Source organism: Loxodonta africana, chromosome 6 (assembly GCF_030014295.1).
Source record: "Loxodonta africana isolate mLoxAfr1 chromosome 6, mLoxAfr1.hap2, whole genome shotgun sequence".
In the NCBI taxonomy this organism is placed as follows: Eukaryota; Metazoa; Chordata; class Mammalia; order Proboscidea; family Elephantidae; genus Loxodonta; species Loxodonta africana.
This window is the reverse complement of record NC_087347.1, coordinates 45,380,048-45,501,943: the sequence shown is the minus strand read 5'-3', so window position 1 is coordinate 45,501,943 and position 121,896 is coordinate 45,380,048. Positions and strand designations below refer to the sequence as shown.

General features: G+C 41.0%; 1 protein-coding gene across 2 annotated transcripts; it reads left to right on the top strand.

Annotated features, from left to right (window-relative positions):
• The first annotated feature begins 1,460 nt into the window (after window positions 1-1,460).
• LOC100665288 (aldehyde oxidase 4-like) lies at window positions 1,461-67,757 on the top strand. 2 transcript variants are annotated; one of them, XM_003405941.3, is made up of 35 exons: window positions 1,461-1,573; window positions 4,687-4,744; window positions 10,223-10,319; window positions 13,735-13,843; window positions 15,927-16,053; window positions 18,548-18,609; window positions 20,393-20,476; window positions 22,390-22,470; window positions 23,565-23,709; window positions 24,123-24,215; window positions 26,529-26,680; window positions 28,075-28,168; window positions 30,558-30,667; window positions 33,593-33,777; window positions 34,744-34,906; window positions 37,716-37,808; window positions 39,140-39,309; window positions 39,651-39,765; window positions 40,664-40,786; window positions 42,770-42,866; window positions 46,011-46,135; window positions 46,972-47,105; window positions 48,525-48,612; window positions 48,912-48,998; window positions 49,177-49,368; window positions 50,994-51,221; window positions 53,664-53,759; window positions 55,995-56,123; window positions 58,341-58,415; window positions 59,457-59,509; window positions 60,057-60,171; window positions 60,365-60,430; window positions 63,111-63,296; window positions 64,103-64,270; window positions 67,704-67,757. In XM_003405941.3, exons 1-35 carry the CDS (start codon window positions 1,517-1,519, stop codon window positions 67,755-67,757), a joined length of 4,011 nt encoding a protein of 1,336 aa, XP_003405989.3. In that variant the 5' UTR covers window positions 1,461-1,516.
• The last annotated feature ends 54,139 nt before the right edge of the window (window positions 67,758-121,896 follow it).

Here is a 121,896-nt window from a genome sequence, read left to right as displayed (position 1 = left end):
TTCCTGCACTATTTTCCTTTGCATTAAAAAATGTAAGCCTCCTGGACTTTCTTCCCAGCTTTGCTGAGTTGGATTATCTATTTACCAGTTTCAACTTTTAAGTGAAAAAAAATTAGAAAGAGCTTTTGTTCCTCATTTTTAATTTTAACATTTGACAGTAGCTTGGCCCATGTCATATAAATAGTTCAATTATAACTTTTGATGGAAGTGGTTTAAAGCAGCTTGATCTTTGAACCCTTAAATTTGAAGAAACAAGTGAGGACTACAAAAGATTGAGGGATGACAGGGAACACAACAGAGAACCCCTGAGGGAGCAGGAGAGCAGTGGGATGCAGACCCCAAATCCTCATAAGACCAGACTTAATGGTCTGACTGAGACTAGAAGGACCCTGATGGTCATGGCCCCCAGACCTTCTGTTGGCCCAGGACAGGAACCATTCCCGAAGCCAACCCTTCAGACATGGATTGGACTGGACAATGGGTTGGAGAGGGATGCTGGTGAGGAGTGAGCTTCTTGGATCAGGTGGACACTTGAGACTATGTTGGCATCTCCTGCCTGGAGGGGAGATGAGAGGGTGGAGGGGGTTAGAAGCTGGCGAAATGGACACAAAAAGAGAGAGTGGAGGGAGAGAGCGGGCTGTCTCAACAGGGGGAGAATAATTGGGAGTGTGTAGCAAGGTGTATATGGGTTTTTGTGTGAGAGACTGACTTGATTTGTAAACTCTCACTTAAAGCACAATAAAAATTATCTAAAAAAAAAAAGATTGAGGGAAGAGGATATACTTATAGGATGTTGTGAGTTTTAAAGGCACATATTTATGAAGTCTTTAGTTGTGTGCATGGTAGAATCTCTCTTTGCCCCTTAACACAGGAAAAACCTGAGAAAGAATTAAAGTCTTAGAAGTTCTAATAGCATGTGAATAGCACTGTACTGACTTAAAAAGCCCTGGTGGCACAGTGGTTAAGAGGTTGGTTGCTGACCAAAAGTTTGACAGTTCAAATCCACCAGCTGCTCCTTGGAAATCCTATGGAGCAGTTCTACTCTGTCCTATAGGATTGCTCTGAGTTGGAATCAACTCAAGAGCATCAGGTTTCCTTTTGTTTTGGGTATTGATTTATAGCTTGGTTAGTCACAAAATAACTGCCTATTTAACGCTCACTTTTTATTAACCCCTGGCTTGAAGCACATTCCCCTTGGGAAACCAGTCTTCTTGTACTCTACAAGGAACAAAACAAGTCACTGGACTTGGCTCACACGTTGGGAAGAGAGAGGCTGGGTGCTGCCAAGGGCTTTCTGTTTGAAGCCCTGGTGGGTCAGCGGGTGGGCAGGCTCCGGCTGGTGCTGCGTCTGGGCGGGTCCTGGCTGGTGCGCCGCGTCTTGTTATGAGTATAAATAACCCGTGTCAGTTGGCTGCTGCAGCTTGGGGTTACCCGGGGACAATAGGCATCTAAGTGATTGCTCTATCTGCTCTTTTTAAAAAATTATTCTACCTTTGTGGAGGCACTTTTTCCTGGAATGATGCCTTCCCTTTCCAATCCTGATGAACTGATTTTTTTTGTGAACGGAAGAAAGGTAAGTTTATGATATGATTAATGTGTATTTTCCAATACCAGGGAGAAAAGCCAAGCTATTTTTTTTTTTTTACTATGATATTTTTTCTTATTTCTTTAACCTCTCTCTACTGTCTTTTTCAAGTGCTATATAGTGGTATGACTTGAACATGGGTGGTTCATTCAAGGTTTGGTGCAAAACGATTAAATTGCGGAGACCTTTACTTACTATTTATTTTTCTTTTGGAATCAGTAATATATTTTTATTTTTATTTGTTGTATTATAATGAGCGTGAATTCAGGACACAGACGTAAAAAACTGAGTAGCTTTAGTTGAGTTCATCAATGCTGTTTTAACAGAAGACATATACGACATTGAGGATGATAATAGCAAAGTCCTCTTAAATGATTAGTTTTGCCTCGATAAATTCTCTCAGGCTGATCAATTAACCTAGAGACTGAAGCATCTCTGGCTTGAGCAATGCAGTAAGTAAGCCATTTTCTTCATTGCAGATGTGGTTGTTGTTAGGTGCCCTTGAGTCAGTTGTGACTCATAGCGACTCTATGTACAACAGAACGAAACACTGCCCAGTCCTGGGCCATCCTCACAATCGCTACTATGTTTGAGCCCATTGTTGCAGCCACTGTGTCAGTTCATCTCAATGAGGGCCTCCCTCTTTTTCCCTGACCCTCTACCAAGCATGATATCCTTTTCCAGGGACTGGTCCCTCTTGATAACATGTCCAAATTGCAGATAACATGTGGCAATTCTTAATGCCTAGCCTGCCCCAGGAAACCCTGGTGGTGTAGTGGTTAAGTGCTACAGCTGCTACCCAAAATGTTGGCAGTTCCCATCCACTAGGCCCTCCTTGGAAACTCTATGGGGCAGTTCTACTCTGTCCTATAGGGTCACTATGAGTCAGAATTGTCTCAATGGCAAGGGGTTTGGTTTGGTTATTTTTTTTTTTTAGCCTATCCCAGTTGGAGCCCTGGTGGCACAGTGGTTTAAGCACTTCGCTGCGAACCAAAAGGTCAGTGGTTCGAATACACCAGACGCTCCATGAGAGAAAGATCTGGCAGTCTGCTTCCGTAAAATTACCGTCTTGGAAATCCTGTAAGGCAGTTCTAGTCTGTCCTACAGGGTCGCTATGAGTCAGAATCGACTCAATAGCAATGGGATTGAGGTTTTTTTTTTTTGTTTTAGATATACAGATGTATACCTAAAATATATACAGTGTGTGTGTATGTTTGCATGTGTTACGTGTGTGTTCATTTTTTACTTACACAAGTGGTATTATAGTATAAATCTCCTCTTATGTCTTTCTTTTTTGACTCAGCACTGTTTTTGAGATCTAGCCATGTAGCTTTTTGAGAACCTGGTTCATTACTGCTGAATAGATACTCTCCAGGGTGTGCACATTCCTCGTTGTACTTATCCAGTACCCTAGTGATGCACACATAAGATGCTTCCAGTTCCACCCTAGCCCAAGAAGTTCTCCAGTGAATATCCTACAATGTATCTTCTCACTGACACTGACAAGAGAACCTCTCAGGGAAATTGCCCCATACTTGATTTCATAGGTCCTGCCAGGTCGCTTTCCAGAATGATTGCACAAATTACACTTCTCACAACTCATTGCATGACGGGTTCCGTTTTCCTGCCAAAATATGATTTGCCAATACATGATACAATCAGACTTTCTAATTCTCATTAATCTAATGGGTGTGAAGTGGCATCTCATTGTTCCATTTGAGTCTCTCTGGTTACTACTATGGTTCCTTATGTTTCATATACTTACGAAAAGGGGGTTTATTTCCTCAGTGTATAAATTACAGGAAGAACCAGGGATATACCAATACAATTTTGTGCATACAGCTAATGGTATGACCAGTATTTTTTTTAGTCATGCTTTAAATGAAAGTTTACAATTCAAGTCAGTGTCTCATACAAAAACTTATACATATATTGTTATGTGACCCTAGTTGCTCTCCCTACAATGCGACAGCACACTCCCTCTCTCCACCCTGTATTTCTTGTGTGCATTCAACCAGTTCCTGTTCCCCTCTCCCTTCTCATCTCGCCTCCAGACAGGAGCTGCCCACATAGTCTCATGTGTCTACTTGAGCCAAGAAGCTCACTCCTCACCAGTATCATTTTATGTCTTATAGTCCAATATAATCTTTGTCTGAAGAGTTGGCTTCAAGAATATGACCAGTATTTCTTATATGATTACTGAAATATTTATTTTAAATTTCTTGGAAAATATCAAATACTATATATTCGACATACCAGAATTGCATTTGGCAGCCTTTAATTAATTTCCCAAAGTCTAATTTTGCCTTTCTCCTTCTTCACTTGGAACCTTGATTCTCTAACGCCATACTTATGTTCTTTGGGCATGAGGTAATGTCATGATTGAAGGGGAAATTAAATCAAATATTTCACTGGTGGGCTTGCTAAAATAGAGAATGTTTACTATTTACTTAAATGCCATATCAGACATATTGATGTCTTTAGCACAGAATAGTGTCATCAAGTCATGTCCTCCCAATATGGGGTAGACAGCAGGAAGATCTAGTTGTCCTGCCTTGTCCACCAACATCCCCTAGCCCCCATCTCTTTCGCACCTTTGGAAATAATTGGCTTGAATCTGGCAGAGCTGAGATTCAAGCCCCTTCTGCTTTGCCTTCACATGTTGGCACCTCCATGGGAAGAAAACAGGAGTGACTCCCTTATGGCATACTGAATTAGTGGCAAAGGTAGAGAAGCAAAACCCTTATTTTAAGAAATCTCTGGCTAATCTTTTTCTTATGACTTTCCATGGTCATGAGTTTATCTGAATTAGTTTTGGAATCTATGTATCTGTTTTGCCATATGAGTCCTTTCCTGGTAAGTCTGGGGAAGAACAATCCAGAATTTACAATTATCACGTGTATTGAAAAATTCAGACACTGAAACAATGCTCCATAATTCCTTCAGAATTCTGATTCCAAGTGTTGGAAAGGTTTTCTGTGTTATTTTTCCCCCTGTGAAGCTACCACCAATCAAAAACATATTCCCAAAACAATGGATAGAATTGCCACACCGTGTTGCTATAATCCTCCTAAAATCTCTTCTCTCATTTTGCATTGTAGGTAATAGAGCTGAACGCTGACCCTGAAGTAAATCTACTGTTCTACCTGAGGAAAGTCCGTATCCTTATCTTTTCTTGCGATTGGTCCAGATTGGGTGGTAAAGAGTAAACATGCTGAAGACTTCCCAAGGAAGTCACTCTGTGTTTGCTTTAAGTAAATGGTCTTCTGTTAGATTTGTACAGTCTAACTGGATTTCAGAGAATGCTTCTAAAAGTGATAGCTTTTTTCCTTTATTATTATTTTTTTTTCCTGAGCAAAATCAAAAGAATCATCCAGCGAACCAGAAGTGTGTTAATTTTGGAAATAACTTTGTGACTTTTAGTCACCCTGATGACGATATCAAGAGTGTTAATGTAAAAACGTCTTGCCAACTTTTGTCCAGCAAAAGTTCAGGAATGCCCGTCACTGACACTAGTTTTCCACAATAGCATCCTTATGAGAGAAAACAAAGTTTTATAAATATATTTCAACATTCCAGAGTATAGCTAATGTGTTCGCAACTCTCCACCTCTGATCTTGGCCTTTGTTCTCTCCCTAGTCCTCCAAGACTTTCAACGGTCTTCAATAAATATTTATTCAAAAAGAATTTATTGAGGGTAGGTGTGACTATAAAGGGGTAAAGACTATAACGAGGGAGTGGTTGCGGTGATGTTTACATGAATATACGTGGGATAAAATTGTATGGAACGATACACAAACGCAAATGAAGGCATGTGAAAATGGTGAAATCTGAGTAAGGTCTATAGTCTAAGCCAGTAGCCATGGAGCCTATTACAATTAATGGCAACCCCATGTGTGTCAGAGTAGAACTGTGCTCCATAGGGTTTTTGATGGGTGATTTTTCTAAAGTAGATCAGCAGGGCTTTCTTCCCGGGTGTCTCTGGATAGACTTAAACCTCCAATCTTTGGTTTAGCAGCCGTGGTAGTTAACTGTTTTTACCATGCAGTAACAGTATTGTACCAATGTCAATTTTTTTGTTTTGAGTGGGATGTCACCATTGGAGAAAGCTGAGCCAAGCAGGGTAAAAGGTACGTGATAGTCTTTATACTATTTTTGCAACTCCCTATGAGTCTGTAATTATTATTATAATCTGTAAAAGGATCATTTAAAATATGTACTTATTGAACACCTACCTGTCAGGCACTGTGCTGGGTTCTAGAGATCCAGTGGTGAACAAGACAATCCTATCCCCTCTCTCTCCTCACTTCTTTTTTTTTTTTACCTCCCAACAGAAATACCTAAAAAGACTGCTGCATTTCTCCCTGCTCTTTCCTTGCCAAATGTATTTAATAGCCTGTATCTGATGCTTCATTTTCTCTCCAGATTCTACCTCTCACTATTTTACCCCTCGCCATCTAGTTTTCTACCCCATTATTTGACTCTGTTTATCAATTTTGCCTCCTAAAGTCTCTATTCTATGCACTGGGATTATAGCTGTAAAACAGATCAGCCAAATCCCCCTCATTGATACTACCGTATCCCCCATTCATCCAGCTTCAAATTCTCACTATTAGTCAGCTAATCCTGTCACTTCCCTTTTCTAAACCCACAAGACACTTTACCATGTTTTCTCTAGGTAGGATATTGATCTATATTAAGTTCTAGGGAAAAATCCACTGACTCCCAAATAAGCATGTCTGAAACCAGCCTATGCAAAACCACCCCGGCTTCCCATTTTCCTCAGATGCCCCCTGTGTATATGAGCCCTGGTGGTGCAGGGGTTAAGAGCTCAGCTGCTAACCAAAAGTTCAGCAGTTCAAATCCACTAGCTGCTCCTTGGAAACCCTATGGGCCAGTTCTGCCCTATAGGGTCACTATGAGTTGAAATCAATAACAAGGTTTTTTTTTTTTTTTTTTAAATATCATAAATAAGGAGCCCTGGTGACATAACACTTAAGCGCTTGGCTGCTAACCAAAAGGTTGGTGGTTCGAACCCACCCTGTGGCACTGCAGGAAAAAGATCTGGTGATCTTCCCTTTTAAATATTACACAGTAGAGAACCCTATGGGGCAGTTCTACTCTGTCACATGGGTTCCTATGAGTTGAAATCAGCTTGATTTTACGGTACCTAACAACAACAACAACAATGTCATAAATAAGTAGTTCTGGGTACATCAGACTTGCCTGAGACTTCCAGACCCCAACCTTTGGTTACAGTGTCAAAAGTCTGGGGTGGGCCCACCTGTTCCTCAAGTGGATGATTCTGATGAATAGCCAACCAAGAAGTGAATATTTGTGGAGAACCACAGATTTTCTGCCAAAGTTGTCACCCCAAACGACCACAGCAGCACTGACCTACTTCACTTTCACAGATTCCCATGGCCCCTTCAAAAGCCCTGTACCTAAATTTATATTCATAGTTTTATATTTTTTTCCTTAAAGTGGGTCTCCAATATTATAAAAAACTTCAGACTGTCACAAAACCCCAATTTGCTGCTGACTTGGGGCCTGACTTATATGTCATCCCCAGAGTAGGACATAGTCACACAAAGAGCAAAGTTTGTTTTAGAGGCACTCTCACCTGCCTTCCTCCATTCCACTCTTTCCCTTCCCTAGGTCATGGGACCCTTCAGAAGCCCACAGCCTTCCACTGAGTCACCCAACTCATCCCGATGGCCCTGCCTAGGCCTGCCAGGGCATGATCACGTATCACTTCTCCCTCACCACCTCTAAGCCTGGTTTTAAGCAATCTGGTCTGCAGAACCAGATAATGCACAACAAACAACAAATGGGTGTCCGCCACTTGAGGCAAGGAGGGTGCAGCATTTTAGAGTGGCTTAAATTAATCCCCATGAGATCCTGGTTCAAGTACAAAACTGGTGAAATAGGATGTCTCAGAAGCAACACTAAATGCTTGCCCTTGCTTTCCTGCGCCCTTCACATGCCCTTTGCTGCAGCCCTGAACCCTTCTTGAAGTTCTCAAAACAATGCATACTTCATTCCGTCAACAAAATTATATCAAGCACCCAGGACTTGAGAAGTAAGCTACACAGACATAGCCTCTACCCTCAGTCTAGTTAGGGAGACAGCCAGTGAACGGGGACATACAGCTAGTGTGATGAGTGCCATGTTGTTGGGACCCAAGGGAAGGGCATTCAAAAGACTAGGGTTGAGTAGGAGCTTGCCTGGCAAATGGAGGCCTTTCGGGCAAGGGTGTTCCAATCTGCAGTACAGGAGGCCAGCAGCAAATAGTTCGGAGGAACTGAAGGAAATTTCATCTGATGGAGGTAAAAGGTTGGGGGCGGGAATGGGAGGATGAGGCAAGAGATGAAGGAGGAGAAAAGATCCTTGAGGCAAAGGAGCAGGTCTAACCCCAACATCATATCCCCAAGACTTTGTATCCTGCCTGGCACAGAGGGGACAGAATAACTCACTCATTGGGGAATGACCAGATTCCCATGTAAATTCTGGGTTCAACTGCACACATTGGCTGTCCCATTTAGTCTCAGAATAACTTCTTCTGACTATACTGTAGGGCTGTGTATCTTGGAGTCACTGAGAAATGTCATGAACCAAAAATGTCAATGTCATGAACCAAAAAAAACCGAACAAATTTCTGATGTACTGTTCGTATTTGACCCAAGTAGGGTTGCCAAATTTAGCAAATAAAAGTACAGTACACCCAGTTAGATCTGAATTTGAATGCATAGGACTTATTATACTAAAAAATTATTCATTTTTTATCTGAAATCCAAATTTAACTGGGCATACTATATTTTGTTTGGCAACGCTACCTAATGGTGAGCTTTTGCATGTGTCTACAGATAATGGAAATAACTGTTTTAGTAGGGCGCTTCCGGTAGGGGGCGAGGGGATCAAACTAGTTGTTCAGTGTCCAGACAAAACAGCTGGTCAAATTAATTTTTCACTTTTCATTCAGGGACAATGCTAAAACATGTATCACAGAGCTGTTTTAAAGTCTGACTAAGTGAAAAATGGCCTTCATTTTTGAGTCAGACAGCACCCAGATTCCTTCACTTGGAAATTTTAGGACACCAAAGGCCTTTTATGTCCTATCAAATGGAGCACTTTAACTAAGGGAATATTGCTGATTCAGTGGTAGAATTTCGCCTTCCATTCGGGAGACCCATTTTGGTTCCCAGCCAATGCACCTGATGGGAAGCCACCATCCGTCTGTCAGTAGTGGTTTGTGTGTTGCTATGATGCTGTACAGGTTTCAGCAGAGCTAGGGTAGGCCCACCTGTTCCTCAATTGAGTGATGCTGATGAATAGTTAACCAAAGAATGAATATTTATGGAGAGCCACAGACTTTCTGCCAAAGTTGCCACCCTGCACAACCATAGCAGTGCTAACGTACTTCAACTTTACTGATTCCCATGGCCCCTTCCAGACTAAGACAGACTAGGAAGAAAGGCCTGGTGATCAGCTACTGAAAATCAGCCATTGAAAACCTTATGGGTAACAGTAGTCCAATCTTCAACCAATCATGAGGATAGCACAGGACTGGGCAGTGTTCCATTCTGTTGTGCACAGGCTTGTCATCAGTCTGAGGCCAACTCAACGGCAGCTAACAACAACTAAGGCATTACCCACATGTCTTTCAGCCCTCTGACTGAAGGTGGAGAACTTGACTTGCCAGAGCAGTCTTGAGCCCTAGGATGGCATAGCTGTGTACAGCCCCCCGGGCCTCTGCAGAGAATTTCCCAGCTCTTTACTGGGAACCAGGAGTGTCCCGCCCTTATATTGCTTCTCCATGCCTGCGATTTTCAGGATGAAAATTTGTTTTAACCTCCACCCAAGCCAGTTCTGACCCAAGCCATGAAATCTCTTCTGAATGTCACCGAGGTAAGGTCCCAAGCAAATTCCAGTAGGTTCTTACAGAACCTCAGACAGGGCGGTTACGTATATTGTTTATTCTCTGTTTGTGAAAATACACAAACTTCGTACAGGGAAAGGGTGGTGTGCAGTGACTGCTGACATTCTTGGTTCAGGAATCAAGGTTATTAAATTAATATTCTCTAATCCCATAAAATGATAAAACCATTGCATTGATAAGCCTCATAGGGGAATTTTTGCTAAGTTGTACGCATTCACCATCTCTACAGCAATCACATTACGTAGCTCCAGAATCTATTATCCACAGCTCTGAAATTCAACAGGCCTTTTCTTAACTCATTTGGATACAATAGTTGACCTAGCTGTTGTGAGATTCTTTGTAGTCTTCAAGTATCCCACTTTGTATGACTATTCATATGGCTCACTGGAGAAATACTAGTGTTTGATCACAAGCTGCTACCCTACCCGAGACCCCATTGCGAGTCTTACATAAAATCTGAAAATTTTTGAATTTGGAACTGCATCTAGCCCTCAGGGTTTCAGATAAGGGAATGTGGGCTATAGGGATTTCTTCTTACATTATGCTTATTTTTAAGCAAAAAACTGAAGAATCAAGAAATCTTGGCAGGCTTGGTATAAATCACATAAATTCGTTACTGGTTATTAGTATCAAAGAGAGAAAAATACAAAAGTAAAAGCAGCCTGGGCCTCTCTTTTCCTTGACTCCCTCCCTTCAAGTCCATCTCTCAGGCACTAAATATGCTTGTGGAGGGGGAGGCTGCGGCGCCTGCACAGTGATGGTGTCAAGATACAACCCCAAGACCAAGAAGATCCAGTATCCTTTGTGTTGGCGTGTGCCCCTGCCCTGGGCACATCTGAGGAGGGTGTGGCCTCTAGCAATTTTCTTACCAATATGTGCTCCTTCCCTCCTCTCTCCAGGTATCTGTCACTGACACTGCCTCCTGGCCTGCTCTCCCTGCAGCTTCCCAAACTCCAGATCTTTCCCACAGACTTTCTTCCCATCTGAATAGATCTGTCCTATGTGTCAGTCTCTCAGGGCTCTGCTCTCTATTTCTGCATGTTTTCTTTGCTTTTGAGTAGGAGAGTTCAGGACGTGAATGTCTTTAAAGTAAAGAAGTGAAGATAGTCCTGGGAGAATATTTAGGTCTTCCATAGACCCTAAGATGAATTATTTGCTTGGCAGGGCTAAATGAGACCTCAAATCATAGTATATGTTTTGTTTACCTATGGGATGAGCCAGCATCAACTTCACCTAAAAATGTGAATTTGCTCCCTGATTGAAGGTGTCAGTGAAGGAGGAGGAGTCTGGGATGACTCCCAAGTTTTTGTCTTGGGTGCTTGGATGAATGGTGGTACAGTTCACAAATTAGGGAACTTGGATGAGGATCAGAGAAGGGGAAAGTAATAAGTTTAGCCTTGGGCACACTGCATTAGGGGCAACTGTGAGACATCTAAGAGTAATTGTCCAACAGGCATTTTGATCCATAGGTCTGTCACTTAGAGGAGCGGTCTCATCTGGAGTTAAAATTTATTGAAAGTTATCAACATAGACATTAAAAACAATATCAATAAAAGTAACTAACATTTATTGAATGCTTATTGTGTGCCAGGCACTGTTCAAAAGAGCTTAGATATATTTTTTTTATTTAGTCTTCAAAACAAATTTGAGATAGGCATTACTATCACTCCCATTTAGAAGAAGAGGAACCTGAGGCAACCAGAGTTAAGTAACATGCTCAGGTCTTATGGGCCAGTCAATGGCAAAACAAGGATTTCAGCTCAGGTAGTCTGGAAGGTAGCAGGAACTATAGGAGAGCTGGTAAGTATAGGATGCTATAGAACAACAATAGAAAGGGAAATGGGCAAAGAAAGAAGCACCCATAAAACTGACCAACAGGGTGTAGCCAGAATAGAAGGAGGGACACCAGAGAGCAGAAATTCCAGGAAGGTAGAAGCGGTCAATAGTATGAAACACCAGGGAGTGACCCAGTGCCATTAGATTGCTCCCAGAGCAATGTCAGCAGAGTGATGGGCTGGAAGGGAAGATACAGCAGTATAAGAGTAGTGGGAAGGGGGGTAAGTGCAGGCAGCAAGTTGTGGCCAGCTCTTTGAAAAGACTTGACTCTTAAGGGAAAAAAAAGATGGGCCAGTATTAGTCATCTAGTGCTACCATAACAGAAATACCACAAGTGGATGGCTTTAACAAAGAGAAATTTATTTTATCACAGTCTAGTAGGTTACAAGTCCAAATTCAGGGCATCGGCTCCAGGGGGGAAGACTTTCTGTCTCTGTCGGCTCTGGAGGGAAGCCCTTGTCTTCAATCTTCCCTTGGTCCAGGAGCTTCTCAGGTGCAGGGACCCCGTGTCCAAAGGACGCGTTCTGCTCCTGGTGCCACTTTCTTGGTGCTGTGAGGTCCCCAACTCTCTGCTTGCTTCTCTTTCCTTTTATCTCTTGAGATAAAAGGTGGTGCAGGCCCCACCCCAAGGAAACTCCCTTTACATTGCATCAGGGAGGTGACCTGAGTAAGGGTGGCGTTACAATCCCACCCTTATCCTCTCAACATAAAATTACAATCACAAAATGGAAGACAATAGCACAATACTGGGAATCATGGCCTAACCAAGTTGATACACACATTTTTTGAGGGACATAATTCAATCCATGACAGCCAGTAACTGGAGAGAGACATGGATTTGAGGTTTTTGTTTTGTTTTGTTCTTTTTAGCACAGCAAACACTGAAACTTATTTCTTGGCTAAAAGAAATGAGGCCCTAGAGCGGAAAAGGTTAGGAGGACAACTGATGATGGGGCAAGCCTCTGGGGAGACAAGAGTAGATGAGACCCAAAGCGCAGGAGCGGAGGAGGAAAAATTCCTCATGGAATGGAGATGAGCTGATTGTAGCCGTAGATGAGTTATGGCAGACTGAGGAGCTGAGGGAGTCTGTGTCTCTATGTCCTGGATGAGGCACAAGGTTAAGACTGAGAAGAACCATGAGCACTACAAGAGTGATACATGAGACCAAACGAGCAGCTCCTGTCCAAAAGCAGGATGAGAAGGCAGGAAGGGAAGGGAATTGGTCAAAGGGACACAGGGAACCTGGGGAAGAAAGGGACAGTGTGCTGTCACATTGTAGGAATTGAAACTAATGTCACAAAACTATATGCTTATAAATTTTTGTATGAGAAATTAACTTGAGCTGTAAAGGTTCACCTAAAGCACAACTAAAAAAAAAAGAGGCACTGAGAGCAAAAGGAGAGGGAGATAAGATCAAGAGGAAGCAAACCTCAGTGGGGAGGGAATTGGAGGACACGAAAACCAAAAATTTATCAGTTGCGCAGTGACTTTGCTCTGTTCAGCGAGCACTCTCCCAGGTCCCCTAGATAGTCAGCTGGGTGGCTTCCAAACAGGTGATTCGAAGGGCTGGTGAAACCAAAAGCAGCACTCTATATCTTCTTCGGAAGGACAGCATTTATATTTTCAGCCTGGGTAGAAGAAAGGACACATTCCCTGTGAGTAGGACAAATTCCCATTCCCGAAAAGAGAATGGGACTCAGCCTGGAAGGGAATAAAGAGGCTAGATTTGACTAATGAGGTCTGGACCCCGTTCCCAAGCAGTGAGATGAGAATCTGGTGCTGACCACATCTGCTTTGTCACTAAGATTGACACTAGTATGGGAGAGATGGTCAGGACAACGGCTCAAACTTGGTTGTACATTGGAATCATCTGGGGACCTTTAAAAAAAAATAACTGATACCACCCCAAAGATTGATCCCATTCCAGAGATTGATCCCACCTCCAGAGGTTAGGAGGACAATTGATGATGGGACATCAATTTAAGTTTTAAGTGGGCTAGGGTACAACCAGAGTGTCTGTATTTTGAAAAGCTCCCCACAGGGCTAAAATATTCCATGGAGATTTCCTTAAGATGAGTAAAGGGCTTTCTTTCCTTTAAAATGGTGGGGAAAAAATGAGAATGATGGTCTCTTGGGGGTCCTATACAAATGGCTTCATTATTCTCTGTTGTCCATTTCTCTCTACTATTCTGTACCAGCCAAATGTAAGTCCTTTCTTGGATATATCCAGAAATGTACGGGTCTATATCTAATCTGTTCTGTATTCTCATGGAGATGCAGCCTTATGACTATCCTGGACTATAAATGACTCCCCAGATTATGTTACCCACTTCCCTCGATTCCAATGTGTTCTCTTTACATAACTGCATCACAGCCATTATCCAGCTACAGCTTGCCTGGTGCCCATCTGCTCTCTGCATGGGGCCGCTGTCACCACAGTAGAAGGTGTCGGAAGCATCAAAACCAGGATTCACCCTGTGCAAGTAAGGGCACAATATGATCGGGGACAGATGTTGGTTTGGGCATCCCATAGATTCTAATGTGCTCCAATTAGGTAACCAACTTTGAAATCCTTTGTGCTTTTCACTTCTCATTTTGTGAGATTTGGTGCTTCAGAGACTGGGATTTTTCAGAGATTGGTGCAAAGCCAAGATTTTAATACATCTTAAACCCAAGAAACCTTCTCAGTCCCATCCTTGCCCTAAACTAAACTAACAGGATAGTTCAGTCTGACAAGAGATAGGAAACCAGAATCTTAGAGAAGATACAAGTTGTCTAACACATTTCAAAACCATTAACTTTGATAGAGAGCTTAATTATGTGTATAAATACTCCCAAAATGTCTGACAAGGCTATACCAGGCTAAGATAAAGCACAATTAAAATGGTAAAGAGTTTACTAAAGTGTAGAGGACTCTTTTTTTTTTTAATGGCAATGTTATTTTTATAAGTAGAATGGGAACTTCTGCAAGGGTTAAATTTTAAAAGCAGTGTGTAAAGAGAAAATTTTAAATACCCTTATATTTTCCCTTGAAATTCCCTTTCTTGGAAGGCTGTGGTTTGAACATAGAAGTTAAGAGCCTCCTTTCATAATGTATTACCATTGATGGGCACTTGCTTATACAGCATGTCTTTCAGCCATAAATTTAATGACTTCAGTCTTAGTAAGACCTTAACCACACTTGGCTCATTACCTTAACAGTATGGAAGCACCTGAAGCCCTAGCTTATCAGATTTCCCTCTCTAAAATCTCATTGGTACAGATGCCAAATTCACTCAGTAATGCTGGCTTGAGAGACCTGATTGCTAAATTTTCAGGAATTTTGAAAGCCACTTTTTAAGCACAGCCATTTTTAAAAATTAAATGACATAAACTTACAATTAGGTAAGGTATATTAAGCATAAGGGTAATAAATATCCTCCCCAACTATTTTACTACTGTCTATGACTCGATGGCGCTGGGTTTCTGGGGTTTTATGCTCTTCAGGTTGTTTACATGGTGGAAATACCATATGTTATTTCCCAGCTCCACATTCAGGGACATCACATGGATAGCTTGGTATCCAATTAGCAGAAGCTACACATCAGGGCTCCCCAACCCCCCTGCCCCGAGAGCCAGTTGTTAAACATTTACCAGCACGTTTGCAGTCATTTTATGTGCCACATCCGAGACAACTTGCCATCTAGCAATAAACCCAACACAGCCATATTCTCCTCTAGCGTTAGAACAGATGTCTGCCCCTTCAGTTGAGTCACAGATGAAATATCTGGCTTTCGTTTTAGGTGCTATGTTATCTGAAAATTTTTATCTAAAAACTTTTGAATCACACTCAAGCCAGTCAGATGAGCACCCGCAGGGCTGATACACACAGAGGGACACAGAGACTCATGTCTCCCATCTGTATCTTCATGGCATGGGGTCTTCATATAGAGTAGACAGAGTAAGTTGTCATTTCTCACTCTCTTATTATTGTTGTTTGTTGTTGTATTTGAGCACATAAAGTTGAATATGCATAAAATAAATATGTAAATGCACACTATAAATATAGCACTTTACAATTTTCAAAGGTCTCACGTAGATTATGTGTCATTTAGTCCATCAAAAATCCCATAATGTAGATGGAGAAGAGGGTGAAAATGAACTGCATTGGAAGATTACTTACTCTGTGCCAGAGGCTATGCTAAATAATTTGCATACATCTGTTCACTTAATTGCAGCCATCCTGTAGATACCATGATTAGCCCAACTTTACAGATGAAGAGTCGAGAAAACTGTTCAAGGTCTCACAGTTAATGAGTTCCAAAGCCCTTTGGTTATTCTTCAAAACTATGCTTCCTGTTCAACAGATAGAGAGTAAAGTGGCTTAATTAAAACCTGGTACTATCTTTTTCTTGAGGGCACAAGAATATACATATAATTTCAAGAAATAAAAATATTTTTCTTCTAGGGTGACATTTATTACCCTGCAGATATTTCTGGCAAGCTAAATAAGCTTCCCTACTTGCTGGTGTCCAGTGTAGGGAAACAAGAGGTTAAGAGTATAATTCATGTACCATTTTCTGCCAGGAAAGACTTGCCAAATGTCATGGTACACAGTGCGGATTCTGCAGCCCGGGGATGGTGATGTCCATCTACACACTGCTAAGGAACCACCCAGAGCCAACCCCTGATCAAATAACTGAAGCTCTTGGAGGTGAGCCTTCTCAGCTGGGTACAGGGTGGAAAGAGCTCAGGAAACTAGGGGGAAGGTTCCAGCCCATGGAGAAAAGTTGTGGCACAGCTTTTGGGTTCAAGAAAACTGACCAATATGGAGGCCTCCTTGGTACCTATCTTGGTCCAAGTCCTTTTGATGAAAGGCCATCTTCATTTTGGCAGCAGTGATGCCAGGAATTGTAGCAATATTTGTCTCATTACAAACCTTTCTATCTTAATGGAGCCCTTTATAACACTGCAAAGATATTCAAATGGGCCATTCCTAACACTTTTAATAAAATCTTTTCCAAATGAGGAAATTTGGGCAACGTGGAAAAATGGGACTTCCCCCTTTTATTTTCTCTTAGAATCATCCATTAATTTTACATACCAAAATTAATTTTGAAAAGACAAAGACTTTAAGATACTTTTTTATAATTTGGTTGGTCATAGCAATTAATTATCACAAACTTAGGGAGCAATTTAACCTCCTCTGACAAAAGAGCTATCAAATTTAAGTGAACAAACACAATTTTCTACCAAAAGAAATGCCAATAAATGTAGTTTTATGTAATAAACATACCAAGTTTCAAGGTAACTGCTCACTAGCTCTTAGAAGAGATCTGTTAAAGTAAACCGCTGAATATTATAGGAAAGTTCATTGTCCCTTTCAATAAATAGACCTAGACAGAGGCTCAGCTTTATGATGGAATCACACAGAATAAATAAAAATTCACGTTAAATTTTATGGTAACTTTTCTAATATTTTCTCTTATTCCTCAACAACTTTATTCAATGTTTTTCAGTTTCTTATTAAGCACTGCTAAAACTTCTGCCTTATGGTTTCAGCTATACTTTTAAACTGAATCAAAATATTTTGGGCTTTTATTTTTTACACAGCAAATAAAGGTTATAAAATGAGCTTTTAATATCGCTTTAAGATATATATATTAAAAAAAATCTATCTATTCATCTCATGGGTTTGAACAACAGATAGTTCTTGTTCAATGTAATAATCCACACTAATGAGGTATTTAGAGCTTTGAAAAGTGGGGGTCTTATGATTTGCCTTTTTTTTTTTTTTTAGCTTGACTATGCACAGGTAATTTTATAGAAATGAATTATTTCCTTCCAGATTTTATGCCTGCAATTCACATAACAACCACCAGGGGGTGGGGTTGTCAGGTTTGGCTTAATGTATAAAGTAGCTAAACTTATTTCAGGTATGGATAACTTGGAGAGTATATTTTGGTTTATAATCCATTGACTTGTGTGCTTTCTAGCATTATAAATTTTAGGCACACTGACAACCTTTGTGTTCATATTTTAAGAAAAACAATAATATAAAATAAAGTTCAAAGAAATACAACTAGGTGTAGGTACACATCTTCTAAACAGTCAACTGATGTAAAAAAAAAAAATCACTGCTTAATTTAACCTTTTCTTCTCAAGGCCAAGGAAAAGAAATTTTTATTTTTAAATTTCCATCATATTTTTCTTAGAATCATGAGTTTCTGTGATAGCATTCCCTAGGTGGATCTTTAGTATCACTTCCAGACTTAGCACTGATTACATGGCCAAGAATAAAAACAAAACAAAACAAAACCTAGATACTGGCTCACTTAAGCCTTTAATGTTTGCTTATATTTTATCAGAGAGAAGGCATCCATTGCCTAAATACTTCTATTTCACTTTACATTTTAGCCCCTTTTCTCTACTCAAAGGAAAGGTTCTACATTCACACACTTCCAAGTTCTTTCTTCATTAGCCAAAAAAAGATAGATTATGGAGTCTCCAGCCATTTTTGTGCATGCAATTTCTCCCTGAAGCATTCTCACTCTAACAAAAAGAAAGGAGTTTCCCTGTTACCCAAGTTTTCACGTGACTCACTGACACAGCTTCCACACAACATTTTACTTCTAGGTGTTTAAACCTGCCCAATCCACATACATATATTCTCCTAAAATTCTTAAACTTATTTGAAGATAATAATTTTAAATTAACTTTTTGGTTTAAAAATAATACATTCCCATTATGGAAAATGCCCAAATTAAAAGATGATGAGGGAAAAAACTCATTTATATTTCTGCTACCAAGAGACCACCGGTTGGGGTATTAGAGCAACCTAATGGAGAAGGGGAATTAGAGTCTTGAAGAAGGGCACACTTTCCCTCAGAGGGCATATGACAGAGAAGAGATGACATGAGAAAGGCTTGATGAAGGGCCACACATGAGACGTAATGGGGGATGTAAGATACACCAGTTACGGGAGGGGTGGGAAATAAATCAGGAAGAGTCGGTTAGGAAAAACTGTGGCGATCTTTGTGGTATTTCAGGAAGTAAATGTAACCATAACCTTATGTTTGAAGACCATCTCCTCAAGTGGAACAGTTACTCCAAAGAGCCATTCACTAACTAGTCCACTGAAAATATGAAGCACAGATATGTAATATATTTTTATACCGTTCCTTAAAAATTGATTCCTTCTTGATCAGGTAATTTGTGCCGCTGTACTGGATATCGACCAATTATAGAAAGTGGAAAAACCTTCTGTGTGGTAGGTAAAAAAAAAAATTCATTCTGTTGATTTAATATATTAATAAATCGTCCCATAAAACAATCTATTACATTCAATAATCTCTAAAATAACCCCATGTTGACCTTTCTAACCACTGAAAGTTGTCAAATGCCCACTGTTTTGTATTTATTCAACAAACTCTTAGCATCTATCTTGTTTATAGTCCTAAATTAGATACTGTTCTAAGAAACAAATTATATGGCCCATGACTTCAAGAAATGCACACTCTATGGAGGAAAATGAAACATAGACTAAGAAATAATAAAGGCATAATTGAAAAGCAAGATATTAGAAGCTGAAGATATCCTATAAACCCTGCATACAAGTTTTGAAGGACCATAGATTAAAGAGAATTAATGGGTGGGAAAGGAAGAAACAGACTTTTTGGAGAAGCTGAGTTTGAGCGGGATCTTAAAGTAATGGAGATGGATGAGTGAAGCCAGGCCAATACAAAATTCCAAGTAAGATGCATGAAATTAGAAAAAATAAAGGTGTCCAAGATTCAGAGAAGAAATTAATGTAGCTGGAGCATTAGGGAGTAAAAAGATATTGTTTCCAGCTAAGGAATTTAGACATAAAAATGATAGCCAACATGTAGTCATTGTCTGTTCTCAAGCTAGGAGTAACACAATGAGAACAGTATTTCAGAAGGAAAATTCTTGCTTATAGGGGAATGGTCTTGAGGAGAGACAGTGGAGACGGAGGGCATGGACTAGTGCAATATCCCATGCATGAGGGAATGAGAATCCAGACACTGTGGCAAATGTGGAGACAGGAAGATAACTCTCAGGAAAGGGATTGCCAGAATCATGACCACCAGGCAGTGAAGGGTGCAGTGAATAAGAAATCAAAGCCACCTTCAAAGTTGAGAAATAAAGGAACCAGATAAGGATGAAGTTTATTCATATTCGTGTATCGAAAGTTTTAAAGGCAGTTTGTCTTCCCAGGGCTTCGCTGAAGACACATACGTGTCATCCTTAAAAATAAAGAATACAATTGCATAATCTGTCTGGGTTTAGGTTTTTCAATTACCACATTATAACTATATTTACTTCACTTAGAGCCTGAAGGAGCTCTGGTGGCACAGTGTTTAAGTGCTCGGCTGCTAACCGAAAGATTGGTGGTTTGAACCCACCAGCCACTCCTCAGGAGAAAGATGTAGCAGTCCGCTTCCTTTAAGATTACATACAGCCTTGGAAACTGTATGGGGCAGTTCTACTCTGCCCTATAGGGTCGCTATGAATTGGAATCCACTCAAGAGCAAGGGTTTTGGTAGGAAGCCTGAGCTGACCGACCCCACCTTCCTCTAACCCCATTGTCTTCCCCTAGGACTTAAGTTGGAAACCCTGGTGGTGTAGTGGTTAATAGCTACGGCTGCTAACTGAAAGGTTTGCAGTTCGGATCCACCGGGCGCTCCTTGGAAACCATATGGGGCAGTTCTACCCTGTCCTGTAGGGTCTCTATGAGTCAGAATCAACTTGACGGCAATGGGTTTGGTTTTTGTTTTTTTTTTTTGTTTAAGGCTTGAGTGACACCTTTTCCAAGATGCTATCATGAGCACGGCTGCATACTCCCTGTAATCTTCTCTAGTTGTTCAGTGATAGAATAACTTGTTCCCCACCTGCCAGATTATGGAGTCCTTGAAGGCAAGCACCCTCTTTATATTCTTCCACAGCTTCTTTGGAGCCTGGGGCGCTGCTGGGTACCCAGGTGTTTAAAGAATCAATCAATTAATTTGTTTTAAACTGCATTTCTTCCTAAGGAATCAACTCTTTGTCAAAGGAAAGGATCAGGAAAATGCTGCATGGATCAAGACGAGAGATCTTTTGTGAATAAACCGGAAAAAGTGAGAATCTGGTTTCCCACTTCGGTTGGGATTGATTGAAAAATACCCACGTAAATCCAAATTTATTCAATTTTGTATTCTTTTTATGGGAGCCCTGGTGGCTTTTCTGGTGGCATAGTGGTTAAGTGCTATGGCTGCTAACCAAAAGGTCAGCAGTTAAAATCCACCAGGCATTCCCTGGAAACTCTATGGGGCAGTGGTTTTATTCTTTTCATGTGTAAAGTGCTAAAGAGCTGAATTCAGGCCATAAACAGCCTTAAAGAGCTCCAAAAGTTGGTGAGCCCCTAACTTTCACGAGACCTGTCAACACAGAAATATTACAGCTTTCCATGCCTAACCTGGACCTATCTACCACCACCACCCCTCCAACAAGCAGGAAGAGGGACATAAACAGTGGTGCACTTTCTTTTTTTATTGAACTTTAGATGAAGGTTTACAGAACAAACTAGTTTCTCATCAAACAGTCAGTACACACATTGTTGTATGACATTGGTTAACAACCTCAAAACACATCAACACTATCCCTTCTCAGCCCTGGGTTCCCTATTATCAGCTTTCCTGTTCCCTCCTACCTTCCACTCCCTGCCCCAGGGCCTGTTCAATCTTTAGCTGAAGAGTGAACCTCAGGAGTGGCCTCATTACTGAGCTGAAAGATGTCCAGGGGCCATACTAATCTTTCCCTTATGTCTTTAGTTTTCTTCATTCTTCCTTGCTCCTGAAAGGGTGAGACCAGTGGCGTATCCTAGATGGCCCCTCACAGGCTTTTAAGACCCCAGACACTCTTCACTAAAGTAGAATGTAGAACATTTTCTTTATAAACTATGTTATGCCAATTGTGCTAGGTGTTAGCCCATGATCCCCACAGCCCTTAGCCCAGCAGTTCAGTCCTTCAGGGAGTTTGGATGTGTCTAGGAACCACCATGGTCTTGTCTCGTACAGGTTGTGTTGGCTTCCCCGGTATTGTGTACTGTCTTACCCTTTACCAACGTTTCCGCTTGTCTATTGTCTATTAAGTGTTTTTCCATCCCCCCCTCCCCCGCCATAAGCATCAAATATTGTTTCTTTTTGTATGTAAACTTTTTCATGAGTTTTTACAAGAGTGGTCTCGTACAATATTTGTCCTTTTGTGATTGCCTTATTTCACTCAACATAATGTCCTCCAGATGCATCCATGTTATGAGATGTTTCACAGATTCATTGTTGTTCTTTAGCGTTGAATGTAATTATTGATAGATGTGACTTTATTGCTGTCATTTGGTAATGCCTTTTTTTTGTGGTGCTAATGTTTTCTTTGTTCCTCTTACTCTCCTGTGCTGAGTTCCTTTCGTTTGTGGATTTCTTTTTCATTTGTTTTGTTTTTGTGGATTTTATTTTTATTGAGACTTTATGTTTTTCTTCTTTATTTTGATAAGTAGGTTTGTTAACTTTCTTTGTGGTTACCTTGAAATTTACCCTTATCTTCCTAGGTTTGAACCATTCTATTATTACTTGGTATCGCCTTGCCTTCCTCTCCTTTAGAGAGTTCTACACCTATGCTGTTTATTCCCTCTTTTATTGTTCTGACGTTGTTGTCATTTATAGGTTAACCTCTCTCGTTCCCTGTTGCAACTGTTTTGGTTACAGTGGTGCACTTCCATGCTCACAGTGAATAAATATCCACAAATGATACCTGAGTCCCAGCACAGGTTAAAACCCAGTCTCTGACACGAACAAAGGAAGCCCATAGTCCAGTAAATCTGCCAGGGGAACCGCCCTGTGGTCCTCTGAGGACGGAAAGCACTTCATTAGAAGCACCTGCATTTCGTTTCAGCCGTGTCAGAAGTGTAAGCCCTGACTCTGAAGTTTCTCACAGATTCCCGTCCAGCTCTCAGTAACTGTACAGGTCCATTTTTATCTTGTTTCATTTTGTTCAGATATGCACAAAACTGTATAATGAAGATGAATTCCGGCCCTTCGATCCATCCCAGGAGCCTATATTCCCTCCTGAACTGATAGTAAGATACTTTCGTTGTCTGCTCACCGTTTACACATAACATGATGTGATATTTTTGTATTATACTGTGTAATTTTACTTTGCAATTACTGAGTTCTTTACATTTTTTTTTTTTTTACATTATAAGTTGGAAGGGTGTCCTGCACAATAATGAGTCAACAGCCCACTTTCAGGAACTTGTTCAGCTTCACTATAAATAATTTAAAGCAGATAGCTTAGAAGAGTGGTGTTGCCAGAACCTCAGAGTTGCTTTGGTTCAACTCCCTCAAATAACCTGAGGATCAGAGTATAGGTGGCTTGTCCAAGGTCACACAGCTACACTGTGAGATAGGTATTTTGTAAGACTAGTACAGCAAAAACAAAATTATCATAATAGAATTACGTTATTCTTCCAGTCAACCTCTGTGATTTCAACTCAGGGAAGAGGGGAAAGGGAAGAGAATAATTTAGTGTTGAACACCCGCCATATTGTTCCATGACCACATACACTAGAGAGCATGAGATGAGAGACATGATTCTACTGGCTCCTCAGAAGGTATCAGTTTTTATTTACGTAAAGATATAAATATAATATATATATGTGTGTATACATATATATAACAGAGTTGTTTTTAAAAAATCCATTTACACTGTACCTAGTGAATGACTTAAGAGAGTTTTCTAAAGGATAATTTTGCCTAAAAGAAATTTTTATCCTATAAAAAAATCTAATCCCCAGAGATGAGGCTTCTCTGAGTTATTGTTAGGGCAGAGCTAAAACAAGAAGCTGGACACTTTAATTTCCAGGCTAAGACACTTTCACTATACCGTGCTGCCACCTCTTCACATACTCACTTTCTGAATACAGATAGCATTTTCTCTACTCTATTTCCCATTGTTAATGGGCAGACACCTATTACGATGTTTATTCAGTGGTGCCCACATGAGTCATAACAATCTGGATGATTGCAAACAGGCAACTCTTTCTGACCCTTAGAAGTTCGCTAACCTTGCAAAGTTCAATGAAATATTTGACCAGTAGGACTCCTGGAGGCCCAGAGCTTGCTCAAAACTGTTCAAAAGGCTTGAAAGTCCTTTGGCTTTGTTTCTCTGCAGAGAATGGCAGAAGATCCAAACAAGAGAAGGCTGACATTCCAAGAGGAGAGGACCTCCTGGATCATGCCTGTGACCCTAGAAGATGTTCTGGAGCTGAAAGCCAGTTTCCCCAAAGCCCCCCTAATCATGGGGAACACTGCAGTGGGTGGGTGATTTCTACTCATGTCCTTTAGTCAAGATTATATAACCCAAACATCTGTGCCTTTCTTTAACACTTCATAAATGCAATTCATCTTTATTAATGAATATCTATGGTCCTTTGGAGCCCTGGTGGCCAGTGGTTAAGAGCTTGGCTGCTAACCGAAACGTTAGCAGTTCAAATTCACCAGCTGATCCTTGGTAACCTTATGGGGCAGTTCTACTCTGTCCTATAGGATTGCTATGAGTACATTTGACTCAATGGCAACAAATTTGGTTTTTGGTTATGGTCCTTTAGAATGCTTTGTTGTTTTCTTTTGCTAATAAGCCACAATTTTTACTCTGAATCATCAGTAAGCAACATCTACCAGCACCCATTGTCTTTCTTTTCTAACTGCCTTAAATCCTTTTCCCCTTAAGGACCCAGCATAAAATTCAAAGATGTATTCTATCCAGTTTTCATATCTCCACTTGGACTTCCAGAACTATATTTTGTGGACACCATAGATGATGGTAAGCACCTTACTTTTCAAATAAGAAGTTACCATTGGCTGGTGGTAGAATGCTGGTAACCAAATAATGCACTAGGCTAATTTGAGCACTAAATATCTGATTTTGTTTATTAATTTATTTATTCAACAAATATTTATTAAGCACCTACTTTGTGTCCTCTATGAGTTTTTTTCAAACTGACTCACAATTCATATCACTGAGTACTACACTGTCATAGGTGTCACAATGTCAGGTAGCTCTGCCAGTGTAGAGTGATTGGTTGAATAAGAAAACTGGACAGATTTGCTGGACGGTAGAAAAGATTCTTGCCAGATGTTACTCTATGATTCACAAATTTTCTCTAGGACCATTGCACACACACACATACATTCACACACACAGACACACACACAAAAACCTGGACCCCAGATTTGAAAATTTAATTATAAATAATCTTATTCATTTTTACACACTTTTCACAATTTACCAAGTTCTTTCACATCTCTTGTGTCATGATCCTATGACAACTTTGGAAAATAGACATGGCAAATAGCCTTGATATCTCCATTATACTGAAGAAGATACAGAATCAAAGAGCTTAATTAATTTCTTTATCACACTAATGTATTGCCAAATCAGGACTAGATCCTAGATCTTCTCACTCCAAGTCAAGTGCTCCTTCCACATAATGCAGTGAATAGGGCTACCTGAAAAACATTTCTACCTTCCACCATCCAAACTAGACACTTGAATGGCTAAGGGTCTATAAAAATGGCTAAAAAAAAAAAAAGGGTCTATAGGAACTGAAAATGCTACATAAAATAGGGTTCTTCCCAATGAGTAAACAGAACTCACATGGAAAATTGTCTGCTTTCCCCTCTGGTCTGCCATTCTTAAGTCAGTCAGCCCATTCATTTTTTTATCCGCTAGAAAGTCCATATCAATGGGTACTCAGGAAGAGATGAAGCAAGAGGAGGCCAACCAGGTACAGGAGAGGGCTGGAAGTAAGGTTGGGAAGTACCCAGTTGGGGTGGAATGAGGACTACTATACTACAACTGAGACAAGGAACAACTATATCTCCCTTGTTGTGGAGTGCCATCAAGTCAGTTCTGACTCATGATGACCCTATATGACAGAGTACAACTGCCTCATACAATTTGCTAAGCTGTAATCTTTATGACAGGAGATCACCAGGACTTTTCTCCCACAGAGAGGCACTGGTGCATTCAAACCACTGACCTTTTGGTTGGTAGAACAGCACTTAACCACCATGCCACCAGGGCTCTTTATCTACATCTACAGCTATAGCTACAGTTACAATTACAACTGTAGCTACAGCTACAGCTTCATGTACATCTATATCCTTCTACCTACTTACCATCTAAATATCTATCTCTCCATTCTAATTATGGTGATGAGGACTGGGGAGATGGAGACTGTAGAACTAGCCCAGTGTTTCCCAGCCTCTTCTTTATTATTGTCCCTCTAAGGAGTCTTTTTGGAGCCCTGGTGGTGCAGTGGTTTAGAGCTGAGCTGCTAATCAGAAGGTCGGCAGTTCGAATCCACCAGCTGCTCCTTGGAAACCCTATGGGGCAGTTCTACTCTGTCCTGTAGGGTCACTATGAGTCAGAATCAACTCAATGGCAACAGATTTTGTGTGTGTGTGGTTTTTTTTTAGGCGCCTTTTTAGACATATTTTTCTGAACTGCCCCCATAAAATTTAAATGCCACAGATATGCTGTATATTTGTTTATGCATAGCTGTGCTTTATCCACAAAAATAGTAAGACTTTTTTCATCCCCTTGGGGGTAGTATTGCCCCCCATTGAGAACACATGACTAGATGACATCACTATTCATATCATACTCAGTAAGCACGCCTGCGAATAAAATTGATCCAAGTTACAGGCAGGTGTCTGTTCTCGTCTTTTTTATAAAGGAGCAATAGGAAGAGATGGCTGGGGAAGAAGGGGCAATTGGGCAATGCAAATGTCACAGGTCAAATCCCGTTTAAGCTTAATAATCTTTAAAAACTCTCACAGGACCTTGGCTGGAATTTTATATTTGATCACTTTATTCAGGAAAACACTAAGTTGGGAATAAAGTAACTAATGAATTTCAAATATCTAGACAGTCACATATGCTATGTGACTGTATATGTGACTGAGAATAAGAATTTGGTACTTAATATTTGAGAATAAAGCAAATTACCAGAATTATCTATTTTTTGTCATTCTAAGTCAATTTGAAAAAGGAAAATATATTTAAAAGAGTATTTCCATGCAATCTTGTTACAGTTCACATTAAGCTTATGTTCTAATTTCTTATTTTCAGGGGTGACAATTGGTGCGGGATACAGCCTGGCCCAGTTGAATGATGCCTTACTCTTTACTGTTTTGGAACAACCAAAGGAGAAGACTAAGACCTATCATGCTCTCCTGAAGCATCTGAGGACGCTTGCAGGGGCCCAGATTAGGAATATGTCGGTATGTTCCCTATGGTTATGTAAGTCACAGTTATCGACAGTCATGCAGTTCTGTTCAGCTTTATCAAGAGTTACTCTAAAGAGGAATTCCAAGCCAATGTTGAACAGGTCCCTACAATATGAGTGTGTGTGCATATGTGTCCACAGTGAGAGGTATCGCATTGTGTGTATGTGTGTCCCCAAAACGAGGGGCATATCATGTACACGACACAGTAGCTACGACAATGGGCTCAAACATAGCAACAATGGTGAGGATGATGGAGGACCGGGAAGTGTTTGGTTCCATTATACATAGGGTCAGTATGAGTGGGAACCTACTTGAGGGCACCTAACAACAACATGCATACATATATACATATACATACACATATACATATAGTACTGGAGTCTGAAGATTCTCAGATTCTAATCCCAGCCTGTCACCAATGAGTGGTATGACCCTGAAGAAGCCATTTGACATCCTCATTTTAAAAATGAAGGTTGAACCAAATGAACCTCCTCTAAGGTACTGTCTAGCTCTATGAAATATGTCTTATCTAAGGTATAGCAAACAGCTTACAATTCTTTTTATGACTAGTTCCCCTGCTAGGCCTTTGCACAGAGGTCAGTTTCTAAACATTGGTATCCCACATGTCCATTCTTAGATGTCCCTCAGTTGTCTAGCTTATTAGAGTTTCTTTATTATTTAAGATTTAAGAATAATTGATTCAAACCACTCCCTCTTCCACACATGAAGGGTCATTCAGTCAGATTTGATGGGGGCTCGGGGTGTAAGATATACATCTCTTCTGATCATCTCTGGCCCTGTTTTTTACTGATTCTTGAAATCCACCATGTGTTCTCACCCTCTGCATCTTCTTCTGTTTCTTTAATGAGAGGATTCTACTGCACGGGAGCACAGCTGACAACTTAAATGTAAATACCATATATTCCTGTTCTTTATAGTTTACTCAGACTCCAGCCTCCCCACCTCACTCCCATATTATGGGACCCTCTTTTGCCCTTTATCCATCCCTCCTCTTCTCCCTAACCTGCTGGCCCCAGCCCCAAACTCCTATTCATTTCCCTTTTTGTTTATCTTCACAAGTAAACGTGCATACCAAGGAACACTTCTAAATGAGGACAAACACATGCCATGTCAGTTGTCAAAGAGATTTTCCTCCTTGTTGCACATGGAAAATGAATATTTTCTCAGGCTTTAAGTTGGGACTGGGAGTAGGGGTGGGAATCTTGGACAGTATGTTGTCTGGATCTATTTTAATTCCCCAAAACTCTGCCAAATCTTTCTGTGAAGCAAAGAAGAGAATTAAAAACTTACACAAGCTCCCTGTGTAATTCATTATTTGTCAAATAACTAAGTGTGGCTAAAAAAAAAGTCATCTTTTTTTTATTTAGACTGTAGGAGGACATGTGGTGAGCAGGCCTAGTTTTTCTGACCTAAATCCCATTTTGGCAGCAGGAAATGCTACCATCAATCTGAGGTCCAAAGGTAAGAGACCATGTTTTAGGCATTCTATTTTATAATTCATAGCCACAACAGTGGACTCAAACATGCTAGCAATCATGACTATGGTGTAGAACTGGGCAACGTTGCATTCTGTTATCCATAAGATCACCATGACTCAGAGCTGACTAAACAGCAACTAACAACAACCAGGGCCAGATTACCCAAAAAGCAAGGTACACACAGGCCCAATGGTCCCTTCCCATCAATCTACAGTGCACAATTTCAGCTGTCCCCAACCATGTCAAAGATGTGGTGAAACCCATGTGAAATTGCTCACCACAGATTAGCAAGTAAATACAATTAAACCTGTTGTGCACCCTTGCTCAATGCAAGCCCGTGCAAAGCACACTAACTGGTTAATCCACCCCTGACAATAACAACATTTTATAACTATCTCTGTCAGTTATGTAGCTCCATCCATAAACCATGAACTAGGGACCCCGGTATACCTAATTTAAACTCAGCAAATAAATATAGACTATATTTATATTGGAGCCCTGGTGGTGCAGTGGTTAAGAGCTACTGTCAAGCTACAGCTATTAACCAAAAGGTCAGCAGTTTGAGTCCACCAGCTGCTCCTTGGAAACACTATGGGGCAGTTGTCTTATAGGGTCACTATGAGTCGGAATTGACTCCATGGCAATGGGTTTGGTCTTGGTTTATATTTATATTGCCTCAAACATAAGGATGAAACTGGGATCAATTATCCTGCTATCCAGATGCTCTATATCCTATAGACCAGGTAATCTACTGTACCTAACAATTTTTCTTAAATATTTGACCAATGATTTTTAAACATTTATGCACAACTCAAGTTGTGGTACCAAAGCAGTTAAAAAATTAATGACAGGTATCTCTGATTTTAAATTTCTGTGGCATATTTTTATTTTATTTATTTACTTATTTTTATATCTCTGATTTTACATTTCTGTGGCATGTTTCATAAAGGTAGCAATTTTTCTTTCTTTTTTTTGTTGCTGTTGTTGTTGACAGTTTGGTCTCATATAGTTGGTTGTTTAAGGGAGCACATTCCTCACCGGTGGTATTGTTTATTTTATAAGTCAATCTATTATCTGGCTGAAAGGTGACCTCCAGGAGTAGCTTCAGTTCCAAGTTAAAAGGGTATCTTAGGGCTGTAGTTTCGGGGGTTCCTCTAGTCTCTTAAAGTCCAGTAAATCTGGTCTTTTTTAGAAATTTGTTGTGTTCTACATTTTTCTCCCATTCTACCCAGGATCTTATATTGTGTTCCTCGTCAAAACAGTCTGTAGTGGTAGCTGGGGACCATCTAGATCTTTTGGTCTCATGTTAGAAGAAGCTATGGTTCATGTAGTTTCTTCCTTGAGTCTTTGGTTTCCTTCATTCTCTTTTGCTCCAGATGGGAAGAGACCAATATTTGTATCTTAGATGGCTACTTGCAAGCTCTTAAGACCCCAGACACTACTCACCAAACTAGGATGTAGACTAGGATGGCAATTTTTCTTATAATTCTTTTCATTTAAAACAAAATCAAGTTTGTGGGGCATATTACTCTTTATTTTTCTTTTTATTCAAAAGGACTTTGAGCATTTCAGAGAGAAAATGAGTTAAACTTAGGGAAGTAAAAACAAATGCATATTATTCATGGGGCTATTGATGTAGGATGCCTTTTCTTCAATTGAAATCACATTTTAAAAAAATGTTGTAGATGAAATAAGGGAGTATGGTAAACTGTTTAAGAAATAAAACTATATACCAGGAATCCCACCTCTGCCACTAGACCCACCTCTAACACTTTGAGCAAGTCCCTTAACCTCTCTGGCTCCCTGGACCTCCATTTTCCCATTTGTGAAATGCATACTTTGTGCTAGGTTGTTTCCAAACAGTTTTAAAAATCTTCAAGATTAATATTTGTGAGTGGCATATAATGGACTTATGAGACAGAAAAAGACACCCCAGATTATCTAGCCCAACCCTGTCATTTTGCAGATAAGTAACCAGAAGCCCAAAAGTTTCTGTGACTTGCCTAAGGTGACCCTACTTGAGAGCTGGAACTGGCACCCATGTCTTCCAGCTTAGCCTGCGCTCTATCAGATACATCACGTCCGTCACTTTCGGCACATTCTCTAATGTGATCCAAACCAAACCAGACGCTTTTGAGTTGGTTCCGACCCATGGCAACCCCATGTGTGTAAGAGTAGAACTGTACTCCATAGGGTTTTCAGTGGCTTTGATCCTTCAAAAGTAGATCACAAGGTCTTTCTTCCAAGGCACCTCTGGGTGGATTTAAACCACCAACCTTTCAGTTAGTAGTCAAGTTCCTAACCGTTTGTGCCACCCAGGGACTTCCCTAACGTGATAAGTTCTTCCTAACCAAGGTCATTTTCTCTAATAGAAGGAGAACGGCAGATTCCTTTAAACAGCCATTTCCTTGAGAGATCACCTGAAGCTGACCTCAAATCAGAAGAGATTGTGTTATCTGTTTATATTCCCTACTCTACTCAGGTAAGGACTTCCTAGCTTCCTGCCCACTAAATGAAGCCTAGCTCTGCAGTGAGACCACAGATGGGCTTCAGGAGGGATACATACTCTGTCCATTTGAACAAACTGCTTCAGGGAGAGCTTTCCAGGTGCCCACAGGGAGGAGCAAATTCCCAATGGTCATTTGATTTCATATCAGGGCCACATTATGGCTTTCATGGGCCCAAGGCACTTCTGCCTTCATAGGTCCCTTCCACCATTAAAAAAAAATAATATCCAAAATTATATTTCATGTCTGTGTCAGATTAAAGATGAATAAAATCCAGACAGGATTATGTATTATATGTTCATTAATATTCATTTTTCTTATGTTTTTAAAAGAAGTTAAAAATAAAACATTTTCATGAGTCCTTAAAAGTATCATGGGGCTCTATCTCTGTGGCTACTGTACCTAAAGGGTATGTGAGGAATTGAATTTTTGGCTTCAGATAAATGTGCATTTTAGTTAAGATTAAGTCTATCACCAACATCATCTACAACAAGTTTCTGATAAACTGAAAGTTCATTATCATAGAGATACTTCCAAGTCAACTGATATTTATTAACCAAACACTTTGAGTAAAATTCTATATATATTAACCACGTGCCACTCTGCTGGAACCCTGGTAGTGCAGTGGTTAAGACCTCAGGCTGCTTGAGACCAGAAGAACTAGATGGTGCCCGGCTACAACTAATGACTGCCCTGACAGGGGACACAACAGAGAACTACCGAGTGAGCAGGAGAGCTGTGGGATGCAGACCCCAAATTCTCATAAGACCAGACTTAATGGTCTGACCGAGACTAGAAGGACCCTGATGGTCATGGCTCCCAGACCTTCTGTTGGCCCAGGACAGGAACCATTCCCAAAGCCAACTCTTCAGACATGGATTGGACTGGACAATGGGTTGGAGAGGGATGCTGGTGAGGAGTGAGCTTCTTGGATCAGGTGGACACTTGAGACTATGTTGGCATCTCCTGCCTGGAGGAGAGATGAGAGGGTGGAAGGGGTTAGAAGCTGGCGAAATGGACACAAAAAGAGAGAGTGAAGGGAGACAGCAGGCTGTCTCATTAAGGAGAGAGTAATTGGGAGTGTGTAGCAAGGTGTGTATGGGCTTTTGTGTGAGAGACTGACTTGATTTGTAAATGTTCACTTAAAGCACAATAAAAATTATTAAAAAAAAAAAAGAGCTCAGGCTGCTAATCAAAAGACTGGCAATTCTAATTCACCAACCGCTCCCTGGAAACGTTATGGGGCAGCTCTACCCTGTCCTATAGGATCTCTATGAGTTGGAATCAACTTGATGGCAATGGATTTTTGGGTACCACTCTATGTGCCAGGCACAATGCTAAACCAGGAAGACTATAAGATTTAACCAGGAAGAGACTATAAGAGTTTATAAATCAGAGAGTCCTGTCCTTGAAGGTCTTTAAATATGCAAGGAAAGGTTTGAAAAAGAAGATCACTAATAATCTCAGGAAATCCCTGGGTGATGCAAATGGTGGATCAGAGTTGACTCCATAGCAACTGGTGTTTTAATCATCTCAGACAGCAAATTAGTAGAACCAAGAGTGAGGAGTTCTGGTGATGGAGATAGCCCTTCTACTGGAGTAGCTCAAAGAGGAGGGAGGACTTTAGGGTTGAGCCTAGAAGATGGTAGCCCTTGAATCAGTGAAGAGAAGGAACTGATCATTCCAGGCAGGAGAACAGCATGGTGGGGGCATGGCAAGTTGGGAGGCAGGGGGCAGGGCAGGGTAGCTGGTGTAGCCATGTGAAATGAGGCTAGGAGGAAGGCTGGGGCTCCATCACTGAGCAGATTGATTGGTCCACCAGGGAGTTTGTAGGTTTTCTACCAGACAACCCCCTTTAAAGGCTTTAAAGTAAGGTAAAAATGTAATGGAAATGGTATTTTTGGAATATAAATCCAATAGAATGATAGAGAATAAATTAATTGATTGGGGAATAGTGAAGTTGAATGACCATTTATGAAGCTATTGCAATAGCAGTAGGTGGTAACGAGGGTGGTGGCAACAAGAATGGAGAAGGCCCCTCCAGTCATCCAAGTTAGCACTTACTTACTGATGGAGTAAATACGATCAGTGTGTCTCAAACACTTCCTTATAACCCCTGTTTTCTGTATCAAAATTGTTGTGATCCTTGCCAGGGTGGTGGGATTTAATCGTCTTTCCTCTCTCCTTCTCCCCTAAGATGCTGGCCACACTAATCAGCTTTCCCACTTCCTGTCTGTAATGTTCCACACCTTCAAGAATCCATCCACCCAGGAAAGTTCATTGTAATGACACTTTAGACTGACAGATTAAGTCCTGGAAAGGAACTGGGGGACTATTTGGTCCAGTGGTTTTCAAACTTAGTTTTTTAAACACTAGAACTCTTTATCAAAATGGAATTTACATAGAACACCAAACTAGGAAACAGATAAAAGTGGCACTGTGATTGTTCAATCTGAAAGATGCCCCACTCCGCAGCCCCTGATCAAGCCCACCCTTCTTATTTTATAGAAAAAGAAAATTAAGACCCAAAGACATACGTGTTGATTCGGAGTTGAGAGGCAGTTAGTGCTTAGCTGATAAGCATTGACTCTGGAGTCACATTGCTTGGGTTTGAACCCCAGTCCTGCCACTTAACTGTGTTACCTTGTGCAAGTTACTTAACCTATTGGTTTCCTTATCAGTAAATTGGGAGTGAGTAGAATTGACGTGAGGAGCAAATATTAATACATCTAAAGCACATGGGACAGTACCCTGTACTCTATAGTGAATAACAGTACCTATCTGATAACTCATATTATTCACCTGATTTTTTTCTCACTATGAATAGTCATCAAAGTTGTTGCTGTACATTGAATGGTGGAGATAAGCACTAACTATTCTGAGTGTTTTTCTATCTCCAGTGGGATTTTGTGTCAGGACTCCGGCTAGCCCAACGTCAGGAGAATGCCTCTGCGATTGTTAATGCTGGGATGAGTGTGAAGTTCGAAGATGGCACAAACACTATCAAGGACCTTAAGATGTTCTACGGAGGCGTGGGCCCCACCGTTGTCTCTGCAAGCCAAACCTGTAAGCAGCTCATTGGGAGGTAAATCAGAGCACATCTGTCACAGGGATCTCAGGTCTTTCTATTTTTATTTCTTTAATAAAAATAGCACTTGAGGAATTTTTTCTGCTTATAAAAAATGTATATACGCACAGAAAATTTAAGCACTGCAGAAAAGTATAAAGTAAAAGTCCCCCAAAAGCCAACCACCGTCAAGATATAATGATTCTTTTCTTGCAAGTTTGTGTAATAAGATTAATGCACAAATTACGTGGCTTGAGTGGATATTGTCTTTAATTTTTCACTTTTAATTAACCTGCAAAATAAGTAAATGTTTCAAAGACTGTGTGCTAAGATATTTGAAAATGTCCTTAAAGAACATGAAGATGAAATATTCAAAAAGGCTAAATGGGCTTCTTCCTGTGACTTTCATTATTTCTAGCATTTGGAAAGTAAGTTATTTTTAATTCTTCCAACTAGTACTTTTACAATAATTTTTATTCACCCATTATATTCATTGTCAACAAAGAGAACTTAATACAAGTTTTTTCTTAGATACTAAAATAACCTGATACTTCCAAATCATTTACATAGAGACTTTAATTTGTAAAATATTTTACCACTATCTTCAACGATTCAATTATTGCTGTATACTTATTCAGCGTATTATGTGTGTCAGCACTGTTCTGGTTGCTGGAGATACAGCAATGAACAAGACATAGTTCCAGATCTCAGGAAGCTTTGATTTTAGTACTTTTTTTACCTAAGCTATTTGAGGTAAATCAACATTTTCAGGCCATAAAGTTAAAAATAATATTAAAGGAGGACTTCGTGCGGAAAATGTGGGAACCACTGCAACAGATATTAAAGAAAGCCATTGAAATATTTTGAAGATATTTTGTTTAGATTTCAAAGATGGAAACGGGCTGCTTTCCTTCTTTTCTTGACCTGTCAGTTTAGGGTACGTCTTTGCCTCTTCTGTGAAATGTTTGCATCCTTTCCTTCCAGACACTGGGATGACCAAATGCTGAGCGATGCCTGCCGATTGGTCCTGGATGAGATTTACATTCCCCCAGAAGCCAAGGGTGGTATGGTGGAATATAGGCGAACCCTCATCATCAGCTTACTCTTCAAATTCTACCTCAAAGTGAGGCAAGAACTGAACAAAATAGTGAGTGATTTCCCTGGGTCTCTGAGTGCCTTGACATTCTGAACATGAGTCTGCACATGAATGACACCCCCTGCCTGGTTTTGATGATACATCAAAGGTGTCTTGTGTTGCAAAGGGTTAAGCACTCAATTCCTACCCAAAAGTCTGGTAATTGGAGCCTACCCAGCAGCTCCAGTGGAAAAAGACACAGCAATCTGCTCTCGTGAAGATTGCACCTAGAAATCCTTGTGGGGCAGCTCTGCATGGGGTTGCTATGAGCCAGAATCTATAGCACCTAACAACAACAATGACAGGCTATCTGGGATGGAGTCCTCACTGTGGTGCTTCACAACCTCCAACAGCTTCCTCCTGGTCCTTCTTTGTTCCTCTCCTTCTCTCTCTCTCTCTCTCTTCTTTTTCACTCTGGGCTAAGAAGTGAACGTTCTTGTTATTCCATTTGCCTGTAATCTTTCTGTTAATCCTGGATGGCGCAAAAGGTTAAGCACTCCACTACTAGCCAAAAGGTTGGGGTTCAAATTTGCCCAGAGGTGCCTTGAAAGATAGGCCTGGCAATCTGCTTCTGAAAGGTCACAGCCTTGAAAACCCTATGGAGCAGTTCTACTCTGCACACATGGGGTCGCCATGAGTCGGAATCAACTGGACGGCAACTAACAACAGCATAACCTGTCTGACAAATGCAATATCAGGTTGACCTACAGTAGTTAAAAGCCTTCAGTAAGTAAAGTATAACTTTTTTTTAAAGAATTTTTTCTTAGTAAAATAATACTTGAATATTTAAAAAAAAAAAAAAAAATGAACCAAAAAAGGAGAAAATAATTTGTAATCCTTCACCCATAGATAAACAAAAAAACCAAACCCGTTGCCATCGAGTGGATTCCTACTCATAGTGACCCTATTGGACAGAGTAGAACTGCCCCACAGGGTTTCCAAGGCTATAAAATCTTTAAGGAAGCAGACTGCCACATCTTTCTCCCATGGAGCAGTTGATGGGTTTGAACTGCTGACCCTTCAGTTAGCAGCTGAGTACTTTAACTACTGCACCATCAGGGCTCCTACCCATAGATAACCACTATTAATATTTTGGTGTGTATCCTTCTGAACCCTTCTCTATAAATGTGAATGCATAGATGTCACACACTTGTATATCTATATAACTGTTTAGTATAGCTTGCCTACTTCACTTATATCACATCATAAGCGTATTTTAATGTCATTAAGTATTTCTCAGTGACATCATGCTTAATGGTCGCACAGCATGTTTATGTATAAGTGTACCATTATTTGACCCATTTCTTATTCTTGGATATTTAGATTGTTTCTAGTTTTTCATTAACTTTTTTTTTTTTGTCTAGCCTAATTAAAAATCACCTCCACAGTAGTGTTTCCCGGAATATGATCCATACTATGAGTGTTCCTTTGATGAGCCATGAACTGACTCAAAAATGTCAGACAAGTGACTATACCCACATATAGTTTTATCTTTTATGGGTGATAGCTTTGTTTTTTTAGTTCGGCCAGTCATTTTATTATTATTATATATATTCTATTATATATTATTATATACTCTTATGTATAACATATTACTCAGTATATACATATATATTCAATATGTCTACTAATATGAAAATATATAATAGATATAAAATAGTATATAGTATATATACTCTATTAAATACTATATACTATTTTATATCTATTATTTTCATATTCTTTTATGTTTTACATATTATATATTATACATTCTATTACTATAGAAAAATAATAATAGTAGAAAAATATTAAAAATTAACTGCAATCCAATAATTCTACCATAAACACTATTAGCATTTTAGAATACATACTTTCATATCTTTATTTTATTTAAAAAATGGGGTCATGCTGTATATAAAATATTTAACCCACTTTTTTCACTTAACTACATTTCATAAACATATTCCAATGTCAATAAATCCACTTCTACAAAATTATTTTTAATGACTGCAGAGTATTATACATTGTGGACGTACCATATTTGTTTAGCCATTTCCCTGTTGTTGGATATTTAGGTAAATTTTAGTTTTTTCACTATGAAAAATAATCTGCAACTGAACATCCTTGTAGCTCAGTCTTTGCCTACTCCCTCAATTGCTTCTTTGAGCTATGGATCAAGAAGTTTGGCCCAATTCAAAAGCACATCCCCAATTTACAAGTGTATGTATTTCCACTCAAGGTCCCTGGGTGGCACAAATGGTTTGCAGTGCCATGGAAGAAAGGCCTGGAGATCTGCTTCCATAAAAATCCTATGGAGCAGTTGTACACTGTAACACATGGGGTTGCCATGAGTCTGACTCAATGGCAACAAGTTTGGTGCATATATATATATATACACATATACATACATATATATATAGTCCTGGTGGTGCAGTGGTTAAGAGCTACAGCTGCTAACCCAAAAGTTTGGCAGTTCAAACCCACCACCTGCTCACTGGAAACCCTATGAGGCAGTTCTACTCTGCTCTACGCTGTGAGTTGGAATTGACTTGACAGCAATGTGTTTAATATATACTTCTACCCATTCAAAGGGAGACCTTGTTGTGAAGGGAAGTTTTAACTTCTTAACTTCCTGGACACGACATTCATTTTTCTGTGTGCATATATAGACAGAGTTACTCTTCAAACAATTCCTGCTAGACTAGGGGCTTTCTCCCAGCAGAATTAGCATCTGAGATCTGGAAGAATAAATTGGATGACCTCACTCCTACATGTGTTTTTCCAACCTAGTCATTCAGGCTGTAAAATTAAGTGTGAAATAATCTTTTTTTTTTTTCAGGATCCACAGAAATTTCCTGATATCCCAGAAAAGTTCATGAGTGCTCTAGAAGATTTTCCCATAGAGACACCCCAAGGACTTCAGATGTTCGAGGTTGGTGGATAGGGTTTTTGGGGTTTTAATCTGTTCATGCATTCAAAATATACTCTCAACAACAACAAAATAAATTAATAAAAAAAGATTTCAGCATTTTAAAAAAGTGATTGCTTCTGGGAGAGATGGAGGGGAACTGTTAAGAAGGGGTGGTTGGGTATTTTTTTAATAAATCTTTTAAAACTACTTGACTTTTTAAATTATGTGCATGTACTCTTTGACCAAAATTAAAATACTCTTTTAAAAGATATACCTCCTTCTTCTCAATAACTTTATTTTTTTTTACTCCAAAGATAAAGCCTACTACAGTCAGCTAATGTTACCTTTTTGTCACCCCCACACACCTTTCTTAGTTTACCGTCTATATTTTTACTCAAAGATGCACACGGAATTGAATTCTGAATCTTCCTTCTCCACTAGTCTCAGTTTTGTTGCCTGAAATTTTTTCCTCTTCTTGGCCAATGTCTGTCCTTCCTTTAATACCTGTCTCAAGTATGTGTCTTAACTTGATATAATAGTAATAATTGAGGTATGGTGAAGTTGAATTTGAATCAAGAGAGGGAGACCAGAACATTTAAGGATTCACTATGTTCACAGTCCCTAGTATTCACAGGCAAGGCCACGCAGGAAAAACACATGGGGTGGTCACAAGGCAGAAAGATGGAGCTGGACTGTGGGCAATTTTATTGTGGTTTTTGCAGGACACATGACAGGGAGGGGTCACAGCACAAGGGAATATTATTGGTCAGCTGTGTTTGAAACTTATGCCTTGTAGCTTGAGATGTTTACCAAAGGGGAAACTGAGGGAGCTTCTTATTGAGGTATAGCAGACATGGGCAGAGAAGGGATACTTGGTGTGGATGTTAAAACATCGTATTACGGTAGCTAGAAAATATGGTTATTTCAATGTACCATCTCCACAAAGTTTTTTCTGGTTTATTATAGCCACCCCAAATCTCCCAAGTACTTGTATGTTTTCCTTGTACATATTAGTTGTGTAAATTTTGTTATTGTTGTATGAATTTGACCACATTCTTTCAACATGTGTTTGGGCATGTTCTGATTCCTCAACAAAGCTGTAGAATCCTTGAGGGCAGGAACAGAGTCTTCTGTTTTTGTTTTGTTTTGCTTTGTTTTTTGAGAGGGGAGGATAAACAGAATATATCCCATACCACAGTACTCGGTGGATATTTATTAACTTTGACTCACTGATATGGATACCCAGTTGGCGATAGTTTTTCTTTACTTGTAAGTAAGCCAGAAGTATCAGATCCAGTTTTCAGTGCATCAGAATTTCTAGTGGTGGGATAACTTGCTTTGTTCATTAACAGTGTGTGGATCCCCGCCAACCCCCACAAGATCCAGTTGGCCACCCAATCATGCACCAGTCAGCCATTAAACACGCCACAGGAGAAGCTGTGTTTTGTGATGACATGCCCCCCATTGCCAACGAACTCTTCCTGGCTGTAGTCACCAGCACCAGAGCGCATGCAAAAATCATGTAAGGGAAATAGATTTCCTTTTATTCCTGGGTATTCCTATGTGTTACTGAAATGCATTCACAATTTCGTATCCAAATTGAGATTTTCTTACATCTTTCAGCCAATTAAGAATATTCACTTCCTCTTCTGGATGGGAATTAGTCTTTTTTAAGCATAGTTGTGAAAGAATCTGTAACCAAGAGTTAGAACACCTGCTAAGTACTGATATTTTCAACATGGACTATTGCTCCATGATTTACTTATGAGGTACATTGTAGCTTTTTCCTTTGAGGAATCATTTCCACTGCACTGTAAACTTGCCCCTGCGACTTTAATATCTATCTTCAAATTGCCCTTCTAGGTCAATTGAAACTTCAGAAGCCCTGGCACTTCCAGGTGTTGTTGATATAATAACAGCAGATGATGTCCCAGGAGATAATAACTATCATGGAGAGGTTTTCTATGCACAGAATAAGGTATGTGATTTGTATGTGACTTATTATTCAAATACTTTCCTCAAAATGTCAAAATGACTCTTGCTTTTGGTCAGGACATCCATAGGCTCACATAGCAAAGACCGGCTAGGAACCAATAACTCTACCTCTCTCTTGAATTATGTACTTCATTGAGAGTCTGATAAAAGCTGTGAGCCCTCTCAAGGACAGCTTCTAAAATGTCATGAAAGTCATAGAAGCAATATATAGCATAAACCCGTTGCTATCTAGTCAATTTTGTCTCATAGCAACCCTACAAGACAGAGTAGAACTGCCTTGTAGGGTTTCCAAGGCTATAAATCTTTACAGAAGCAGACTGCCATATCTTTCTCCCACGGAGCAGCTGGTGGGTTCGAACCACCACCCTTTCAACCAGCAGCTGAGAGCTTAACCACTGCACCATCAGGGTTCCTTAGTACATAACATAAACCAAACCAAACCCATCGCTGTCGAGTCGATTTCAACTCATAGCGACCCTATAGACAGAGTAGAACTGCCCCAGATGGTTTCTAAGGAGTGGCTGGTGGATTTGAACTGCCAACCTTTCGGTTTGCAGCTGTAGCATTTAACCACTATGCCACCAGGACTCCAATATAGCATAGGATATTAAAAAAACCGACAGAATTTCAGGATGACTGGGGTCACGGTGTATGATATGGGAATGGTAAGCAACACAGCTGAAGATAATCAGAAGCCAGCTAACTAAATCCAGATAATTAAATTCTGCACCCAATTTGTGCCTCCCCATCCCACTCAAGCTACTGTTTTATATTTATTCTTATAAGTAGTAAAAGCGACCAAACTCACGAAAGTGGGTGAATGTAAGAATTCCTTTTTATCGATTCTTTGTTTTACCTAATTACATGTGGCTTTTCTGCAGGTTATTTGTGTGGGTCAGATAGTTTGCACCGTGGCTGCCGATACCTATGCTCATGCGAAAGCGGCAGCTAAAAAAGTGAAGATCACTTATGAGGACATAGAACCGAAGATTATAACGATAGAGGTAATCAGACACCTTTGTGTCTTCTGGAATGACCGGGAGGGGGAGAGGGTGCTTTTGGTAGAATTCAACCCATTGAGTCATAAAATACTATAATTTGGGCTCTATCTATACCTTGTTCAGTGTTATCCTTATAGTTTTAGAGTGAAGCCTGGAGCAATCTGATCCTCAAGACAGAACACTGAGGCCTTTCCTCCCTAGAGCTGTTTTTCTTCCCCTAGTGCTTCTGCAGGGACCCAAGAAATGAAGCATCCTGTGCCCACTTCTCTTCCCAGGGCCTCTAGCCAAGGCATGGCCTAAGAATACAGATAGCAACACCAGAGAATGGTCCTATGTCTCACATACAAACTTAGTCAATGGGAATATCCAGAGCACTATGGAACTCAGAAGAGCTAAAGCATTTACTACGTTAACAATGGGTGGGGGCATCCATCTCCCTACTTGCTTGCTGCTTAAGCACAAGCTCTGGAGCCAGAGCTTGGGTTCATATTCTAACCCCACCACTTAGCCTCTTGATAACTATAAAAGCTTTGACAAGTTGCTTAAACTCTCAGTTTCTTCATCTGTAAAATGGGAACCATAAAAGTACCTACATCAAGAGGTTGTCATGAGGTTTGAATGAGAGAATTGAAGTGCTTAGAATAGCATCTGGGGACATGGGATGTGTTCAATAAATGCTAGCTGTTATTTTTGCTTTAATTATTATTAATGCAGCCAAGGACATGTCTTATTGTCTTTATATTCCCAGTGCCTAGCAAAGCACTAATCCCCTAGTTGGTGTTCAATAAATGTGTGTTGCATGATGGAGAGATAAAGGGATAGATGGATAAATGGATACATAAGCAGTACAAAACCCACCAAGTAGGATGGAGTCTTCAGCATCCTCCTTGATTTTCCCCATCCTTCCCAACAATTGTCAAATTCAAGTCTTTCCCAGTTATCCTTTTAAATGCCACTTAGTCTGACTCTTTCTTTCCATTCTCACTTTCACCCCATCCCACCAGCCTTTACCATCTTATTGTCAGATTTACTCAATAACCTCTTAAAGAGGCTCTAGTCTTCCATTTCACCCTACCCACCCACCACAGCGCAACAGTTAAGCACTCAGCTGTTAACCAAAACTTTGGCAGTTTGAACCCAGCCAGCAGCTCCATGGGAGAAAGACCTGGCAAGCTGCTCACATGAAGACTATTACTGGATGACACCTAACCACAACCTACCACACTAACATTCCTAAACCACTAGGTTCATCAGACCACTTTTTTGAGTCAATAACGTCCCATTAGATAAGGCCCAAACTCCTTAGTATGGAATTGGAGGTCTTTCATAGTCCAGCCTCAACCCACCTTTCCAAGCTCACCTTCCACTACTACTTGAAGAAAACCTGCACCCCATCCAGCCTGGCCTTGTCCTTATTTTGGCCCCCAGCTTGGTTTCATTCTCAAACTTTTGCTTCCTGAAGTGCCCTTGACTTCAAATGACTTTCCCTCTCTTCTCTAACTGTCCCAGTCCTATCCAGTTCAGGACTCAGCTCTGGTCACCTCCATACAGCCATCACTGAGCCTCCCAAGCCCCGCTGGCCTCCTCCTTCTTGACCTCTCATTACTTGTATTGTGGAATTAACACCTTAATTGAAAACTGCCTCAGATCATCATCACTTAGCTCTCTAGAGAATGGGACCATGTTTTATATGTTCTTATATCCCCCTCAACTCCTCCCCAGAGACCTGAACAAAACTCTTGAGTCACCAATGCCTGTAATCCATTTTAATGGACTTCTCCTGACTCTTCATGCTGCCCTGATTGTGTAGGTGTGTGAAGATCTGATAGGGTAGGACCGTGCAATTGATGGGAGACCAGTGGCTTATTTGTTGTTGTCATTAGTTATTGTTAGTTGGTGTTGATTCTGATTCATGACTTATTAGAATGCAATAAAAATAATTGGTTCATCCTTTTTTGTTTTGTTTTGTTTGTTTTTCTAACACAGCAAGCCCTACAGCACAATTCATTTCTTTCTGTTGAGAGAAAAATCGAGCAAGGAAATGTAGAACAAGCCTTTAGACATGTTGATCAAATCATTGAAGGTAAGTGGACTTATGACAGAAAAGTTTCTAAAGCTAAAGATTCTAGTTTCAGTCATCTGGTTCTAGAAATACTGAAACTCTAGAGCAGTGCTTCTCAACCCTGGCTCAATTTTTTAATTGAAATATAGCATTTTTTGGGTGGTTTTATAGTAAAATATACAGTAAATGTACAAATCACAAGCATAGTTAATAAGCTTAATTTTTACATACATATACCCGTTGCTGTTGAGTCAGGGTGACCCCATGTGTTCCAGAGTAGAGTTGCTCCATAAGCCTACGGTAAGTATTAACCACCTCAAGACGTAGAACATTTCCAGCACCTCAGATAGCTTCTTTGCGTGCCTTCTAAGTCAGTAACCCTCCCAAAGTTATTGTCCTATTATCTATTATTCTAACTTTTATCATTGTATGTCAATTTTACCTGTTTTTGAAAGTCTTCTAAGTGGAATAATACAGTATTACATTACTTCTTTTGTGTCTACCTCTTATGTTCAGTGTTACGTCTGAAACATTCATTCATGTTGTTTCACAGATCAGTAGTAATTTTTCATTGTTCTGCAGTATTGCATGTATAAATATTCGATAATTTATTCATTCTACCACTGCTAGCACAGTGCTTAAGCATTAGGCTGCTGTAACAAAAAGGTTGGCAGTTCGAATCCGCCAGTCGCTCCTTGGAAACCCTATGGGGAAGTTCCACTCTGTCTTATAGCGTCACTACGAGTCAGAATCAACTCGATGGCAACGAGTTTGGGTTTGGTTTACCATGGCTGGACATTCGAGTTGTTTTCACTTTGAAGCTCTTTTGAGCAGTTTCTACATTCATTATTGTACAGTCTTTTGGCAAACATAAGTACTCATTTCTAACGGAATATACCCAGAAGCAGAATTGCCGGATAATAGCACATTCATGTGTTTAGCTTTAGTAGTTACTGCCGACCATTTTCCTGTTTTCCCGTCATACTTCTACTATCAGTTAAAAGAGTTACTAATTTTAATGGCCTATAGGTTCTCTTGAATTTTTTATATACACAATCATATCATCTGCAAATAATGACAGTTTTATTTATCCTTTTCCAATCTCGAAGGGACCCTGGTTGCACAGTGATTAAAGCGCTTACCTGCTAACTGAATGGATGGCGGTTCAAACATACCCGCTGCTCCGTGGGAGACAGATGTGGCAGTCTGCTTCTGTAATGATTTACAGCCTTGGCAACCCTGCAGGGCGGTTCTACTCTGTCCCACAGGATCGCCGTGAGTCAGAATCAACTTGACGGCAATGGGTTTTTCCAATCTTGTTGCTGTGTATTTATTTAGACTTGGTTTACTGGTTAAGACCTAAGTTAGCATGATTTTTTAAAATACCAGTACCCAAGCCCCACCCCAGACCAATGAAATCAGAACCTTGGGGCAATTTGCAACCAGATGCTAACCTAAAGTTTGGTGGTTTGGACACACCCAATGACACCTTGGAAGGAAGGCCTGGCAATCTACTTCCATAAAGATTACAGCCAAGAAAACCTATGGAACAGTTCTACTCTGTAACACATGGAGTTGCCATGAGCTGGAATTGACTTGGTAGCAAGAGGTTTGGATTTTGGTTTGATATTTAACAAGCAAGCAGAACAACTCTGAGAAAAAGCATATCAGTAGCTCAGTCTTACGGATGATGAAACTGAGGCTTAGAAAATTGGCTGAGGTCTGACAGCCAATTAGCAGTAGAACCAGGACTGAAGCTCAGGACTAGCTGACCCCAAAGCTCTTACTCTTAACCACCAATGATATGTTCTCTTTTAATTTTTGTTCTTTCCCTAATGGCAACAGGTTGGCAGGACACTAGCTCTTTACCATTTGGGATTTTGCAGTTGTGGGAGTTCAGAATGTTAACACAAGTGGGAAATTGGAAATGTGAAGGAAATTTGAAATTTGGGCAGGAATGACTAGTTACAGAGCATGCCAACAGAGAGGCTGTGTAGTGTCACCGTTAAAGAGTGTGGATCCGGGATCCTGGTTGCCAGGTTCAAACCCCAGCTCTGCTACTTTTAGTCCTGTGATCTTGAACAGCTTACTTAACCAATGAATGCCTCAATTTCCCATTTGGCAAGATTGAGATACCAATAATACCTGCAACATAGAATTGTGATGAAGATTAAATAAATTATCTACAACATGGTAGGCCTTGGGACAATGTCTAGAATATTGTAAATAAAACCAAACCCAAACCCAATGCCGTCGAGTCAATTCCGATTCATAGTGACCTTATAGGGCAGAGTAGAACCACACCATAGAGTTTCCAAGGAGCACCTGGTGGATTCGAACTGCCAACCTCTTGGTTAACAGCCGTAGCACTTAACCACTACGCCACCAGGGTTTCCATATTGTAAATATTATGTAATTATTAAATAAATTTGTGTTTAGATTAAATACAAGTAGATACACATGTAAGCAGATTTTTGTGTGACTCACATTCTGTTGCCCCAAGGAATAATTTCAAGAAATCCTTTGACTCTAGGCAAAACAATTTCCTTATTGTAACAGCAAAGCTATCTTTCTGCTGGTTTTAAAGTAAAAGCACTGCCTTCCAAAAAAGGGTCAAATTCCTTTCTTGGTATAGCCTACAAAATGATAAGGTTGTAATGAACAAGTCAAAAAACTCAGATAAACCAGTAAAAGCAGGGTTGTTTCAGGGTAGGGAATAACCTAGGCTCTGCCATTTTACAAGTTTCTTGTCCTTTCTGTGCCTCGTTAATCTGCAACATCACCTAGTTGAGGCACATAATACTATCATTCCCCATTTTACAGATGAGGAAACTGAGGTTTAATAACTTGGCCAAACACACTGTGTCAGGAGATGACAGAGCCTGCATGTATAGCCAGATAAGCCTGTGCTCTTGAGTTCAGCACCATCACCAAGTCTATCCACCTCATTAGACGAGAAAACCAAGGCCAACAGATATGAAGTGAATTACTTAGGATTACTCAGCTGGTTGGGTACAGCAAAGATTAGAAAAGATGGTTTAAGCAAATGATACAAAGTCCAGCTCTCCATAAGCTAAAGCAACTCACTCTTTATAAGCAAAACACCACCAAGAACCCCCAAGTAAGGACTTTCAATTAAACATTTTCCATATTTATGCTTTACAGGTGAGGTCCATGTTGAAGGACAAGAACATTTTTACATGGAAACACAAACCATCCTGGCTATCCCAAAACAAGAAGATAAAGAAATGGTGTTACACCTCGGAACACAGTTTCCGACCCATGTGCAGGTAATGGTATTTTTGGAAAACGAGACTCCAGTTGACCATGGGATATGAGGCCCTTACAATCAGCACTCCACTGGGAACCAGGCCTCGGACTTTATTTATTTACATCAGCTAGAGTTCAGAATGAAGAAAATGGGCAAGTATTTCCTTACAAGGTGCAGATCTTTCAAAGCAATCTGGAAATTTTGCTACCTTCCAAAACATACAGCAAAGTTCATCTTTCCCTTAAAACAATTGATAGTGTAAAACTTAATCTCAGGAGGTCAAAGCCTTAATATTGGAATTAATTTTCCCTCTGTGGTTCATTTTTATTCCTTATGAATGTAGCTAAGTAACTACATGAATGTTTTCATGTATTGGTGGTACACATGTGAAGAATTGTATTTCTAAGACATTTTCAGCTGAGTGCATTAACTGGATCCACCGCCCAGGGGCTCAATGCCCTTGACTGCTCACTGACAGGTTACAGGTTCGTGTCCACCCAGAGGTGACTCAGAAGAAAGGCCTGGCCATCTGCTTTAAAAAAAAATCAGCCATTGAAAACCCTATGGAACACGGTTCTACTCTGACACACATGGGGTTGCTCTGAGTCAGTTATTGGCTACTAATCTACCGACTAGTAGTGCTGGGAGGGTTGGGGGAAATCGGGAGTGATTGTTAATGAACATATGGTTTTGGGGGGGTTGATGAAAATGTTCTAAAATTAAGTTATGGTGATGATTGTACAACACTGTAAATGATGAAAGTATTGAATTAGTGAATTTCTTTTACTAGGCAGAGGGAAAGTACATGGGTGAAGAAATCATTAAATTGTGGCTTCAGGGATTTACCTTTTGCAGGAATTTGTGGCTGCAGCACTAAACATCCCAAGGAACAGAGTCACCTGCTGCATGAAACGAGCTGGCGGAGCATTTGGGGGTAAAGTGACCAAGCCCGGGCTGCTGGGAGCTATCAGTGCCGTGGCTGCCAACAAGTAAGAGTCACAGTCATAGCTGTTAAAGTCACTCATCCTAGCCATGCGGAGGCCACCCATGTCCTTCAAGTTCTGAACCCCATTCAGCTGGTCATAGCCTCTGTTGTTTCCCATTTCATTCCCAAAGGGTTGTAGGAGAAGGAACGCTGAACATAGGACCTGTGTTCAAGTCCTGGCTCTGCCCACTCACTTGCAATGTCATGTTGAGCAAGTCACCTCAGTTCCTCATTTATAAAGTGGGGGACATGATATCTACCTGTCTCACAGGGTTGTTGTACAAAATAAATGTAGTGACTTCGTAAATTTTAACTCACTGCACAGACATAAAAACATATTATTTTTCGTGAACTACATTGACTTTCACTTTTTTAATGGTTGTATTTTAAATCATTAAAATAAATCAAGCTGAAGTTGGATGAATGGGAGGAGGGTCAAAACCCCAACCGTGAAAAAGACATATTTTGTCCTGAAATAAGCCAGGGGGTCTGCTGCTGCCTGAGAACGTTCATTTGGGACCTGCATCATCTGGATGTACTAACCAGACACTGGAATACCCATGACTTTTGTGAACCTTATAGCTACCTAAGTTCACTAAAATATATCCAGCACAAACTTAACACAGCCCAGGCTACTGCTGCAAAAAGATAAAGTGTGATTGTCTTAGCTCATTAGTGCTTCCCAACAATAGAAAAGACTGTTTTGTATGTAGCAATTTTTCAGGCACTGGGAACATTCCATCAAAATCCAGAGGACTCCTTGATAGAAATTTTATGAAAGGGAAGACTGAATGCAAGGATTGAGCTACTAGACAGAGCATAAGTTCTCAAGCCTTTCAGCCTCAACACCCCTTTATGGAAAATATTTTAATGCCCTTTTTACTATCCCAAAGTGAAATTCATAGTAATATAACCTAAAACCCACTGTCATCGAGTCAATTCTGACTCACAGTGACCCTGTAGGACAGAAGAAAACTGCCCCATAGGGTGTCCAAGGCTGTAATCTTTATGGAAGCAAACTACCACATCTTTCTCCAGTGGAGTGGCTGGCGGCTTCGAACTGCCAACCTTTCAGTTTGCAGCCGAGTGCTTAACCTCTGCACCACCAAGACTCCTAATATATTTTACTGATTCATGTAATTGTAAAATAATCATACAATGTCTTAATGTAATGTAAAAAAGAAATAAAAGTAATTTATAACCAGATAATATGACTTCAATCTATAAAAGCTCAGGTATGACTAAACCAGAATAATAATAAAACAGGTTTAAAATGCCTCCACAAATTTCCAAAATGTCACTTATGGCATGTTACTACTCCCATTGAAAACCACTAAGCTAGATTATCTCAAGTCCCCTTCCCCACTTCTAAATCATCACAACTTTCCGAAGTACCCAGCATACTAACAGTCATTTCCTGTAGGACTGGCCGTCCAATCCGGTTTATTCTAGAGCGTGGTGATGACATGCTGATAACTGCTGGCCGCCATCCACTTCTCGGGAAATACAAAGTAAGTGAGAGCAAAAATTCTAGCAAACTGCCCAAAGTATTGTCCACTGTTAACCAACCAGTAATAAAAACAATTACTAAATTCCTTACCACCTGAAAGTCATGTTTGGACACTGCCTAAAACCTGCCAGAACCATCTAGTGGGACCATGTTCAGCTTGGCCATCATCCTTACTATCCTTCTGGCCATTGATGTCACATCAAATCATGTGCACTGGCTGGATAGATTGACAGCTGTGATCAGATGTGTTTGCAAAGAAGGACTATTGAGAAAATTGTCTTACCTGTTATCATTTTGCAGATTGGATTCATGAACAATGGTGTGATCAAAGCGGCTGATGTTGAATATTATGTCAATGGCGGATGCACTCCTGATGAGTCTGAGATGGTAATTGTGAAATATGCCTTTCCCAAAGGTTACCAGTAGAGCTGCATGTGGCACACTTTATTTGCTTGAATATTTGTCTTACAAATTAGATGAATTTTGTGAAGAATTCAAGTTAGAGATAAAATTCAGATAAGTGGTCTTGAATGTTTGACAAATATCTTGTTTTGTTTTCACTCAGGTAGTGGAGTTCATTGTGCTGAAATCTGAAAATGCATATTATATTCCTCATTTCCGGTGCCGGGGTAGAGCTTGCAAAACCAATTTGCCATCCAACACTGCCTTTCGAGGATTTGGCTTCCCCCAAGCTACAGTGGTAGTCGAAGCCTACGTAACAGCAGTGGCATCCCAATGTAACTTACTCCCGGAGGAGGTAATCAATCAGAACTCCCCAACAAAACTCTAACATCATTGGCATGCTGGCCTCTGACATTCAACTCTGACACCTGGTAACTCTGACACCTGGCCCCTCTGGCACCTGGCATTCAAATATATCTTGAGCACCAACCCAAAAAACCAAAAACCCATTGTTGTCAAGTTGATTCCGACTCAGAGTGACCCTATAGGACAGACTAGAACTGCCCCATAGGGTTTCCGAGGAGCACCTGGTGAATCCGAACTGCCATCCTTTTTGGTTTGCAGCCGTAGCTCTTAACCACTACACCACCAGGGTTTCCTGAGTATCTACATGTGGCATCATATCAGTGGATTCAAATAAAGAAAGTACATCATCCATGTATCAGTTAGCTTTTGCTGCATAACAAATCACCACAAAACTTAGTGGCTTAAAAACAGCATAGTATTTTTTATGACCCTGAGGGTCAGCTGGGTAGTTCTTCTGGTCTAGGGCAGCTCAACTGGAGCTTTATGGTCTGAAATGGCTTCCCTTATACGACTAGTGATTATCATCTGTTTAGTCTAGAAAGTACCTGAGCTAGGAAGGCTCATCTCTGCTGCTCTCATCCTTCAGTAGACTTGCCCAGACTTGTTCACATGGTGGTGGTGACAGAGTTCCCAAGAACAGCAAGAATATGGCAAACCCTAATGCACAAGCACTTTTCAAGTCTTTGCTTACATCACTTCACATACATATTGTGCTATTGGTCCAAGCTAGTCAGTGTGATACCACCCAAGAGTGTGAAAACAGGGAGCAGAATAATTGCGGACATTTGTGCCAACTTCCTACCACAGTTCAGGCCTTTGTGGAGCTCATTTTGAGAACAGTTAAGATTAAGGCACCACTGTGTAGCCCTGGTGGTGCAGTGGTTAAGAGCTTGGCTACTAACGAAAACGTCAGCAGTTCAAATTCACCAGCCACTCCTTGGAAACCCTATGGGACAGTTCTACTCTGTTCTACAGGGTTGCTATTCCAACTCAACTGTGAGTCGGAATCAACTCGATGGCAATGGGTTTGGTTTTTGGTTTTGGTGTAGGAGTAAAAGATTTGTATTTTGGATCAAGAGAATTCTGTCTCACCACCTACAAAACTTGTAACAGCACCAATAATTGTACTTTATATTCCTCAGAGTTATTATAAAGTTTAATTGTAATAACACACTTAGCCTAGAGCCTGGAGCATATGAAGTGTGCAATAATAGTTTCTATCATTATTATTGTTATCGTTGTGTTTATAGGGTGTATACTTGCACTTGCATATTTATGTTGTTGTTGGGTGCCATTGAGTTGAATCCAACTCAGAGACTCCATGAGACAGAGTAGAAGTGCCCATAAGGTTTTCTTAGCTATAATCCTTATGCGGGCGGATCTCTAGGTCTTCCTCCTGTGGAGCCACTGAGGGGGTTCAAACCACCAACCTTCTGTTAGCGGCCAAGCACTTGACCACTCGCACCACCACGGCTTCTTTGCATATTTATAGCCATTTGAATTGTTTCTGTTTTTAAAAAGGCTTCCTTCATATCAGGTATCTAACAAAACGTATGCTCCACATATAGAACAAGCATGTATCCTTAAAATACATTTTATCTTCTCCTCTTTCAGGTTAAAGAAATAAACATGTATAAAAGAACTACCAAAACAGCACATAAGCAGACATTTAATCCAGAGCCCTTGCGAAGATGCTGGAAAGAATGTCTGGAGAAATCTGCATTCTATGCTAGGAAACAGGCTGCAGAGGAATTTAACAAAGAGAATTACTGGAAGAAGAGAGGGCTTGCTGTAGTCCCCATGAAATTTACCATTGGCGTTCCCGTGACCTACTACAATCAGGTGAGGTTGAGAGAAATGTCTTCTCAACAAAAGCCCTTTCCAAATAACTGGCTGTCTGAAAGGACACTTGTGTACAGCTAGGGATAGTCCCCTCTGGGAAGAGAGAAGACACTGGGGCAGCTTCCTGCGACAGGAAACATAAATGGTTTAGGCAAGAACTGGGGACCACAGATATCAAGGGAGCTCTAGTATCGAGAACCTCAGAAAGGTTCAGCCCCAGGGAGTTTGGCCTTGAGTGGCAGGACCCCAAACATGAGCACTGGAGTTTGGGGTCAAATTTCAAATCTCTGAGAGAGCTGGGGGAAACAAGAGAACCTCCTCCTTCTCTCCTTCCTAAGTTTTTGGTGACATCAGTAGGATCATTTGAAGACAGAGCTTTCAAAAACACCTGAGGACAGATAAAGCTACCCCCTTCACACAGAAATTTAGCTACTATATTAGGCTTTTTTTTTATTAGGCTTTTTTTAAATTAGGCTAGGTGACTACTGTGCCTCCTTTTTAGTTTTACTATAAATGGTTTTCATGAAGTTCTGTTTCTAACTCTTATTTATTCCCTCATCAATCTCTGAAATGTCCCCATAGCCAACCGATGCAAAGAAAAGAAAACAGGCTTCCTGTATGGTATGAATGAGATACGCCCTAGCGATCTCTTACCAAAACTCTCTCTCCTAGGCACCCATCCTCAGAGTCTACTAACAAGGTGGGCAGCAAAATGAGAGGGAGAGATGGGGAAGCCAGGAGCACAGCACAACTTGGAGGAGATGCTTAGTGCTTCACCCTGGTGGTATTTCTCAATGTGGCTGCAATGTGGCTGCAACAATGGGCTCAAACACAGGAACAACTGCAGGACCGGGGGCAGTGTTTCCTTCTGATGTACATGGGGTCACTATGAGTTGGAACGAACTCAGCAGCACCTAACAACAACGTTTCTCAAGCCTGAATCACACACAGTTTAAACCAGCTGCCATCAAGTCAACTCTGACTCATGTGTCAGATTAGTAATGTGCTCCATGGGGTTTTCAGTGGCTGATTTTTCGGAAGCAAATTATCAAGCCTTTCTTCTGAGGTACCTCTGGGTGGATTTGAACTGCCAACCTTTCTGTCAGCAGTATAGCACATTAACCATTTGCACCACCTAGGAAATGCCAGATAACACACCCAAACCAAAAACCAAACCCATTGCCATTGAGTTGATTCTGACTCATACCGACACTATAGTACACAGTAGAACTGCCCCCATAGGGTTACAAGGAGCACCTGGTGGATTCGAACTGCTGACCTTTTGGTTAGCAACCATAGCTTTTAACCACTGTGCCACTAAAAAAAAAAAAGAAGAAAACTTTCTTGTGGACTCTCAATGGTTGCTTAAATTATTTATTTTACTATTATTTAACTTTGTATAACCTTAAAACAAAGAATAAACTTATAGCTTTTATGCCTTAGTTACACACAAATTGGTAAATGAAATAAAAAATAGTAGTATAGGTGCCAGTAATATTTAAAAGAGCGAGGTTCATGTAATATGATGGATGGTATTGCTTTTCTAAAACTAAATCCCCACTTACAGTGATGGAGGTCCTGACTCAAAGTCATTTTGAAGTCTTTCTCCTAAATGCCTGTGTATGGTGTGATGGTTCTCTGTCCCACCTCTTGTCTCTACTATGCTGCACCAATTGAAGTAGTCCTCCTGGGTACTACTTACACAATCATTAACATAAAACCTCACATGGGCTCTGAAAGCTTGTGGCAATGCTCCTTTGTACATGGTCATCCACCACTCTTGTTAGATTGCCACAGAGATGAAAATTTGGGGGACACAATTCAATCCATAACAAAACCAAACAAGCCAAACCCAGTGCCATCAAGTGGATTCCAGCTCCTACCGACCCTATAGGACAGAGTAGAACTGCCCCATAGAGTTTCCAAAGAGTGCCTGGTGGATTCGAACTGCCGACCCTTTGGTTAGCAGCCGTAGCACTTAACCACTACGCCTCCAGGGTTTCCCAATCCATAACAGAGACCATTAAAATATCTCAAGGTTCTTCCAGCTCCTCTAGTATCCCGGAGAGGTTATGCCTGGAAATTTACTGATGCAGGTTCCATTTCCTTTAACATGAATTTCCATGTCCAGAGAGGGCAGGATAATAAAATGTCATGCAGGTTGGGACTTTGGAGAGGTAGCCACATCAAGGCCTCCAGAAGGCAGACAACTCTGGTGGGGAGGGAGATGACACCCCATTCATAGATCTACATTGATTATTTTCAAGGCTTTATTGAAAGGAATTATCTGACATAGCCATAGATAATGTCTCTCTTCTGCAGTATAAAAAATAAGAGATTGGTTCAGTGAACAAAATCACTTGTCTGACAACCTCAGCTAAACTCACAGCAACATTTGGCTGTATTAGTTTCCAAACTGGCATTATAATTATTTCCCTCCAGGCGGCTGCTCTAGTCCACATCTATCTAGATGGCTCTGTCTTGGTGACTCATGGTGGCTGCGAACTGGGACAAGGCCTTTACACCAAAATGAGTCAGGTAAGTGTCCACCTTCTCCACTGTAGAAGAACATAGCCTCTTACAATCAAACAGCTTTTTTTCTTGCTGAGCAGGGGAAAGACCATCACAGTAAATGTATAGATCAATTGTAAGACTTATCTTCATTTCAGGAATGTAAAAATGGAGGGAAGTGTGGGAGGGAGGTGTTAAAATTGAGAAAATATATTATTCCTCCCATGTATAGTGTCCTTTTGTGGTAGGCATGGTTCTAAGCCCATCACAAAAGAACAAACACTGTATGATCCCACTTATATAAAATAGGCAAATGTACACAGTCCAAAGCTTATTAGTGGTCACCTGGGGTGGCAGGGAGGGGAAGAGGGGAAACCATTGCTCAGGGGCCCTGAGCTTCTATTAATGACAGAATAATTTGGAAAAGGATAGTGGTCATGGTAGCACAGCATGATGAATGTAATTAATGTCATTGAACTGTACACGTAAAAATGGTCGAATTTTCAAATGTTGTGTTATATTTTTAGCACAATTTAAAAAAAAGCCCATAAGTCTTCTGAAAAATATGATTCCAGCTTTAAAAGATACAATGCTCTCAAGCTTTATAGCAGCTGCTCGAAGTAATATGTGTTAATTCAAATACTCAATTAGAAGAAACAAATACATTTAATAGGATGAGAAATCGTGTTCTCAGAGTTCCTGATCTGTTTAGGAACTCCACGGGACCTGCCATTACACGTGCTAATTCAAAGGAGTGTTTTTAAACTGCTGGCAGAGCAAGAGATATTTGTGATAGAAAAGTTTCCCTTTTTTTTTTTTTAATGCGAAATAAAAATTTGTTGAATATGACATTTGAATGAAAAATATGTGGGAAATAAACCTACACTCCCAATGAGAGTTAGAAGATACTTTCATTAAGGAAAGAATATTATTTAATAGTGTACTTGGAAGTAGGAAATCACAAAAGTCCACAGGCCCTTCTTTGAAAATGTCTTGCTTACTTTCCAACAAAATCATTATGTCAGCAAAATGTCCCACAAAGGAAACTGCAGACAGACAGACAGGCATACATGTCATCTGCTGAGCTGTCTATCTACCATGAGAAGATGAAGGTGGAAGAGTAAGACCAAGGCCTTGAGCTTACCTCCAGGTATCACATGTCATACTGAACTAAATGTCCCAGAGTGACCATACTGTCACCTGGCTTCTATAAACTGCTATAAAAGAAAGCACAAAAGAGTTAGGCTGGCAACCTACAAAAAAGGAGTGCATCTTTTACAATGTGGTTTAAAATTTTCAAGCACATCAATCTACATACAAAACCCAAGGATGCTATCTTAAATGTTTGGCAGTTGCTAACTACAATCAAGTCAGCCCCAACTCATGGTGTTACCGGAGAATGGCCTCGGTTCTTGCCTTCAGCGTAGGAAAGAATTCAAACACTGAGACAAATAGTGCCAAGTGAGCAGAGGTTTATTAGCAAGCAGAGGGTTAGTAGTAAAAGTACAGTTGACTAGGAAGCGTCAAGTGGGCTACTCAGGTAGAGAAAGAATCTGAGTGCCCAGTAGTCGTTTTTTTTTTTTAGGGTATTATACCCTTTTTGTCTCTTTATCTGTCTCTGTTAACATTTAAAAGCCAGGACGAGACCCCCTATGAAGACTATTTCTTTGGCTTAAGGTTTAATTACCAAGTTAGGGATTTTATCAAGTTAAGTAAGGGCTTTATCAAATCAAAGACCCTGTAAAGATCATTTCCTTGGCTTAAAGTTTAACTATGTAGGGACCATCTTATTGAGGAATGTCACCACCCCCTCTCTCTTCCTTTGTAGGGATTGTCTTACTGAGGAATGTCACCACCCCCGCCTCTTCCTCTTCCTGAGTACAAGCTCTCCCCCTCCCCCTTACAATGGCAACTCCATATACAACTGGATTAGACTGTTGTGATCCATAGGGTTTTCACTGGCTGATTTTCAGAAGCAGATCACCAGGCCTTTCTTCCTAGTCTTAGTCTGGAAGCTCTGCTGAAACCTGTTCAGCATCATAGCAACACACAAGCCTCCACTGATGGATGGGTGGTAGCTGCACATGAGGTACATTGACTAGGAATCAAACCCAAGTCTCCCACATGGAAGGCAAGAATTCACCACTGCCCCCATTAGGAGGATAGCCAGGTTTTATAAGTTCTAAAAAAGAATTTAAAGGCATTCCATTTAGGGGCTTGAGATCAATGAAATAAATGTTACTTCTCTTCTACTTCTTGCAGGTGGCTAGTCGAGAACTGAACATCCCCCAGTCGTACATACACTTGTCTGAAACCAGCACAATCACCGTGCCCAATGCCTCCTTCACAGCAGGGTCCATGGCTACAGACATCAACGGGAAGGCCGTGCAGGTGACTTTTCTTTCCATTTCTCACAGTCACCCGATGTCAGTGCTGGAAGGAACCTTGTACCACCCCACCTAAGATCATCTATCTTGGGGAGATAGATGATAAATTGTTGAAGTTAGATAATGGGGAACGGGGGAAGGGGTTATACTATTCTCTCCAGTTTAGCTTGAAATTCTCTGTAAAGGAGGAGAAGCTAGAAAAACAAGTACCTGGCATTTGAATTTCCAATAGGAGGAGACAATCTGTCATGGATTGAATTATGTCCCCCACAAAAAAAACCAAGTGTATCAACTGGGCTGGGCCATGATTCCCGGTATTGTGTGATTTTCCTGTGTGTTGTAAATCCTGCCTCTATGATGTTAATGAGGGAGAATGGGTGGCAATTGTGTTAGTGAGGCAGAACTCAACCTACAAGATTGGATTGTGTCTTGAGGCAATCTCTTAAGACATAAAAGAAAGAAGGGAGCAGAGAGACAGGGTACCTCTTACCACCAAGAAAGCAGTGCCGGGAGCAGAGCGTGTCCTTTGGACCTAGGATTCCTGAGCAAAGAAGCTCCTAGTCTGGGGGAATATTGATGAGAAGGCCAACGAAGAGAGAAAGCCTTCTCCTGAAGCTGACACCCTGAATTTGGACTTCTAGCCCACTGGACTGTGAGAATATTTCTCTTTGTTAAAGCTATCTATTTGTGGTATTTCTATTATAGCAGCACTAGATGACTAACACACAGCCCTATCAAGAAATACAGGTGAGAGAAGTCTGCAAACAAAGGAAGAGGTTCAGAAGGTCCCAGGAGAATGACAAATGTTCACTGCAATGTCTTACTATCTTAAAAGGCAAACTTATCTCAGGAGGCCATTGAACTGTCAAGTCTAAAGTTATACACAATAGTGTAGTAGTCAAAGCGTGATGACAGGAAGAATATCTGGTATTTGGACAGGCGTGGGAGCTCTAGGATGTATGTTTGCCTTGTATGTGGCGCTCTTGTGGAAGGCATCCATTTGTAATGAGGTCAATGATAGAAAACTGAATGAACCAGCATAGACGGGTCTTATGCAGGGCTGGATTACCCAGTAAATTAGGTATGCACGTGCCCAACTCTCTTTCCCCCAATCTGCACCTGTATCAATGATGTGGTGAAACCCCTGTGAAATTGTTCATCACAGATTAGCAAGTAAATACAAACCCGTGCATACCTTGCTCAATGCAAGCCGGTGCTTACCGTGCTTACTGTTTAATCCATCCTTGGAATGAAAACAGGTATCTCCCTTACATATGGGAAGCCACAGACCGTTTCCCAAAAAGGAGATGACAGAAGAGACAGAGGCCAAGAGGCAGAATGTGGGGCATTCTGAGGCTGAGATGATACCAGCGAGAGCAGAGGTGTAAGTGGTTTTGTATTTAAATTAAGAGTGAAAGTCAAGCTGGGGCTCACTGACACCCAGGGATCAGCAGGCATATTCTCAGGGGTCCAAGAATTGACCACAGAAATTTTCAATGTTAGTTTCAGTGACAATTTTTAAAGAATTAAAATAAGCACATTTTATTGAGTGCTTATTACAAAGAATGATTACTTTATAAGTGGACTATTACCATAAGATCTCTCTGTCCACATTTGAGACCAAGAAGGGGGCTTTGTGGCAAGACAAGAAAAGAGCAGAGAGGGACTTAATACATAAATGATGTTTTCTTGCTCGGTGAGGAGCCGATGATGGCGAGGTATACAGTGCAACCAAAGATCTCGTGGCAATCCAAGTAAGAGTGACGAGAAGTTACCCGTCAACTGGCAAGCAACAGGCATGCTGAACTCTAAAGAGTCTGTCAATACTATTTCCACATTCCAAGCCATGGTTTAGCTTCAGAAAAACAACATCATCAATCAATTAAAGTCGTTTTGAGTTTTGTTGGTATACAGTCTGGTTTGCATGCTTTGTCGTTTTGTTTTATGGAACAGTTATAATCCTAAGGCAACTCTACCTAGCTTTATGTTAGCACATATTTAAATAACATCATAATAAAAATAATTTTAAGTCAACTCTGCAGGGTCCACAAGTATATTTTTTTTCCCTTCGGTGGGTTTCCAGACACTACTCAAGTTTAAGAAACCCTACCTAGAGAAGTAGGAAACAGATTCTTAAAATTAGCAGCGCGTATTTCAGTTGATATAAGTATTTAATGTTGTGCCATTTTTTCTGATGTGATTTGAAATATTTATTTTTTAGAATGCCTGCCAAATTCTTATGGCCCGCCTTCAGCCTGTCATCAGGAAAAACCCCAAGGGGAAATGGGAGGACTGGGTGAGTGTTCTCTTTATCATCCCTGCCAGAAAAGGGCATATATCCAGATGGGTGGGAGTCCTAAATGATGACTGCTTGGTGGTGTCTATTCAAGAAACAAACCATTTATTAACATTCACTTCTTCTGTTCCAGTAGGGTAAAAGAAATGTCTGTGCTCATGGAAACTTGACTTTTAGAGCCTAATTTCTCACAGAATATGATAATAGCGGGGGCTCTTGACTAAAGTGCCCCTGGGGTTGCTGCTCCATCTCTGTCACTACTGACTCTGAGAGGCAAGTTATTACCCCCTCGGTGCCTCAGGATTTGGTTTTCTCATCTGTACAATGGAAATAATAGCAGTTCTAATATCAAAGGAGTACTCTATGACTGGAGTCTCTGGGTGGGGCAAATGATTAACAAGCTGGACTACTAACCAAAAGGTTGGGGGTTCAAGTCCACCCAGAGGTACCTTGGAAGAAAGGCCTGGTAATCTACTTCCAAAAAATCAACCACTGAAAAACCCTATATAATGCAGTTCTATTCTGACACACATAGGGTTGCCATGGGTCACAGTCCACTCAACGGCAACTGAGTTTTCTACTCTATGATTAATAAGTATTATTATAATTGCCATCATTATTATTATTATTCCCTATCCCTGTATACTTTGCTCCAGCAGGGAAGCCGATATAGTCATATAGTGAGATAGCTAATCAGAATCGTTGGGAACAAAGCAGGGTACAAATACACACACGCCCATGCACCTGTGTACTTAAGTGCATACATATGTCACAGCCCTCTCCCCAACTTAAAAGGGTAGAAAGTGACGAACTTCACGGAGTGCAACCCCCCCCAAAAAACAACAGGGTCCCAGAGCACAGCTAGCAGCTGCCTTTAAGCCCCTCCTTTTGAAAAGCATGACCTATAACTTCTACATAGTCTCCCTTGAAGTGAATGTGCGTGCAGAGCTTGGTGCAAAGGAGAAGAGGCAAGTCGAGCAGGGAAAGCATCTTTCATCACTTTCCCCAAACTTATATTTCTTTGTAACTAATATTTTCCAGATTGCAAAAGCCTTTGAAGAATCCATCAGTCTCTCCGCTACTGGATATTTCAAGTAAAGGATGTTTTTACTGTGGCTTAAATCACACATAGGCAGAGTGACATTTAAAATTGTCAGCACCCAGTACAGGAAGAGCACTGATCAGTTTAAGCAGAGCTCATTTGTACCGAACCCTTGGGTCACTGTATCATGGGCGTGGGGAAGGGGTTCTGCGGGAGGGCCAGGGGACTGAGGGACGGCCAGAGACTCCTTGGGACGGCAGCTATTGACCAGCCAGGAGAGACACTATGGTTATCTACACACACTCTGACCTGTCCCAGGAGCTGAGCACTGAAGGTTAGCAGGGGTCAGACACCAATGGATCTTATTCTGTGTCTGCAGTGGTTCTCTCAGAATCGTGATCCCAGCCCCCCAAGCAGAAGAGGGAGGGAAGAACTGCCACAAGGTGGAGGTCTTCAGCCATGGGGTGTGGACGCTGCCAGCAGCCACAGCGTGGTGGCCCTTCTACTGTGTCCATCTCTGGGACCCAGTGCATAGAGGGGTAATCAGGTCCATAGTGGGGAAAGCACTTTGTCTCCTCACTCCTAATTTCTCCTCTCAGAGGCTACAAGACAAATATGGACTGGGAGAAGAAGGAAGGCGAGGCATTTCCATATTTTGTTTATGGAGCAGTCTGCTCTGAGGTTGAAGTTGACTGTCTGACTGGAGCTCATAAGGTAAAGGGCGGCCTTTGTACTCCCCATCTTCATGCTGTAAACACAAGCTCCAAACCCCACGATGTGTTTTCTATGCTGTAAATGATTATCAACTCAATCTTCCCAGTGGAAGAAACAGGGAAGAACTATAATTCTAGTAAAGAGCTATTTAAAATAAATACTATTTTTCATCATATATTTTCTCCTGGCACAGCTTCGGAGGACTGACATATTCATGGACGCTGCTTTCAGCATAAACCCAGCCCTCGACATTGGACAGGTGCGTGATGCCCAAACCAGCCCACAGGGGCTTTTGCTCAATTCCACTTAGCAGCTATTCTTTCAGGATATTATTTTCCAAAGTCCTTCAAACCTTGCTTATATTTAGTGCAAGGGTCCTTCAGTAAATATTCTATATTACACACACACATACGGATAAAATACCGGAAGAAAACCCCCCCAAAATTAACAATGGCTGTCTTTGTATGGCAGGAATATGTGTGATTTGTTCTGCTTTATAATTCTCTGTACTTTCTAGTTTTTCTTCAGTGAACATTAATATGTTCCGATTTAGGGAACATTATAAAGATACATGATAAGGTTTCATTTAAAAAACAGTTGCTGTGGGGTCGACTTCGACTCGTGGTGACCCCATGTGTGTCAGGGTAGAACTGTGCTCCACAGGGTTTTCATCGACCGATTCCTCAAAAGCAGAAATCAGGCCTGTCTTCCAAGGCACATTTCAGTTAGCCACCAAGCATGTTAACAGTTTGCATTGGCCAGGGACTCCAAAGTTGCTTTAGTATTCGCATAAATATTGAATTTAAACCGGCTGCACACTTTAGAGACATGTAAGGGGAACACAAATGCTTAAACACAATTTTTGCCCTCTTGCTGAATTTAATTATAATTTTTATCTCACAAATAAATAAAACTAACTCATCCAAAATCAGCTGTGTGGGTGTAGTTTTGGGTTTTTGTTTTTTTTTTTACTTTTGTTACTCAAAGTTTGGCCGACAGACCAGCCACGTCAGCACAGCACAGCCCAAGCGAGGCCAAGGCAGCCGGCCCACCGTTTGCCCTTCGGTGGCGAGGGTCTGGTGAGACGGAGTAACTTGGCACCAAAATCTGGACAGACGTGTGGTGCTTTCACCTGCTCACACCCTCCACCATCCTAAGCCCTACCAGGGCCGGCTTCCGTTCAGTCAGCTTTGACTCACGGCACCCATGTGTGTCGGAACAGCGCTGTGCTCCACAGGGTTTTCAGTGGCTGATTTGGGGGAATAGATCACCTCGCCTTTCTTTGGAGGCACCTCTGGATTGGATTCAAACCTCCAGTCCTTTTACTTGGCTGATAGACGTTATAAAGGAACCATTTCATTGGTCCCTCAGTGTATCTCAAAATGGGGACCTCAAATTCCCTGCAACAGAAGGATCCGTAGTATTTATTAAAAATATGGATTCCTGGGCCCACCCCAGACCCAGACTTAATCCTACCTTTGCTACACTGGAGCTTGGATTCTGTACATTTAATCCACACCTGAAATTGTTCTTAAGCTTGTAAACTTTGAGAAATACAGCTAACCCCACAGGCACCCGGGGCATGCTGCTCCCGCTGCCACAGGCCACCTCCTTCCTCCCGCCCCTCTCCCAGCTTATTCCTGCCTCTTCGCTGCTTAAGCAAAGGTGGAAAGGGAGATGTTGTGGTCAGGAAAATCCTACCGTTGCCCCCTCAGAAAAAGAAGGAAAACCGGAAGGAAGTTAGACTGGCTCTTTGGGTTTTAATCTTTTCCTTTAGAAACAAGCATTGTTATTTTAAATTTAGCTCTTAAATTTACTTAAAGTATTCCTAAATTTTGTATCTCAGTAAAACACAGACTGTAACTCCCTACAATATTTATGATCTGACATCCATGCAGACCTTTTTCCCTAGAGCATAACAGCTTGTAAATAGAACACAACATGGCTTTTAATAAATATAGCTATTTCTTCCAGCCCATCCTGTTTAACATTGCTCTTACTCTCCATAATAATTTAAAAGCAGAAGTAAAGAAATCCAGATGCTATAATAAACTGCAGTGTCCTGGCTTCATTTATTCTAGTCCATATTCCTTAATTTTCACTTCTTTTTCATTTAATTCAGCAGACGTTTCTCGAGAACCTATGTACTAGGCATGGTACAAAGCACAGAATACAAGAAGGCCAGGTCTTGATATGCTTATAAACTGGTAGGAAGGAGGAAGAGAGGGAGAGATGAACCAAACGTGTGCCGCCGTGATGGAGAGCATGTTCAGGTGCATGAGTCTGGAGGGAGGAGCTCCTGAATCCACCTGGGGTGGAGAGGAGGATCAAAAAGGCTCCTGAGAGGTGGTAGTTCTTCAGCCGGAACTTGGAGGATGTGTAGGAGTTTGTCAGGTGGATAAGGTGAAGTGGGGACGGATGAAGAGAATCAGGAGAAACTGTATTTACAAAAGCTTGGAGGTGAGAAAGAGCCTGGTGGGTTTGGAGAATTACCAGGAATCTGGCAAGTGTGAAGGCTCCTGGGTGGTATAAACAGTGTGTTCTTGGCTGCTAACTGAAATGTTGGCAGTTCAAACCCACTTCTTCCAGAGGTGCCTAGGAAGAAAGGCCTGGCCATCTGCTTCCACAAAGATTACAGCCAAGAAAACCCTATGGAGCTCAGTTCCACTGTGTAACACATGGAAGTCACCATGAGTCAGAACTGACTTGATGGCAATGGGGTGGTTTGGTGTTTTGGTGTCAGATATCTGAAGTATAGGGCACCTGGGGAAGAAAGGCTGGGAGTGAGGCCAGGTAAGGTGGCAGGTGCCACATCCAAATGACCCTTTATAAAGCCCATTGAGGTGCTTTCAAGAATCGCTTACTATGGTTCAGAGCTCCATCTTCATTCATACTGGAATGTTTATTCATCCACTATTATGTGAACTTTTTGGCTGTAGATTGAGGGAGCATTTATCCAAGGCATGGGATTGTATACCACAGAAGAACTGAAATACTCCCCAGAAGGTGTGCTTTATTCTCGGGGTCCAGATGACTACAAAATCCCCACTGCCACTGAAATTCCAGAAGAGTTCTATGTCACTTTGGTGCGTTCCCGAAACCCTATAGCCATCTACTCATCTAAGGTAAGAACTCAAGACCTCTGGTTTCAAAATTTAGGAAATAGTCCCCAGAATTTGCTTACTCTTCTGAATTACAAATTTGAAAAGGATAAGTTGTTGTTAGGTGCTGTCAAGTCAGTTCAACTTATAACAACCTTGTGTACGATAGAACGAAACACTGCCATCCTCACAATTGTTACTATGCTTGAGCCCACTATTGCAACCACTGTGTCAATCCATCTCATTGAGCATCTTCCTCTTTTTTGCTGACCCTCTACTTTACCAAGCATGATGTCCTTCCCCAGGGACTAGTCTCTCTTGATAACATGTTCAAAGTACTTGAGACAAAGTCTCACCATCCTTGCTTCCAAGGAGAACTGTGGCCGCGCTTCTTCCAAAACAGACTTGTTCATTCTTCTGGCGATCCATGGTGCATTCAATACTCTTTGCCAACACCATCGTTAAAAGACATCAATTCTTCCTCAGTCTTCGTAATTCATTGTCCAGGTTTCCCGTACATATGAGGCGACTGAAAATACCATGGCTTAGGTCAGGCACACCTTAGTCCTCAAAGTGATATCCTTGCTTTTCAACACTTTAAAGAGATCTTTTGCAGGAGATTTGCCCAATGCAATACATCGCTTGATTTCTTGACTGCTGCTTCTATGACATTGATTGTGGATCCAAGTAAAATGAAATCCTTGACAACCTCAATATTTTCTCCATTTATCATGAAGTTGTTTATTGGTCCAGTTGTTAGGATTTTTATTTTCTCTATGTGTGTATGTAAATTAGTCCTAAAAGAACCATCCCTTCTGCCTTTCTCTCAGGGCTTGGGTGAGGCTGGAATGTTCATGGGATGCTCCGTGTTGCTCGCCATAAATGATGCGGTGACTGCTGCCCGAAAAGAGAGGGGACTGACCAAGACCTTCACCCTGAGTAGCCCAGTGACTCCTGAGTTCATTAGGATGACCTGTGTGGACCAGTTTACTGATATGGTAAGTGAGGTTCCTGTTGTAACCACCCCTTACATTGACTTTAGGTGCTTGGTATTGATTTGATACCAAAACAAAAAACCAAACCCAGTGCCATTGAGTCGATTGCGACTCATAGCAACCCTATAAAGATTACAGGACAGGTTAATCTTTTTCAGTAAAAAATTCTCATTTTGCCTCTACTTGCCACTTCCTGTGTTCTTCTCAAAACAACTGAAAAGTGAATGACCATCATCATTAAGTGATGGTTTAATTGTTTCAGACGCTAAAGAAAAACATGCTCAACTAAGCCAGTGTTAATCATTTTATTTAATGGTCTAATACCAAGTGGACATGGTAGATTACCTCTCTAAATATTTTATCAAAATGCACTTGGTGTTGTTGTTGTTGTTAGGTGCCGTCGAGTGGGTTCTGACTCATAGCGACCCTATGCACAACAGAACGAAACACTACCCGGTCCTGCGCCATGCTTACAATCGTTGTTATGCTTGAGCTCATTGTTGCAGCCACTGTGTCAATCCACCTCTTTGAGGGTCTTCCTCTTTTCCACTGACCCTGTACTCTGCCAAGCATGATGTCCTTCTCCAGGGACTGACCCTCTTGATGACATGTCCAAAGTATGTAAGATGCAGTCTCACCATCTTTGCCTCTAAGGAGCATTCTGGCCGCACTTCTTCCAAGACAGATTTGTTCATTCTTTTGGCAGTCCATGGTATATTCAATATTCTTCACCAACACCATAATTCAAAGGCCTCAACTCTTCTTCAGTCTTCTTTATTCATTGTCCAGCTTTCACATACATATGATGTGATTGAAAATACCATGGCCTGGGTCAGGCACACCTTAGTCTTCAGGGTGACATCTTTGCTCTTCAACACTTTGAAGAGGTCTTTTGCCGCAGATTTGCCCAATGCAATGCGTCTTTTTATTTCTTGATTGCTGCTTCCATGGCTGTTGATTGTGGATCCAAGTCAAATGAAATCCTTGACAACTTCAATCTTTTCTCCGTTTATCATGATGTTGTTCATTGGTCCAGTTGTGAGGATTTTTGTTTTCTTTACGTTGAGGTGTAGTCCATACTGAAGTCTGTGGTCTTTGATCTTCATTAGTAAGTGCTTCAGGTCCTCTTCACTTTCAGCAAGCCAGGTTGTGTCATCTGCATAACGCAGGTTGTTAGTGAGTCTTTCTTCAATCCTGATGCCCCATTCTTCTTCATATAGTCCAGCTTCTCATATTATTTGTTCAGCATACAGATTAAATAGGTATGGTAAAAGAATACAACCCTGATGCACACCTTTCTTGACTCTAAACCAATCAGTATCCCCTTGTTCTGTCTGAACAACTGCCTCTTGATCTATGTGAAGGTTCCTCAAGAGCACAATTAAGTGTTCTGGAATTCCCATTCTTCGCAGTGTTATCCATAGTTTGTTATGATCCACACAGTCAAATGCCTTTGCATAATCAATAAAACACAAGTAAACATCCTCTGCTTTCAGCCAGGATCCATCTGACATCAGCAATGATATCCCTGGTTCCACGTCCTCTTCTGAAGCTGGCCTGAATTTCTGGCAGTTCCCTGTCGAAATACTGCTGTAGCCGTTTTTGAATGATCTTCAGCAAAATTTTGCTTGCATGTGATATTAATGATATTGTTCTATAATTTCCACATTCAGTTGGATCACCTTTCTTGGGAATAGGCATAAATATGGATCTCTTCCAGTCAGTTGGCCAGGAAGCTGTCTTCCATATTTCTTGGCATAGACGAGTGAGCACCTCCAGGGCTGCATCCATTTGTTGAAACATCTCAATTGATATTCCATCAATTCCTGGAGCCTTATTTTTCACCAATGCCTTCAGAGCAACTTGGACTTCTTCCTTCAGTACCACCGGTTCCTGATCATATGCCACCTCTTGAAATGGTTGAATATCAACTAATTCTTTTTGGTATAATGACTGTGTATTCCTTCCATCTTCTTTTGATGGTTCCTGCGTCATTTAATATTTTCCCTATGGAATCCTTCACTATTGCAACTCGAGGCTTGAATTTTTTCTTCAGTTCTTTCAGCTTGAGAAAGAACGCCGAGGGTGTTCTTCCCTTTTGGTTTTCCATCTCCAGCTCTTTGCACATGTCATTATAATACTTTACTTTGTCTTCTTGAGAGGCCCTTTGAAATCTCCTCTTCAGTTCTTTTACTTCATCAATTCTTCTTTTTGCTTTAGCTGCTTGACGCTCAAGGTCAAGCTTCAGAGTATCCTCTGACATCCATCTTGGTCTTTTCTTTCTTTCCTGTCTTTTCAGTGACCTCTTGCTTTCTTCATGGATGATGTCCTTGATGTCATTCCACAACTTGTTTGGTCTTCAGTCACTAGTGTTCAATGTGTCAAATCTATTCTTGAGATGGTCTCTAAATTCAGGTGGGATACACTCAAGGTCATGTTTTGGCTCTCATGGACTTGCTCTGATTTTCTTCAGTTTCAGCTTGAACTTGCATATGAGCAATGATGGTCTGTTCCACAGTCGGCCCCTGGCCTTGTTCTAACTGATGACATTGAGCTTTTCCATCGTCTTTCCACAGATGTAGTCAATTTGAATTCTGTGTGTTCCATCTGGTGAGGTCCATGTGTATAGTCACCGTTTACGTTGGTGAAAGAAGATATTTGCAATGAAGAAGTCGTCGGTCTTGCAAAATTCTATCATTCGATCTCTGGCATTGTTTCTATCACCAAGGCCATATTTTCCAACTACTGATCCTTCTTCTTTGTTTCCAACTTTTGCATTCCAATCGCCAGTAATTATCAATGCATCTCGATTGCATGTTCTATCAATTTCAGACTGCAGCAGCTGACAAAAATGTTTTATTTCTTCATCTTTGGCCCTTGGTATGGTATTTTCAATACCTCAATAACCAAGTTAGATTGATTGGCTACTTGGCCTAATCAATTATGCAGAAGTATGTTAAATAAACTAATAGTTAACCAATTATATTTAATAACAATTTAAATGAAAATATCAAGTCATTTGGCATACCTTGGTATGGCTTGTGAGTCACACACTAATAAAATAAAGCTCTGTTTTCCAGCTGCTAAATATACATCTAGAGTTATCATCAGAGAGTGTTCCTCATTTATGTGTTGAACCGCTTACGGCAGCCTAAATAAGTCTTTGGTATAAAAATGAGATTTCACTTTATGCCTTTGAAATTACAGAGTTTCTGGGCAAGATACATCTTATCCCAAATATCAGAAGTTTATGAGAATAAGGAAACTTATAACTCAAGCATTGGAAGAAATATGAAAATTATATAATTTTGATAAAAATAAAATGGATATTGACTTGTTCATTTTAAAACACTAATTTGTCTTCTGAGTTACAGTAACTTTTTTCATATAATAACATTTTTTTAACAACTATCTTCCTTCTTTTGATCTTTTTTAGATCCCCAGAGATGACCCTTCAACATTTACACCTTGGTCAATCCATGTGTCTTAATCCTATGTTTTCTAAAAAAGGAAAAAATACAAAATGATCGATCTTTTAAGTTTTAAATCAGAGCAAAATACAGGTTGACTCCTAATAGTCCAGGATAATCTTAGCATCTTTTCATTATTCTCTGTGGCTTAGGTCAATATGTAAGGGGGAAGGGGAGAGCTTGTACTCAGGAAGAGGAATAGGCAGGGGGTGGTGACATTCCTCAATAAGACAATCCCTACAAAGGAAGAGACAGGGGGGTGGTGACATTCCTCAATAAGATGATCCCTACATAGTTAAACTTTAAGCCAAGGAAATGATCTTTACAGGGTCTTTGATTTGATAAAGCCCTTACTTAACTTGATAAAATCCCTAACTTGGTAATTAAACCTTAAGCCAAAGAAATAGTCTTCATAGGGGGTCTTGTCCTGGCTTTTAAATGTTAACAGAGACAGATAAAGGGACAAAAAGGGTATAATACCCTAAAAAAAATGACTATGGGGCACTCTTATTCTTTCTCTACCTGAGTAGCCCACTTGACGCTTCCTAGTCAACTGTACTTTTACTACTAACCCTCTGCTTGCTAATAAACCTCTGCTCCCTTGGCACTATTTGTCTCAGTGTTTGAATTCTCTCCTACACTGAAGACAAGAACTAAGACCATTCTCCAGTAACATATTCTGGTGCCATGACTCAGATAACAAGCTTCCTCCTCATTCGTCCAGAAAGTGGTGAGTCCACCTCAGAGCAGGGGCTCTCTTTCTTTCCAGCCCAGCGCTGAGGTATCCCTACCTTTGTGTGTGTGTGTGTGTGTGTGTGTGTGTGTGTGTTTTGTTTCTTCTTGAGAGAGAGGCCTGAGAGGTGCTAGAAAGATTTGTATGTACTTGGTCTGACTATTAACAAGAATATGGTAATAATGAGTGTCTGGCTCTTTCAGACTCTGAAGAAAAGAGGCACTTCCTCCCTCTGCTTAGCAGAGGTTCTGGGTGAAACTGCAGTCGTGCAGGGGCCTCATAGGGACCTCCAACTTTACTTAATTAACAATCAGGCTCATCCAGGGAGCACACATAAGGATTGGTCATCCATATCCTTATCGGTCATCTTAGACAATCAGGAGAGAAACCAAGACACGTAAAAGAAGCTCCGGCTGTCTAGAGGGGTCACACTCTCTAGGAGTCCCGCTCACAAAGCAGCACATTTTCGACAAAAACACCTGACCTCTGCTAACTTCAGCAATAGTCATACCAAGTCAGCAAGTCTCTTTATGGGACCAGTCACCCATTTACCTTCTGCACCTCTCAGCCCTATCCAACTTCTGGCTAACCTACTTACATCTATATCCTCTGTGTGTGCTTTGTAAAAGGGATCAGTGCTGTATTTGTGATAGGGTAAGGGATAATTGTTCTGGTGAAGGACCTCTCTACCTTTCCTGTTTACACCGCCATTGTGAGGCTAAACACAGGTGGCCTTTCCTTGATCAGCTCCTCCTGCTTTCATGTTATAAAAGAATGAATAGGGACACTCTGGTCTGCCTCATTGAATCAAGAATCTTAAGGTTATTCATTAGGCTAACTAAAGTTATATCTGTTACCCCCCTTATAAAGAATTTGAATGTCCGAGAGTATACAAAGAAGTGGGCTACAGGAGTCAACTTTATGACAGCTTTCTGTTCCCTGATTCCCTCTTTCAGTGTGCAGGAAAAATTCATAAAGTGTACAGAGAGGGGCAAATATGAGGAACGGGTTTGCTGGTTCTACAGAGAAAAGGAAGGGAGGGGCCCAGAAAATAATAAGATTACCCCCCTTGGGTATGGACAGAAGAAGGGCTCCTACAAATACTAAATCATCTCTTATGCCCAATTCCAAGGGACCCCCAAGATTATGCGGTATGTCAGGGGGCAAGTCAATCAAGCTTCAATGGATAGTAAAGTTTACCAATAAAATGAAGGCTTTCCAGACAGAGGCACAAAGGCCCCCCACCCAGAAACGGCTAGCAGGGTATGCAATAATTAGTTTCTTGGCAGAACAAGGACATCAAGAAATATACAGGTTCATGTCTCGCCAAGACCACAGACATAGACAAGAACAAGGACCCCTGAGACAGAGGCAGTAGAAAGTTTCTAGGCAAGAAACTTAAGGTACGGGCTAAGACTAGTTAATTCTGGAAGCCCAGGCCTGAGAAGGGATGCCTTCTCCGGGCAGGGATTTAACATAAGGGGCACAGGAGACATCCTACCCCCATGACTCACTCTGTTCTTTTCCAGATGGGAAACCAAAACTCAGTACCACTGGCCTCATCTCTGGGATGTATCCTCAAAAACTGGGACATGTTTGACCCTCAAACCCTGAAGAGAAAGAGATTAGTCTTTTGTAACACCACGTGGCCTCAATATAAATTGAGAAATGGGCAGATTTGGCCACAACAGGGAAGTTTGATTTACCATATGATCCTTCAGCTAGATCTGTTTTGCCAGACGCAAGGCAAATGGACAGAGGTCCCTTATGTCCAGGTTTTTTATGGCCTTAAGGGAAATCCAGAACTGTGCAAAAAGTGTAAGATAGACCCCACAGTTCTCACCATTGTTACAAACCAAACAGTAGACACCTTAGACCCAAACCCTGCAACCCCATCCTTAAATACGAAAGAAATGTCAGTTCCTCCTACTCCTCCCTACTCCAATTCCTCGCCCACAACACCTTCACCACCTTACCTGTGCCTCCTTCAAAAAGTGGCTGGCCCTAATGGACCAGTCAGGGTACAGGTTCCCGTTTCAATGCAGGACTTAGGGAAACTAAAAACAGAGCCAGGAAGTTTTTCTGACGACCCCAACAACTATACAAAAAAATTTAAGAACTTAACACTCACCTTTGATTTGGGTTAGAAAGACATAATGATAATCGACAACCAAACACTCACCCAGGGAGAAAGATTAAATCTCACCGAGGCAGGCAGATGATTTGCAGATGGGCTGTATATACAAAACCAACAGGCCTCCTTGACCCTTTAATGTCTGTGATTCTTCTTTTACTGTTTGGACCCTGCCTCCTTAAAATACTAACTCGTTTTGTATCCTCCAGATTACAAAAGTTTCAGTTACAAATGGCTGTAATTCAGACATCATCAAATAACACAAGCCCTGAAAGCCCTTTGTATCAAGCTGCGCAGCACTTCCATCCTTGGCTCCTGTAGTCAAGCAAACCCCCCATTAGGGAACAAGTGCCTCTCCTGGGGCCAGCTCTACGCCCCAATGACAGCAAGAAGTAGCTATAGAAAATAGACCACCCACCTTCAACAACCCCAAAGATTTGGGAGAATGGCACTTGAGGAGGGAAAGATGTAAGGGGGAGGTGGAGAGCTTGCACTCGGGAAGAGGAAGAAGCAAGGAGTGGTGACAATCCTCAATAAGACAATCCCTACAAAGGAAGAGTCAGGGGTTGGTGACATTCCTCAGTAAGATGGTCCCTACATAGTTAAACTTTAAGCCAAGGAAACGATCTTTACAGGGGTCTTTGATTTGATAAAGTCCTTAACTTGATAAGGTCCCTAACTTGATAAGATCCCTAACTTGGTAATTAAACCTTAAACCAAAGAAATAGTCTTCATAGGGGGTCTTGTCCTGGCTTTTAAATGTTAACAGAGACAGATAAAGAGACAAAAAGGGTATAATACCCTAAAAAAAAAAAAAACGACTACTGGGCACTCAGATTCTTTCTCTACCTGAGTAGCCCGCTTGATGCTTGCTAGTCAAGTGTATTTTTACTACTAACCCTCTGCTTGCTAATAAACCTCTGCTCCCTTGGCACTATTTGTCTCAGTGTTTGAATTCTTTCCTACACCGAAGACAAGAACCGAGGCCATTCTCCGGTAACAAATACATCGTTATGTTTTGGGATGTAAATTTTACCAAAAAGTGAAATGAAATTTAGAATCGAAACGTCTTGTTTTAGTTTGCATATCCTCAAAATGTACATTATCATGATTTCAGAACATAATTGGAGTTTTCATTAACCTACAAGAACTCAAGAGTGACTGTGCTCCTTTTTCAGAAATCTGTTCAAAATATCATCCACCCCACCACAAAACACTCTCAGGTTTATTAGAATTCCCCAGAGCCAATAATATGCTAATAACAACCACTCTCCTGGGGAGAAAATTAGCATATGCCAATTTCCATGGTGTAAATACTTCCACCTTGGTTAATTTCAAGTCACTGAGGGAGGTCTCTGAACGTGGAGATGGGAAGAGATGCGCAGGGCCGGCTCTCATGAGATGGTGAGAGCTGGCTCCAGCACTGTATACCCACCACAGCCTCCAGGTCCCTGATACTACCTGGTGACCTGTTTAGAAGAGACTCAGGAAGTAAAACATCCAAAGCCTCCAACCAATCCTTAACTGCCATGAGCCATGCCCACGGTACAATGTCTTCCTCCCTTGGTAAGCCACATTGAATAAAATAATGATCGCAAATCAATTCTTTGAATCCCTTCTTTTGGCTTAGTGACCAAAAGGTGGAATCAACACCACCTTGCTTTTTGCCATCGGAGAGCACACAATCCTCAGGGCCCTTTTTCAGTTATTTTACATTGTATTTTCCTTAGGAAATGCAGTCGTATACCAGAGAAGGTGATCAGTTTCTTGTGAGGATTGAAAATATGAATAAATTAAATCACTTGTCAAGGATCCGTGTGCTAGATATTAAAGCTCTGCATTTATTAATACTTTGTGGTGTAAGAATGAGTGTATAGCAATTGTTTATGGGTGTGTGAGACCAGATTGGAAGAAGAGAAGGCTGATGGTTTCTAGGAAATGTCTCTTACTCTAGGAGTCAATGTCCCTTACTCTAGGAGAAGCGATCGTGTGTGTGTGTGCGCGCGCACATGTGTTTTTAAGTGTCTGCTTGAATTCATCCAATGATCTAGATTATCTGCAACACAACCCACAAAAACTTATTGTGCCAGACAGAACACACCCGGGTTGCTGGTATATTTTTCTAGCAGTAAAATAAGAAACCACATTTTCCACAAACACAAATTAGTTAACAGAAAAATTAATTACTTACAAAGTAATTTATTTCTTAGGCTATGTGGGTATCTTTGCAGTAAATCCTTTTTTTTTTTAAGTCTTTAGGCTTCTCATAACCCAGAAGTTGTATTTTTACAAATGAATCCAGTCATTTCAGCAGTATTTTGTTAACTTAAAGAATTTGAGGTGGAAGTATTTACCCAAAAATAAAATACATTTTAAAGAATAGCAGGTTTCAAACATAGGATTAACATTCTAATGCCTTTAAAGATTAGATCAATAACTTATAGCGTCTGGTGGCTATGAGAGTTGCTATGAGTCAGAATCAACCTGACGGCAATGGGTTTTGTTTGGTTTTTTATTACATGACAAACTTAATCCATATTACTAATTTAGATAAATATCTGTCATTTTAGATAAATCTATGTCTGCCCATCTTTAAAATGTTATTACCATGATAGTTGGGCTGAAAGCCTAAAATATTTTTAAGCATCAGACTCAGTAAATGAGCAAGTGCCCCTTCAAAAGGATAAAAGCCTGTGATCGTGGTAAACTCTGGGGAAAACTGCTAGTGCCTGTTACTAATAGGAACTTAACCTACTATTGCTTAATTGTGGGTTTAATAGATGTTTGTTAGAAGAGAAATAATGTATGGCAGTTGCTACACTTGATGTGCTTCGTCTTTCAGCAAAAACCACCCATGGGGCCAAGGATATCTTATGACAAAAAGTTTACAGTGAAGCAGTTGTTATTATATCACCGTACAAGAACACTAGAAAAACGGAGTTGAGTGAGTAGTAGTAGGCATGGGTTTGATTTCTGCTCAGTATCTTGAGCCTACAGGCACTCAGACACACTCAGGTTTTGGGAATGGAGAAGAATCCCGATCAAAAGAGGGAAAATGCAGAACAGACATCCAAATTTTCATGGACTCCAGACTTTCTGGAGTCATGGAGGCTTTAAACTATCGCCTTGAGATAATTTTTAAACCTTAAACCAAAAATATCCCCTAAAGTCTTCTTTAAACCAAACAATAGTTTAGCTTAATTAGTAAAGAATGTCTGCCTTAAGCAGTGTGCTTTTTCAAGATCCATCTATATGGGATCAAATTGACAACAGAAACTTAAAAGATCAGATAGGAAACTTAGGGGGGCAGTGAGTTTATGTTAATGGAGGAAGAACAACTCAGAAAAGGAGAATGAGCATGGTTGCACAACTTAAAGAATGTAATCAATGTCACTGAATTATACACGTAGAAACTATTAGTGTATGTTTTGCTGTGCATATTCTCAACAACAACAACAAAATTTAAAAATTTTTTTAAAGAGTGCTGAGAAGAGAGGGCTGGGATCTATGATGTTTCTTTCAAAGAAAAGTCTTTAAATCCTCTGCACTTGAGCACTTGATAACTTTTAATGATGTAAATTGGCCTTGTTCACACTATTAGAATATGTAGTATTGCCAGTTGGACTCCTTGGAAGCAGATGCTGAGACAGAGTTTGGGAAACAAGATGTTTTTTAGGGATTAACACCTGGAAAAGGAAGGTTGAGGAAGCCGAATTGGGGAGAGGAAAAAGTCAAACCACAATGCAGGCCCAGCAAAGCCTCAAGAATCCAGCAAGGGGCAGTAAGAGCAAGTATTCCCTGGAGGAATTGTCCCCACAGACCGAAATGGATGAGCCCTCATACCTCCACATCACTAAGTCACAGATAGAGCTGCCCCAGGAAGGGCATGGCCTCCAAAGAGGAATCTGTCTGACCCTGAGGCAGACCCTGAAGAAGCTAGCAGCTGGAGACCACTTGCTGACCACACTGCCCACAGCTGGGCAGACATACTTCCCTGAAGGGGGATCTGGGTGGCTCACCTCTATGTCACCGCACAGACTCTATTAATTTATTCTTTCTGATTTGTGAGTCTATTAACATGCAAATTTTGCATAGTTATAAATAGTATGCCTTTCCATTTGTGTAGGTTTTGTTTCATGAGTAGAGTCTATACTTTACTTGGTTAAATTTATTCCTAAGTATTCTATATTTTGGAACCACTGTAAATGGAACATTTTCCCACTTTCGTTTCTAAGTGTTCATTGCTACAGTTGCGAAAGCTACTGATTTTTCATTATTTATATTAACATCCAATCACTAGATTAATTTTTCTTCTCTTCTAATATTTGTATCAGTTTATACCAATTATTTCACTTATTTATCATCTTCCTACATCTGTTATAACCTCCAAGGCAGTGTTACAAAATAAGGGTAAGAAAGAGCATCTGTGTTTAATCCCTGATTTTAACTGAGATATTTTTGCATTTTGCCTTTAAGGATAGTAATACTTGTTGGTATTTTGTAGTCTCATTTTATTCACTTCTTTCTGTTCTCTTTGACTTCAAGTTTTTCTTAGGAATGGCTGCTGAATTGTATCGAGTAATTTACCAGCATCTATTGATTTGATCTGATTTGATCACTTAATTCTCCTCCTTTTTTTTTTTTTAAATACATGATGGCCTTAATTAGATTTGATAATGTGATAGATTTCCTGATATTGAACCACCCTTGTGTCCCAAGAATAATCCTTATTGGTATCCTCATACATTGCTGGATTCTATTCACTAGTAGTTTATTTAGAATTTTTGTATCTATATTTACAAAAGGAACAATTCTACAATATTTTGTACTGTTTTTGTTGGGCTTTAGTGTTTAAAATTTTACTAGGTTTAAAACAGGAATTGGGGAAGATTTTCATTTTTATGTGGCCTAAAAACAAACCCAATTCCAACTCATAGCAACCCAATAGGAAAGAGTAGAACTGACCCATAGAGTTTCTAAGGAGCGCCCAGTGGATTAGAACTGCCAACCTTTTGGTTAACAGCCATAGCTCTTAACCACTATGGCACCAGAGTTTCCTTTATATGGCCTAGAGGAGTTTAAATAATATTATAATTAATGATTATATAAAACTCATATGTAAAAAATGTCTATTCTACCAAAGCAATCTATAGATTTAATGCAATTCCGATCCAAATTCCAATGACATTCTTTAAAGAGATGGAGAAAGAAATCGCCAACTCCATATGGAAGGGAAAGAGGCCCCGGAGAAGTAAAGCATTATTGATAAAGAAGAACAAAGTGGGAGGCCTCACTCTACCTGATTTTAGAACCTATTATTCCACCACAGTAGTCAAAGCAGGCTGGTATTGGTACAACAACAGATACATAGACCAATGGAACAGAATTGAGAATCCAGACATAAATCCATCCACATATGAGCAGCTGATATTTGACAAAGGCCCCAGATCAGTTAAATGGGGAAAAGATAGTCTTTTCAACAAAAGGTCTTGGCATAACTGGATATCCATCTGCAAAAAAAATGAAATAAGACCCATACCTCACACCATGTACAAAAATGAACTCAAAATGGACCAAAGACCTAAATATAAAATCTAAAACGATAAAGATCATGGAAGAAAAAATAGGGGCAATGTTAGGAGCCCTAATACATGGCATAAACAGTATATAAAACATTACTAATGATGCACAAGAAAAACTAGATAACTGGGAGCTCCTAAAAATCAAACACCTGTGCTCATCCAAAGACTTCACCAAAACAGTAAAAAGATTACCTACAGACTGGGAAAAAGTTTTTAGCTATGACATTTCCAATTAGCGCCTGATGCCTAAAATCTACATGATACTGCAAAAACTCAGCTACAAAAAGACAACCCAATTAAAAAATGGACAAAAGATATGAACAGACACTTCCCTAAAGAAGACATTCAGGTAGCTAATAGATACATGAGGAAATGCTCATAATCATTAGCCATTAAAGAAATGCAAATCAAAACTGCAGTGAGATTCCATCTCACTCCAACAAGGCTGGCATTAATCCAAAAAACACAATAAATGTTGGAGAGGTTATGGGCAGACTGGAACACTTATACAATGCTGGTGGGAATGTAAAATGGTACAACCACTTTGGAAATCGATTTGGCTCGTCCTTAAAAAGCTAGAAATAGAACTACCATATGATCCAGCAATCTCACTCCTGGGAATATATCCTAGTTTACACGAACAGATATATGCACACCCATGTTCATTGCAACACTGTTTACAATAGCAAAAAGCTATTGGAAGCAACCAAGGTGCCCATCAATGGATGAATAGGTAAATAAGTTATGGTATATTCACATAATGGAATGCTATGCATTGATAAAGAACAGTGATAAATCGGTGAAACATTTCATAACATGGAGGAATCTGGAAGGCATTATGCTCAGTGAAATTAGTCATTTGCATAAGGACAAATGTTGTATAAGATCACTATTATAAGAACTCGAGAAATAGTTAAACAGAGAAGAAAATATTCTTTGATGGTTACGAGAGGGGGGTGGGAGGAAAGGAGAGAGGTATTCACTAATTAGATAGTTGATAAGAACTACTTTAGTTGAAGGGAAAGACAACATGCAATACAAGAGAGGTCAGCACAAGTGGACTAAACCAAAAGCAAAGAAGCTTCCTGAATAAACTGAGTGCTTCGAAGGTCAGCGTAGCAAGGGTAGGGGTTTGGGGACCATGGTTTCAGGGGACATCTATGTCAATTGGCATAATAAAACCTATTAAGAAAACATTCTGCATCCCACTTTGGAGAGTGGCATCTGCAGTCTTAAATGCTAGCAAGCGGCCACCTGAGATGCATCAATGAGTCTCAACCCACCTGGAGCAAAGGAGAATGAAGAACACCAAGGACACAAGGTAATTATCAGCCCAAGAGACAGAAAGGGCCACATAAACCAGAGACTACATCGACCTGAGATCAGAAGAACTAGATGGTGCCCGGCTACAACCGATGACTGCCCTGACAGGGAACACAACAGAGAACCCCTGAGGGAGCAGAATAGCAGTGAGATGCAGACCCCAAATTCTCATAAAAAGACCAGACTTAATGGTCTGATTGAGACTAGAAGGACCCCAGTGGTCATGGCCCCAGACCTTCTGTTAGCCCAAGACAGGAACCATTCCCAAAGCCAACTGTTCAGATGGGGACTGGACTGGACAATGGGATAGAAAAAGAAGCTGGTGAAGAATGAGCTTCTTGGATCAAGTAGACACATAAGATTACGTTGGCATCTCCTATCTGGAGGGGTGATGAAAGGGCAGAGGGGGTCAGAAGCTGGCAGAATGGACACGAAAAGAGAGAGTGGAGGGAAGGAGCAGACTGCCTCATTAGTGGGAGAGCAATTAGGAGTATACAGCAAGGTGTGCAAGGTGTATATAAATTTTTGTATGAGAGACTGACTTGATTAGTAAACTTTCACTTAAAGCACAATAAAAATTAAAAAAAAAAAAAAAGGCGCAAGCACAGGGAGCAGCTCTACTCCCCTGAACTAACCCCGGGAGAGGGCCCAGCCAGTCCACGAGGGCGGCGGGGTGGCTGGCGGGACGAGAAGTCCCTGGGAGGCAGCGACTGATTTTGGAGCCGGGATTGCAGCGTCCACGCAGGGGAACCTTGACGCTGGGCTTAGGACTGGCAGCGGAGGATCTGACCACGGCTTCAGCGGGCCAGACCCCCGGGGGCAATCTCCACACAGCCTGTACACATAGGCAACACGCCCCTCGGGAATCTCAGATAAAATAGTCATTTCAAGCAAGACAAGCAACTTTGGCTATATTCCGAGGTGCTACTCTCCTATTTCTCTGAACCCTCCCCCACCCTTCCCAGGCAGCTTCTTTAACATTGGAATTTCCTGAGCCAGAGGGAGAATGGCTCCGGCTCCGCGGCGGCTTTGCTTTTCCCCTTTTTTTTTTTTTTTTTTTGGTCTTTTCCTAACCCATTCTTCCGGCCTGAGAGAAGCAACCACAAAAAACCTAGGGACCAAAAATCCATCCCTAGTTGGACTAAAAACACAGAAACAGCTACAGTCAAGCATATATGATCCAAATCTCGAACTTTCATCCTTACAGGGAACAAGGTGGCGGTTATAATCCAAAGGCAGTTCTGATAGGGATCTGACTGCATTTTTTTTTAGCAGATTTTCTGGAAAAACAAGTTTCCCAGGTCTGATATCTCTGCGATTCAACAGAACCCTAACTGACCCACAACAGGGAACTGAGGGCTGAAGCTCCCCCCCAGACCACCTAGCCTCTTGCCTTAGGGGTCTAAGGAGGGTGACACCTACCAATCAGTAGAGGTACTTGCATTGGGGGCCTAAGGTACAGCTGCAGTGCCCTCCCACCAAGGTGCTATAGGAATAGAGACACACCTACCTCACTGACAGCTGGGGGAAGCCTGTCAGCATCCTGCCCCCCCGGAGGGTGAACCCCAGCTGCTAATAGAATCTGGTGCACACAACTATCACCATTACTTCTCGAGGTGGATAGGTGTTAGGGTGCATCACACACTTGATGACCAAAATCAGATTCTACTCAAGAATGGTGAATAGACTCAGGCATATATATCTGGCAACAGCCCAAACCAGCTGGTAATAGGTCATAAGTAAGTCAAGGGCTAAAACAAACAAGACAGCACAATCTAGTAGCCCATCCACGTATATTGAAAGAAAACAAAACAAGATAACACTCAGTGAGCAATTATAGAATAAACCACTACTTTTTTATATCTTAGTGATGGCTCGGAGACAGCAGTCGATATCAAACCACATAAAGAAGCAGACCATGACAGCTTCTACAACCCCACAAACAAAAGAATCAAAATCTTTCCCAAATGAAGATAAAAAATGAAGATACAATCCTGGAATTATCAGATACAGAATATAAAAAACTAATTTACAGAATGCTTCAAGACATCACAAACGAAATAAGGCAAACTGCAGAAAAAGCCAAGGAACACACTGATAAAACAGTTGAAGAACTCAAAAAGATTGTTCAAGAACATAGTGGAAAAATTAATAAGTTGCAAGAATCCATAGAGAGACAGCATGTAGAAATCCAAAAGATTAACAATAAAATTACAGAATTAGACACTGCAACAGGAAGTCAGAGGAGCAGACTCGAGCAATTAGAATGCAGACTGGGAAATCTGGAGGACCAGGGGATTAACACCAACATAGCTGAAAAAAAATCAGATAAAAGAATTTAAAAAAATGAAGAAACCCTAAGAATCATGTGGGACTCTATCAAGAAGGATAACTTCCATGTGATTGGAGTCCCAGAACAGGGAGGGAGGACAGAAAACACAGAGAAAATAGTTGAAGATCTGCTGACAGAAAACTTCCCTGACGTCATGAAAGACGAAAGGATATCTATCCAAGATGCTCATCGAACCCCATTTAAGACTGATCCAAAAAGAAAAACACCAAGACATATTATCATCAAACTTGCCAAAACCAAAGATAAAGAGAAAATTTTAAAAGCAGCCAGGGAGAAAAGAAAGGTTTCCTTCAAGGGAGAATCAATAAGTTCAGACTACTCAGCAGAAACCATGCAGGCAAGAAGGCAATGGGATGACATATACAGAGCACTGAAGGAGAAAAACTGCCAGCCAAGGATCATATATCCAGCAAAACTCTCTCTGAAATATGAAGGCGAAATTAAGATATTTACAGATAAACACAAGTCTAGAGAATTTGCAAAAACCAAACCAAAGCTACAAGAAATACTAAAGGATATTGTTTGGTCAGAAAACCAATAATATCAGATACCAGCACAACACAAGGTCACAAAACAGAACATCCTGATATCAACTCAAATAGGGAAATCACAAAAACAAATTAAGATTAATTAAAAAAAAAGGCTCAAAACAGGGAATCATTGAAGTCAATATGTAAAAGATCACAATAATCAAAAAGAGGGACTAAATACAGGTGGCATAGAACTGCCATATGGAGAGTGATACAAGGCGATATAGAACAATACAAGTTAGGTTTTTACTTAAAAAAATAGGGGTAAATATTAAGGTAACCACAAAGAGGTATAACAACTCCATAACTCAAGATAAAAGCCAAGAAAAACGTAATGACTCAACAAACATAAAGTTAAACACTACGAAAATGAGGATCTCACAATTTACTAAGAAAAACGTTTCAGCACAAAACAGTAAGTGGAAAAATGAAATTGTCAACAACACACATAAAAAGGCATCAAAATGACAACACTAAACACTTATTTATCTATAATTATGCTGAATGTAAATGGACTAAATGCACCAATAAAGAGACAGAGAGTCTCGGACCGGATAAAGAAACACGATCCGCCTATATGCTGCCTACAAGAGACAGACCTTACACTTAGAGACACAAACAAACTAAAACTCAAAGGATGGAAAAAATATATATCAAGCAAACAATAAGCAAAGAAGAAGAGGAGTAGCAATATTAATTTCTGACAAATAGACTTTAGACTTAAATCCACCCCAAAGGATAAAGAAGGACACTACATAATGATAAAAGGGACAATTGATCAGGAAGACATAGGTGCATATTAAATATTTATGCACCCAATGACAGGGCTGCAAGATACATAAATCAAATTTTAACAGAACTGAAAAGTGAGATAGACACCTCCACAATTATAGTACGAGACTTCAACACACCACTTTCGGAGAAGGACAGGACATCCAGTAAGAAGCTCAATAGAGACACGGAAGACCTAATTACAACAATCAACCAACTTGACCTCATTGACTTACACAGAACTCTCCACCCAACTGGTGCAAAGTATACTTTTTCTTCTAGCGCACATGGAACATTCTCTAGAATAGATCACATATTAGGTCATAAAACAAACCTTTGCAGAATCCAAAACATTGAAATATTACAAAGCATCTTCTCAGACCACAAGACAATAAAACTAGAGATCAATAACAGAAAAACTAGGGAAAAGAAATCAAATACTTGGAAAATGAACAATACCCTCCTGAAAAAAGACTGGGTTATAGAAGACATCAAGGAGGGAATAAGGAAATTCATAGAATGCAACGAGAATGAAAATACACAAAACCTCTGGGACACAGCAAAAGCAGTGCTCAGAGGCCAATTTATATCAAAAAATGCACACATACAAAAAGAAGAAAGAGCCAAAATCAGAGAACTGTCCCTACAACTTGAACAAATAGAAAGTGAGCAACAAAAGAATCCATCAGGCACCAGAAGAAAACAAATAATAAAAATTAGAGCTGAACTAAATGAATTAGAGAACAGAAAAACAATTGAAAGAATTAACAAAGCCAAAAGCTGGTTCTTTGAAAAAATTAACAAAATTGATAAACCATTGGCTAGACTGACTAAAGAAAAACAGGAAAGGAAACAAATAACCCGAATAAGAAACGAGAAGGGCCGCATCACAGCAGACCCAACTGAAATTAAAAGAATCATATCAGATTATTACGAAAAATTGTACTCTAACAAATTTGCAAACCTACAAGAAATGGATGAATTCCTGGAAAAACACTACCTACCTAAACTAACACAATCAGAAGTAGAACAACTAAATAGACCCATAACAAAAAAAGAGATTGAAACGGTAATCTAAAAACTCCCAACAAAAAAAACCCCTGGTCCGGACGGCTTCACTGCAGAGTTCTACCAAACTTTCAGAGAAGAGTTAACACCACTACTACTAAAGGTATTTCAAAGCATAGAAAATGACGGAATACTACCCAACTCATTCTATGAAGCCACCATCTCCCTGATACCAAAACTGGGTAAAGACATTACAAAAAAAGAAAATTACAGACCTATATCCCTCATGAACATAGATGCAAAAATCCTCAACAAAATTCTAGCCAATAGAATTCAACAACATATCAAAAAAAGAATTCACCATGACCAAGTGGGATTTATACCAGGTATGCAAGGCTGGTTTAATATTAGAAAAACCATTAATGTAATCCACCACATAAATAAAGCAAAAGACAAAAACCACATGATCTTATCAATTGATGCAGAAAAGGCATTTGACAAAGTCCAACACCCACTCATGATAAAAACTCTCACCAAAATAGGAATTGAAGGAAAATTCCTCAACATAATAAAGGGCATCTATGCAAAGCCAACAGCCAATATCACTCTAAATGGAGAGAACCTGAAAGCATTTCCCTTGAGAACGGGAACCAGACAAGGATGCCCTTTTATCACCGCTCTTATTCAACATTGTGCTAGAAGTCCTAGCCAGAGCAATTCAGCTAGACAAAGAAATAAAGGGCATCCGGATTGGCAAGGAGGAAGTAAAATTATCTCTATTTGCAGATGACATGATCTTATACACAGAAAACCCTAAGGACTCCTCCAGAAAACTACTGAAACTAATAGAAGAATTTGGCAGAGTCTCAGGTTATAAGATAAACATACAAAAATCCCTTGGATTCCTCTACATCAACAAAAGAACATCGAAGAGGAAATCACCAAATCAATACCATTCACAGTAGCCCCCAAGAAGATAAAATACTTAGGAATAAATCTTACCAAGGATGTAAAAGACCTATACAAAGAAAACTACAAAGCTCTACTACAAGAAATTCAAAAGGACATACTTAAGTGGAAAAACATACCTTGCTCATGGATAGGAAGACTTAACATAGTAAAAATGTCTCTTCTACCAAAAGCCATCTATACATACAATGCACTTCTGATCCAAATTCCAATGTCATTTTTTAAGGTGATAGAGAAACAAATCAGCAACTTCATATGGAAGGGAAAGAAGCCTCGGATAAGCAAAGCATTACTGAAAAAAAAGAAGAAAGTGGGAGGCCTCACTCTACCTGATTTCAGAACCTATTATACAGCCACAGTAGTCAAAACAGCCTGGTATTGGTACAACAACAGGCACATAGACCAGTGGAACAGAATTGAGAACCCAGATATAAATCCATCCACATATGAGCAGCTGATATTTGACAAAGGCCCAGTGTCAGTTAACTGGGGAAAAGATAGTCTTTTTAACAAATGGTGCTGGCATAACTGGATATCCATTTGCAAAAAAATGAAACAGGACCCATACCTCACACCAAGCACAAAAAGTAACTCCAAGTGGATCAAAGACCTAAACATAAAGACTAAAACGATAAAGATCATGGAAGAAAAAATAGTGACAACGTTAGGAGCCCTAATACAAGGCATAAACAGAATACAAAACATTACCAAAAATGACGAAGAGAAACCAGATAACTGGGAGCTCCTAAAAATCAAACACCTATGCTCATCTAAAGACTTCACCAAAAGAGTATAAAGACCACCTAACAGACTGCGAAAGAATTTTCAGCTATGACATCTCCGACCAGCACCTGATCTCTAAAATCTATATGATTCTGTCAACACTCAACCACAAAAAGACAAACAACCCAATCAAGAAGTGGGCAAAGGATATGAACACGCACTTCACTAAAGAAGATATTCAGGCAACTAACATATACATGAGAAAATGCTCTCGATCATTAGCCATTAGAGAAATGCAAATTAAAACTATGATGAGATTCCATCTCACTCCAACAAGGATGGCATTAATCCAAAAAACACAAAATAATAAATGTTGGAGAGGCTGCGGAGAGATTGGAACTCTCATACACTGCTGGTGGGAATGTCAAATGGTACAACCACTTTGGAAATCTATCTGGCGTTATCTTAAACAGTTAGAAATAGAACTACCATACAACCCAGAAATCCCACTCCTCGGAATATACCCTAGAGAAACAAGAGCCTTCACCCAAACAGATATATGCACACCCATGTTTATTGTAGCTCTGTTTACAATAGCAAAAAGCTGGAAGCAACCAAGGTGTCCATCAACGGATGAATGGTTAAATAAATTGTGGTATATTCACACAATGGAATACTTCGCATCGATAAAGAACAGTGACGAATCTGTGAAACATTTCATAACATGGAGGAACCTGGAAGGCATTATGCTGAGCAAAATTAGTCAGAGGCAAAAGGACAAATATTGTATAAGACCACTATTATAAGATCTTGAGAAATAGTATAAAAGGAGAAGAACACATACTTTTGTGGTTACGAGGAGGGGAGGGAGGGAGGGAGGAAGAGGGTTTTTTACTGATTAATTAGTAGATAAGAACTGCTTTAGGTGAAGGGAAGGACAATACTCAATACATGGAAGGTCAGCTCAACTGGACTGGACCAAAAGCAAAGAAGTTTCCGGGATAAAATGAATGCTTCAAAGGTCAGCGGAGCAAGGGCGGGGGTTTGGGGACCATGGTTTAAGGGGACTTCTAAGTCAATTGGCAAAATAATTCTATTATGAAAACATTCTGCATCCCACTTTGAAATGTGCCATCTGGGGTCTTAAATGCTAACAAGCGGCCATCTAAGATGCATCAATTGGTCTCAACCCACCTGGAGCAAAGGAGAATGAAGAACACCAAGGTCTCAAGACAACTAAGAGCCCAAGAGACAGAAAGGGCCACATGAACCAGAGACCTACATCATCCTGAGACCAGAAGAACTAGTTGGTGCCCGGCCACAATTGACGACTGCCCTGACAGGGAGCACAACAGAGAACCCATGAGGGAGCAGGAGATCAGTGGGATGCAGACCCCAAATTTGCATAAAAAGACCATACTTAATGGTCTGACTGAGACTAGAGGAATCCCGGCGGTCATGGTCCCCAAACCTTCTGTTGGCCCAGGACAGGAACCATCTCCGAAGACAACTCATCAGACATGGAAGGGACTGGACAGTGGCTAGGAGAGAGATGCTGAAGAAGAGTGAGCTAATTATATCAAGTGGTCACTTGAGACTGTGTTGGCATCTCCTGTCTGGAGGGGGGATGGGAGGATAGAGAGAGTTGGAAGCTGGCAAAATTGTCACGAAAGGAGAGACTGGAAGGGCTGACTCATTAGGGGGAGAGCAAGTGGGAGTACGGAGTAAGGTGTATATAAACTTATATGTGACAGTCTGACTTGATTTGTAAACGTTCACTTGAAGCTCAATAAAAGTTAATTAAAAAAAAAAACTCATATGTAAATTCATTTGTTCCTGGTGGCCTATTCAATGATACAGCTTTAATCTTTTTCTATTCTCTTTCATGAGAAATTATCTTACCTTTTTTTTTTTTTTTTTTTTACAATTCCCTAGTATCTCTTTGACCCGCTTGTATTTCCATCCTTTCTTTATCCCTTTAAATGTGTTTCTTATAAACGGCATATATCTAGGTTTTGCACTTTTTAAATCCACCTGGTAGCCGATTATTTTTAAATCGTAGAATTTGTTTAATTCACGTTTCCTATAATTATTGAAAAATCTAATGTATTATTTCATACTTATATATTTTATACCGCTGTTTCCTTTTTTTTTTTTCCTTTTCTTTATTTTCCATGGTTTGTTCAAGCTATTGGTGTTTCCGTTTCTTCTTGTTAATTTGGAAATTCTACTGGGCTGTCAGTTGTTTATTTCCATTTAGCTGCTTTAATAATTAGACACATATTTCTCTACCACTATTTGAAAGCAAGATGCCAAATATTTCCCCCACCAAAAGTCACTCTTTCCTGGCTTCCTGCTCTGTTTGTCCCCCATATCTCGACCCCTTGCCCCAATTAAATAAGACTTTGGCAACTTTTATCCCTCCCCTCCCCAGCAGCCCCTAACCCCTTGGTAGTGGCAGTTGCTGTGTATTTTAGTTCTAAACTATTAATTGAATTTCTTTTCTAGTGTGACTCTTTGCCATTTATATTAAAAATATAAATGGCACATTTATATTAAAAATATAAATGGCACATTTATATTACACATTCCCAAATAGCCTGGTCCTGTCTGTTTAGATTTCTTTTCTTCTTCATTTTTCTTATCGTAGTCATTTGTTTGATTATCTTCTTCAGATAGAATGGTCTTTTGCCTGGTGGGAGGAGGGTATTTTGCTAGACTACCAGATGTTAGCCTACTGCCCTCTAGTGCCCAGAGAGAAAGCCAAGAAGTTTGATGCCACGCTGGTTATTTTTCTTTCCTGGAAAACTTGATCTTTCTGCCTAGGACCTTGTAAGACAGTTCAGAAATGTTACCAGGTGAGGCCAGGTCGGTGTCCTTCCTCTTCAGTCCAGCCTGGAATTTTTTTTTTTTTTTTTTGTACTTTAGATGAAGGTTTACAGTACAAACTAGCTTCTCTTTAAACAGTTAGTTCACATATTTTTTGTGACATTGGTTAACCAACCCCACAACATGTCAACACCGTCCCTTCTCGACCTTGGGTTCCTCATTACCAGCTTTCCTATCCCCTCCTGCCTTCTAGTCCTTGCCCCTAGGCTGGTGTGCCCCTTTAGTCTCGTTTTGTTTTATTTGCCTGTCTAATCTTTGGCTGAAGGGTGAACTGCAGGAGAGATTCAGTACTGAGCTAAAAAGGCATCGGAGAGCCATACTCTCGGAGTTTCTCCAGTCTCTGTCAGGCCACCAAGTCTGGTCTTTTTTGAGAAGTTAGAATTCTGTTCTTCATTATTCTCCAGCTCTGTCCAGGACCCTCTATTGTGATCCATGTCAGAGCAGTCAGTGGTGGTAGCCGGGCACCATCTAGCTGTACTAGACTCAGTCTGGTAGAGGTCATGGTATTTGTGGTCCATTAGTCCTTTGGACTAACCTTTCCCTTGTGTCTTTAGTTTTCTTCATTCTTCCTTGCTCCTGATGGGGTGAGATCAGTGGAGTATCTTAGATGGCTGCTCACAAGCTTTTAAGACCCAAGACGCTACTCACCAAGGTAGAATGTAGAACATTTTCTTTATAAACTATGTTATGCCAATTGAGCTAGATGTTCCCCAAGACCATGGTCCCCACAGCCCTCAGCCCAGCAATTCGGTCCCTCAGGGAGTTTGGATGTGTCTTTGGAGCTTCCATGACCTTGCCTTGTACAAGTTGTGCTGGCTTCTCCAGTGTTGTGTACTGTCTCACCCTTCACCAGAGTTACCACTTATCTATAGTCAATTTAGTGTTTTTCCATCCCCACCCCTCCCCTCCCTCGTAACCATCAAAGATTGTTTCTTTTTGTGTGTAAACCTTTTCATGAATTTTTATAGTAGTGGTCTCATACAATATTTGTCCTTTTGTGATTGACTTATTTCACTCAGCATAATGCCCTCCACATTCATCCATGTTGTGAGATGCTTCACAGGTTCATCATTGTTTTTTATCATTGTGTAATACTCCATTGTGTGTATGTACCATAGTGTTTATCCATTCATCTGTTGATGGGCATCTAGGTTGCTCCCATCTTTTTGCTATTGTGGACAATGCTGCAATTAGCATGGGTGTGCGTATGTGTATTCATGTGATGCCTCTTATTTCTCTAGTATACATCCTAGGAGTGGAATTGCTGGATCATATGGTATTTCTATTTCTAGCTTTCTAAGGAAGTGACATGTCATTTCCCAAAATGGTTGTATCATTTTGCATTCCCACCAGCAGTGCATTACAGTTCTGATCTCCCCACAGCCTCTCCAACATTTGTTATTTTCTGTTTTCTTGATTCATACCAGTAATGTCGGGATGAGACGCTTTCTCATTGTGGTCTTGATTTGCATTTCTCTGATAGCTAGTGGGAAACCCTGGTGGTGTAGTGGTTAAGAGCTACAGCTGCTAACCAAAAGGTCAGCAGTTTGAATCCACTGTGCACTCCTTGGAAACTCTATGGGGGAGTTCTACTCTGTCCTATAGGGAATCAACTCGACAGCAACGAGTTATTTTTATGGCTAGTGATCGAAAGCATTTCCTCATGTGTCTGTTAGCCACTTAAATGTCTTTGGTGAATTGTCTGTTCATTTTCTTTGCCCATTTTTTAATTGGATTATTTGTCTTTTTGTTGTAGATGTATTGGATTTTCCTGTAGATTTTAGAGATTAGACCTTTGTCAGACTTGTCATAGGGAAAAATTTTTTCCCAGTATGTAGGTTCTCTTTTTTCTCTTTTGATGAAGTCTTTTGATGAGCATAAGTGTTTAATTTTTAGAAGATACCAGTTATCTAGCTTATCTTCTGGCGTGTTGTTAGTTAATAACATGTTATCAGGGCCTCTAGTGTTGATCCTAATTTTTCCTCTATGATCTTTATAGTTTTGGGCTTTCTATTTAGGTCTTTGATCCATTTGGAATTAGTTTTTGTGTATGGTGTGAGGTATAGGTCCTGTGCCATTTTTTGAAGATAGACATTCAGTTTTGCCAGCATGATTTGTTAAAAAGACTGACTTTTCTAATAGGGAATCCAAGGTCTGGAAGGGAGAGTATTGACATGTCGTGGGGTTGTTAACCAAAGTCATAAAACAATTTTTTTTTATATATAAAAAAATTTTTACTATTTAATGAGAAACTAGTTTCTTCTGTAAACCTTCATCTAAAGTACAAAAAAAAAAAAAAGACCTATTTTTCCCCATTTGATGGACTTCAGGCTCTGTCGAAGATCAGGTGATAATCCAGCCTGGAATTTGAGGAGCACTTCCAATCTTTCAGCTCAGAGAAAGATTCTTCCAGTAATTAATGATACTTTATTCTCACCTTTATTCTCCTCTTTCTCCTTTGACTGTCCAATTATTTATGTGCTACATCTCCTGTGTTTAGTCTCCAAGTCTCTTATTCTGCCCTTCATGATTTCAACTTCTGTATAGTTTTGCTCGGTGCTTAGTTATAAAAACTCATTGCCATCAAGTCGACTCCAATTCAAAGGGACCCTACAGGACAGACCAGAACTGCCCCTAGTGTTTCCAAGGCTGTAATCTTTACGGAAACAGACTGCCACATCTTTCTCCCCCAGAGTGGCTGATGAGCTCAAACCATGGACTTTTTGATTAGCAGCCATGCACTTAACCACTGTGCCACCAGGGCTTCTTGCTTAGATATATTGGTATATTTATTGCAATTTGTTTACCAGGTCGCTTTGAGTCAGAATTGACTTGACCTCAACTAGTTTGGTTTGTTTGTTTGTTTGTTTGTTTGTTTGTTTTGAGTTTTAGCAATGACCATCTTCACCATCCTCATCTCCCTGAATTGTTTGGTTGGTTGGTAGTTTTGTTGGTTGGTTGAGTTTTTTTCCTCCAGAAAGTCTTTTGGGGAGGGAAGGGCTGAACCTCGGTGTCCTTTTTTTTTACGATTATTCAGATTGACAGTTGTCTCCTTGTTGCACTGGACCAAATGGATCAATGGCAGGAGTGACTCCAAGAGGCACAGGTTGGATTCCATAAAAGCCAGGTTGATCAGACAAGACTTTATTAAGGAATTTACATACAAAGATCAGCACCAGAAATCTCACAATGGACAGCGAAAGGCCAAGAGTCACCCAGGTAGAGCAGGCTGGGTGTTGATAATGCTGTATCATCTAAAGCTAACTTGCAGGGCCTACGCACTGGGGACTCTAAACAATGATTAGTGGGGTTGTTTTTGTATTGGTTAGTGGCTGTCAATAGATATTATCATGAAGTCAGGTGTTTGGTGTGTTTTTTCCTGGCCTAGGTCACTGCTCGGTCAGGTAGTCTGGGTCTTTCCCAGAGTCCTTTAAAGACAGGATCCATCTTGTGTTTTTCAGGGCCCTCTTACTCCTCCAACGGCTCTGTTTTGCCGGGTGTATGTTCTTTCGATTCTGAATGATCTTCCTCTCTCTGGCAACTGGGCCCTCTGTTAGTTCCCTACGGCTTCTGCAACAAGGTATCACAAACAGCATGGCTTAAAACAACAGAAATTTATTCTGTAACAGTGCTGGAGGCCAGAAGTTTGAAATTATGGAGTCAGCAGGGCCATGCTCCCTCTGAAGACTCTAGGAAGAGCCTTTCTTTCTTCTCTCCTAGCTTCTGGTGGTCAGCAATCCTTGGCATTCTTTGACTTATAGCTGATGCATTCCAATCTCTGCCTCTGTCTTCAATGACAGTCTTCCCTCTTGTGAGTCTGTTTGCCTCCATATCTCCCTCCAGTGTGACCTCATCTTAATTTGATCACATTTGCAAAGACCCTATTTTTAAATAAGGTCACATTCACAGATACCAGGGGTTAGGAATTCAACGTATTTTGGAGGGGGAGGACACAGCTCAACCCACAATCTTTTTACAGTTGCCATCAAGTCAATTCCTACTCATGGAGACCACATGTGTGTCAGAACAGAATTATGCTCCCTAATATTTTCAATGGCTGACTTTTCAGTAGATTGACAGGTGTTTCTTCCGAGGCACCTTTGGGTGGACTCAAATCTTCAACCTTCCAGTTAGCATCAAGCATTTAACTCTTTGTGCTACCTGGGAACTCCTTGACCCACAATACCAAAACCCGTTACCATTGAGTCGATGCCAACTCATAGTGACCCTATAGGACAGAGTAGAACTGCCCCATAGGGTTTCCAAGGAGCCGCTGGTGAATTCAAACTGCTGATCTTTTGGTTAGCAGCCAAGCTCTTAACCATTTGTCAGCTCACTGGGCTCCACCTTAGTTATTAGAGTACTCTAAGTGGCACCAGTCACAGGTTACAGAAGGTAAAGTAATCCTGTCGAACCCTGCATGGGCTATCAGAGTAGAAGCAGGAAGGTTGCCAAGCCCCTGTTAAGGCAACTGAAGGAAGCCTTACAGCCTTATGTCTCTCCTGACCCCTCATACTCACCCAGCCTCAAGGGCAGGAAGTGGCTCTGTCAACCCATTTGCAACCTTTGACCTCTCTAGGAGACCCTGAACATCACATCAATGTCATACTTTCCCTCTATACCTCCCCAAAGGAGCAAGCTCTCCTCCAGATTCAGTTTTCAGAGCGCTGAACTTTGGGCACTCCCCCAGCCCATGGCCCCCTCATGGCACCCAGCTTCCCATATGCCCAGCAGCTGCCAGGTTCAACAGAGGCAGAGAGATTGGAGCTGGAAGTAGGAGAGAAGAAACCTCACAGTCAAGAAGGCTGAAAACCATGGGTTTGAACGTGGACATTTAAGGACCAACCCAAGCTCTCAAGGGCCCTGAAAAGTGCCCTACTACTGGTCTGCTTGGAAAGCCTGGTGGCATAGCGGTTAAGAGCTATGGCTCCTAACTAAAAGTTCGGCAGTTCAAATCCATCAGGCACTCCTTGGAAACCCTATGGGGCAGTTCTATTCTGTCCTACAGGATCACAATGTGTCAGAATCAACTTGACAGCAATGAGTTTTTTTTTTTAATTGGTCTGCTAAGCAGCCCTGGTGGTGCAATGGTTAAGCACTCAGCTGCTAGACTAAAATTAGATGGTTTGAGCCCACCCATTGACTCTGCGGGAGGAAGACCTGGCAATCTGCTTCCATAAAGATTATAGCCTAGAAAAGCCTATGCAGCAGTTCTACCCTGTCACATGAGATCACTATGAGTCAGGACTGACTCAGCAGCACCCAACAACAGCAACATTGGTCTGCATTCTGTGTTCTGTCTTCGGGTTTTGAAGAACCCAAAGCAAAAAGCAGCACCTCAGTGACCCTCATGCCTTTCCATTTACATCAGCGAGCAATATTTGTTCCGGTTTTGTTCTTTGTTTTTTTTCCAGAAATAAGGTTCATTTGGATTGTAACAGAGGGCAGTGTTTATTTCCTGTATTAATTCTTTCACTGGGTAACAGGCTTTCTCTGACGTAAACCATAAAGCCTTTTTTATAACAAGCATCAAGAGTACCTGGGTCAATATATGTGGAGTTTGTCTTGTCCACTAGAACAATACATTTAAAAGTGAAGAAATTTAGACCTCCTTTTTTATTAAAGAAAAAAAAGGTGGGAGGGCAGTGGTTGCTTACTCCATTGTCTCACATATGATCTGAGAGTCAGGAAAACTTGGCAGAGACTGCAGGCCACCCTGACACCGTGGGTAACTTTTTATTCACTCTGAAGCAAGCAGTTTTCAAGCAGAGCTGCCCATTGCCCTGCAAGTTTCTGAAGGAAGGGAAGCCTAAAGATTTGCATCCCTGTCTCTAGGCCCCCCTGTCCCTAGGCCCCCCTGCAAGGGCAACGCCCATTTTGTTGAATTTGTTTACACTGCATAAGATTCCATTCAGACAAGTTTCCATATCTCAAACAAGTTTGAAAAACACTCCTCTAAGGTACTCCAGGTTCAGTTTTCAGTTTCCCAGCAATTAATGTATTTGATTCCCTAATCCGAAGTACTTTTATATCTGCCAAATCTAATATCATAATCCGATTTTAGCACTCTAAAAGTGTTCTTCCTCATTAAATGCTTTTTTTTATGTTGGTGCTGAAGGATTTATTCCTATGAGCATGCTGAAACACCATGATTCATGCTCCTCCCAGTCATTGGCAGCGTCTGTGCTCCTGTAGATGGAAATCGTGTGCGCTTTGGGTTCGCTGGAGTAGCTGCATGGTGCAAACAGGTAACATGCTTGGCTGTTAACTGAAAGGCTGGCGGTTCAAGTCCACCCTGAAGCACCTTGGAAGAAAGACCTGGCCATCTACTTCCCCAAAATCAGCACTTAAAAATCCTATGGAGCACAGTTCTACTCTGACACACATGGAGTTGCCATGAGTCAGAGCTGACTTGACGGCGACAGGTTTACTGGTTTTTATGTTTACTAGATACCCTTTTGGGTAATGGGTTAGATACCCTTTTTGAAAGTGAAGAGTGAGATGGTGAACAGACTGTGGTCCCTGCGTAGGTGTTCCCTTAAATGGAAGCAGCCGTAGAAGGCTGTGTCTCCACGTGCTGCTTTCTCTCTTCCCCAGACTGCCTCTCGCTCCGCACCCAACTCTCAAGGAATCAACTCCTCCTCATCTTTCAGGTTAAATGCTTCTTCCTCAGGGCAGCCTTTTCTGACCCTTGTGCCCCAAAAAAAAGGCTAATTCTCTGTTCTTTGCTTTTCCTTAGTAGTACTTGTCACAAGGATAAATGTTTTCCCTCGATAAACTGTAAACTCTTGGGAGACAGAGAGCTTGTAGACCTTGTTTTCCACTGTACCTCTACCTCTTAGCATCATGCCTGGTGCAAAGCAGACAGACACTCAGTAACTATTAATAGAGTGAATGAACGAGTGACCAATGTCTCCTTTTTCAGGTAATCCATCAAGCATTTATTCACCCCTGCAATGAACAAGTAGCCATCCGTGCTGAACATTGTGGGGCATACAATGAGCTATTCTAACCTCCCACGAGCTTATTCCCTAAGTGGAAAAATAAGACACAAAGATAACCAATTATTTAGTGACAGATAAGCCACTAGGCGACTAGCTTCCTAGTTCCTGGTTCATTAAATGGAAAGTACACAAGCAATTGGTTGTGCGGGTGCTTTCAGAATTCAGAAAAAGGAAAAGAAAGGAAGGTTTGAAATTGCCTTTTATTATTACTATTATTGTGGTAAAATATATACAACGAAAGTGTTGCCATTTTCACCATTTTTAAGTTATACAGTTAAGAGACATTCATTACATTCACCATGTTGTACAACCATTACCACTACCATTTCCAAAAGTTTTTTATCACCCCAAGAGTAAACTCAGTACCCCTCAAGCAATAACTCCCCATTCCCTCTCCCTTCAGCCCTTAGCAGCCACTAATAAACTTTTGTGTCTCTGCCGTTGCCTGTTCTAGATATTTAAGTGGGGTCATACAATATTTGTCCCTTTGTGTCTAGTTATTTCCCTCAGCAAAACATTTTCAAGGTTCACCCATGTGGTAACATGTATGGAGCTGCATTTTGACAGAGGATAAAGCGTGAAGGAGGGCATTGCAGCAGGACAGGGACACAGTTGTTATCGTTATCGGCATGGGCAAAATTTCTTCAGTCATTCAACAAACACATTTTGGGCATTTACTCTGTGGTAGGCACCATCCTGGCTCTGGGTGTACAGGGGTGAATTGGACGTAATGTCCCTGCCCTTGTGGAGCTCACATTCTAGTGGAGAAAGCAAACAACACCAACGTAAACAGCATCCATGTAGGCAGTGATGAGCAGTGTGGAAAAATGAAGTAGGGCAGGGGAATCGTGACGGGAGTGCTGCTTTAGACTGGGTGATCAGGCAAGAGCTCACACCCAAGTAACAAGAAGGCACCAATCATGGCACAGTGTGGGAGAAGAGAAGTTGTGTCCAGGTGAGTAACATGCACCAGGCCCTAGGACAGGAAAGAGTTTAGCATATTCAAGAAGCAGGGCACTGAAGCCCTCAAATGTCAAAAAAAGCAAGAACAGGTGTGGTATGTGGGTTGAGTACAGAGCTGCCTTTGAAGCCAGGATTGGTGGGAGGCAGAGGAGGCCTGAGGCAAGGATTGGTCCTCACTGGCACCCTCCATTTAAAAGGGCACTTCCCGCCCTCCCCTCTGAGGTTCAGGCTGCCTGCTTCTAGCCCAGGAAGGATTCCGGTTTCTTGGACCTAAATCTTTTCTGCTCATTTTAGAGGCTGGTGCCAAAGAGCATTCCCACCTAGAGTTGTAAGGCAAAACTTATGGGTGCAATGCCTTGCCCGACGAGATCCAATGAGTTGGTTTTCTTTGTGAACGGGAGGAAGGTAAGTGTTGGATGTTACTGCCATGGCTTGTAGAGGCAGGAGGAAACCACTAGCTTGAGGGCAGCTCTTGGCCCATTTGGGCTGAGCCTCCCTCCTGTTAAGGGGCAAATAGCCAGGGACCGGAGCTCCTGGGTGGTGTTAACCGTTCGTTCACTCAGTTGCTAACCAAAAGGGTGCCTCAGAAGAAAGACCTGGGAATCCGCTTCTGAAAAATCAGCCACTGAGAACCCTATAGAATACAGTTCTACTCTGACACACATGGGGTGGCCATGAGCTGGAGTTAACTCAAAGGCAACTGGTTTTGGTTAACCAGAGGCTCCAGGAACTCATCCTAATTTGGCCTTCCTCCCATTGAGCCAGGGCTCAGCTCCTGAGAATGTGGGAGGCAGTAAAATATTTGGGGATTAATTTTGGGGTTTTTTGCAGGTGATCGGTATGGGACAGATTTGGTTCCAATCAGGTTCTTCCTTTTACTGTGTAACCTCATGCAAGTTAGTTCACCTCTCTGAGCCTCAGTGTCCTCGTCTTTAGAACTGACTTCCTAGAGCTATTGTAAAGGTTTTAAAACGGCTTCTTCTTTCATTGATTAAGACTCCCTGCATGCTCATAAGGCACTAAGCACTGGGCCTGATCCCAGAGAAGTACTTTATCTAGTAACATATCTCAATCCTCAAATTTAGGTGGATGAGAAATGGAGCTTTCTTTGTTTTCCTGTATATCAACTTAATTTTCCTGTCAAGTCCCCATTTTACAAGGTTGGTTGAAATGTAATCACAGTCCATTGGAGTCCCCCTCTTCCCTGGGCTGCAGCTGGGTTGCAAGGGGACTTCTAGTGACAAGGGGTGGAGTGGTTCTCCCATTGTCACTTTCCCCTGGCATCACTGTGACAGCCATCCTCCCTGCAGCCTTCACTGTCAGTCCATCCAAGCTACCAGTTAACTCTCAGTGTCTTCTACCAGGCCCTTCCAACCATGAATCTCTATGTGCCTTTCATGGGAGCCATTCTACTGCTCCTTCCAAGGCCCCTCAGTTCTCTGATCCTTCAAACCTAACTGGGGTTTGGTGATACCCATCCACACCCCCAGGGCCTGGTGCAAGAAAGGAAATAGAGCATAGAGCCTCTACGCTCTTATCTCTTCCCTTCTAACTCTCTCTCCCGTAGCCAGTCTCCACGACCAGCAACCACCACACAGTCTTCTGAAGCTACCATTTGTGATCTGAGTCCTTACTTGCCTACCCCACCGGCCCAGGCTTTTGAAACAAAAGCTAGAAGTGGCTCCTTCCTCTACGTTCTTGAGGAAGGAGCCACTTCTATATCCCTTCTTGAGTCATGAGCCCTGAACAGAGCAGCAGCAAGATCAGGGCATAATTCTAGGGGTTAGAGAAAATACAGATGTGTGTGGTAGAGGCAGAAGTCAGCCAAAATTTCAAAAAATATTATCCAGCCACATTCTCAGTAAACATTTTTAAGAGGCCTGGGATAGAAGTAAGGACAGACAGAAGAGAGCTTCGTCTTTCATTGATTAAGGGTACCATAGGATGCAGAGAGGAAGCTCTGTTGTGTAGTGGTTAAAGCACTCAGCTATTAAGCCCCAAAGGTTGGCAGTTTGAACCACCAGCCACTCTGGGGAGAAAGAAGTCTGCTTTCTTAAAGATTACATACAGACTTGGAACCTCTATGAGGGTGTTCTACTCTGTTCTATAGGGTCGCTATGAGTTGGAATCAACTCAATGGCAGTGGGTTTAGTTTTGTTTTTTTTCGGTAGGGATCCAGAAAGCAGTTGAATTTTAATGTCTCAGCTTGGAAGAATCATCCTATTAGTTTTTACTCTTGAGGTGTATAAAAGTTCATGTCTTTCTTCTGGAGAGAAAGGACCAACCTAAAATGAACAGCCCGTTGTATCTTCTTTCGTTCTGATACAACAGAATGGCTGGAGGTTTTTGCAGGACACCCCAAGACAAAGTCAAAAGAAATATTCCAAAATAAGCAAATGGGGAAAAAGGCAACAAAGAAGGCCCCTCCATGGCCTTTGAGTGCTAACCCCCTCTTTCCAAGGTGAGGGAGGGAGGGATCCTAGTCTCTCACTAGAGGTACCCTGGGTCTTGAGCTGGAGCATCGTGGCTAACCATCGGGTCAGTTCTGGGGTCTTTCCGGGGTGACAGCAACTCCCTCACATTCCCTTTCTGCCACCTGTCTTAAGGCCCTAGGTGTTATTAAATGTATTCCCATAAGAGATGTCTCATAGGTCCCAGAATAGAAACTCTGCCTACCCAGCTTTCCTCCCTCCAAGACCCTGCACTGCAAGCAAGCACACATGTGCACACGCACACACACACACTTGACATCCATATCCCTTCCAAATCTGAAATATTTCAAGAGTCCAAGAGACTGGGTCCGAAGATTCCACAAGGATGGATAATAGAACAAATATGAAGAATACAACTGCATCTTTTTGCACAGCAGTGGTTTCCAGCACTAATCACAAATAAGAGCATTGCAGCCTGCTCTGTAAATGTGTGTGAAAGTTGTTTGCCTGTAGAGCACAGAAGCACAGGGCTAGGTGGGACCAGGCCTGATGTTGCACCAAACCACTGAATCAAACAGGTCACAGCAGACATTCCACTGGATCACTGATAAAACCCCCATTATAATCTCTTTTCTGTTTCCAACACAGGTGATAGAGAGGAATGCAGACCCAGAAGTGACTCTGCTGACCTTCCTGAGAAAGAACTGGACCCTTTTTTCAAAGTCTTGGCTTTGATTATATTTGCTTAAAAGCTTAGACCAGCTGCAATTATGGGAACTAATCAAACCCCTCTGTTCTTAAAACAGCCAGTTCCCTTGGCCCTTGCTCCCTAGGCCAAGAGTTTTTGACAATGGTTTTAAGGATATTAGGTTAATTGGACTCTTTTGGAGAGGATGAAGTTTCCCCAAAGTTTCTTATATCTTGATTTAATAGCAGTGAAATATAAGCTAAGCTCTTTATTCAACTCTAGGTACTTCCTTAAGGGCTGACCCGCTCCCCACTGGAGTTGTTACGTAATGGAGGGTTGTGTTGCACATGCCCTGCCCTTGAGCAAAGCCAAATTCTTCAGGTTCTGTGAGGGTGTTTGTCATAGAAAAGATTTCTTTTCCCTACATCTGTTTTCTTGCACGAGATCTTCCCCACCATTTAATATTCTGAAATACAGATCTACATAAGGCAAACACGTTTTAACTGGCAAATCTAATGAATCTCTCAGAGAAGTCAAATAAACAACAGAAATGACAAATTGATGGAGTTGGCCACAGGCCAAGTTTTGCTTAAAAGCCCACATGGGTTTTTTAACTAATTTTCAGTGTTTAAAAATCAGGAAATTTCGTATTTAAAAAATCTAGATTTCCAGCTCCTAGTGAAAAATGGGAAGATAGACATTCCTGTGAAGCAAAAATCTTGCTTGGAGCTAAATAGGACTTGTCCTTACTCTCTGATCTAAGATGGGGCAGGAGGGGTCCAGTTACCCTCAGCCCACCCCACTTATTTGCATAACCACTCTGATAAGCATTTGAGGTTATGATTCTTAATTTAGATGGACAAGCCCTGTGGTTTAAAAAAAGCAGTAAGCAATAGCAACAGAGCTCATGATTCTGAAGTCTTTCGGCCAGGCCAGGTAATTGCACTCAATCCCATCAACTGTGCTGAATGGATCTTGAGTAGGGAGAAAAAAAAGGAGAAGGATGGATAAAAAGAGGGAGGTGGACTGAGCCTAAAGTTGGAATTAGGACCCAGATGAAGCGGAAGTAGCAAGACATACAAGGTAGGATCTGAAACAAGAATGGGAATTTCTCCAAAGACTCACTAATTTGCTTTCAAATACAATACAAATTACTGTACAAAACTAGTCATAATTGAGCTACTAAAAATAAAGTTTCTTTCTTCCAATTACATGACTGGAACCCAGAAGAAGTCATGAATGGCACAAATGATTAAGTGCTCAATTACTAGCTGCAAGGTTGGCAGGGAGGAAGAGGCATCTCAGAAGACAGGCCTGGAGATATGCTTTCAAGAAGTCACAGCCTTGAAAATCCTATGGAGCACAGTTCTACTCTGTACACATGCGGTCACCTGGAGTTGGAATCCACTTGGTGGCAACTAACAGCAACCTCACGATACTGGATTTTCCAAAGGGCTTTTACATGTGTTATCTTACAAGGTGCTTATAATAAGCCTGTGAAAGTAAGATAGGTATTGCTTTTCCCTTTTGCAAGTGAGAAAACAGCCAGGGACAGGTTAATATGCCCAGTGTCACACAGCATTTAATAAAGTATGGCATGGCCTTTACTGAGACCTAGAGGTAGGTAAATGATTTCTTAGACCTGCCTCTCTTCTCTCTAAGAAAATCTTCCTCGTTAGTGACACCCTGGAGACAGCTGGGCATCTGTTCCTTAACCAGCCCCTTCTTCCAGTGCGCCTCACAGGAACCAAGTATGCCTGCGGAAGAGGAGGCCGCGGAGCATGCACCGTGATGGTGTCCGGGCATGACCCCGTGTCCAAGAAGATAAGGTATCCTTCCTGGAAGCCTGGAAGCCCAGAGGGGGCTCTGTTTCTTTGCCAGGCTTGTATTCTCATCTCATAGCTGAAAGAGATCTTCAACAGCCTTCCAGGCCTGTGATTCTCACCTCCTCTAGAGCTTAGACTCCCTCAGAAAATCTAATAAAACTAAGAGCCATCTACTCAGAAAGCACATAAACTACTACACTTTGCATACAGTTTCAGGGAGATCATGGACTTCCCAAAGCACATTGATGCACGCCAGATTAAGAAACCTCAATTTAGCTCAATCCTTCATTTTACAGATGAGGAAACTGAGGTTCAAAGACATGAAGTAACTTGTTCAAGGTCATACAGCTAGTAGTAAGTCATAGGACAAGGACTTGAACCCATGTTTTGTGGCTCTGAAGTTCATGCTGTTTCTACTGCTGGGCTAGGCCAAAAGGCCCTGTAGATCAGGCCTGGGTCATGATTTCATTCTTTACTTAAGGGCCAGATTCCAAAACTTGTGCTTCTGCCAAATCTATTGGCCCTAGAAATCAAGAGATGGCCTAAAACACTATTGAGTGACCTTATCCAGAAAGCTTAAAATTAACAAGCAAAAAAATCCATAAATACACAGATATGGGTAAAAGACATAAGTGTGTGCCTTTTATCTGCTATGGGGTCAATGTCCCAATAAGCAGCACCAGCAAAAGTTCAACCACACTCGTAGTAACATGAGTCCATTTCTATTGCTCCCAAGTACATCTGTTCTGGGCTTGGAAAGTTTTTCGAATGTTCAGGATGGCCAGATTCACCCTAGGGATCTCCAATTCTTATAGATATTATGGAGTCAGCAGAGACGACTCTAGAGTCTTCCTCCCTGCCCCTCCTTCAGCTCCCTACCCTGTCAGCTGAGTGATAGGCTGCTATGGGTTTTCTGCTGCCCTTCTTGGTTCCTGGTCTCCCCACAAGGCAGCACTGTGTTACTCACCTTGGTTTTCCTTGTGTTTCTCATGCTAAGACACTTCTCTGTCACCGCCTGCCTGGTGCCCATCTGCTTTCTGTATGGAGCCGCTGTCACCACCGTGGAAGGTGTTGGAAGCATCCAAACTAGGATTCACCCTGTGCAGGTGAGAGCACATCCTAAATTTCTCACTCCTTAACTTCACCTTTTGAACAAATGCTGTTCTACCTGAGGCTTCTAGGTTGTGGTAGGTATGCAGAAGCTTTGGATGCATATTGATTAGGGCAATGCTATCTGTTAGTGATTTCAGAGAAAGCTGGGAATCTGTCCAAATTTTATGAGATTAAAATCTTTTTTCTTACTTTTTCTATTTGAATGATAAACAGAATGATCAAAATATTGATTAATACCTACCAGACTGTAGTCTAGAATAGATATTATACAAAGGATATTATACATAGAATAGAATGTCTCTCAGGGCAACAGGATAAAATTCAAGATTATCCTCTGTGACATGGAGTTGTTGGATGTAAAATAAAAATTGAGGGGACGGGAGGTAAGTGGAATCTAAAACTGATTTTACCAGAACAATCATTTCTCCAAATCCTAGCCTGAAGCCAGAATGCAACAGCTGGTCTAAGAGTTCTGTGGCATGCACTGGCAGAGAATACATCAATTCCCCCATCACTGTCATGGTGGCTTGGGAATCATAGAACCAGAATGACCAACACTGCAAGTCCTTCCAGGCAGAAGGATCCAGATGACCCAGCAGAGCCTATTGGGCAGGAGGCCGGAGAGGAATATTCGCAAGCCGGTCAATAAACCTGAAGCCTAGGATTTCATGACTTTACATCCTGATTTCTGAAACAGGGCTGCTCCAACTTTAGTGGGAGCATGTTAAGAATGCAAATTCTGAGTCAGGAGGTTTGGGGTAGGCACCTGAGGTTCTACATTTTCTACAAGCTCCCAGGTGGAAACAATCTGCTGGTCCATGTACCACACTTTATTTATTTTTCTATTGTACTTTAGATGAAGGTTTACAGAACAAACTAGCTTCTCATTAAACAGTTAGTACACGTATTGTTTTACGACATCAGTTAACAACCCCATGACATATCAATACTCTTCCTTCTCAATCTTGGGTTCCCTATTACCAGCTTTCCTGTCCCCTCCTGCCTTCTAGTCCTTGCCCCTGGGCTGGTGTGCCCCTTTAGTCTCATTTCGTTTTATGGGTCTTTCCAATCTCTGGCTGAAGGGTGAGCCTCAGGAGTGACTTCATGACTGAGCTGAAAGGGTGTCCTGGGGCCATACTCTCAGCGTTTCTCCAGCCTCTGTCAGGGCAGCAAGCCTGGCATGAACCACACTTTAAATAGCAAAGATCTAGGACACAGATCAAAGTCTTGGACCTTTGAAAGTAGAGCTCCCTTTGAGCCAACACAGAAGAATTTAAAGAATAAAGGAAGATCAATAATAGATAGTCTCCAAGTTAATCAAAAAAAGTGACCTCATGGTCAATACTAAGCTGTATAAGATATGGAGGTGTTCAAGAAAAATCTTTCTGGAATTTATACTGTATTCTCCTTATAATTGTTGATTTCTAGAGAATTCTTCTTGCTTTGTGAATGGCACACTGCTAATTCACAAGTAGAAGGGTTTGGGCATTTGATCTTCATGAGTTATTGTAACTACAGAATATGGCATCGGAGTCACCTCCTCCAGCCCTGTCTAGGAAAAGGGGAAGGGTACACTTGCTCAGGGAGCGAGTTCCACCATGACAAGGGTGTGGACCCTCATGGTGAGTTGGTAGCAGCAGGAAGGCAGAGCCTGTGATGTTGTATGTGTCCTTCCAGGAGAGAATCGCCAAGAGTCATGGCACCCAGTGCGGATTCTGTACCCCTGGGATGGTGATGTCCATGTACACGCTCCTGAGGAACCACCTGGAGCCTTCAGAGGAACAGCTCATGGAAGCCCTGGGGGGTAAGTCTGAAATGGAGAAAACCCACTACCCACCCAAGGTCAGAAATGAAGTATGCTAAAGACTGCTCCACACCACCCCCAACACCCTCCCAACCCCTGTTAGAGTCTCCCTTCAGCTGTTTGTAAAGCAGCCACAGTTCACCCAGGAGCAGAGAAGAATGCCAAGCTGCACCCTGCTTGTCTGAGCACATGCTTAGAACAGCCTCCACAGAACTAACATGCTGCACATGGGCCACACCACCCACCTTGGCACGCACTTCTCTATCCAGTGACTTACTCTGCTTTCCCCATTAAGGACCCTTCAACATCAAAAAGATCCTTTAAATTTTGCAATGTGTGTAAGTTGCTAAAAAGGAGGCCATAAGTATATATCCCTTTTGCAGGACCAATAAACATCATTTTCAGGTGCCAATAATCCCTAAACAAGTCATCCATTATATATACAAGTTCTTAGATTGACTCATACTCATAGCAACCCTATAGGACAGAGTAGAACTGGCCCTGTAGGGTTTTCAAGGCTGTAATCTTTACAGAAGCAGACTGATACATCTTTCTCCTGAGGAGTGGCTAGTGGGTTCAAACCACAGGCCTTTCAGTTAGCATCCAAGCACTTAACCACTGCGAGTCAGAATGGACTCAACAGCAACGGGTTTGGTTTGGTTTCTTAGCCTGAATACTGACAGGTGAGCACAGACACACTCTTCTATTCTGCCAGCGCCTTTGTTCTCTCCCTCTCTGCTCTGATACAGAAAATCAGATTAATTTATCTAAAATTCCCAACTTCCTTAGGTCCTTCCCCTATTGGAAGTTCTTCAGTGGCCCCTTGTTGGTAAAGCATAGCCAAGCCTAATCTCCTTAACCAGGCATTCAGAGAAGCCCAACAACTGGTCTCACCAACTCATGCTTCCTGCCCTTTCCTCTGTGGGACTCCCTGCAAGCCAATTTCCTACCCAACTCTCGACTCTGTGCACATTCCCACTTCTGCACCTTTGCTTGTGCGGCTCTGCGAGCCCAGTACCACCCACCCCTGCCCCCTCCACCAAGCCATTGAAGGATTGCTCATCCTTCAAGCCTTGGCTAGTTTGAGAAGCCTTTCCATGTGAACTCTTTTCTACAAGCCTTCATCCTTAGAAACCTGTGGTTCTCAAACTCTACAAAAGAATTACCTGCAGACCTATTACATGCAGTTCCAGGGCTCACCCCCAGACATTGTGATTCAGGAGAATTGGAGTATGGCTGAGCATCTGCATTTTTAACAAATACTCCCCAGGGATTTTGATGCACTGACCTAAGAGCCACTGAGAAGTGCTGCTGATAAACTGTCCGCTGTATGCTTTGCTTATATCCAAACCAAAAACCAAACCCAGTGCTGTCGAGTTGATATGCTTTGCTTATATCCAAACCAAAAACCAAACCCAGTGCTGTCGAGTTGATTCCGACTCATAGCGACGCTATAGGACAGAGTAGAACTGCCCCATAGAGTTTCCAAGGAGCACCTGGCGGATTTGAACTGCTGACCCTTTGGTTAGCAGCCATAGCACTTAACCACTACGCAACCAGAGTTTCCTTGCTTATATAGAGCCTTAAAAACCAGTTGCTGTCGAGTTGACTCTAGCTCATGGTGACCCCATCTGTGTCAGAGTAGAACTATAGTCCACAGGGTTTTCAATGGCTGACTTTTCAGAGGTAGATGTCCAGGCCTTTCGTCCAAGGTGCCTCTAGGTGGGCTCAAATCTCCAACCTTTCGTTTAGCAGCCACGTGTTAACTGTTTGCACCACGCTGGGACTCCATATAGAGCCTATATTGTCTGTGTTTTAGTGAGCCCTGGTGGTGCGGTGGTTAAAGTGCTCAGCTACTAACCAGAAAAAGTTGGCAGTTCAAGCTCACTAGCCACTCCACAGGAGAAGATGTGACATAAATATTTACAGCCTTGGAAACCCTATGGGACACTTCTACTCTGTCCTATAGGGTTGTTATGAGTTGAAATTGACTCAATGGCTGTGGATTTGGTTTCAGATTGGTCTGTGTTTTGGGGTCCCCAGCATCTTGAGCAGTGTCTGAAATATAGCTATTGTCAATAAATACTTGTTGCTGAGATTGAAGATAAAGCACTTGACACTAATTTATTTGAGGAAAAATCAAATACAAGAATTTAAAAAAATGAAGAAACCCTAAGAATTATGCCGGACACTATTAAGAGGAACAGCCTGCAAGTGATTGGGGTACTAGAAAGGGGGAGATAACAGAAAATACAGAGAGAACTGTTGAAGGTTTGCTGGCAGAAATCTTTCCTGATGTCGTGAAAGACAAGAAGATATCTATCCAAGAAGCTCATCAAACCACGCATAGGATAGATGCCAAAAGAAAGTCACCAAGACATATTATAATCAAACTTGCCAAAACCAAAAATAAAGAGAGAATTTTAAGAGTAGCTGGGGATACGAAAAGTCACCTACAAAGAAGAATCAGTAAAACTGAGCTCTGACTATACAGGCAAGAAAGCAATGGGATGGCATATATAAAGCCTCGAAGGAAAAAAATTGCCAACAAGGAATTATATATTCAGTAAAACTGTCTCTCAAATGTGAAAATGAAATTAGGGCATTTCCAGATAAACAGAAGTTTAGGGAATTTGTAAAAACCAAACCAAAATTACAAGAAATATTAAAGGGAGTCCTTTGGCTAGTGAACCAACACTATCAGATAACAACCCAAGACTAGAACACAGGACAAGAAAACCAGATATCAACCCAGGTAGGGAAGTCACGAAAACAAGTCAAAGCTAAAACACTGTATAGGGAAACAGAGACATCAGTATGTAAATGTTGACAACACTAAAACAAAAAAGAGCGATTAAATAATGTAGTCATAGAACTTTCATATGGAGAGGAAGTTAAGGTGATATCAAGAAATAAAAGATTGGTTTAAACTTAGAAAAATAGAGATAAATTTTAAGGTAACCAAAAAAGGAAGCTAACAAATCTACCCATCAAAATAAAAAAGAAGAAAACCTTAAAGACTCAGCAAATACAAAATCAACCGTAATGAAAAAGATGAAAGAAAATACAAAAAGAAAAACGAATCAGCACATAAAATTAAGTGGGACAAAGAAACTGTCAACACCAAAAAAAAAACCATCAAAGTGACAGCACTGAACTCATAAAAACCAGAAAACCAAACTCAGTGCTGTCGAGTAGATTCCAACTCATAGTGACCCTATAGGACAGAGTAGAACTGCCCCACAGAGTTTCCAAGGAGCACCTGGCGGATTCGAACTGCCAACCCTTTGGTTAGCAGCCGTAGCACTTAACCACTACATCACCAGGGTTTCCACTGAACACATGCCTATCAACAATTGTGCTGAATGTAAATGGACTAAATGCACCAATAAAGAGACAGAGTGGCAGAATGGACAAAAAAACATGATCTATCTGTATGCTGCCTACAAGGGACACACCTTAGACTCAAAGACACAAACAAACTAAAACACAAAGGATGGAAAAAAATATATCCATCAAACAACAACTAAAAAAGAGCAGTGGTGGCAGTATTAATCTCTGACAAAATAGACTTTAAAACAAAATCCACCACAAAGGATAAGGAAGTACGCTATATAGTGATTAAAGGGTCAATATACCTGGAGGACATAACCATAATAAATATATACACACCCAATGACAAGGCTCCAAAATACATAAAACAAACTCTAATAGCATTGAAAAGAGAAATAGACAGCTCCACATTAATGGTAGGAGACTTCAACACACCACTTTCAGTGAAGGACAGAACATCTTAGAAAGAAGCTCAGTAAAGACAGGGAATATCTAAATGCCAAAATCAACCATCCTGATGTCATAAACATACTCAGAACACTCCACCCAACAGGAGCCAAGTATACTTTCTTTTCCAATGCACATGAAACATTCTCCAAAATACATCACATATCAGGCCACAAAACAACAGAATCCGAAACACTGAAATATTACAAAGCATCTTTTCTGACCATAAAGCCATAAAAATAGAAATCAGTAACAGAAAAAGCAAGGAAAAAAAAATACATGGAAACTGAACAACACCTTGCTCAAAAATGAGTGGGTTATAGAAGAAATCAAGGATGGAATAAAGAATTCACAGAATCAAATGAGAATGAAAACACATCTTACCAGAACCTTTGGGACACAGCAAAAGCAGCACTCAGAGTCAATTTATAGCAATAAATGCACACATCCAAAAGGAAGAAATGGCCAAAATCAAAACATTAACCCTACAACTTGAACAAATACAAGAGAGTAGCAAAAGTAGCCCTCGAGGATGCTGGTGAGGAGTGAGCTTCTTGGATCAGGTGGACACTTGAGACTATGTTGGCATCTCCTATCTGGAGGGGTGATGAGAGGGCAGAGAGGGTGAGAAGCTGGCAGAATGGACATGAAAAGAGAGAGTAGAGGGAAGGAGCAGGCTGTCTCATTAGTGGGAGAGCAATTAGGAGTATATAGCAAGGTGTATATAAATTTTTGTGTGAGAGACTGACTTGATTTGTAAACTTTCACTTAAAGCACAATAAAAATTATAAAAAAAAAAAAATGTAGCCCTCAAGCACACGAACAAAGGAAATAATAAAGACAGAACGGAAATAAATGAAATATATATAGAAAAACAATTGAAAGAGTCAACAATACCAAAAGCTGGTTCTTTGAAAAGATCAACAAAATCAATAAACCACTGGCCAAACTGACAAAAGAAAAACAGGAGAAGAAACAGAAACCCTAAATAACAAATGAAATGGGTGATATCACAACAGACGCAACTGAAATTAAAAGGATGGTAACAGAATACTATGAAAATTTTTACTTCTACAAATTTGAAAACCTAGAAGAAATGGACAAATTTCTAAAAACACACTACCTGCCTAAACTAACACAAACCAAGTTAGAAAAACTAAATAAACCTATAACAAAAGAAGAGATTAAAGACCAAAAAAAAAACTGCCAACCAAAAAAATCTCTGGCCCTGACAGCTTCACTGGAAAATTCTATCAAACTTTCAGAGAAAAGTTAACACCAGTACTACTAAATGTATCTCAGAGCATAGAAAATGATGGAATACTCCCAAGCTCATTCTATGAAGCCAGCATAACCCTGATACTAAAGCCACATAAAGACACCACAAAAAAAGAAAATTGCAGACAAATATCCTTCATGAACATAGACACAAAAATCCTCAACAAAATTTTAGGCAATAGAATTCAACAACATAGCAAAAAAATAATTCACCATAACCAAGTGGGATTCATATCAGGTATGCAGGGATGGTTCAACACTAGAAAAACAATCAATGTAATCTATCACACAAATAGAAGACAAGAACCACATGATCTTATCAACTGATGCAGAAAAGGCATTTGACAAAGTGCAACACCCATTCATGATAAAAACTCTCAGCAAAATAGGAATACAAGGGAAATTCCTCCATATAATAAAGGGCATCCAACAGCCAACATCATCCTAAACAGACAGAGTCTGAAGGCATTCCCTTTGAAAACAGGGACCAGACAAGAATGTGCTTTATTATCGCTCTTATTCAACATTATGCTGGAGGTCCTAGCCAGAGCAATAAGGCAAGAAAAAGAAACAAAGGGCATCCAAGTGGTAAGGAAGAAGTAAAAGTATCCCTGTTCACAAAGGATATGATCTTATACATAGAAAACTCAAAAAAATCCACAAGTAAACTACTGGAACTATTAGAAGATTTCAGCAAAGTATCAGAATACAAGATAAGCATACAAAAATCGATTGGACTCCTCTACACCAACAAAGAGAACTTCAAAAAGGAAATCACCAAATCAATACCATTTACAATAACCCCCCAAAAGATAAAATACTTAGGAATAAACCTAACCAGAGATGTAAAAGACCTATACAAAGAAAACTATAAGACACTACTTACTGCAAGAAACCAAAAGAGACCTACGAAAGTGGAAAACTATACCTTGCTCATGGATAGGAAGGCTCAACATTGTGAAAATGTCAATTCTACCCAAAACAATCTACACATACAATGCAATCCCAATCCAAATGCCAAGGACATTTTTTAATGAGATGGAGAAACAAATTACCAAATTCATATGGAAAAGGAACAGGCCCTGGATAAGTAAAACATTACTGAAGAAGAACAAAGTGGGAGGCCTCGCACCACCTGATTTTAGAACCTATTATACCACCATGGTAGTCAAAACAGCCTGGTGCTTGTATAACAACAGATACATAGACCAATGGAGCAGAATTGAGAATCCAGACATAAATTCATCCAGCTATGAGCAGCTGATATTTGACAAAGGCCCAAAGTCAGTTAAATGGGGAAAAGACAGTCTCTTTAACAAACGGTGCTGGCATAACTAGATATCCATCTGCAAAAAAATGAAACAGGACCCATACCTCACACCATGTATAAAAACTAACTCAAAGTGGATCAAAGACCTAAATATAAAACCTAAAACGATAAAGATCATGGAAGAAAAAATAGCAACAATGCTAGAAGCCCTAATACATGGCATAAACAGAACACAAACCATAACTAACAAAGCACAAAAACTGGAAGGAAAACTAGGTAAGTGGGAGCTCCTAAAAATCAAACACCTATGCTCATCAAAAGACTTCACCAAAAGAGTAAAAAGAGAACCTACAGACTGGGAAAAAGTTTCTGGCTATGACATATCCGATAAGGGTCTAACCTCTAAAATCTACAAGATACTGCAACACCTCAACCACAAAAAGACAAATGACCCAATTAAAAATGGGCAAGGGTATGAATATACACTTCACCAAAGAAGATGTTCAGGCAGCTAACAGATACATGAGGAAATGCTCACGGTCATCATTAGCCATTAGAGAAATTCAAATCAAAACCACAAAGAGATGCCATCTCACCCCAACAAGGCTGGCAAAAAAAACACAAAATAATAAATGTTTGAGAGGTTGTGGAGGGACTGGAACATTTATGCCCTGCTGGTGGGAATGTAAAATAGTACAACCACTTTGAAAATCAATTTGGCGCTTCCTTAAAAAGTTAGAAATAGAAGTTCCATATGACCCAGCAATCCCATTCCTTGGGATATATCCTAGAGAAATAAGAGCCATCACACTAATAGATATCTGCACACCCATGTTCATTGCAGCGCTGTTCACAATAGCAAAAAGATGGAAACAACCTAGGTGCCCATCAACAGACAAATGGATAAACAAATTATGGTACATACACACAATGGAATACTATGCAATGATAAAGAACAATGATGAATGGACTCCAGACTTCCTGGAGCTATGAAGGTTGGATGAACTCCTGAAACTATTGGCCTGAGATAATCTTCAAACCTTAAACCAAAAATATCCCCTGAAGTCTTCTTAAAACCAAACAATAGGTTAGTTTAGTAAAAAAAATGTCTGCCTTGAGCATTATGCTCTATTAAGAACTGTCTATATGGGATGAAATTGACAACAGCAACTCGAAAGATTAGTTAGGAAGCTTAGTGGGCAGTGACTTATGTTAATGGGGGAGGAACAACTCAGAAAAGGAGGGTGAGAATGGTTACGTAACTCAAAGAATGGAATCAATGTCACGAAATGATATATGTATAAAAACTGTTGAATTGGTGTATGTTTTGCTGTGTATATTATCAATAACAACAACAAAATAAATAAATTACATTAAAAAAAAAAAAAGGAACATGATGAATCCGCAAAACATCTCATGACATAGATGAACCTGGAAGGCATTATGCTGAGTAAAATTAGTCGCAAAAGGACAAATATTGTATGAGACCACTATTACAAGAACTCAGGAAAAGGTTTAAACGTAGAAGAAAATATTCTTTGATGGTTACAAGGGTAGGAGGGAGGGAGAGGGGAATTCACTAACTAGATAGTAGACCACAATCATCTTAGGTGAAGGGAAGGACAACACACAATACAGGGGAAGTCAGTACAACTGGACTAAAGCAAAATCTAAGAAGTTTCCTGAACACAACCACTTTGACGGACAGAGGAGCTGGGGCTGGGTTCTGGGGATCATGGTTTCAGGGGACATCTAGGTCAATTGGCGTAACAAACTGTATTAAGAAAACATTCTGCATCCCACTTTGGTGAGTGGCATCTGGGGTCTTAAACACTAGCAAGCAGCCATCTAAGATGCATCAATTGCTCCCATCCCACTTGGAGCAAAGGAGAATGAAGAACACCAAGGACACAAGGAAAATATTAGCCCAAGAGACAGAAATGGCCACATAAACCAGAGACTCCATTAGCCTGAGACCAGAAGAACTAGGTGGTGCCTGGCTACCATCAATGATCTCCCTGACAGGGAACACAACAGAGAGTCTCTGACAGAGCAGGAGAAATGTGTGGAGCAGAATTCAAATTCACATAAAAAGACCAGATTTAATGGTCTGACTGAGACTGGAGGAACCCCGGAGGCCATGGCCCCTGGACACTCTGTTCAAACACCAAAACTAAAACCGTTCCTGAAGCCTGCTCTTCAGACAAAGATTAGACCAGGCTATAAGACATAAAATAATACTCTTGAGAGTGTGCTTTTTAGTTCGAGTTGATACACGAGACCAAATGGGTGGCTCTTGTCCAGAGGCAGAATGAGAAGGCAGGAAGGGACAGGACCTGACTGAATGAACACAAGAAACCCAGGGTGAAAGGGGGGAGTGTACTGTCACATTATAGAGATTGCAACTAATGCCACATAATGATGTGTGTATAAATTTTTGTATGAGAAATTAACTTGAACTGTAAACTTTCACCTAAAGCACAATAAAAATAAATAAATACTTGACGCATGAATGAATAGATTAATAGATGGTTGGAAGTTATCTCACTGGCTAGTCTGTCATCTTCTTCAGGACTGAGAATAAAATTGGAATTGAGGTGATGGGGAGGGTAGTATTCTAAAGAGAAGTAAAAAGCATTTAACAGTTTAGCAGACATTAAAACATTCTCAAAAAAAAAAGGAAAAAATAGTTGGGTGTGTTTTCAACTTTCAAAATAAACCAGCAAAAATCAAGCCTACTGACAACCACTCTTCTTCTCTGATTAGGCAACCTATGCCGCTGCACTGGGTATCGACCAATTGTCGCGAGTGGAAGAACCTTCTGCATGGTGAGTAGCTAACTGTGTGGACATCCTGCAAAGCATAGAAAATGAGAGTCACAGCTGGTCAAGACTGGAAACGCAGGAATTGAATTTTTTAGACAATCTAAGCAGACTATAAGGGAAACCACAGGAGTTAACTCCAACTAGCTCATGGGAGTTTTAGGTATTTGTTGAGGACAGGGTGACTATTGGAGGTGACAACAGGTGGATGTTGTTCAAATCAAAACCACAAAGAAAAGTCGGGTGATCTAACCGGCCATCCAGACATTTTCCAGATGGGAGAGCTCTCACAAATCCAAGGAAACAAACAAGGGGTGGAGTTTGAGTTGGTGAGGCAAGGCTAGTTCTAAGAATCCTGCCCAGCTGGAAAGGTGTGAGCAGATGAAGAATCTGAATATGCAGAGTGGAGTCTAAAATCCACTCCAAGTACAAGAGCACAGAGAGTTTCCTCCACAAAACGGGGATCCCTCACTGGGCTGTTGTAAAGATCAAATGAGAGATCAAAGGTATAAACACACAGCAAAATCTTCCTTGGCACTTAGTGAGAACTGAACAAAGAGTTACTACTGTTATTTAGGATGTTGTTGATGTTATGAATATATTTGACAGGGAGACCGGGAGCAGACAGGCACATCTGATTGTCCTCTGCTGAGGACAGGGTGGATGTGGGCAGCACCACCCCTAGACCCAAGCAAAGGGACCCCATAATTTAGAGGGCCCCTTTTCTCTGGTACTCCTCCAACCATTCCCAGGAGTCTACGAGGCCAGTGTGTCTTGCCTACCTGGAGCCTTCACCCCTCTTCTAACAATGCCCTGGGTATACAAGACCCCAGAATTTCCTGCCCAAATGGGCCTAAGCCCAATTCTAGGGACTAAACAAGCGTCTTTCCTGAGTTCATCCTCCTAGGGTAGATGATAACAGCCAGTATGTACACCCCAGCCATGTCAAGGGGTGGCCAACAAGTGGCTGTTTGTGGGGGGAGTGAACCAAGCTTAGACATTCAGACTGGGGTGTCCACACAGTATTCGAGGCCCCTCACTAGACAGAATCGAGCCACGGTGAGAAGAGAAGGGGAGCAGACCACAGACCAGGGACCCATTTGTATTCTTGCCCAACTCCACAAATACCATGGGCATGCCTTCCAGGCTTGTGTTGGCCCAGACTTCTGCCAAACGGGGGAGCCAAAGTTGACAAGCTGAGAAGTAAAATGAATAGCTTGTGAGCTCAGCAAATTGTGAGTATAAATGGAAAAAGCACTTGTGAAATAGAAACAAAGAAAATTCAAGGAAACTTCCCTCCCTTTGCCGGGAAATCCTACATGTGGATGTTATCTGCCTTTCTAGGCAGACTCTGGGGATAAAGGCAAAAATGTGGTTGGTCAGAGACCCCACCCTAAAGCCAGCATGTCCCATGGGAGTTTCATGGGTGAAAGCAACCCAGCCCAGAGGAAATCCGCAAGCCTTCTATCTACTGGGCAAAGATAAGACTGGCTTCTTGCCATTATTGCTGGCTCATGACCAATCCTGGAAGCTCTCAGAGCTTTTAGAAAGAAAGGAGTCTCTGCTGGCTTGGCCCAGCTATTTTTACTTCTTGGACAGAGTTAGGAAAATGGCAGCCTGACACACTTGGGCGGAGTCAGAGAACTGAAAGCTCTGAAGGAAATTATTTTGAAAGATACTTAGAAGAAATGTATTTGAGATAGAAAACATAAGAAGCAAATTTGGAGGAAATGTGAATTGAAAGAGCAGGCAACAGAAAGCTGCTTTAAAATTCATAGATTGTCAGCTCAGTCTCAGTCAACCTGATGCAGATCCCATATGTCTGGGAGAACTGATTACATTTTTCTTTTTTTCTTTTTTTTTAAAGGCCCTTACATAGGATTGCCATGAGTTGGAATCAACTCATCAGCAACTAGTTTGGTGTTTTTGGTTTTATATGAATGATACTCAAGGTTACGAAATCTTATATATGTTAGGGAGGGAATAAATTGTTACCTCCCTGTAGAGCATTTTATCAAGTAATTCTGCCACTAGGAATTAAGCTAAGAAAGAAATTCAGAGAAGTACACAAAGCTGTATATATAAAAATGTTTATTACAATGTTATTTATAATTATAAAATATAGGGGAAAAACTAAATATATATCAATAGCAAATTTTATAATTATATTATGGAATAGCCAGAAGAAGGAATATTATAAAGACCTTTTGATGACATGGAGGAATGCCCACTATATAAATAAATGAGTAGGCAAATAAAGGAACAAAAAAATAGGCAAATAAAGGAACAAAAAGGCAATACAAAAACTATGTTTATAGTACAAGCCCAAATATATGGTATGTCAAAATATTATCAGTGGCATAGGGTAATGATAGATTATTTCTTCTATACTTCTCTATATTCTATATGTATTACTTTTATATATTCATGTATGCTATATATTGTCATGTGTATTTTACATGTACCATATGTGTTACAGAAACCCTGGTGGCGTAGTGGTTAAGTGCTACGGCTGCTAACCAAAGGGTCTGCAGTTCGAATCCACCAGGTGCTCCTTGGAAACTCTGTGGGGCAGTTCTACTCTGTCCTATAGGGTCGCTGTGAGTCGGAATCGACTCGACTGCACTGAGTTTGTTTTGGTTTTATATGCGTTACTTTCAGAAAGAAAAATAAGACAAATGGAGAAAGGCCTTGTGATTATTCCTGAGCCAACATGCTATTCCAATAGACACCACCAAAAGTGGCTTAAAAAGTCTGAGCCCTCATTTAAATTGCCAAGCCTTTGAAGGCACACAGCCCTTTGCGCATAAAAAAAGTTCTTAATCATGAGCCATTTCACTTTCTTAGGAGTCAAATGGCTGTCAACAGAAAGGAACAGGAAAATGCTGCCTGGACCAGGGAGAAAACGATTCTTCCCCACTTGACAGGAAACGTGAGGTGAATCCCTTTGTTTTTGTTTTGACCTTTACCTGACAGTATTGCTTAATGATCTGACAGTGGTTGAGGCGGGTCTGGAGTCGAAACTGCTTCTTGATTTTAGTGGTCATTCTTTACTTGCAACCCTATGACCATGCGTGAAAAAAAACATTCTTCATTTGGGAGCTGGATACAGCGATGATATAAAGCCCACATTCTGATTTTCCCCTTCATAGTCTTGAAGGCTGAAACAACAGGAAAACTAAATCCTGTTTAGACAAGAGAATAAAAACTACCCCAACTCTGGATGAGTTCCATTCTCAGGTGAATACGGATTTTGGTACCTGCCCCTACTCAGGCAGGGTCGTCCTCCATGACTGCATCTCCTCCTTTTTAGGGAAAGGACGTGCAACCCCTGGAAGGCTGGGGAGCCCATCCAGTCACGTGGCAAGTTAACAGCCCCCACAGGAAGTCCGGCCTTAAACCTTCACATCTCTGGCTTTGCTTCCTGAGAGACTCTGTTGTTGTCGTTAGCTGCCGTCAAGTCAGCGCCAACTCACGGCAACCCTGTGGGAACAAAACACTGCCCAGTCCTGACTGTTGTGATCCACAGGGTTTTCACTGGCTGATTTTTGGTAGTAGGTCACGAGGACTTTCTTCCTAGTCCTTTTCAGTCTTGAAGCTCTACTGAAACTTTCTCAGCACCATCAGTACCATAGCAACACACAAACCTCCACTGAGAGTGGAGAATTCTAGCCTTGCATGCTAGAGACCCAGGTTGGACTCCCGGCCAATGTATCTCAAGCACAGCCACCACCCATCTTTCTCTCTAGAAGCCTCTGACTGGGTGAGTTCAAACTGCTAACTTTTACGTTAGCCATGGAGCACTTAACCATTGTGCCACCAGGATAGACTTGCTAAATGGCCAGGTGCCTGTCCCTGTGACTTTTCCTTCCCTCTGCCCCCCAGGTGACCAAACTCCCCTTCTGAAGAGCACATGCTTTAAGCCATGTGAATATCTTCCAGGGATAACTATCAAGTCTTGATGTAGGGCCTGTTTAGGGGCACGTTTCAATGCTCAGTTCTGATTCCTTATGTTTGTTTTACATTTTAACTCTCAGGAACAAGCTTACATCTACGTTTTAAGGACACACCACATTACTGTCCCAGGTACTGCCTGCACTCCTGATTCCAGCTAAAGTAAAAACTGCTCATGCAGATGCTGGCCTGTAATGCTTCAGTCTGTGACCCTACTAAGAATCTTTATGAGAAACAGTTATAAGTTTTCCTTCTGGACCTGGGAGGAGCTCAGAGAGAGACAACGAGGGTGAATGTGAGACAAATGTCAGGCCATTTCACTTAATTATCAAAATGACCCTTCAAAATATGTTTTATTTCTGCTAATCTTTAGAAAGTGTAAGTACCTTTCCATTGAAAGGGTCAGAGAGCAAGCCATGGCAGAGCGGAGCATGAACCCAGATCTGCCTGCCTCCCATGTCCACTTATGCTCTTCTCCATTGCATCCACCTCAACCCCTGCATCCCACGGTTCTCTCCCAATCTTTCTCACTTCTTCAGGAATGTGAGAATACGCATCTTCCAGGTATAAAACAGACCTGATTTAGACAGAATTAGAATTTCGGTAACCTCTCAGTGTGCTTTAGTTTCCTAACTGGTAAAATGGAGATAATAATGTACTCTCTTTATACAACTGTTGTGAGGACTAGATAAATCATTAACACACGTAAAGGCACGTGGAATGTAAGCGCTCAGTAAAGGTTAACCAGAAAACCCTATGGATCCCAATGGTCCAATCCGCATCCAATCATGGGGACAGCACAGGACCGGGCTGCATTTTGTTCCGCTGGGCATGGGGACGCCATGAGCTGGGGGCTGACTCAACGGCAGCAAAAAACCACAGCATTGTTATAAAGTGAGAAGCGTGTGCAGCCGGAAGAATATAATCAGTGTCACTGAATTATGCATGTAAAAATTGTTGAATTGGCAAGTGTTTTATGTATATTTTTACCATGATTTAAAAAAAAGTGTGTGTGCATGTGTGCGTGTATGCTTGCATTCATGTTTGTGCATATGTGTTTAGGGCCATTTTTATTTTAACTGCAGAACTTCTCAGGGCTTTCAGCATTTTGCATCCTGGCTTGGCAGGAAATGTCGGGTCGCAGTGGAGAGAATTTTCAAACTTATTTGACCTCTGATAGTTTTTTTCATAGAATGTCTTGGAGTTTCACAGAATACTTTTTGGAGTATTTTGTAGAATACCCTTTTGTTTTGTACCACAATAGTGGAAAATTAGTATTTCGTTATTTAAAACTTTCTTTGATTTGAACTATTCCCCCAGACAAGGAGAGTAGGAGAGTTATTATTACATTCGTCTTGCCTAATTCATGTAAATAATTATGATGCTGTTTCCAATCGAGCTGGGCTGACAGGCCTTCTTCTTCTTCCTTTTATGAAGATGTGCACTGAGTTATTTGCAAAAGAGGAGTTCCAGCCCTTGGACTCTACCCAGGAGCTCATATTTCCCCCAGAACTCTTGGTAAGATGAGTTGGGTTTTTTCATGCTTGCTGAAATATCCAAAAAACCAAACCAAACCAGTTACCATCAAGTCGATTTCTACTCCTAGCGACCCTATAGGACAGAGTAGAACTGCCCCCATAGGGTTTCCAAGGAGCAGCAGGTAGATTTGAACTGACAACCTTTTGGTTAGCAGCCGAGCTCTTAACCACTATGCCAGCAGGGCTCCTTTTTAAATATCACTGGTTATAAATTCAGTTTTATAAAACCATCCATTTTCCTGCCTGTGGAACTATCATGGTGAAAATGTTTGATCTGATCAAGATGCCTGCTCCCTCCCTAGCTCACTGTGCCCTGGCTAACCCCTTGGACACATTCCCTGAAGCCTCAGCAGAGGCTGTTTTTTAGAATGATTTTATCGTTACTCTTCATTGTCATCTAGAATATGTCCCTATTGACTGTCCCAAGTGATACAGCTTTGTTCAGCTTTAACTTGGTCTTTCTAGCCACTCTAGTTCAGGGTCCTGAAGAGCACCCTACCTATTCCTCACCCTTCTCTCCATCCGTACCTCCATCTTTCCTCTCAGGCAGACAGTGGTCCTATTTTATAAAATGCCTATTTCTGAAGAAGTTCTGATGTGTTTATTCATTCATTCAACAAATGTGTATTCATTCAACAACACACCAGGCTCTACTCTAAGTACTGAATATATGTTGATGTTAGGTACCATCGAGTTGATTTCTACCCACAGTGACTCCATGTGAAAGAGTAGAACTGCCCCATAGGGCTTTCTAGGGGTGGTGCAGTGGTTAAGTGCTTGCCTGCTAACCAAAATGTCAGAAGTTTGAAACTACCAGTTGCTCCATGGGAGAAAGATGTGGCAGTCTGCTTTCATAAAAATTTACAGCCTTGGAAATGCTATGGGGAAGTTCTCTTCTGTCCAACAGGCTTGCAATGAGTCAGAATTGACTTGATGGCAATGGGTTTTTTGGTTTAATTTTTATGGAAGCAGACCTCCAGGTCTTTCCTCCCCCAGAGAGCCTGGTGAGTTTGAACCACCAACCTTTCGGTTAGCAGCTGAGCACTTAAACATTGTGCCACTAGGGCTCCTTACTAAATATATAGCAGATAACAAAACTAACAAAAAGATTTGCTCTCGAGGAGCTTGTAATCTAGCGAGACAAACAATAAGCAAGATAATAGGCAAAAGATATAGCATGGTAGCAAGTGAGAAGTATTAAGGTGGAGAAAATAAAAGAGATGAGGGATGTGAACTGAGGAAGAGAGGATTGGGATTTTAAATAGCCTGGCCAGAGATTTATCTGGGAAGGTAATATTTGATTGAAGTCCTGGACAAGTGAGGGTGCCAGCCATGAGGATATCTGGAGGAAGAGCAATCCGGGCAGTGGGAACAGCAAGTGCAAAGTCCTAAGGGTAGGAGATCACCCAGCCTGATCAGGCAACAGAGTGAAGCCCAGCCTGGCTGAAGTGAATAAGGGGAAGGGCAGAAGCTGTCACATGCAGACCATGCCCGACCTTATGCTGCTTGGCTTTTACTCAGTGTGAGCTGAGATGCTGTTGGGGATTTGGACAGAGGAAGTATATGCTCCTACTGACGTTGGCAATCGCGTCATCTGGCTGGTGTGTTGAGAATGGCCTGCAGAAGGGCAAGTAAAAGAGCAACAAGCCCAGTTAGGTGTTAATGCCATTATGAGAGAGGGTGATGGCTGAACCAGGGTGGCAGGTGAAGGTGATGAGAAATGAGTGAGTTCTGGATTTATTTTGAAAGAAGAGCCAACAAGATTTGCTGATGGATGTGATATGAGGTATGGGAGAGAGATTGGAGTCAAGGCTGACTCCAGGGCTTTGGAAGGATGAAATGACCATTTACAGAGATGGGGCAAACCCCCGGAGAAGCAGGGTATCTTTCCCTTTGAAAGTTCCCTTTTACGGGATGGGGAGCTTGGAAGGGGACTTGAATATAAGGAGCTCAGTTTCGGGCATGTTAAATTGGACATGCCCTATTACACATCTACTGGAGGCCTGGTGACAGAGTAGTTAAGAGCTCAGCTGCTAACCAAAAGGTCAGCAGTTCGAATCCACCAGCCACTCCTTGGAAACCCTTTGGGGCAGTTCTACTCTGTCCTGTAGGGTCGCTATGAGTCAGAATCAACTGGACAGCAACAGGTTTGGGTTTTTTGGTTTACTATACATCAAGAGGAGATGTAAAGAACTCACTCAGATAGGTGAGTTCAGATTTCAGAGGAAAATTCAGGCTGGAGATACTATTTTAGAAGCATTAGTATAATTACAGTTTTTAAAGCCATGAGACAAAATCTTGTTAAATGAACCCATACTGAAGGGTCACTGACAGGTGCCAGCTTATATTGTTGCTTGTACCAAAGGAGCTACATTTTAACAAGTCTTAATTTAAGCTCAAGGAGTGAATATCTAATTTCAGAAGTTCAAGCATTAGCCAATGAGTGTACCTGGTATCTTTTCGGGCAAGTAAACCCCAGAACCCTGAAATCTCTAGAAGAACATACCTCCACTTGGGACCTTGCATAACCCAAGAAAACAGGTGTGCACACATGCACACATACTTATCATTTGCCCTTAGAGAATGGCAGAGAACCCAGAAAAATGTACTCTTACTTTTCATGGAGAGAGGGTTACCTGGATCTCCCCTGCAACCCTCAAGGATCTCCTGGAGCTGAAAGTGAAACACCCTGAAGCCCCTCTCATCCTGGGCAACACGTCACTGGGTAAGTGCTTAAATGGTTCATGGCAACTGGGGCTTCCTGTCATAAACTCCTCAGTCTAGGTCTACAAAAACTACATCCTTTATAATAAAGCCTGTGTTCTCCAAAGTGGGATGCATATATGCCATGGCAGTTTGAAGGATGACCCCTTGAAGTATGAATGGTTTGGGGGCTTTTTTTTTTTTTTTATCATTTGTCTCATCCTTTTTTATTGTGTTTTATAAAATATGTATGGGCTATATTAAAAATACAACGCGCACTCAGTTATCACCCCTCACCCAGTTTAAGACTGAGAACTTCGAAGGCCCCCATGGATCCTCCCTAATCACACCCCCTTCCCATCCCTCTGAAAGGTACTCTCTAGCCTGAATTATGTGTTGGTCCACTTCTACCATAGTTTTATAATTATACCACATGTTTACCATATGTGTTAACACTAAACAATATGTCATTTCATTTTGCATATTTTTGAAATTCATATAAATAGACTGAACAATATGTCATTTCATTTCGCATATTTTTGAAATTCATATAAATAGACTGACACAGTATTATTCTTCTGCAATTTGCTTTGTTCATTCAACAGTCTTGACCTGAGATTGACTCATATTGTTGCGCTTAGCAACAATTTAAATACGGCACAATTTCATCATTCATTCTGTTGTTGAAGGTCATGGAACAGTTTCCATATTTTGGCTATTACAAATATCCTTGTACTGTATTTTTACAGAAATAACGTGTGCCTTCTATGTTTGTTTGCCAACCGTGCCCTCTCCTCGAAAGATATTTTCATAAGCACTCTATGCTAATTTTTTTATGACACCATGTAAAAAAAATTGCATATTGGTGCTTATGAAAATACCTCGCGGGGGGACGGCATGGTTGGCAAACAAACATAGAAGGCTCACGTTATTTGCGTAAGATACGGTGTCTGTATCTCTGGATATCCGTGTGCAATAGTCTCTCCTTTTTATTTTCTATTTCTATCTGGGTTTATATAAATGTAGTGAGTTTATGAATAAATAAATATACACATATTGGGGGGCATGCCCTGTCCATTTACTTGGCAGGGGTGTATGGCCACTGGCTTCCCATCTATACGCATTTATTGTTTATTTTTTTAATTTTGTGTCCAAATATTTTATGACAAAATTTCATTTCAAATGCACAACTTGACCAAGGTAAATGATGTCTCTAAGAAGTACACAAGAATAAGGGACGTTTTTGATAAATGCTATAACATATACGATTTTACAACAATAACAACCAAAAAAATATGTGTCTAGTTCCATAGGTAGGTTTGTATGCATATATATGTATATGGAGATACATGTGTGTGTATACATGTGCATGTGTAGGTGAATCTATAGGCATATGTATATACATGTATGTGTATGTTGCATATATATTCATATATATAATAAAGCATATGGGGGCACAACTACGGATACTTCTTAGACATAACCGAATGCCTCACAGCATTGGTTTTCTGAGTTTGAAGGCTTAAAGACCATAGTCTCTTGGGACAACTCAATCAATTGGCATAATATAGTTTATAAAGATTATGTTCTACATCCTAGTTTGGTGAGTAGCACTTGGGGTATTAAAACCTTGGAAGCAGCCATGTGAGATATAACTATTAGCCTTTGCTCATCTGGAGCAAAAGAGAAAGAAGGTACTCAAAGACTCAAAGAAGAGCTAGTCTAGAGGACTAATAGCCTACACGAACCACGGCCTCACCTAGCCTAAGACCAGAACTAGATGGTGCCTGCCTGGCTGCCATTACCGACTATTCTTATCAGGGACACAATAGATGGGCCCTAGTAGAATGCGAGAAAAATGTAGAACACTACTTAAATTCTTAAAAAGTCCAGACTTATTGGACTGTTTGAGACTAGAGGAACCCCCGAGACTATTGCCCTGAGATACCCTTTAAACTCTGAACTGAAA

Excerpts from the sequence above, each read along its gene's own strand:
- LOC100665288 (XM_003405941.3), top strand. The coding sequence starts at position 1,517 with ATGATGCCTTCCCTTTCCAATCCTGATGAACTGATTTTTTTTGTGAAC. Across the intron at positions 13,844-15,926 it reads CCAGGATTCACCCTGTGCAA|GAAAGACTTGCCAAATGTCA; the intron begins GTAAGGGCACAA and ends ATTTTCTGCCAG. Across the intron at positions 46,136-46,971 it reads AGTTTCCGACCCATGTGCAG|GAATTTGTGGCTGCAGCACT; the intron begins GTAATGGTATTT and ends TACCTTTTGCAG.